This window comes from Harmonia axyridis, chromosome 7 (genome assembly GCF_914767665.1).
Source record: "Harmonia axyridis chromosome 7, icHarAxyr1.1, whole genome shotgun sequence".
Taxonomy (NCBI): Eukaryota; Metazoa; Arthropoda; class Insecta; order Coleoptera; family Coccinellidae; genus Harmonia; species Harmonia axyridis.
This window is the reverse complement of record NC_059507.1, coordinates 18,366,256-18,510,434: the sequence shown is the minus strand read 5'-3', so window position 1 is coordinate 18,510,434 and position 144,179 is coordinate 18,366,256. Positions and strand designations below refer to the sequence as shown.

General features: G+C 34.4%; 8 protein-coding genes and 2 long non-coding RNA genes across 13 annotated transcripts; 6 read left to right on the top strand and 4 right to left on the bottom strand.

Moving 5' to 3' along the window:
• Positions 1–12,725: 12,725 nt before the first annotated feature.
• Positions 12,726–14,877, bottom strand: LOC123684941 (tigger transposable element-derived protein 4-like). Its single transcript, XM_045624473.1, has 2 exons — positions 14,118–14,877; positions 12,726–14,057 (listed from the first exon to the last, which is right to left on the bottom strand). The coding sequence occupies exons 1-2, from the start codon at positions 14,510–14,512 to the stop codon at positions 12,836–12,838; spliced, it is 1,617 nt and encodes a 538-aa protein (XP_045480429.1). The 5' UTR covers positions 14,513–14,877; the 3' UTR covers positions 12,726–12,835.
• A 29,349-nt stretch (positions 14,878–44,226) lies between these two features.
• LOC123684258 lies at positions 44,227–47,067 on the bottom strand. Of its 2 annotated transcripts, none has more exons than XR_006748121.1 (2): positions 45,119–47,067; positions 44,227–44,669 (listed from the first exon to the last, which is right to left on the bottom strand). It is a non-coding gene; the product is annotated as an uncharacterized LOC123684258 (long non-coding RNA). The 2 variants fall into 2 exon arrangements; XR_006748120.1 differs by having other exon boundaries at positions 46,808–47,067.
• A 15,427-nt stretch (positions 47,068–62,494) lies between these two features.
• On the top strand, positions 62,495–64,643 carry LOC123684390. 2 transcript variants are annotated; one of them, XM_045623630.1, is made up of 2 exons: positions 62,495–63,947; positions 64,030–64,643. In XM_045623630.1, exons 1-2 carry the CDS (start codon positions 62,654–62,656, stop codon positions 64,134–64,136), a joined length of 1,401 nt encoding a protein of 466 aa, XP_045479586.1. In that variant the 5' UTR covers positions 62,495–62,653; the 3' UTR covers positions 64,137–64,643. The 2 variants fall into 2 exon arrangements, with proteins under 2 accessions (XP_045479586.1, XP_045479585.1); XM_045623629.1 differs by having other exon boundaries at positions 64,017–64,643.
• A 3,269-nt stretch (positions 64,644–67,912) lies between these two features.
• LOC123685297 (uncharacterized protein K02A2.6-like) lies at positions 67,913–78,427 on the top strand. The gene is made up of 4 exons (XM_045624953.1): positions 67,913–68,030; positions 68,562–68,765; positions 68,816–69,342; positions 75,245–78,427. The coding sequence occupies exons 1-4, from the start codon at positions 67,913–67,915 to the stop codon at positions 78,425–78,427; spliced, it is 4,032 nt and encodes a 1,343-aa protein (XP_045480909.1).
• A 3,642-nt stretch (positions 78,428–82,069) lies between these two features.
• On the top strand, positions 82,070–83,278 carry LOC123685296. The gene has a single exon (XM_045624951.1). It carries the CDS (start codon positions 82,070–82,072, stop codon positions 83,276–83,278), a length of 1,209 nt encoding a protein of 402 aa, XP_045480907.1.
• A 2,938-nt stretch (positions 83,279–86,216) lies between these two features.
• Positions 86,217–116,273, bottom strand: LOC123683946 (nuclear pore complex protein Nup107). The gene is made up of 2 exons (XM_045622957.1): positions 115,103–116,273; positions 86,217–87,781 (listed from the first exon to the last, which is right to left on the bottom strand). Exons 1-2 carry the CDS (start codon positions 116,122–116,124, stop codon positions 86,242–86,244), a joined length of 2,562 nt encoding a protein of 853 aa, XP_045478913.1. The 5' UTR covers positions 116,125–116,273; the 3' UTR covers positions 86,217–86,241.
• LOC123683947 lies at positions 108,786–110,445 on the bottom strand. The gene is made up of 2 exons (XM_045622958.1): positions 108,909–110,445; positions 108,786–108,843 (listed from the first exon to the last, which is right to left on the bottom strand). The coding sequence occupies exon 1, from the start codon at positions 110,318–110,320 to the stop codon at positions 109,172–109,174; it is 1,149 nt and encodes a 382-aa protein (XP_045478914.1). The 5' UTR covers positions 110,321–110,445; the 3' UTR covers positions 108,786–108,843; positions 108,909–109,171.
• Positions 116,274–116,381: 108 nt separating the features above from the next.
• On the top strand, positions 116,382–117,482 carry LOC123684173. The gene is made up of 5 exons (XM_045623330.1): positions 116,382–116,436; positions 116,499–116,569; positions 116,633–116,808; positions 116,867–116,926; positions 116,979–117,482. The coding sequence occupies exons 2-5, from the start codon at positions 116,521–116,523 to the stop codon at positions 117,048–117,050; spliced, it is 357 nt and encodes a 118-aa protein (XP_045479286.1). The 5' UTR covers positions 116,382–116,436; positions 116,499–116,520; the 3' UTR covers positions 117,051–117,482.
• Positions 117,483–134,054: 16,572 nt separating this feature from the next.
• LOC123684149 lies at positions 134,055–136,076 on the top strand. 2 transcript variants are annotated; one of them, XR_006748112.1, is made up of 5 exons: positions 134,057–134,412; positions 134,531–134,720; positions 134,829–134,987; positions 135,129–135,330; positions 135,380–136,076. It is a non-coding gene; the product is annotated as an uncharacterized LOC123684149 (long non-coding RNA). The 2 variants fall into 2 exon arrangements; XR_006748111.1 differs by having other exon boundaries at positions 134,055–134,412; positions 134,829–135,330.
• A 6,928-nt stretch (positions 136,077–143,004) lies between these two features.
• LOC123684335 lies at positions 143,005–143,930 on the top strand. Its single transcript, XM_045623560.1, has 3 exons — positions 143,005–143,246; positions 143,314–143,547; positions 143,599–143,930. The coding sequence occupies exons 1-3, from the start codon at positions 143,016–143,018 to the stop codon at positions 143,836–143,838; spliced, it is 705 nt and encodes a 234-aa protein (XP_045479516.1). The 5' UTR covers positions 143,005–143,015; the 3' UTR covers positions 143,839–143,930.
• The last annotated feature ends 249 nt before the right edge of the window (positions 143,931–144,179 follow it).

Genomic DNA, 144,179 nt, shown 5'->3' with positions numbered 1-144,179 from the left:
AGAATAGCATTAAATCACACTTGGTCGCAGTAATTCACTCTCACCGAACTCAGAACAAATGCGATTATTGAAAGACTCCATGAACCGAATCCAATCCCCTCTCACAGAAATAGTCCGGAACACAGATTTCATCATTATGTTATCCCAACTGTAGAACTTATGAAAATATCCACTCCATCTGATCCATCCAACTCACTGCCACCAAACTGGTCATAATGAATCAAATAAGTATAGATGGAGCCAACATTGTTCACATCCCTTCTGTAATTCATAGAACAAGTGTGGCGTTTAATGTGGTACATCTCTAAGAAACATCTTTTCTTTCCACTAACTGCACATTCAAGAATTTTGGTGGAATCATAATCCATTGGGTGATCTTTGTCCCGGGTATGGTCTGCTAGGGCACAAATCTTATTTGGATTCTTGATGTCGCTCTTGTGTTGGGCAATCCTTCTCTTCAAAAGCTGAGATGTCTGACCAATATACACCTCACTACATATTGAACATGGAATACAATATACCACACCACTCATATTATCAACAGTCATCCTATCTTTCACTCGACTGTATAGTCTGTCAATTTTAAAATAAGATTTCGGAATCAATTTAATTTGTGTGGTCTTTAGGAGGTTAATTAATGCATTAGTCATACCATTTATTAGGGGAATAGAAGAGTAAAGAATTCTATCTACGTTCTCAGTGTCCACAGTGGTGGATGCGCCCCTCTCTCCATTCGTTGGCTGTCTCGAAGGGGTGGTATTGTATATCAATCTGGACAACAACCTCTTTGGGTATCCATTCTCTAGCATCAACTGTAACAATAACCTCAGATTCTGCTGCCTTAGACTTGGATGGGCAACTTTTTCGATGCGATTCTTCAATCCTAAAATCATGTTTACCTTTTGTCCATGTGGATGATTGGAAAAATAGTGTAAGTATCTCCCTGAACTTGTTGGCTTTCGGTACCAATCCAGAATCAGCCTATTTTCCGGTGTTCGAATCACCCTTGTATCCAGGAATGGGACACCACTCGCTGTTTCTTCCTCCAACGTAAACTGTATACTTTCATGTTCACTGTTGAACCTGTTTAGAACGAAAGCAACCTGGTCTTTAGGTACAGCACATATTAGATCATCAACATATTTCTTGATGAAAGGAATGTGAAAAGGAATGCTAACAAGAATGCAGTCCAGAAGGAAATCCATTACTACTTCAGCAATGGACGGACTGAAGTTGGAACCCATAGGGGAACCGAGCACCTGTTTGAAGAACCTACCATTAAAAAGAAAATAGTTAGAAGAAAACAGGAACTTAATGGCATATATGAATTCTTCTTTTGGTAGACTAGTGTGGTTTTTGATAGTATCCCACTTGTTCTCAACAGCTGAGACTGCCAACTCTACAGGAATGTTGGTGAAAAGAGATACAACATACAGGTAAGAAAGCTCATGACGAGGCATGGAATACACCACCACCATATATATATATATATATATATATATATATATATATATATATATATATATATATATATATATATATATATCAACAATTTTAATTCCCAATATACAACAATAGTTATAAGTATGATAAGGGGTGTGGGAAAATTGATAAGTATTATTTCGGTATGTACTATTTTTACATGTTTTGTGGTTGCCATATTTTTGACTGTTTTCTATTGCTATTGTAGAGTCCTGAAGAAGGTCCCCATCGGGATCGAAACGTCGACTAAATGAAATAAAGAAGAGTGAAATTATAACACTTATCAATTTTCCCACACCCCTTATCATACTTATAACTATATATATATATATATATATATATATATATATATATATATATATATATATATATATATATATATATATATATATATATATATATATATATATATATATATATATATATATATATATATATATATAGTTATAAGTATGATAAGGGGTGTGGGAAAATTGATAAGTGTTATAATGTCACTCTTCTTTATTTCATTTAGTCGACGTTTCGATCCCGATGGGGACCTTCTTCAGGACTCTACAATAGCAATAAAAAACAGTAAAAATAAGGCAATCACAAAACATGTAAAAAGAGTACATACCGAAATACAGAGTTGTATAGATCTTATTTGAACACAAATCAATAGCTCTCAAGAAAGCAATGAACAAGAACATCAACAAATTTAGCGAAAAAAGATTTGATATTTCGTTAGCACAAGAGTAGAAATCAATTATCATATGTAAATAAGGTAATCAACAAAATGAGAGGTTGTCAAAAATGTTGTCAACCAGACTTGCCACAGAATACACGCACATGACAGATGAAACATAGAGTAGCATTAAATCACATTGGTCGCAGTAGTTCACTCTCACCGAACTCAGAACAAATGCGATTTTTTGAAAGATTCCATGAACCGAAACCAATCCCCTCTCACAGAAATGGCCTAGAACACAAAATTCATTTTCACGTTATCCCTACGACTGCTGAACTTGTTGAAATTCTTTCTGTATGTGATCCATCCAATTCTCTCCCACCGAACCGGTCATAATGAATCAAATAAGAATAGATGGAGCTGATATTATTTACATCCCTTCTGTAGTTCATCGAACAGGTTTGACGTTTAATATGATACATCTCTAAGAAACATCTCTTTCTTCCACTAACTTCAATTTCTAGGATTTTGGTGGAATCATAATTCATTGGATGATCTTTGTCCCGGGTATGGTCTGCTAGGGCACAAATCTTACTTGAATTTTTGATGTCGCTTTTGTGTTGAGCAATCCTTCTCTTCAGAAGCTGAGACGTCTGACCAATGTACACCTCACTGCATATTGAACAAGGAATACAATATACCACACCACTCATGTTATCAACAGTCATCCTATCTTTCACTCGACTGTATAATCTGTCAATTTTAAAATAAGATTTCTGAATCAACATAATTTCTGTGGTCTTTAAGAGGTTAATTAATGCGTTTGTCATACCATTAATTAGGGGAATAGACAAGTAAAGAATTCTACCCGTGTTCTCAGTGTCCACAGTGGTGGATGCGCTCCTCTCTCCATTCGTTGGCCGTGTCGAAGGAGTGGTATTATAAATCAATCTGGACAATAACCTTTTTGGATATCCATTCTCTAGCATCAACTGCATCAACAACCTCAGATTCTGCCGCCTTAGACTTGGATGGGCAACCTTTTCTATGCGATTCTTCAATCCTAAAATCATGTTTACCTTTTGTCCATGTGAATGATTAGAAAAATAGTGTATGTATCTCCCTGAACTTGTTGGTTTTCGGTACCAATCTAGAATCAGCCTATTTTCCAGTGTTCGAATCACCCTTGTATCCAGGAATGGGACTCCATTCGCTGTTTCTTCCTCCAAAGTAAACTGTATACTTTCATGTTCACTGTTAAACTTGTCTAGAACGAAAGCAACCTGGTCTTTAGGTACAGCACATATTAGATCATCAACATATTTCTTGATGAAAGGAATGTCAAAGGGAATACTAACAAGAATGCTGTCCAGAAGGAAATCCATTACTAATTCAGCAATGGATGGACTGAAGTTGGAACCCATAGGGGAACCGAGCACCTGCTTGAAGAACCTACCATTAAAAAGAAAATAGTTTGAAGAAAACAGGAATTTGATGGCATGGATGAATTCTTCTTTTGGTAGACTTGTGTGGTTTCTGATAGTATCCCATTTGTTCTCAACAGCTGAAACTGCCAACTCGACAGGAATGTTGGTGAAAAGAGATACAACGTCCAGGCTGATCAGGACATAATCAACAGGTAACTGGAAATCATTCACATACTGGGCAAAAGCAAAGGAATCTTCAATAAAATATCTACTTCTGGTAGAAGAAAGATATTTAGACAGGATGTCTGAAACAAAAACTGACAGTTTGGATGTGGGGGTGTTAACAGATGATATTATTGGTCTCAAGGCAAGAATGGGTTTGTGGATTTTTGGTAAACCGTAGAATCTAGCTGGAACTGAATTGTAAATGTACAGTGATTCACCTTGTATTTGTGTTATGTGGCCCTCACTGACCCATCGTTTAATCAATGCATTACATTTACCTTGTATTGTAACGGTTGGATCTCTGTTAGTAAGAAGTTGGTAATATTGTTCATTAAGTAAAATTTCGTTGGAGAGCTCTATGTACTGATCCTTATCCATCAAAACCGTAACATTGCCTTTATCAGCCCGTAACACAAGCAATTCTTGATGTTCATTTAGGTATCTCTTACAGTGGTAAAATTCTCTCTGGAAAACATTATTAGTCCTTTTTCCAGGTTTGATGTAGTTTGTTATAATATTAACAGCTTGGGAACGTTTGATGTTCTTTCCCTCATCTGACAGTCTATCATTAAGATCAATAATGCCCTCCACATCTGACAACAGCCTCGACATGGAAACCTCCCTTAAAGGAATATCAATGCCGAATTTGGGGCCCAGTGCTAGAAATTTCAATATTCTATCTGGTACAATAACAGTACTAACATTCTTAATCCACCTTTCCTGTGGTTCTACTCTATTTAGAAGTTCATCTGATAGAGCTCTCACCTTCATCAGATTTCTCTCCCTGATAGCAGCAAATTCTCTTCTGTACCTTCTGGACTGGTAAGTTTCAAAACGACTTAGCATCTCTGGTGGAAGCAACCCCTCCAAGATCTGCCACAACCTGGAAGAATCACACTCCATTCTTCCTATCCTGCTCACAGTCACAGTGATCTCAAATTGAAGAACGAGACGTCTTGATTTCTCCAACATAGCCTGAACCTGTCTGGACGAACCTGAATCACTTGCTGAGCTGAACAAATAATTCATATTGTTGGAAATATGTTTGGGAAGTAAACCCTGTCTTTTGCATTCCAAAAGGAACACTCTTCGGTTTCTATAAGATGCCAGTATCATATTATATGACGACCATGACTTCAACGCTTCATATGCTACTCTTCCATAGTTGTTTCTCACTTCTGCATAAAACCCCATGCTTAAATATCAACAATTTTAATTCCCAATATACAACAATAGTTATAAGTTAGATAAGGGGTGTGGGAAAATTGATAAGTGTTATAATGTCACTCTTCTTTATTTCATTTAGTCGACGTTTCGATCCCGATGGGGACCTTCTTCAGGACTCTACAATAGCAATAAAAAACAGTCAAAATAAGGCAATCACAAAACATGTAAAAATAGTACATACCGAAATACAGAGTTGTAAAGATCTTATTTGAACACAAATCAATAGCTCTCAAGAAAGCAATGAACAAGAACATCAACAATTTAGCGAAAAAAGATCTGATATTTCGTTAGCACAAGAGTAGAAATCAATTATCATATGTAAACAAGGTAAACAGAATAATCAACAAAAAGAGAGGTTGTCAAAAATGTTGTCAACCAGACTTGCCACAGAATACACGCACATGACAGATGAAACATAGAGTAGCATTAAATCACATTGGTCGCAGTAATTCACTCTCACCGAACTCAGAACAAATGCGACTTTTTGAAAGATTCCATGAACCGAAACCAATCCCCTCTCACAGAAATGGCCTAGAACACAAAATTCATTTTCACGTTATCCCTACGACTGCTGAACTTGTTGAAATTCTTTCTGTATGTGATCCATCCAATTCTCTCCCACAGAACCGGTCATAATGAATCAAATAAGAATAGATGGAGCTAATATTATTTACATCCCTTCTGTAGTTCATCGAACAGGTTTGACGTTTAATATGATACATCTCTAAGAAACATCTCTTTCTTCCACTAACTTCAATTTCTAGGATTTTGGTGGAATCATAATTCATTGGATGATCTTTGTCCCGGGTATGGTCTGCTAGGGCACAAATCTTACTTGAATTTTTGATGTCGCTTTTGTGTTGAGCAATCCTTCTCTTCAGAAGCTGAGACGTCTGACCAATGTACACCTCACTGCATATTGAACAAGGAATACAATATACCACACCACTCATGTTATCAACAGTCATCCTATCTTTCACTCGACTGTATAATCTGTCAATTTTAAAATAAGATTTCTGAATCAACATAATTTCTGTGGTCTTTAAGAGGTTAATTAATGCGTTTGTCATACCATTAATTAGGGGAATAGACAAGTAAAGAATTCTACCCGTGTTCTCAGTGTCCACAGTGGTGGATGCGCTCCTCTCTCCATTCGTTGGCCGTGTCGAAGGAGTGGTATTATAAATCAATCTGGACAATAACCTTTTTGGATATCCATTCTCTAGCATCAACTGCATCAACAACCTCAGATTCTGCCGCCTTAGACTTGGATGGGCAACCTTTTCTATGCGATTCTTCAATCCTAAAATCATGTTTACCTTTTGTCCATGTGAACGATTAGAAAAATAGTGTATGTATCTCCCTGAACTTGTTGGTTTTCGGTACCAATCTAGAATCAGCCTATTTTCCAGTGTTCGAATCACCCTTGTATCCAGGAATGGGACTCCATTCGCTGTTTCTTCCTCCAAAGTAAACTGTATACTTTCATGTTCACTGTTAAACTTGTCTAGAACGAAAGCAACCTGGTCTTTAGGTACAGCACATATTAGATCATCAACATATTTCTTGATGAAAGGAATGTCAAAAGGAATACTAACAAGAATGCTGTCCAGAAGGAAATCCATTACTAATTCAGCAATGGATGGACTGAAGTTGGAACCCATAGGGGAATCGAGCACCTGCTTGAAGAACCTACCATTAAAAAGAAAATAGTTTGAAGAAAACAGGAATTTGATGGCATGGATGAATTCTTCTTTTGGTAGATTTGTGTGGTTTCTGATAGTATCCCACTTGTTCTCAACAGCTGAAACTGCCAACTCGACAGGAATGTTGGTGAAAAGAGATACAACGTCCAGGCTGATCAGGACATAATCAACAGGTAACTGGAAATCATTCACATACTGGGCAAAAGCAAAGGAATCTTCAATAAAATATCTACTTCTGGTAGAAGAAAGATATTTAGACAGGATGTCTGAAACAAAAACTGACAGTTTGGATGTGGGGGTGTTAACAGATGATATTATTGGTCTCAAGGCAAGAATGGGTTTGTGGATTTTTGGTAAACCGTAGAATCTAGCTGGAACTGAATTGTAAATGTACAGTGATTTACCTTGTATTTGTGTTATGTGGCCCTCACTGACCCATCGTTTAATCAATGCATTACATTTACCTTGTATTGTAACGGTTGGATCTCTGTTAGTAAGAAGTTGGTAATATTGTTCATTAAGTAAAATTTCGTTGGAGAGCTCTATGTACTGATCCTTATTCATCAAAACCGTAACATTGCCTTTATCAGCCCGTAACACAAGCAATTCTTGATGTTCATTTAGGTATCTCTTACAGTGGTAAAATTCTCTCTGGAAAACATTATTAGTCCTTTTTCCAGGTTTGATGTAGTTTGTTATAATATTAACAGCTTGGGAACGTTTGATGTTCTTTCCCTCATCTGACAGTCTATCATCAAGATCAATAATGCCCTCCACATCTGACAACAGCCTCGACATGGAAACCTCCCTTAAAGGAATATCAATGCCGAATTTGGGGCCCAGTGCTAGAAATTTCAATATTCTATCTGGTACAATAACAGTACTAACATTCTTAATCCACCTTTCCTGTGGTTCTACTCTCTTTAGAAGTTCATCTGACAGAGCTCTCACCTTCATCAGATTTCTCTCCCTGATAGCAGCAAATTCTCTTCTGTACCTTCTGGACTGGTAAGTTTCAAAACGACTTAGCATCTCTTGTGGAAGCAACCCCTCCAAGATCTGCCACAACCTGGAAGAATCACACTCCATTCTTCATGGTCGTCATATAATATGAAACTGGCATCTTATAGAAACCGAAGAGTGTTCCTTTTGGAATGCAAAAGACAGGGTTTACTTCCCAAACATATTTCCAACAATATGAATTATTTGTTCAGCTCAGCAAGTGATTCAGGTTCGTCCAGACAGGTTCAGGCTATGTTGGAGAAATCAAGACGTCTCGTTCTTCAATTTGAGATCACTGTGACTGTGAGCAGGATAGGAAGAATGGAGTGTGATTCTTCCAGGTTGTGGCAGATCTTGGAGGGGTTGCTTCCACAAGAGATGCTAAGTCGTTTTGAAACTTACCAGTCCAGAAGGTACAGAAGAGAATTTGCTGCTATCAGGGAGAGAAATCTGATGAAGGTGAGAGCTCTGTCAGATGAACTTCTAAAGAGAGTAGAACCACAGGAAAGGTGGATTAAGAATGTTAGTACTGTTATTGTACCAGATAGAATATTGAAATTTCTAGCACTGGGCCCCAAATTCGGCATTGATATTCCTTTAAGGGAGGTTTCCATGTCGAGGCTGTTGTCAGATGTGGAGGGCATTATTGATCTTAATGATAGACTGTCAGATGAGGGAAAGAACATCAAACGTTCCCAAGCTGTTAATATTATAACAAACTACATCAAACCTGGAAAAAGGACTAATAATGTTTTCCAGAGAGAATTTTACCACTGTAAGAGATACCTAAATGAACATCAAGAATTGCTTGTGTTACGGGCTGATAAAGGCAATGTTACGGTTTTGATGAATAAGGATCAGTACATAGAGCTCTCCAACGAAATTTTACTTAATGAACAATATTACCAACTTCTTACTAACAGAGATCCAACCGTTACAATACAAGGTAAATGTAATGCATTGATTAAACGATGGGTCAGTGAGGGCCACATAACACAAATACAAGGTAAATCACTGTACATTTACAATTCAGTTCCAGCTAGATTCTACGGTTTACCAAAAATCCACAAACCCATTCTTGCCTTGAGACCAATAATATCATCTGTTAACACCCCCACATCCAAACTGTCAGTTTTTGTTTCAGACATCCTGTCTAAATATCTTTCTTCTACCAGAAGTAGATATTTTATTGAAGATTCCTTTGCTTTTGCCCAGTATGTGAATGATTTCCAGTTACCTGTTGATTATGTCCTGATCAGCCTGGACGTTGTATCTCTTTTCACCAACATTCCTGTCGAGTTGGCAGTTTCAGCTGTTGAGAACAAGTGGGATACTATCAGAAACCACACAAATCTACCAAAAGAAGAATTCATCCATGCCATCAAATTCCTGTTTTCTTCAAACTATTTTCTTTTTAATGGTAGGTTCTTCAAGCAGGTGCTCGGTTCCCCTATGGGTTCCAACTTCAGTCCATCCATTGCTGAATTAGTAATGGATTTCCTTCTGGACAGCATTCTTGTTAGTATTCCTTTTGACATTCCTTTCATCAAGAAATATGTTGATGATCTAATATGTGCTGTACCTAAAGACCAGGTTGCTTTCGTTCTAGACAAGTTTAACAGTGAACATGAAAGTATACAGTTTACTTTGGAGGAAGAAACAGCGAATGGAGTCCCATTCCTGGATACAAGGGTGATTCGAACACTGGAAAATAGGCTGATTCTAGATTGGTACCGAAAACCAACAAGTTCAGGGAGATACATACACTATTTTTCTAATCGTTCACATGGACAAAAGGTAAACATGATTTTAGGATTGAAGAATCGCATAGAAAAGGTTGCCCATCCAAGTCTAAGGCGGCAGAATCTGAGGTTGTTGATGCAGTTGATGCTAGAGAATGGATATCCAAAAAGGTTATTGTCCAGATTGATTTATAATACCACTCCTTCGACACGGCCAACGAATGGAGAGAGGAGCGCATCCACCACTGTGGACACTGAGAACACGGGTAGAATTCTTTACTTGTCTATTCCCCTAATTAATGGTATGACAAACGCATTAATTAACCTCTTAAAGACCACAGAAATTATGTTGATTCAGAAATCTTATTTTAAAATTGACAGATTATACAGTCGAGTGAAAGATAGGATGACTGTTGATAACATGAGTGGTGTGGTATATTGTATTCCTTGTTCAATATGCAGTGAGGTGTACATTGGTCTCAGCTTCTGAAGAGAAGGATTGCTCAACACAAAAGCGACATCAAAAATTCAAGTAAGATTTGTGCCCTAGCAGACCATACCCGGGACAAAGATCATCCAATGAATTATGATTCCACCAAAATCCTAGAAATTGAAGTTAGTGGAAGAAAGAGATGTTTCTTAGAGATGTATCATATTAAACGTCAAACCTGTTCGATGAACTACAGAAGGGATGTAAATAATATTAGCTCCATCTATTCTTATTTGATTCATTATGACCGGTTCTGTGGGAGAGAATTGGATGGATCACATACAGAAAGAATTTCAACAAGTTCAGCAGTCGTAGGGATAACGTGAAAATGAATTTTGTGTTCTAGGCCATTTCTGTGAGAGGGGATTGGTTTCGGTTCATGGAATCTTTCAAAAAGTCGCATTTGTTCTGAGTTCGGTGAGAGTGAATTACTGCGACCAATGTGATTTAATGCTACTCTATGTTTCATCTGTCATGTGCGTGTATTCTGTGGCAAGTCTGGTTGACAACATTTTTGACAACCTCTCTTTTTGTTGATTATTCTGTTTACCTTGTTTACATATGATAATTGATTTCTACTCTTGTGCTAACGAAATATCAGATCTTTTTTCGCTAAATTGTTGATGTTCTTGTTCATTGCTTTCTTGAGAGCTATTGATTTGTGTTCAAATAAGATCTTTACAACTCTGTATTTCGGTATGTACTATTTTTACATGTTTTGTGATTGCCTTATTTTGACTGTTTTTTATTGCTATTGTAGAGTCCTGAAGAAGGTCCCCATCGGGATCGAAACGTCGACTAAATGAAATAAAGAAGAGTGACATTATAACACTTATCAATTTTCCCACACCCCTTATCTAACTTATAACTATTGTTATATATATATATATATATGTATATATATATATATATATATATATATATATATATATATATATATATATATATATATTTTTTTTTTTTTTTTTTTTTTAATTCACCGACAAGCGGGATGGATCCAAGACAACCGGGTCACCACAGCGACCAAGGTTGTACTCAGGAGCTAGTAAGAAATCTTCTGACTGTCCGCGTGGTACCTAGGATGACCTCTTTCTGTGCTTGGCTAATCAGGTAAGTATCTAATTGTAGACGTTTCGTGTTTTCAATCATGTGTGTCTCCACCAGGCCATTTACCGATATTATGAGTGGGAGAATTGATGTTTTCCTCAGACCGTACATTTCTTTCAGCTCAAACGCGAGGTCATGATATTTGGTGAGTTTCTCAGTGTACGCTCGGGCGATATTATCATCGGCGGGTACCGTTATGTCTATTATCTGCACTAATTTTTCGGTCTTATTAAACAGAACTATGTCCGGCCGGTTATGCGATATTGCCCTGTCCGTGACCATAGTTGTGTCCCAGTACAGTTTGTAGACATCGTTTTCCAGGACGCTGCATGGTTGGTAAGTATAAAGCGTCCCCGTATCCCGTATAAGAGCTGTTTTCTTCGCGAGTTCCCTGTGAAAAACCTTTGCCATCGCGTTGTGGTGCTCCATGTAGTCCTTTGGAGCCAGTATTGGGCATGAGGATGTTACATGCTGTATTGTTTCCAGGGATTTGGAACATTTCCGGCAGACGTCTGTGGGTATATTGCGGCCTGTTATTCTTTTAATGTACGCTCGTGTGGGGACCACCTGATCCTGTATTGCCACGATTCTGCCCTCAGTTTCCGGGTACAGGTATCCTGCTTTGAGGTAAGTTAATGACTCCGATCTTAAGACATTATCTGATTTTAAACCTCCGGGGTATCTGCCGTGGAGAGCTTTACTGTGCCACTCCTCCGAGAGCTGCTCCATTGATCGCTCCTCTAGGTTGACGGAAGGATTTGCCAGCTGCAGTGCCGAGAAGTCATCCGTCTGGCATATAGTCTCATAGAAAGGTGAGTTTTTTGACCTGAAGTAGTTTCTCATATCTGATATTATTTTATTATGAGTTATCTGGATGTTCTGGAGCCCTCTACCTCCATCATGCCTACTGATGTAGAGTCTACTAGCGGAGGAGTGGGGATGATGAACTCCATACCTGGTGAGTAGCTTTCTTGTCTGAATGTCCAATGCCTTCAGCTCGGCAGATGTCCAGCGTACGACCCCGAATGAGTAGCTCAAGCAGGGTAAGGCCCATATATTGATTGATGTGAAAAGTGGCTTAGAATTGAGTTTAGCCTTTAGTAAACTCTTTAGTCTTGTGAAGTATTTTGTTCTTAGTGTTTCTTTCACATCGGCTGTTCTAATAGCTAGGGCCTGCTGTATGCCAAGGTACTTGTATGCTTCATGCGGTTTTAAGCATGCTATTATAGAGTCGTCCCACAGCTTTATCTCATCTCCATCCACAATCCTTCCCCTCTTTACGTTCAGTACCGCGCACTTATCCAGTCCCATTTCCATACCTATTGTTTGACTGAAGGAGGACACAATTTCCAACAGCCTTCTCAGTTCGGCTTCGGTTGCTGCGAACAGTTTCAGGTCGTCCATGGACGGGATATATTTTTTTTTTTTTTTTTTCGGCCTATATATATATATATATATATATATATATATATATATATATATATATATATATATATATATATATATATATATATATATATATATATATATATATATATATATATATATATATATATATATATACAGTCGAACCTCTATAACTCAAACTTGAAGGGAAAGCGAAAAAAGTTCGAGTTATGGAGAGTTCAACTTAGAGAAATATCCAACACATACTTTCCAAAAAAAATTTATTACCTCATAATAATAATATAACAAACTAAAATTCATTTCTGATAACTTGAATCATCCAAACTAGAATATGATCTTAAAACAATAACGAATTAAAAAAAATCAGTTATTAAAGTTTGCCTAAATGTTTTATTGTTTAGACGATAGGCTTCAAATTTCTTGCTTATTTCGAATATGAGAGTTAAATCGTCATCAGTTGCAGCCTCATTCATTGAAAACGCAAGCCGAATGGTTTCAATTGCTTTAGCAACTTCAGCGTCAGAAGGCTTTTGTCTTGCAGCTCCTACACTGTCATCTTCATCGTCATCTTCAGGTATGGTCTCTGAAAAATTTTCCAAGTCTTCTTGTTTATTGTTCACATATTCCAAGATCTCATCCTCTGAAGGATTTTCACTTGTTATAAGATCCACGTCCACATTTATATATTCCTCCAAAGAAACCTTATCATCAGCATTCAATACCTCCAAACATTTAAAAACAGACTCTTGGAGATCTAAAGCTACCTTTTGTTCACTGGTCATAATTTTTTTCAATTCTGATAGCGGCAGTTCGTCTTCATAGTCATAGAAGTTATGTGTCCCAAAACCAGCCTTTCTGAAGCAGTTTTGAATAGTCTCCTGGGTTAAATCTACTCTCCACACTGCCGCCGACGTATGAATGCAATCCAAGAGATCAATTTTGGGGATAGTGCCATTGGACTCAAATCCATCTAGTACTGTTTGTAAGATCCTGCGTTTATAATGAAATTTGAAACTTTTTATAATTCCCTGATCAAGAGGCTGTAATTTTGATGTCGTATTGGGTGGAAAAAAAATCAACTTTATTGCCTTCAATCGATGATCGATATTTGGATGAGCAGGGCAGTTGTCAATCAGTAATAGAACTCTACGATTTTGAAGTTGGAAATGTTTGTCTAGATTCAACAACCACTTTTCAAATATCTCACTCGTCATCCAGGCCTTTTTGTTACTGTAATAAGTAAGGGGTAAACATTTCACTCCTGCGAAACATCGTGGCTTTGCGCTTTTCCCTATTATTACAGGTTTCAATTTCTCACTGCCACTCATATTTGCTGCTAATAAAAGAGTCACCCTTTCCTTGGATAATTTGCCTCCGTAACATTTTTCATTTTTGAAAGTTAAGGTTTTATCTGGTAAGCATTTGAAGAACAACCCAGTCTCATCTGCGTTGAAAATATCGTCAGCTTCGTAAGGAGCTAAAATTGTAGGAAGAACATCTCGAATCCAGTTATCACACTCTTCTTGATTAACAGCAGCACTTTCCCCACACGCTTTTTTTTGCAATACACCATGTCTAAAACGGGAAAAATAAACATGTACTCATGTATCGAACAGAAACAATAAGAATCATTACCTTTTTTTGAATTTTTCAAGCCATCCCGAGCTAGCCTTGAAATTTTCATCTCCCAATTTTCTGGAAAAATCTAATGCCTTCTGTTGCAAAATGGGCCCTGAGATTGGCAAATTTGCTTTTCTTGAAGCTTCGAACCACTTGATCAATGCAGTGTTCACTTTCTTCTTAGGCTTATTTCGCTTCACTACACAAGGGTTATTCACTTCTGCACCAAACTTAGCTATTGTATCTTTGTTTTTTATTATAGTGCATAATGTACTTTTCGGAATATCATATTCTTGGCAAATGATTTTTCTGTTGACACGATTTTCCACTTTTTTTAAAATTTCTAACTTCTTTCCGATCGTTAAAGACTTCAGTTTACGCGGCTTCGACATCTCACCAACTCCAAACATATTTCATTCCAGAATCAGATTGGTGTTATTGTTATGATGTTTCATTCGCGGTATTTCACACTTGGTTGGGGGAATACCCTAAAATGTCGGTAACGCGAGCATCTCAGCCAGCTACGCTGACACCTTGTGGCAAGAAGCCAAAACTCCGATTTGATTGTTTTCGAATGTTCGACTTAAAGAGATCTTTACTCTGAACGGACGCATCATTGAGTTCGAGTTGAAGAGGTGTTCGAGTTATAGAAATTCGAGTTATAGAGGTCGAAATACAGGGAATTTTCGAGAATGTGAAGGGAACGCTCAGAGAGTACGAGTTGAAGAGGGGTTCGAGTTATAGAGGTTCGAGTTATAGAGGTTCGACTGTATATATATATATATATACATACATATATATATATATATATATATATATTGAAAGTGTAATTTTCTTGGGTTTAGAGCACATTAAAATTCAAATATTTATATTTTATTCAGTGAAATCGACATATGTTTCGGCGTAAATAAGCCTTTTTCAAGATTGTATAATAACAGTTGGACATCAACATCTAAAATTAATTAAAATTGATTATTATTCATTTTTTTTTCCCTTATGTCTATGCTAACTTACTAGTCTAGCAATATTCCTATAATAAAAGTTGTACAAGTCAAATCAATAAAATTTAATCTTTACGAGGGTACTGTCAAATAAAATTTGATTTGTTTAATTCTTGACAATGCAGTTTCCCAGTTTATCACTTGAATTGCCATCTGTGTTTATCTATCTATATTAATAAATATGTTATTGAAGTTTTCATTTCATTTTGATATATAATTTGATATAATTTGATAAATATTACTTTTCCTATATATATATATATATATATATATATATATATATATATATATATATATATATATATATATATATATATATATATATGAATATATATATATGAATATTCATTCGGAGTAGTCAAATGGTTCACCTCAGACCTGAAAGCCATTGACATACAGGTAAGAAAGCTCATGACGAGGCATGGAATACACCACCCTCATGCCTCAGTCAACAGACTTTATATACCTAGGAAGGATGGAGGAAGAGGCTTGCAGAGCGTCGAAGCAGTGCACCACAGAGCTGTCATGGAAATGAGAAAATATTTTATAGAGAAAAACTCACCATTCTTCAGGGCACTATGTGAAGCAGACGATAATATCACAGTGCTGAATCTTGCCTCCAATAACGATCCGGCTGGACCTCTGACAACTGCAGCACTTTCTGAAGAGTGGCACGGCAAAGCCCTTCATGGAAGGTACCCAACAACCCTGAAACGAACAACAATTAATAAAGAAAAATCAGTATCTTACCTTAAATCTGGTTACCTCTTTGCAGAAACGGAAGGCAGGTTGGCAGCAATCCAAGATCAGGTTGTCCCAACACGAGCTTACCTGAAGAACATAATAGGCAAAAATATACCGAGTGATAAATGTAGAAAATGTGCAAGAGCAGCAGAGACCATACAGCACGTTACCTCGTCCTGTCCAGTAATGGCTCCGAGAGAGTATACAGATCGCCACAATTCCATGGCCAAAGTATATCACCAGGCTATTGCCATCCAAGCCGGATTAATAAATAAAGAAAAACAGGCATACGAATACAGACCAAGCGAAATACTGGAGAACGATAGAATCAGGTTGTACTGGGATTCCCCACTCATCACGGATAGACCTATTGCACATAATCGGCCTGACATTGTCATATTTCACAAACTGGAGAACAAGGTCACAATAATAGACGTCACCATTCCAGCGGATGACAACATCGAGAAAGCCTATGCTGAAAAAAGAATGAAGTACCATGATCTTGCATTCGAGCTGAAAGAAATTTATAAACTTACCAACACGACGATACTCCCACTGATCATAAGCACCAATGGAATGGTTGAAAGACATTTAAATGAGCATACTTACCAGCTCGGATTAGAGGAGAGGCTTATCACAGACGCACAGAGAGAAGTTATCCTGTGGACGACGAGGATCGTTCGGGCGTTTCTGACCAGTGCGTGAGGATGCCTTGGCCCACCATAGCCCGGAATTCTCACTACGAAACCCTATAAAGGTGGTACAGAAAAAAAAAAAAAATATATATATATATATATATATATATATATATATATATATATATATATATATATATATGTATGTATGTATGTATATATATATATATATATATATATATATATATATATATATATATATATATATATATACATACATACATACATATATATATATATATATATATATATATATATATATATATATATATATATATATATATATATACATATATATATATACATATATATATATATAACTTCACTTATAATATATACATATATATATATATAAGTACAACCCGAATTGTTAGGAAGTTTCTGCAAGGTTTCTGAGCATGGTGTTAACTTTGATGAATCATCCAGTTAATGTCAGATATCCCTTATTGGTGATAATTAAAAATATATATATATATATATATATATATATATTTTGATCATGTTATTTACCTGCTTTTTAATAGTCAATAGTATTTTCTTTATTTGGAAGTGTCAGGTTTTTAATGAAGTTGTTCAGTTCATATAAAAAAAAATATATAATTATACGTTTCGGAGAACACTCTCCTTCTTCAGTAAAAATAACTCATCTGATAGTTTACAATATGAAATAATAATTAAAATTGAGGCTGTAAAAAAAACACAAACATTTAAAATAGTGTACACAATAGTTTACTTCACAAAATAAGTTAATTAAAATAAATGTATCTCACCTTCAATTTCTCGTCATTTCACAATATTGGAACGTGAATGTCAAAGTCAGTTTTCTTTGGTATGTGTCACGTTTTAGGTCTTGTCTTCTTCTTTTTGTTGGGTCGGTTTTTTAAGGAGTGGTACATAAAATTGACTGAGTTGTTTTACGTCTTGTCTATCATTTACTGTTTTCTCCAAGTTTGATTGTATGTGTATCATTTCCCATATTTCTCTCTGTTTTCGTTTTGGCTCTATTGTTAGTATTTTTGTCTCGTCATAGTCGAATTCGTGTTTTTTTGTCTTTTTATGTTTGTTCAGTGCCGTTGTTGCGTTTTTTGTGTATTTATGAGCGTTGAGTCTGTCGTGTAATCTTTGTGATGTTTGTCCAATGTATTGCTTGTCACAGTTTTTGCACGGAATACTGTAAACTAGATTAGACTTCTTAGATTTGGGTGTTGAAGTTTTTAATTTAGTGAAAATCTCCTTTATTTGATTTTGAGGTTTATGGACTAATTCGATGTTGTGGGGTTTTAATATCTTCGTTATTTTATGTGATAAGTTTTTTGTGTAGGGAATTGGTATTCGTGTTTTTTGTTCTTTCTTTTCCTCAGTTATTATCGTGTTGTACAGTCTATGTATTCTTTGGTTTATTAGTGGTGTAGTCATCTTTGTAGGGTAGTTGTTCTTAATAAGTCGGTCTTTCAATTCTTTTATAATTTTTGGTCTCAATTCCGGTGATGTAAGTTTTAGGGCTCTGTCAATGTATCCAATTATTGTGCCTCGTATTTGTCCGGTGTGATGGTTGGAATTATAGTCCAAGATGCGGTCGGAGTTTTGTTTTTTATTTTTCCATTTTGTTAGTATTTTGTTGTCTTTGTTGATGAGTGTCATGTCTAAGAAGTCTAATGTTTTGTCTTTTTCCTGTTCGATCGTAAATTGTAATAGTGTATGAGCACTGTTGAAGTCTCGTAAAATGTGTTTCATTATTGTTGGTGTAGTTATTAAGAGACAATCATCAACATATCTCCTGAAAAAGGCTTTGTTGTTGTACTTTTCCATGATTTTTTGTTCTATGTGTTCCATTACACTTTGGGCAATCACACTTGATATTGGGGTTCCCATGGCTACTCCCTTAATTTGTTTGTAGAATTCATCTCTATATTGAAAATAGCTGTTATTGATTATAAGTTGAGTTGTTTCTGTGAATTCATTTTCAGGTATTTCTGTGTGTGATGTTAGTTGGTGCCATCTTTCTTTTATTGTTTCTTTCACTAGCTCAATAGGGATATTTGTGTATAGAGATACTACATCAAGTGAATATAATTTATCATTTTTGTTTATTTTTAATTTATTTAATTGTTCTTTTAGCTCTATTGAGTTTTTTATGTAGTATTCATTGTTACTGGTTGTACGTGTTAGTATTTCCGCTAGGTATTTTGATAGATGGTATAAAGGTGATTGGACACAAGACACTATTGGACGTAAAGGATTTCCTTCTTTGTGGATTTTAGGTAATCCGTATATTTTTGGTGTTTTGCTGTTGTGTATGATCAATGTTTTGTAATCAATTTCTGATATGTATCCTTTCTCTTTCCAATTCTTTATTATTTTGTTGTTTTCTTTTTCTAATGTTAGCGTCATGTCTCGTTTAGTTTTTATGTATGTAGTATTATCTTTCAATAAAATGCTCATTTTTTTCTCGTATTCCGTGTTTGTCATGATTACCGTCTTGTTTCCTTTGTCTGCTCTTGTAATTAGTAATTCGTTGTGTTCTTTGAAAAATTTTTTTGTTTTGGTAAAGTTAGTCAAATGTTTGTTGTGTCTCTGTTTTTGTCCCTTTATGTTTTTTATATGTGAACTCAGTGTTTGTGATACTTTCATTCGTATGTCATTCTGTTCGTCTGTTGGTAATTTTGTGATTCCTCCTTCAATATGTGCCAATATTTGGTGTGTTGGGACTTTTCCGATGTTATTGTCTTCTATGGCAAATTTTGCTCCCAATTTGAGAGTATCAATTACATATGGGGGGAGTGTTGTTTGTGTGATGTTCTCTATTGTATCGTCTGTCAAATATTTTGTGTCTCCTTGTATGTTTGTTCTCCTAGTCAGTGTTTCTAGTTTTTTGTTGTGGGTTTTTGTACATTCTGTTATTATGTATGTCTGTCTTCTATGTATTTGATTCGTGAGTTCCTGTATTGTTTCCTCTGTTTCACTGTTCTGAATGTTCTCGATAAGATTGTTCATTTCTTTACCCATTGTATTAATTTGTTTAGTGGTGTCTGTAATTAGTAGGTTTATCGTGCGTTTGATAAAATTTTGTTTTAAAATCTCAAAATTTCGGGTGAGATACTTACAGGTAAAAGTGATGTGTTTGGTTTTGAATCTTAAAAAATTTGGACATAAATTCCGATGTTTGCATTTCAATAAAAATATCCTCCTTGCTTGCATTTTTGCTATCTTTTCAGATAATTTCAATGATTTCTTCATTTTCGATTGTAGGTGGCCAGTAGTACTTGAATATGTTTGTCTGGTTGCCGACGTTTCCATTTTGGTGTGTTGTTTATATTCCGTATCTATTGTAAACAGTGCAAATCTTCCTCCCTTGCATTTATATTTTGATCATGTTATTTACCTGCTTTTTAATAGTCAATAGTATTTTCTTTATTTGGAAGTGTCAGGTTTTTAATGAAGTTGTTCAGTTCATATAAAAAAAAATATATAATTATACGTTTCGGAGAACACTCTCCTTCTTCAGTAAAAATAACTCATCTGATAGTTTACAATATGAAATAATAATTAAAATTGAGGCTGTAAAAAAAACACAAACATTTAAAATAGTGTACACAATAGTTTACTTCACAAAATAAGTTAATTAAAATGAATGTATCTCACCTTCAATTTCTCGTCATTTCACAATATTGGAACGTGAATGTCAAAGTCAGTTTTCTTTGGTATGTGTCACGTTTTAGGTCTTGTCTTCTTCTTTTTGTTGGGTCGGTTTTTTAAGGAGTGGTACATAAAATTGACTGAGTTGTTTTACGTCTTGTCTATCATTTACTGTTTTCTCCAAGTTTGATTGTATGTGTATCATTTCCCATATTTCTCTCTGTTTTCGTTTTGGCTCTATTGTTAGTATTTTTGTCTCGTCATAGTCGAATTCGTGTTTTTTTGTCTTTTTATGTTTGTTCAGTGCCGTTGTTGCGTTTTTTGTGTATTTATGAGCGTTGAGTCTGTCGTGTAATCTTTGTGATGTTTGTCCAATGTATTGCTTGTCACAGTTTTTGCACGGAATACTGTAAACTAGATTAGACTTCTTAGATTTGGGTGTTGAAGTTTTTAATTTAGTGAAAATCTCCTTTATTTGATTTTGAGGTTTATGGACTAATTCGATGTTGTGGGGTTTTAATATCTTCGTTATTTTATGTGATAAGTTTTTTGTGTAGGGAATTGGTATTCGTGTTTTTTGTTCTTTCTTTTCCTCAGTTATTATCGTGTTGTACAGTCTATGTATTCTTTGGTTTATTAGTGGTGTAGTCATCTTTGTAGGGTAGTTGTTCTTAATAAGTCGGTCTTTCAATTCTTTTATAATTTTTGGTCTCAATTCCGGTGATGTAAGTTTTAGGGCTCTGTCAATGTATCCAATTATTGTGCCTCGTATTTGTCCGGTGTGATGGTTGGAATTATAGTCCAAGATGCGGTCGGAGTTTTGTTTTTTATTTTTCCATTTTGTTAGTATTTTGTTGTCTTTGTTGATGAGTGTCATGTCTAAGAAGTCTAATGTTTTGTCTTTTTCCTGTTCGATCGTAAATTGTAATAGTGTATGAGCACTGTTGAAGTCTCGTAAAATGTGTTTCATTATTGTTGGTGTAGTTATTAAGAGACAATCATCAACATATCTCCTGAAAAAGGCTTTGTTGTTGTACTTTTCCATGATTTTTTGTTCTATGTGTTCCATTACACTTTGGGCAATCACACTTGATATTGGGGTTCCCATGGCTACTCCCTTAATTTGTTTGTAGAATTCATCTCTATATTGAAAATAGCTGTTATTGATTATAAGTTGAGTTGTTTCTGTGAATTCATTTTCAGGTATTTCTGTGTGTGATGTTAGTTGGTGCCATCTTTCTTTTATTGTTTCTTTCACTAGCTCAATAGGGATATTTGTGTATAGAGATACTACATCAAGTGAATATAATTTATCATTTTTGTTTATTTTTAATTTATTTAATTGTTCTTTTAGCTCTATTGAGTTTTTTATGTAGTATTCATTGTTACTGGTTGTACGTGTTAGTATTTCCGCTAGGTATTTTGATAGATGGTATAAAGGTGATTGGACACAAGACACTATTGGACGTAAAGGATTTCCTTCTTTGTGGATTTTAGGTAATCCGTATATTTTTGGTGTTTTGCTGTTGTGTATGATCAATGTTTTGTAATCAATTTCTGATATGTATCCTTTCTCTTTCCAATTCTTTATTATTTTGTTGTTTTCTTTTTCTAATGTTAGCGTCATGTCTCGTTTAGTTTTTATGTATGTAGTATTATCTTTCAATAAAATGCTCATTTTTTTCTCGTATTCCGTGTTTGTCATGATTACCGTCTTGTTTCCTTTGTCTGCTCTTGTAATTAGTAATTCGTTGTGTTCTTTGAAAAATTTTTTTGTTTTGGTAAAGTTAGTCAAATGTTTGTTGTGTCTCTGTTTTTGTCCCTTTATGTTTTTTATATGTGAACTCAGTGTTTGTGATACTTTCATTCGTATGTCATTCTGTTCGTCTGTTGGTAATTTTGTGATTCCTCCTTCAATATGTGCCAATATTTGGTGTGTTGGGACTTTTCCGATGTTATTGTCTTCTATGGCAAATTTTGCTCCCAATTTGAGAGTATCAATTACATATGGGGGGAGTGTTGTTTGTGTGATGTTCTCTATTGTATCGTCTGTCAAATATTTTGTGTCTCCTTGTATGTTTGTTCTCCTAGTCAGTGTTTCTAGTTTTTTGTTGTGGGTTTTTGTACATTCTGTTATTATGTATGTCTGTCTTCTATGTATTTGATTCGTGAGTTCCTGTATTGTTTCCTCTGTTTCACTGTTCTGAATGTTCTCGATAAGATTGTTCATTTCTTTACCCATTGTATTAATTTGTTTAGTGGTGTCTGTAATTAGTAGGTTTATCGTGCGTTTGATAAAATTTTGTTTTAAAATCTCAAAATTTCGGGTGAGATACTTACAGGTAAAAGTGATGTGTTTGGTTTTGAATCTTAAAAAATTTGGACATAAATTCCGATGTTTGCATTTCAATAAAAATATCCTCCTTGCTTGCATTTTTGCTATCTTTTCAGATAATTTCAATGATTTCTTCATTTTCGATTGTAGGTGGCCAGTAGTACTTGAATATGTTTGTCTGGTTGCCGACGTTTCCATTTTGGTGTGTTGTTTATATTCCGTATCTATTGTAAACAGTGCAAATCTTCCTCCCTTGCATTTATATTTTGATCATGTTATTTACCTGCTTTTTAATAGTCAATAGTATTTTCTTTATTTGGAAGTGTCAGGTTTTTAATGAAGTTGTTCAGTTCATATAAAAAAAAATATATAATTATACGTTTCGGAGAACACTCTCCTTCTTCAGTAAAAATAACTCATCTGATAGTTTACAATATGAAATAATAATTAAAATTGAGGCTGTAAAAAAAAACACAAACATTTAAAATAGTGTACACAATAGTTTACTTCACAAAATAAGTTAATTAAAATAAATGTATCTCACCTTCAATTTCTCGTCATTTCACAATATTGGAACGTGAATGTCAAAGTCAGTTTTCTTTGGTATGTGTCACGTTTTAGGTCTTGTCTTCTTCTTTTTGTTGGGAGAAAACAGTAAATGATATATATATATATATATATATATATATATGAAGAGGTTCCCCTAGAGAGCAGAACTATCATTCGAATGAGCATCCAACCATCAAGGATAGAGCGCATCTTCAACAGAAACCTCCACAACTACACCGGGATTTCTCCACAATATAGACCTAGGATTCCAAGGATTTACGGATCTAAAAGAATGCTGGAATGTGTTCGGAGGGTGGACAGGTTGATGGAGAGATATTTAGATGTAAACATCCCACTTAGGGGGATAGTGGACTGCGTTTATGCTGCGTTTATGCTTTATGCTTTCAAGTACAGCCTTCGGTAAGTATTCATAGGCTTTTTTGAAGGTAAGTATGAGGCCAGCTTTAATAGCAATTGCCTGATGAAATACTTTTGCCATAGCATTATGTCGAGCGGTGTATTCCTTGGGAGCCAGAATGGAGCACGAGGAAGTTATATGTTGGATGGTTTCAAGATGTTGTGAACACTTCCTGCATCTGTCCGTAGGTAAGTTCTTTTTTGCGATATGTTTCAGGTAGGCTCTGGTTGGTACAACCTGATCCTGAATGGCAGTTATTCTTCCTTCGGTTTCCGGGAACAGATATCCTGATTTCAGGTAAGTAAGAGACAATTGTTGGTTCACTCTTTTGTCTTTCAGCGCTTCTGGATACCTGCCATGAAGAGGTTTACTGTGTCACTCCTCCAATAGCTCATCGTCCGTTATTATTTGGGGTTGGTTTATTTGGCATGCCAGGTTGATGCGTGGGGGTGATGCATGCCGTGTTTAGAGAGAAGTACGCGAACCTGTTTGTCAATGGCCTTCAGGTCAGTGTTCGACCATCTTATCACTCCGAAAGAGTAGGCAATACTGGGAACTGCCCATGTATTTATAGCCGTGAACAAAGCTTTCGCGTTTAATTTACTTCGCAGGACCTTCTTCACTCTGTCAAAGAACTTCTTTTTGAATGATATTTTTTCATCGGCTGTTCTGATTTCCAGTGCTTGTTGCAATCCTAGGTATCTATATGATTCTTCTGGTCCCAACCGTTGAATCGCTAATTCGTCCTGGACAAGCATTTCACCCTCATGTGTTAAATTTCCCCTTTTAACATGCACCACAGCACATTTATCAAGACCCATCTCCATACCAATTGTTTGCGAGAAGGCGGTTACAGTTCTTAGTAGCCTTCTCAATTGTTCTTCATTTGTGGCATACAGTTTAAGATCATCTACATACAGTTGGTGAGTAATTTTTATGTTCGCTCCATTATCAATGATGTATCCGTAGCTCTTGTTGTTCAGTAATTTGCTTAAGACGTTCAAAGCCAAACAAAACCACAGTGCGCTTAGCTTGTCGCCTTGGAAAATACCTGTCAAGATCTTTATTTCGGATGTTATCTTTGTACCGAATACTAATTTCGTCCTCCAGGTTGTCATCATGTGTTCTAAGAGTCCAACAAACTGCTCAGATACACCATAGAGTCTCAGGACTTTCAAGAGCCACGAGTGCGGTACCGAATCAAATGCCTTTTTAAAGTCTATCCAGGCAATTGATAAGTTCCTCAGTTTCTTCTTTGCCTGCTTCGTTATAAGGTAGTCAATAGTGAGCAGTTCCTTACATCCTTGTGCGTCTCTTCGGCATCCATTCTGTTCACTCGCTAGTATATTGAACTTGTTAACATGTTTCCACAGGTGTTTGGTAAGTATTCCTGTCAAGATTTTGTAGACAGTTGGCAGGCATGTTATCGGTCTGTACTGTTTTGGGTCCGGAGTGATGTTCCCCTTCGGTAGCATGTATGTGAGCCCCAGGGTGAAAAATTCTGGTATGGTGGAAGGGTCAGAGAGTGCTCCCTGGAACAAAACAACCAGCCGTTGGTGTGTTGATGTGAAGTTCTTCCACCAATAGTTTTGCAGTTTATCAGCTCCTGGAGCAGCCCAGTTGTTAGCCTTCTTCAGGGCTGATTTAATATCCTCCTTCGTAATCTCTATATTATCCATGCTGTAGGTGTTCTTCTCCTTCTCAGCATCCTTTATCCAGAAGGCTCTGTCATCGTGCATCTTCTTACGTTCCCATATTTCGCTCCATGCTTTATGCATATCTTTTTCATCTGGATACACTCCCTTTGCAGTTTCTGTGGCCTCAAGATTGCGAAAGAATTTACTCTGGTTTTTGTAGTATAGGTGGTTGTTTTTATACCTTTTGACTCTCTCGTTGTAGCGCTTGATACGGTTACCCAAAGCTTAAACTTTTTGTTTCAGCCTATCACATACTACCATCATTTTTTCTTTGAGTTGTTCATTTGATCTGCTGGTTCTAATGCGAGATTCTGATGCGATTTGCCGTATGCCCTTAAGGATCTTCTTGGTATGCGACTCTGTATTGAGGTAAGTATGCAATATACCGATTTTTTTCTAATATTCTTAACTTTCTTTTCCAGCCTCAACTTCCATGGTGGTGTAGATTCCTGACGCAGCTCTGAGTATATTTCACCGATCTTCATTCCGAGTTCTTCTGCGACTGTAACCGCTCCAGCATAAACGCAGTCCACTATCCCCCTAAGTGGGATGTTTACATCTAAATATCTCTCCATCAACCTGTCCACCCTCCGAACACATTCCAGCATTCTTTTAGATCCGTACATCCTTGGAATCCTAGGTCTATATTGTGGAGAAATCCCGGTGTAGTTGTGGAGGTTTCTGTTGAAGATGCGCTCTATCCTTGATGGTTGGATGCTCATTCGAATGATAGTTCTGCTCTCTAGGGGAACCTAGATTTAGATAAGATGGCGTCGAGTGATGTAGACGTTAGAAAATGCGATGGCGATGAAATGTCGAATTGTAGCGAATCGATTTCAAAAAAATTTTTCAAATGTTGCTCAAGACCATGTAAAGTGTTGGTTTGCAAGAATTGTGATACTTTTTACCATGAAGGATGTGTTAAAAGGATGAAAAATATAATATACAAAAGTGATACAGTGATAATATGCTGTCAACAAGATGAGACAAATGTTGATGAAAAGGAAGACGTGAATATTCACGAAACCTGGGTAAGCGATGCTAAAATTTCAAAATTGGAAATGGAAAACTTGTATTTGAAGCAATTGATACATGAAATACAGGACAAGAACTCAATTCTGCATCAAAACAATTTTTTGCTCTTAGAAAAAATAAACGACATGAAATCAAAACTTAATTTGGGAACTGGTGCGCCACCTATAGCACCGGTTGGAAAGCATCATATCCAAGCAAACACCACTGTACCTGATGATTGCAGAAATCTACGGATGATGAAGAAACCTTCAATGGTAACAAATGAACTTCCACAGGTACGCATAGAACCACCTCTGTCAAACGAAAGTACTTCACGCACAATGTCAACGTCGGATAAGACGGTGTCACAGAACATAGATAAAACAAGTAACCTCAAAAAACGAGTTCAACAACAACAAATAAATAACAGAAGATTAAGATCATTCAATTCCGCAACAAGTGAAGAGGTATGCGAGGTGAATATAATGAATAAACAGAAAATGGATCAAGACGGTGATTGGAAAAAGGTAGAATATCGCAGGAAAAAAAATATACCACGATTTCAAAGACCGCAACCTATAAAAGGTGTAATAGAAACAACTAATTCATTAGCTGCAAAACAATTGAGCTGCCTATTCATAACTGGTCTGAAACCAAAAACCAATCCAGAAGAACTAAAAAAATACATAATGGAAATATTTAAAATTGAAATCAAATGTGAAGCTATGAAAACAAGGAAGGACTCATATAAAAGCTCTTTCAAGTTATATGTACCAATTGAATCGAAAGAAACAATCATGGATCCTAGTAAGTGGGAAAAAGGCATTAGTTTAAACCATTTTCTCCATATAAGACGATATCTCAACGAGAATTGAATGGAAGCATAAATATAATACATCAAAATATACAATGTGTCAGAAATAAAATTCTTGAACTGGAAATATTTATAAAATCACTTGAAGAAACCCCAGACCTTGTGTGTTTGACTGAGCACTGGCTCAGTAAGGAAGAAGAGCATTTTTTTAAAATAGAACATTATCACGTTGTGTCATGTTGCTCGAGGGTGACGTCTGTGCATGGGGGTTCATGTATTTTGGTAAGGGATACTCTTCAGGATTTTGAGGATGTACCATTTATAAAAGATATGAGTGTGGAATGTGAGATTGAAATATCATGCATCATGAGTAAAATAAGAAAGCTGGTTGTCATGTCTATCTACCGAACTGGCCTGGGAAACTTATCAACCTTTATGACCACATTTGAAGAAGTGCTTGATGCAGTGCATTGTAGTTTTGCGAACTATGATGTGGTAGTATGTGGTGACTTCAACATTAATCTGCTGAATGATGACTGCTCAAAGGCGGAATTTCTAGACCTCTTAACATCTTTCAACTACGAACAAACAATTTTCAAGCCAACTAGAATAACAGAAACAACAAAATCTCTAATTGACAATATATTCATAAATACAACCAAATTTAGAAACAATAAAAACCTCATATCGGCCTTAACAGATCATATGGGTCAGCACATAACAGTGGAGACCGTAACACCAATAGAACAAAACGTGAAAGAGATCATTGAAAAAAGATTCTTCACAAAATCAAAGCTCCAAGATTTCTTTTATAGTCTTCAAGAGTGCACCTGGGACAACGTTATGTTGCAGATAAATCCAAATAGAGCCTATGAACATTTCTTTGATACATTGAAGTCAAGAATTAACCAAATATTTCCATTGAAAAAATGCAACCTAAAAAAAGGACTCAAAAGGATGTGGATCACTTCGGGAATAAAGGAGTCAAGTAAACATAAAAGAGATCTTTATGGAAAAATGTTGGACGGTTTAATATCACAGGAGTTCTACAAGAAATACTCAAATATATTGAAGCAAGTAGTTAGACAATCCAAAAAAATGCAGAAATGACATTCATAGCAAATTCTGAGAATAAGACCACAGCCACTTGGACATTGATAAATAAAACAACCAAAAATGAAAGAGATAAAGACAAATCATTATTCAAGGTGTTTCCAGAAAAATCAGAGGAAGATTTATTAAACGAGATGAACGCTTTCTTTATGAAGTCTGCTCCAAGACCTGATATGAGCAATAAGATGGACACAGAGACTGTTAGACCAATCGATAGAAGCAAAAGTGGAACCACAAGAAAGGTGGGTTAAGAATGTTAGTTCCGTCATTGTACTAGATAGAATATTGAAATTCCTAGCACTGGGCCCCAAATTCGGCATTGATATTCCTTTAAAGGAGGTTTCCATGTCGAGGCTGTTGTCAGATGTAGAGAGCATTATTGATCTTAATGATAGACTGTCAGATGAGGGAAAGAACATCAAACGTTCCCAAGCTGCTAATATTGTCACCAACTACATCAAACCTGGAAAAAGGACTAATAATGTTTTCCAGAGAGAATTTTACCACTGTAAGAGGTACCTAAGTGAACATCAAGAATTACTTGTGTTACGGGCTGATAAAGGCAATGTTACGGTATTGATGGATAAGGATCAGTACATAGAACTCTCCAACACAATTTTGCTCAATGAACAATATTACCAACTTCTTTCAAACAGAGCTCGAACCATTACTATACAAGGTAAATGTAAAGCATTGATTAAGCGATGGGTCAGTGAGGGCCACATAACACAAGTACAAGGTAAATTACTGTACATTCACAATTCAGTTCCCGCTAGATTCTACGGTTTACCAAAAATCCACAAACCCATTCTTGCCTTGAGACCAATAATATCATCTGTTAACACCCCCACATCCAAACTGTCAGTTTTTGTTTCAGACATCCTGTCTAAATATCTTTCTTCTACCAGAAGTAGATATTTTATTGAAGATTCCTTTGCTTTTGCCCATTATGTGAATGATTTCCAGTTACCTGTTGATTATGTCCTGATCAGCCTGGACGTTTTATCTCTTTTCACCAACATTCCTGTTGAGTTGGCAGTCTCAGCTGTTGAGAACAAGTGGGATACTATCAAAAACCACACAAGTCTACCTAAAGAAGAATTCATCCATGCCATCAAGTTCTTGTTTTCTTCAAACTATTTTCTTTTTAATGGTAGGTTCTTCATGCAGGTGCTCGGTTTCCCTATGGGTTCCAACTTCAGTCCGTCCATTGCTGAAGTAGTAATGGATTTCCTTCTGGACTGCATTCTTGTTAGTATTCCTTTTCACATTCCTTTCATCAAGAAATATGTTGATGATCTAATATGTGCCCTACCTAAAGACCAGGTTGCTTTCGTTCTAGACAGGTTCAACAGTGAACATGAAGGTATACAGTTTACATTGGAGGAAGAAACAGCGAATGGTGTCCCATTACTGGATACAAGGGTGATTCGAACACTGGAAAATAGGCTGATTCTGGATTGGTACCGAAAGCCAACAAGTTCAGGGAGATACTTACACTATTTTTCTAATCATCCACATGGACAAAGGTGAACATGATTTTAGGATTGAAGAATCGCATCGAAAAAGTTGTCCATCCAAGTCTAAGGCAGCAGAATCTGAGGTTATTTTCACAGTTGATGCTAGAGAATGGATACCCTAAAAGGTTGTTGTCCAGATTAATTTACAATATCACTCCTTCGAGACAGCCAACGAATGGAGAGAGAGGCGCATCCACCACTGTGGGAACTGAAAACGTAGATAGAATTCTTTACTCATCTATTCCCCAAATAAATGGTATGACTAATGCATTAATTAACCTCCTAAAGACCACAAAAATTAAATTGATTCCGAAATCTCATTTTAAAATTGACAGACTATACAGTCGAGTGAAAGATAGGATGGCTGTTGATAATATGAGTGGTGTGGTATATAGTATTCCTTGTTCAATATGTAGTGAGGTGTATATTGGTCAGACGTCTCAGCTTTTGAAGAGAAGGATTGCTCAACACAAGAGCGACATCAAGAATTCAAATAAGATTTGTGCCCTAGCAGACCATACCCGGGACAAAGATCACCCAATGAATTATGATTCCACCAAAAACCTTGAAGTTAGTGGAAAGAAAAGATGTTTCTTAGAGATGTACCATATTAAACGCCAAACTTGTTCTATGAATTACAGAAGGGATGTAAACAATATTAGCTCCATCTATACTTATTTGATTCATTATGACCAGTTTAGTGGGAGTGAATTGGATGGATCAAATAGAGAGAGAATTTCCACACAAGTTCTGCAGTTGTGGGGATAACGTAATAATGAATTCTGTGTTCCGAACTATTGCTGTGAGAGGGGATTGGATTCGGTTCATGGAGTCATTTAACAATCGCATTTGTTCTGAGTTCGGTGAGAGTGAATTACTGCGACCGATGTGATTCTATGTTTCATCTGTCATGTGCGTGTATTCTGTGGCAAGTCTGGTTGACAACATTTTTGACAACCTCTCATTTTGTTTATTATTCTGTTTACCTTATTTACATATTATAATTGATTTCTACTCTTTCACAAACGATGTATCAGATCTTTTTTCGCTAAATTTGTTGATGTTCTTGTTCATTGCTTTCTTGAGAGCTATTGATTTGTGTTCAAATAAGATCTTTACAACTCTGTATTTCGGTATATTTGAACTTTGTGTGTTTCGGATTGGACCGCGTCTAATATTTTGTCGTGTTCGACGTTTCGGCTACGATTTTGGAGCCATTCTCAAGAACCGTTGACTTTACGCCGGGGTCTCAATCTGCCTACTCCCCAGGTATCATCAACAAGAGTATTCGCGTAGGTGTGGTTATCTTCTGTCCTTCGAGGCAACTGAATCAGTGTGACCAGATTCAGTAGAAATCTACTTTTTTAGTAGATTTTTCGCATTTTCATGGAGTTTTTAGTAGGGAGAAATCCTTTGGTAGATTTTAGTAGATTTTGGTAGTTTTAAAAAATATAACCGAGACGATTGGGAATATGGAAATTCGGATGTCTAGAATGTTTCTATGAATCAATTCATTGTTCATTCTCATTGAAGTACACGTTCTACGTGCTTCTAGAAGAACGTACCTACTTAAACATAATAAAATCATAAAACTTCTTTGGTGGCTGTCGGCTGAGAATAAATACGAAGAATGATGGAATATCCGAAGGGTGCCTCATTGAAAACAGATGGTGTGTAAACTTCCGTTGAAAATATACCATTATCTCACATTTGGTATTCTATTCAGTGGAAAAAAATATGTCTAACTGGAATTTCATCGACAAATTTGGGTGGCTGCATATTTCAGATTTCGAATGCCAAATGCAAGAGAATCTTTTCGGCTATTAACCGCATCAAAACAAAAAATAGAAACAGATTTCTAAATAAAAATATAGCATTATTATAACATGCTAAAGAAGGAGAAAGGTGATTGTTGTCGTTTTCAACCTACAAAAAATATGCTCGATTCGATGGATAGTGAAAATTTATATATGGATGTTAAAGACGATGATTTGACTGCAGATTGATACTGATTTTTCAATTATTTTTTTATGTTCAACTGTACTATTTCATTTCTTTATTTAATGTTATTTTCATCCGAAAAATTTTAGTTTTTATTTCTATTTATATCCTTTTGTTTATTTAAATATATAAATTTGTTTATTTATATTTGCTATTTTGATCCTATTTGTTTTTGTTCGGTTTTTTTTCCTTTTTTTGTCGTTCAAATTGTGATGTACCCAGCTAGGGTAGGTTCGGTCAATCGTTATACAGTTGAAGGAATGGTTAATTAATACTCTCCAGACTCATCAAAGGGTATTTATTTCTTACTGCACACTGTACTGATCACAGATGAAAACTCACATGATGTAATTCAAGAATGAGAGCATCAAATGAATGAATTACAGACTACTATTGAATAAGATCATTCTTCTTACTTTATGTATCTAGCGACAAGATATATATTTACTATTTATATTGTATATTCACAACAACCTTGCGAGTTGATAAATACAACACTATCGACAAGGGTAAACATAGTAAATATATTTATATTTTAAGATGGTGTTTGGTTATACGGACCTTGTCGTCTCAAGTATGAAAATATACAGGTTCTTCATACTGATACATACTACACCTTCCCTCTTTGAGAGAAAAAAATTTTCTATACAAATATAATTTTTTTTTTTGACTTATCTATAGCTAAATATCTATAAATACATAATACCATATATATAATATCATAATCTTAATGGATCTTACATCTAGAAAGTTTAATATAGTATTCTCCCAATTAAATATTTACAGCAGTCTCTTAATTCTAATCCCTGTTTAGTAATTATTACTTGCTATGAGAAATACGGTTTCACTCTGTTCTTGTGTACTTCTTTGAGTTTGTTCTTGTCCGTTTTCACTATAATGTTCGGGTTTCGCACTTCAACTATTTCGTAGGGACCGTTAAATAGGGGGTCAAGTTTATTGTCAATGTTCTTATTATTCAAGAGCACCTTATCTCCTACTTTATAGTTTATTTCATTACATTTTTTGTCGAAAATCTCTTTTCTTTTCAATTTTGCCTTCACCGAGTTTTCTCTAGCATCTTTCCATGCCGTTTGCAACCTATATTTTAGTTCAAGAGGATAGTTATCGAAATTGTAGATTGGATCTACTTGGCTGTTTAAATTTTGTGGAAATCTACTAGGTTTTCCGAAAACTAATTCGTAAGAAGTATAGAAGTATATTTGCCTTAATTCTCTGTATTTGATTCGCGTTACATCTTTTATTATTGTAATCTTTAACGATGTTCCTAGAATTTCATTCTTATAATTTGTCAACATATTCAAAAATTTTTTATTTATAGCTAGCTTTATGAGGTAAAATTCTAATATATTATTTTCTGCGCATAATTTTTCCAGTTTCCTCAACGATGTACCTAAGTCGTACGCTGATCGGATGTTCTGGTTAATGAAAATAATTTGTGAATTCACATAATATACATATTGAATTTTCATTGTAAACCTCTAAATGTTGATTTTTTCAAATTACGAAATTCTTTTTCTGAAAGTGGTCTCAACTCAACACTTTTTGTTGGACGTATTAAAACTTCGACAACAACAGGGTGATCAATCCTTTTGCCATCGTAGGCATTCGTCTCATGTTATGTAGAACCTACTTCATTTTGACGTTCTTCCGAATCTATTTTAATACGCGATAAGGCATCTGCTGTAAAATTTTCTGAATATTTTACATAATGAACCGTGAAGTCATATTCTTCTAAAACCAAAAGGATTTTGGTTAATCTACTAGAAGGTTTAGTCATATTGAACAGATATTATTGTTTTATTGATTTTGTTATTGTTTTTGAAATGATTGATGAACTGGCGACCGCGACCTTGCCCGTGATTATTTTTCGCTGCATTGTAATTCTGCTTGCTGCGGTCACGACCTCGATTTGAATGGTCAAAATTTCCTTTCGCTAAGCATTTTCCGAGATTTTGAAAGTGAATTTGTAAGACTTGTTTGGTGAGGTTTGCTTTGAGAAAATTTGGATCCGACTTGACAATTCCATTCAGTTCATTAAATTTATATTTTAACTTGACTAAAAAAAATTATTTTTTTTTTTTCAAATTAATTGATTCTATCGTCCCGTTCCCTATGTTCACCACGTAACTCGGCAAATAGTTCATCACTATCCATGGAGAATCAGACATAACAAGGAGGAAGCTACATTTTTCTTACGGTTTCATACCAAATCCTGATGGCTTCTCCTGATCTTCTTCTCGATGGCCCATTCGACTTTCCAATATGCATACAGGAAGGCTCTATCTCCCAGGATGTCTGGTACTGACAGGAACTTGGTTTCAATCTCTGAAGATCCCATCTTGGATTGGCGGTTGAACTAGGATCTTCTACTGGAGTCACATACCCAAATGTTGATAAGAACCATAGTCCTCTAACTGTATAGGACTGGCAAGATCGTCATGTGATGTACCCATCTAGGGTAGGTTCGGTCAATCGTTATACAGTTGAAGGAATGGGTAATTAATACTCTCCAGACTCATCAAAGGGTATTTATTTCTTACTGCACACTGTACTGATCACAGATGAAAACTCACATGATGTAATTCAAGAATGAGAGCATCAAATGAATGAATTACAGACTACTATTGAATAAGATCATTCTTCTTACTTTATGTATCTAGCGACAAGATATATATTTACTATTTATATTGTATATTCACAACAACCTTGCGAGTTGATAAATACAACACGATCGACAAGGGTAAACATAGTAAATATATTTATATTTTAAGATGGTGTTTGGTTATACGGACCTTGTCGTCTCAAGTATGAAAATATACAGGTTCTTCATACTGATACATACTACAAAATTTTGAAATAAAATCTTGTTTTATTCTCGAATCTGAACGCATCTGTACTGTATATCCTATTCATGAAGTAAAATTTAACCATAAGAGACAATAGAATAAAGTGTATTCTGAATAATGTTAAAATCTAATGCAGCGCCATCTGTGAAATTTTGTCAAAAAATATGTAAGTAGATTTTTAGTAGATTTCTGAACGGTGTTGGTAGATTTTTAGTAGATTTCTGCGACAAGTTTTGTAGATTCACTATATTTCAATCTGGTCACGCTGAACTGAATGTTAACCACGAGAGGTCCTGTATTTATAGTAGAAGGGGGTGACCCACGTGATGGAGGTTGCGCAGGAGCCGGTTGCGTAGTTGTTAGGCAGCCTCCAGTCATTGATCGAGTTGTTATTGATCGAGTTGTTGTCGATCGGTTTGTTGTCGATCGAGTTGTTATCGATTGTGCAGGAACCGGTGGTGTTGTTGTCACGTGACTTCGAGTCATCGATCGGGTTGTTATCAAACGGGTGGCAACTGGGAGCCTGGTACGGGTGGTATGAGGCTGAACTGTCGATCGGGTTGTTGCCGGGGGCCGAGTTATCGATCGATGTGTTGCCATGAGACGGGAAATCAAAGGTTTCCAAGTGTTGGGTAATCTTTGACCATCATTCCGTTTGTTGAGGCAATTGGGTCGTTTTTCGGTCTCGAGTGCTTCACGGATTATCCTACATGTGAGGGTTCTCTCTGCAGAGATGGTCTTACATCCTTCAAAATCAACGTTATGTCCTGTTTCAGAGTAGTGTTTGAATAGGTCAGATGTTGGATCTCCTTGGCGTATTGCGAGTTGGTGCTCATATACTCTGTTAGTTATACGTCTGTTGGTTAGTCCTATGTATGTTCTAGGACATGCGGAACATGGTATCTCGTATACACCTTGAGACTCGTTGTCGATCGTATCCTTTGGTCTTCAAAGAAATTTGGAAATTTTGTTATCGGCTGTGAAAACTGTTTTTATATCCTGTTTTCGTAGTATGCGACTGATTTTGTCAGTGACACCTTTGATAAAACGTAGAAAAGCTTTATGAGGGAAATTTTCTGGAGGATTTTTGGGTTGTTGTGTATGGGTCTGATGGCTTTCTGAACTTGTTGACTGTTGTATCAGATATTACTTTAAATTTATTAACTTATGCAGAACTCAAATTAAGATTAACTGATTTACGTCACAAAAATTACCGGGGGAATGTCAGTGGAATTTGAGTAGATGTATACAAAGACAAGATGAAGATGTATCTTCATTTTGTACCAGATTAAGAACAATAGGCGCGGAAGATTTGGTTGGAGCGACGAAAGACGAATAATTGGGTATAAAAAAGATAAATAGCAATTTGATTTTAAATCAATTTAAAATGGGCCTTCGAAAAGATATTATGAAGGAGGTTAGTATGTTTTTGTTACTAGAAAAAAATTTGGATTTAGAGAAAGCGGAAGAATTGGTAAAATTTCATGAAATGAAAAATACAATTATTCAGGGATACAGGTCATTTAATTCAAAAATATCGGTATTTGAATGTGAAGTAACTTGCCAATTACGCGAGAAGAAGGGACATATTGCGAAAAATTGTAGGAATACTGGATTAAGTGAGGGGAAAAAGCGGACAAAACGTCGAAAGGGTTTGTTTTTCGTGTGGTCAATTAGGTCATTCCGCAAGGGAATGTCGCGAGAGCGATACATAAAAATCAAGGAGTGCGAAATATCGATAATCAGCTGGGGCGCTGGGTAAAGGAATGTGCAAGGAACGATCGGGAGATAGAACCAGGAGGACGAAAGGATTTTGACATTTGAAAGAAATTGCCGGTAAATACGTGTAATAAGGAGGTCGGTACTAAGAACGGATTGCGTTTTCCGAAAATGCGGCTACCTAGAAGGGAATTTAGGGAACGTACGGTCTTAGTCATTCCGGAAGTAAATTCGGCAAGAATGCATGACGTACCACATTCGATTAAATTAAGTATCAACGGAAAGATATGTGTTTGTTTGATAGATACAGGGGCAGCGGTGTCTCTCGTAAAAAGAGGATTGATTTCAAGAGAGGAGGTCAATGAATACGGTGTTGACTGTGAGTTAACTAGCGTATCAGGTCATAATATACGTACCTGGGGTACGGCGAATATTGCGGTGAGTCCAATAGGGGAAAGATTGAGGGTAGATTGGACGGTTATATTAGTGGATGATGAAACATTAGGGAACGTTGATATAATACTAGGTAGGGATTTTCTTAAGGAAAATCAAGCGCACATTAAGTATGAACAGGAACCATCGGTAATTATGTGGGGAAGAGAGTTTAAATTTATGAATAAAGATTTGAATGAATGTATATATACAGGGGATAGATATACAGAGGAAAAAAAAAAAGAAATACAAGTTAATAAGCTGCGGAAAGGGGTAAGTTTTAAAGATAATATTCTGGAAAAATTCAATGTTGATGGAAAGTTGGCGAATATTAAGGATATAGGTACTCAGACGGAAAATTACGAGGAGAAAAGAAATTTGGCGATGAAAGATATGGGTATTCAAGTGGAAAACATAGCGGAATTTGAAACAAAGGGTTTTTCAAAACGAGAAGGGATAAATCAGTCAAACAGTGATGTTGAAGAAATAAGAGTTGACGAAGCGATAGGGATGACAGAAAGGGATGAGAAAAAAATCCGTGGAAAAGGAAAAATTTCGAAGCAAAATTTACAAGTACGAAATCTCGGGAATTAACTGAGCCAATAAAAAAAGTGAAATCTTATAGGGTTGAGAAATTTGACAAAAATACAGTGGATCCTCAATTTGACGTAGGGGAATTAGTTTATTTGAAAAAAATGTCAGTGAAACAGGGTATATCAAAAAAGTTAATGGAACCTTGGGTAGGACCTTGTAGGATCGTGGAATTGCTTGGTCCGATTACCTATAGAATTAGGAAATGTGGGGGTAGAGAGGAACAAGTCGTTCATGTAGATAGGTTAAAATCGTATACCGCGAGAAATCGGGAGTTTGGGATTGATATAGAAGAATCCGACGTTTCGGAAAAATTAGATACGGACGGTAGCGAGACCGAAACTGATGATGAACGTACTGAGAATCTGAGATACGAAAATTTTCGCCGATAAGGATGATTATGAGGTTGAATCGAGCGCAATTTGAAAATGAGGAAATAGAGGAGGAAGAAATCCCTCTACGTAGATCGAATAGAGTACGTCGCCAACCGTATCGATGGGGTTGGGACTCATAGAAAACGGTACCTACAGATAAATCTATAGTAATATAGGTTATTCATATTTTGATGGAATTTTGGATGAGTAACGGAAATTTCGGTAAATTTTGCTTGAGTTCGATGATTTATGGATGTTTATTTATTCATTTTGGAAATTTCGGTGATTGCGTATGTTGTGTACTTGGTAATAAAAGGACGTAAATTTCCTTTTAAGTTTATTACTAATACGATTATCTTGAATATCCAATTATGATTGAACATATGCTATTATTTGTAGTGGTAGCTTCATACTGAGTTTCCGTACTTCTTCGAGTCGGTCGGTCACCTGAATTTCCCTCTTTCCGTTATCGGCGCGTATATTCAAAATATGAACTGATAAAATAATACATAACACCTCTCTTAGAGAAAAAATAATTTTTCAATAAGTATAGTTAAAATGAAATAAAATACGAATTGTTATTATGAAAATATTACAATAAAAATAAACTTATTTATTTCTTCAAGTTATGTATGAACTTTAAATTTAATTGCTCAATTTTACTTTTCTATTTTATCTTCTTGGAGCTGAACCCACAGTGTCTGACTTCATTGTTGGTGTTTCACTTCTTTTTTTATAAGAAATTCCTCCTACAACCGGATCCTGCACAGCCGTTTCCACCTCCGAAGAAGATTCCATTAATTGAAAAAATTTTTGGTCTATCAAAATACCTTTTTCACACTTGTCTTTTTCAGTTTTTTTGAAAATTTTAATTATTTGGTTAATATGACGTTTCCAAACAATTGTATCATCAATCTGTACCAAGTAATGAAGTTTGCCAATTTTTTTTCATTATCTCCCCCTATTTCCATTTAGGTTTACCATAATAATTCCTACATTGTACCTGATCGCCAATATTTGAAATTCTCACATTTATTTTATCCTCATTCCACGATTTTTTTCTTTGGCTTCAATTGGAAAAATTAGATCCAACCGAGATATTATTTGTCTCTGAAACATTAACTCGCTAGGTGATTTACCTGTGGTGCAATGCGGTGTGATTCGATAGTGTAATAATAATTTTTGTAATTCTAAATTAATAGTATCTTTTGATGCTTTCAAACCCATCAAATTCTTTTTTAATACCTGCACAAACCTCTCGGCTTGTCCATTTGTCGATGGATGGAATGGTGCTGCTGTTTTAAAACTTATACCGTTAAATTTAAAAAATTTTTGAAATAACTGTGATGTAAATTGGGTACCATTATCCGTTACTAAAAGTTCAGGTAATCCAAAAGTGGCAAAAATTTCGCGACATTCTTTTATTGTATTTTCAGACGTAATATTTTTAACAATTTTAACGAAAGGAAATTTTGAAAATGAATCGATTAAAATGAAAAAATAATGATTTAGAAAAGGTCCTGCAAAATAGGCATGAATTCTTTCGAAGGTCTCTGAGTGGGTTCCCAAATATGCGTTTCTGCTTTCGTTGGTGCATTTCTGACTATTTGACAAGTACTACAATTGTGAATTAGATTTTCTATGTCGCAGTCAATGTTCGGCCACCAACAATAACTACGTGCTAGAGCTTTGGTTTTCACAATGCCAAAATGTCCTGCGTGTAATTCTTCTAACATTTTCCCTCTAAGTGAACTTGGGATGACTACTCTATGTCCGCGAATTATAATGTTATTTTTTTGACTAAATTCTTTCTGATCTAAATTGAAACAATCACTATCAATAAGCTTTTCATTCTACTTTAATTTGGATAATAGTTTAGAAAGCTGCGTATCCTTACTCGTCTCCTCTGAAATAATTGTTGATGCGACAGGTAACGAATTAGCTAAATCCTCCTTAGTTAAATCATTTACATCCTCTACTGGTAAACGCGATAATCCGTCCACATTAGCATGTAATTTCGGATTCTTATACATTATTTTATAGTCATAACCTTGCAGAAATAAGGCGTAATGCTGCATTCTCATTGCACTAAATTGTGGTAGCCCTTTTGTAGGTGAAAATATTTGCGTTAAGGGTCTATGGTCTGTGTATAATTCGAATTTATGTCCATACAAGTATTGATGAAATTTTTTGATTGCGTAAATTATGCTATATGCCTCTTTATCTATCTGAGAATATTTTTTTTGTGTGTCCCTCAATATCTTTGAAGCGTATTGAATAACTTGTTCCGAACCGTCCGGATATCGATGAGCCAATATTGCACCTACCCCGTAGAAACTTGCATCACTCGCTACAATAAGAGGTGAATGAGGATCGAAATCTACAAGAAAACTATCATCGATTAAAACATCTTTAGCTTTCTTGTATCTTTGCGTAACAATTTATAAAGTGGAAATAATAATGAGCTTAGATTTGGAATGAATCTACCGTAATAATTAATCATTCCTATGAATGATCGGAGTTCGGTTGTAGTTTTAGGGTGTGGCATATTTGTAATTGCTTCGATTTTATTGGGTTCCTTGTGCTTACCGTTCGCATCTAATATATATCCGCAATAATTTATGTGTTTTTGAAAAAACTCACATTTTTCCTTATTAATTTTAATATTCAAGTCATGTAATCGTTTTAAAACTTCTTCTAGTCTTTCCAAATGTTCCTTATCGTTTCTACGCGTAATTTTGATATCATCTAAGAATACCGTAACACCAAGAATTCCCTTCAAAATGTTTTCAATTTCTCTCTGGAAAATAGCTGGTGCTGATGCAATACCATACATTAACCGTTTACATCTATATAGACCTTTATGAGTATTAAGTGTTAGTAAATCTCTATGTTCTAGTACTACTTTTAACTGTAGATATGCTGAACGTAGATTAATTTTAGAAAAGGATGTGCCACCTGCCATTGACGCAAATAATTCATCGATAGTTAGCAGAGGATGATCATCAATAATTAAATTTGGGTTTAATGTAGTTTTGTAATCACCACAAATTCTAACTGTATTATTTTTTTTTATTACTGGTACTATGGGTGTAGCCCATTCTGATGAATTAACTTTTTCTATTATAGGTACCATTTCTTTCAAGGTTATCTAACTCAATTTCCATTAAATTTAAAAGTTTGAATGGTACTGGTTGTGATTTATAGAATACTGGCTTAGCATTAGGTTTTAAAGATAATTTTGCTTGTATTCCTTCAATTTTGCCAAACCCCGGAGTTGTTATATTCGCGTATTTTTGTAAGAGACCCTTTATTGCTAGATCACGTACATTTTCTTCCGTAACTTTATTGATAAAATTAAAATTGAACTTGATTTCACCTATCCATTCCCTAGCAAGTAGTGAAATACTATTAATATCTGTCAAGTAAATGTCTAAGTTATATCGGACATTGTTGTAAGTAATATTTACTTTACTAGAACCGATAACTGAAAGTGAATTTTTGCAATAAGTAATTAACTGTAAATTAGATTTGATGACACGATTGTAAGGAAACAGATTTTTAAATTCTTTATACCCCATTAGAGTCACAGCAGCACCGCTGTCAATTTCAAAAAGTATTGGTTTACCTTCTAGTATCAATGTAGTAGTGAATTTTTTTCGTAAATCTTCACCTTTGTTTGTAATTGTTGAGATTTCGGCAATCTGTTCGGAAGAAACGGCTGTGTAATTCACCGATTGAGACCTGAAACAAACTTTTTTGAGATGCCCTTTTCCTCCACAACCTGAACACTGTGTGTTCCCATCCAAGGTTCATTTATTAGCAAAGTGATTTCTACCACACCTAAAACATTTAATATTATTATTATTGGTGTATCTACTAGAATTGAATTTATTATTTTTACTCATATTATCTTTAATGAAATTATTTGTATTGAAATTATTTTTAGAAAAAGACTTCCTTTTATCTTGTTGGTTTTTATTGAATTTTTTTTCGTTCATCTGCTGCACTTGGTTCACTCCTGAGTAGCTGGCCTCGTTCAGTTGGTTGACATATTTCTCCGTCAATTCTATACCAATCGCCATCTTGACTGCTTCTTCGAATTTTAGGTTGTCTTGCTCCAATACTCTTGATTGAATTCGTTTACTTCTTAATCCAAAAACGAATGGATTCCGCAGTGCTGTATTCAAATATCCACCAAAACTGCAAGTTACTGCCAGTTTTTGTAAATCTGCTACGAATTCTTGAATTTTTTCTCCGTCTTGCTGTTTTCTTTGATGGAATCTGTAGTTCTCTGCTATTTCAAGTGCTGCAGGAGCGTAGTATGTTTGTAAAATGTTTTTCAGCTCATCGTATGATTTCACATATGAGGTGATATTTTGTTGCAAAGAATATCGAATGCTCTTTCTTTATATTAAATAATTTGAACGAACCTTCTAATCGTTGTACCCATCTAGTCCAGTTCAAAGTAGTATCATAGGGCTCAATGTTGAACGTAGTTTGAAAAACTACATCTGGTGCACTCATACTTCGAGTTTCAACCATAGCTTCCTGCGTAGATTCGTTTATCAGAATATATAAAATATCTTCTGCTCTTCTTTAAATCCTCGTCGCCAGTTGTTGTGTACTTGTTAATAAAAGGACGTAAATTTCCTTTTAGGTTTATTACTAATACGATTATCTTGAATATACTACACTGAGTTTCCGTACTTCTTCCAGTCGGTCGGTCACCTGAATTTCCCTCTCTCCGTTATATTGAATTTATTCAAAATATGAACTGATAAAATAATACATAACAGCGTAAAATATTGATAATATTGGTAAATTTTGATAAATCGTTTTTTCATATTAGGGAAGTATAGCGAAATGAAAGTAGAAATTTTTATTTAGAACAGTTTGACTTTGAAATAGTTGAGGAAATATATGAAGTAATTTGGATATTGTGAATTCGTTTGAGGATTTAATTTATGGAATCAAGACACTAAAGGTGCTGAGTAATGATGATAAATATTTTTTAATTTGGATTTATGACGTATTTTCACTAAAAGTTCCGAATCGTTAGTTGAGTTTTATTTAGGATTTCATATAACTTATGGGTAACGTGGGACACAGGTCCCTCAGGGAATTGAGTCGACCCTGCCCAACGTGAGATTCTAGTGGCTCCTTCTTCCAAGGAAGCCACTATCGGATATAGGGTCCCCGTTTTGGGATATGGATGTCTCAATTTTTTTTTAAATAAAGGTTTCTTTTTTATGTTAGGCTTTAGGAAAAAAAGGGAATTTTATGGAGTTTTATTTGGAAATCAGAATAGATAATTTGAGACAATATAAAGGAGACATTCAACCCAAGGGTTTGACAGTAAAATATATGGAATATTTTTTTCTTTTGTGGGAAATTCAATTAACGTTTACGGTGGTTATGTTCATATAATTAGATGGTTTGAGTTTTTTTATTTTGATTGATAACGAAATTTTGATGGAGATAATGATATCTAGTTAGAACTAAATAATGCACAGATAATTTTTTTTTGTAATATTTTATGGAAATTTGCGAATTAAAGAGGGTCTACAACGAAGGATGGAAGTAATCTTCAGGAAGATGGACGGATCAAATCCTAGTTAACGGAATAACCTTACTTCCAATTGTGTGTGTTGATGTCCAAAACTGAAATGCTATCATGACGTCAGACAATATATATCAATGTGGATTATAACTGAATATTACCTGAGAAGTGACGATCACCTTTTCGATAAACTGGTTAGAGAGTAAATCAATCAATAGGCTGTAGATAAAGAGGAGCTTTAGAGTGATAGCTGAAGAAGAAGACGATGAGGAAGATTATAATATGGAGGAAGAAGAAGATGGGATTACAATGGAACTGAGGATAAAGAAGATGCTCAGAGAATCCTGAATCTTGAAACCAAGATGTAATGGTTGAAGTATGCTAGTGGATTAGCAGTACAGTAGACGTCGTTGGACGACGAGTATGTTTAATTTGGGAGGAATGGCTCCCTTACCGATAGTCCTTATATGAAAGTTTGTATGGAAAAATAAAGCGAGCCAGTTTATGAAATATCAGCCCTATGAGAGAAATGAATAGTCACCAAGCCGAAGAAGAGAAGATCACCAGAATTATGATGGACATCGAAGTAAAAGGTTATTTCCGTGACGAAGATGAGATCCATGGAAGAAATAAAGTACCATTCAACTAGACAACCTAAGGACGCAGTATTATGGAACCAGAAAGTGCCGCGATAGTGAAATTTTGAAATCCCGAAAAGTGATTAAACTCCATGCTGGAGTTAGTGAAGTGCATAAGAAAAAAATGTTTTGAATTGATTTTATGATTTTCAATTTTTTTGTTTGTTTATGTATTAAGATTTGGATTTTTTTTTCTTGAGTTAATAATATTTTATATTTGATATTGAATAATGCCGGAAAACATTGTAACCAATTAAGTGTTTCTCCTCTCTTCAGAGATCTGTTACTTACTAGCTTCAGTCGGAGAGGTGGTCGGGGTTAATAGGTTGTAGCTAGCCCGGAACCTATTTTCAAAATAGAAAGCAATTTCGAAGGCTTTGGTTCCCACACAAAAACAAACTCATCCACTTTCAGAGATTTATTAATAAGATGAAATGATCCACTAAATTGCTCAAATTGTAATAAAAAGTTAAGAGTGAAATATTGAAAAATAGCTGCTTACAATTGAATTTCAACAATGAAAATTATTATGAATAGCTTTGAAGCGAATTGTCTCAAATGAAAAATGAAATAGAGCATACGAAATTATATAAATTGGATATCGAATGAAATTACAAAATACATAGCAGAATACTTCCATTAGCAATTAAAATCCAGGTGAAGTGCTCCCATGCAGAAAGAACCATCTGATTTGGTACGATACTGTCACAGCACCATATAAGGATTTCCAGGTTCTTATGACCACAGTTTTCAGATGTGATGGATTCTTCGAAGTTGGATGTTGGTCAACGAAGTTCAATCTTGGAAATATATGTTCAAATCGAAATTCTGGGCTTCATCCAAAAACTGGAAAATTAATTTCTTTCAGAGACCGTTCAGTAGAATATATTGTCCTTGCCGTCCATGTTTCGCATAAAAAGTTGTGTACTCAAGTATAAAAAAATTACATATGTGAATCGACAGCCATTTTTCAAAAAAAAATAATGATCTAGCAAATAAAATTGGAACTGATTTTAACTGTTACATTGAATTTTGAATATGAAATTGAAAAATTTTTAATGAGTGAATTGAATTGAAGGGAACACTTTAGTGAAGATTTATTTTATATGGCGTGAGATTTTGAATATGAAAATGATCTAAATAATGAAATCTATAAGAAAAATTAATTTTGAAGCGAATAAAAATGAACCTGAACGGCAAGGATGAATCGAATTTTGGTTGAAAAAAAAAATCTTTGTTGGGCAGAGGAGATTGCAAAAAAAATATATATATTTCAAAAGATATAGGCATCTCACCTCAATTTTTATTGAGTTTCACTAAACCAATAGAAACTATGAAATATCAACTAAATCTCAAAATTTAATACCAAAAAATATCTATATCAAGAAGTCAACTCCGATGACTTATTTCATTTACCAGACAAAGCAGAAAAGATAGAATAAAATCTTCGAATAACCGATTAATATCTTATCAGATTGAAAACATGCGCCCATCTGCAAATCTGAATTCTTCGATACACGTACAAATGCAGTGACGGTACAACAAATATGTAATGAATAAATTAAAATTAAAAAAAAAAAGAAAGTTGTAACGATCGTATCGTTACACATCTCCTCTACCCACCAAAAAAAAAAAAAAATGAGTGCATAAAACCCTGAAAGTAGCAAAAATTTTAATGTTTAAATATTGAAATAGAAATTAATCATATTCGAAACAAGTACCCATCAAAAATAGAAAGGAGACATGGTATGCTAGATGGTCAGCAAACCTATTGGACAGTGCGCTACAGGAAGTTTGTGTACCCTCTTCAGTCCAATAAAAAAAAATATTACTAATAGAAATTACTATATATAAAAGATATTTGTCCCCACATCAGTCTTCTGAACAAAACATACAATTATAATAACGAATCACAAATAATTCAAGGTTATTTCATGATGCTCTCAATGATATGAGTAGCTAAAAAGAGAACAGTTCTACGGTTCTTCTTTAATTTGGTTTGAAAAGTTCTAAAATAAACCACTCAGTGAACAGTTCAAGATTGGCAGTATATAGCTTCAAGAAACTATACACAATCAATCTGACTCTCCTCCCTACCTCCCTTTTCATAATATAATTTATAACCCACGACAAAATAGGACATCAGATCAGAACGACATTAAAAGATAGAAAGAACAACAAAAAACTAAAGTTGGGCGCCAGTGAGATACTATCTCACACTCAAAATACTACACAAGGTAAAATTATTGGTGCTAATCTATTCGAATCAATTACAAAAAGAGAAAATCTGAAAATATTGTGAATCTAAACAAAAGCAGTTAAAAAATCTATCCAAAAATTAGTTTCACTGAATAGTAAACAATCGCTTCTGACAAATTTCGGACAGACAGAATATTTATGCAAACTTACATACTCAATGCATAATCTCTATGCCAAAATGACCAAAAATATGGGAATTCAATATTCATAACTGAAAGCCCCAGCTTAAGCTGTCTGTCCAAGTTTATCAATTGAGAAAATTCAAAAATAAAAAACTAAGCTGAAAATCAAATAAATGACCTCAACACACAAAAAAATGTGAACAAAATAAAGAAAATTAAAATTATATTAGGTACTAATAATTGTCGTGCCGATCATCAGTGGCACTATCACTAATATACAACTTCAAATAGCTAACATTAAAATTACCCAGGTCATTTCCATTGAGATCCCTCAAATTGTATACCAAAGGTGAAATAACTCTATGAACAACACAAGGAATATATTCAACTATGTAGTGGCAAAGAGGACAGGGGAAATAAAAATCCTTAATGAGATGCCGACGTTTCGACCTTTATTTCTGGTCTTTTTCAAGGCTGGAAACAGAACGACATTGAAAATATGGGGCGTAACATAGTGCCATAATGTAAAAAAACAGTATACTTTAGTAGGTATAGAAACAAAATACAACAGAGCAACATAAAAACATACTTAAAAACACATACCTATTCATATGGATTATCCCTCATAATATTCTGAGGTGGACATAAAACTGTGTCGTCAATTTTTTAAAAACTCGATATATAGGTCCATTAGTCAATAGATAAAATTATTCGAAATCTTTCATTAGAATTTTAGGGTGTTGAAAGATATTTCCTATAATGAACAACTGAACCAGTTTCCGTATCATCTGTCATATACAGAGCGTCGAGCGTCATATGGTAATCTAATATCACAGAAAGAGGTATGTTCCTGAAATTCATCAAGAACGAATCATCCGTTTATATATCTCTAAAATGTTGTGATATTAGATCACCATATGACGCTCGACGCTCTGTATATGACAGATGATACGGAAACTGGTTCAGTTGTTTATTATAGGAAATATCTTTCAACACCCTAAAATTCTAATGAAAGATTTCGAATAATTTTATCTATTGACTAATGGACCTATATATCGAGTTTTTAAAAAATTGACGACACAGTTTTATGTCCACCTCAGAATATTGAGAGGGATAATCCATATGAATAGGTATGTGTTTTTAAGTATGTTTTTATGTTGCTCTGTTGTATTTTGTTTCTATACCTACTAAAGTATACTGTTTTTTTTATATTATGGCACTATGTTACGCCCCATATTTTCAATGTCGTTCTGTTTCCAGCCTTGAAAAAGACCAGAAATAAAGGTCGAAACGTCGGCATCTCATTAACGATTTTTATTTCTCCTGTCCTCTTTGCCACTACATAGTTGAATATTTAAAAAGTCAGGAATACCAGTGATGAATGACAAGGAATATACTTAGGTGCTAACTTAGAGGAAAAATCATCGGCTGCATTGGATAACATAAAATTCTTCTTCTAAACCCTGTCTCCCACTCGGAATCTGACATCCCTACGTCTCAAATTATATCGACCCTTATTTAATTCATGCGAATGCAACAACCGCTTTCTGACATCCTCGAATAGTTCAGGGACTTTAAGCTGAACTTCGGGGTCTAATACATTCTCAGAAATTTCTATGAAATTATTATCTCTTTCCGAAATCTTTCCATAGAATGAACCATCCGTTGGGACGTTCCTCATAAAACATAAATGTGAAGGGGATAACTTAGTGACCTCATGTTTACCCAGGCGAATAGCTTGTGCTATTTGATGGATATTTTCATCCCAGAGTTTGTTCTGTATACATATAAGATCTTATAGCAGTTACAATAGTCTTATTGACTCTTTCAGTTGGGTTCGCCTGTGGAAAATATCGAGCATTGAACCCAATTTTCAGTACTTTATATTTATTCATCAAATTTTTGAATTCACCAGAAATAAACTGAGCAGTGGCGTACCCAAGGGGGGGATAAGGGGGATATATTTCATTTATTTGTCGATTAAAAATGAGAAAAACTCCATGGATTACAATTGATATACTCGGATAACTTTTTAAGAACTTTTATTTTGTGTACACATGATAACTGATAACTTAACAACAACTTGTTATCATAGAACTAACTTAACCTATATTTCTGTATCGCCACAGAACAGTATGGCTTGAAGTTAGCTGATGGACTCTGTAACCAACTTCCATTTTCAGCGCGAATATTCAAAACCCTCCCTCGCTGAAAATTGTTAGAAGTTAAGAACAAAAAATTAAACATCAGATAAGTACCAAGGAATAGAATAATCTCAATAATCAGCATAAAAGTACAAACATTAAGAATTAAATATGTCATTCATACAGTAATAAGCAAGTCTCTGAATTTTGCAAATTTACATTTTAACAATGCTTTAGTTAGAATATCTGCAATCTGATTTTCAGTACTGACATATTTTACTATCATTTCCTTTGATTTTACCTTTTCACAAATGAAATTGTATTTTATATAAATGGTTTTTTACTCTGGCATTTCTTTCTGGATTTATTATTATGCTTATACATCCTTGATTATCTTCATTAACAACGAAATTCTGAATATTACATTTTAAATCTACCAAAATCTTCTTCAGCCACAAACCCTCAGATGTACAAGCACACAATGCATTCAACTCAGACTCTGTTGTTGATAGAGCGACACAAGTTTGCTTTTCAGTTGACCATTCATCATTCATTTTGAATAAATATCCCGATACAGATCTCCTATCTTTCGTATCACCACCCCAATCAGAATCTACATAAGCTATAAGGTTAACATTATCATTTGATTTCTTATAAGTTAAGCCATAGTCAATAGTGCCTTTCAAATATCTTAAAACGTGTTTTAAATAATTCCACAATTGGTCAGAATAGCAATTCTGAAATCTACTGAAATAGTTGATGCTAAAACACAAATCAGGACGAGATCCTAACATTAGATACATAAGTGAACCGATCAGTTCACGATATGGTTTATTACAATGTGCATTGTTAACAGTATGATTTAGATTTACAATACTTGGATCAATAGGTACAGATAGTACAGAACAATTATCCATATTGAAACGTTTCAGTAGTTTCTTTGTATAACTACTCTGTTTTATAGTCAAGACCCCTTTTTCTCTATCATGGTCAATTTCTAAACCAAGAAAGTGTTTTAATTCTTGTGTGGCGGCTTCTCATAAAGCCCACATAGCAACAATAATAAAACACAGCACTCAGTGGCCTAGAGGCTAAGACTGTGTTCTCACTCACCGAGATGCAACAAGGTCCCGGGTTCGAGTCCCGGCGGCTCCCGATAATAATAAATTCCCCAAGCGTCTGTGACACGGCACACACAATTATACCAAAGTCACACTGATGGCCAGGGACGAAACGCATAAGTAGGCATATGTGAAATCCTACATTGGTGACCCCGACGTGATGGCGGAAAACTGCCCCGCTCAACGTTACGGCTACTGGGGTGTCCGTCGGAACTAGAGCCGATGGCACGCCGAGCCTCGTGTTTCCGTCGTCACAGCATGCAAGCCCGACGTGATGGGAATGGCCATATTAACGATGTGTCCTGGAAAGCAGAAGGTTGATGCATAGCTCCCATATATCTGCAATTTCCAACGAAACTCTAGACGCCCATTCCCATGACGTGCAATACGTGCTCCTTGGTCTGCCGCGGTATAGCGGACCTGAATAGGCGGCATTCACCGTCCGCACGATGCCGCGAGGTGCAGCTATGATTAGGCGGCAATCACCCAGCTGCACCGATGACCTCGTAACACGCATAAGTTTCGTTCCTCCGTCACTGGGGAGGGAGTCATATGGCGGCTTCTCATAAAGCCCACATAGCAACAATAATAAAACACTGCACTCAGTGGCCTAGAGGCTAAGAGTGTGTTCTCACTCACCGAGATGCAACAAGGTCCCGGGTTCGAGTCCCGGCGGCTCCCGATAATAATAAATTCTCCAAGCGTCTGTGACACGGCACACACAATTATACCAAAGTCACACTGATGAGTCCGGTGTGTGTGCCAGGGACGAAACGCATAAGTAGGTATACGTGAAATCCTACACTTGTTTATCTTTGAATTTAAAATTATTAGCTAATTCTGATTTTGTTTTATTTACAAGCTCAAGAGATGGACTAGCTGCAATAAAATCATCTACATAAATCAAAATGAAAATAAACGTATACGATTCTCCTTTACTATATAAACAATAGTCATTTTCCGATCTCTTAAAACCAATCTTTATAAGAAAATCATGAATAGTTTTATTCCAGCAATTTGAAGATTGTTTCAGTCCATATAATGCTTTATTCAGCTTAAATATTTTATCTCTATCTAATGGAATACCTGGAGGTGCATTTATATAAACTTCATCCTCCAATTTTCCATTGAGGAAATCAGTCTTTATATCTAATTGATGAAAATGAAAATCATGTTCTACGCCAATAGACAGCATCGTACGAAACGAATAGTAGTCATTTTCGCTACTGGTGCATAAATATCCTCATAACTAAATGATTTTTCATCTTGCTTGAAACCTCGAACAACAAGCCTAGCCTTATATTTTTTTGAATCAATTTCAGTTTCTTTCAAAGTATATACCCATTTAGTATCTAAAATTTGTTTTGAATCACTAGGTTTCTCTACAATTTGTCATGTTTGATTTTCATTAATTGAGTCTACTTCCCGCTTCATAGCATCTAACCATTGAACTTTATTTTTATTATTCAAAACATCTTGATAGTTATTAGGAATGTTATCAACAAAATTATTACTACACAGTGCCATGTATATTTTATAATCATTATACTTATTAGGTGGTTTGATATTTCTCTTTTCTCTTACTGTGGGAACCAAATTTTGAGAAGTTTCTGTATTGTTGGGATTTTCAAGTTCAATCGTTACATTTTCTTTAATATAATCCGAATCCCCTCCCTCATTATGGAGATGATCAATATTTTCAAATTTTGAATTACAGTTCACATTTTGACTAAAGAAAAACTCATCTTCTCTAAATTTTACATCCCTAACATGGACAATTTCATTTTTCTCAATATCTAAAACTTTGTAACCATTTATGGATATCCTAAGAATACGCCCTTTTTAGGTTTAACGTCTAATTTTAATCTTAATTGCTTAGGGACGTGAAAATAAACAGAACAACCAGTTAGATATTTCGTATTCAACGCTATTAACTATACTTTCTCTTTAACAAGATTTTTCAAAAAAACACGTGTGTTACATCCACCACTTTCAGTCATCGAATGAAACATCGAAATCACACGTAACGGTCATCAACCGTTCCTTTACCACCAGGTGGACTAGTTGTCCTCTATGACTGTTTGCATAGGCCGCTAGAAGGATTCATCGTTCTTCATACGCGAGTTCGTCTATTCACCGCTAGATGGACCAAGTGTCCTCTATAAACAAATTCATCTAGCTGCCGCTAGATGGACTAATCAATTTGTTTTATTGTAGGCATGTTTAAAAAAGAGTTACACAGGGTGAACTCTAACACCCCCTCCCATGCCGACAAGGTAAAAGAGAGAAAATTCATTAAAATCATATATTTTATATATATGAACTCCTACTTTATGGTCGTGTTTCATTGATAAATTGGTTTTTTTTTTTTATATATATATTTTTTCTGTCCGAATTTTTTTTTCTTCAATATCCTATTTCGTGGCAAATCGAGTTGGTTCTTTATCTGAAAAGACAAAACCTTATAAGTTTCAGCTATAATAAAGTACAGTTTCATTTTGTTCTTAATAATATATCATGGCAGCTTTCTAGAAACATAGTTTCAGATCGCTTCGAACAATCAATCAAGTATTAGCTTTCTAGAAACAGAGTTTCAGATAGCTTCGAATAATCAAACAATTGGTTTGATTATCTGCAATTATCTGGTTTTCCTCATCTGCAGAATAGACCAAGTTTGAATGAATGAGTAAATAGAATAGACCAAGGCCAAGCAAACAGGGAACTCCCTAGCTAAAAGAAGAAGAAGAAGAAACAAGTGGTAGCTTTCTCGAAACAGAGTTTCAGATAGCTCGAATAGTCAATCAAGTGGTAGCTTTCTCGAAACAGAGTTTCAGATAGCTCGAATAGTCAATCAAGTGGTAGCTTTCTCGAAACAGAGTTTCAGATAGCTCGAATAGTCAATCAAGTGGTAGCTTTCTCGAAACAAAGTTTCAGATAGCTCGAATAGTCAATCAAGTGGTAGTTTTCTCGAAACAGAGTTTCAGATAGCTCGAATAGTCAATCAAGTGGTAGCTTTCTCGAAACAGAGTTTCAGATAGCTCGAATAGTCAATCAAGTGGTAGCTTTCTCGAAACAGAGTTTCAGATAGCTCGAATAGTCAATCAAGTGGTAGCTTTCTCGAAACAGAGTTTCAGATAGCTCGAATAGTCAATCAAGTGGTAGCTTTCTCGAAACAGAGTTTCAGATAGCTCGAATAGTCAATCAAGTGGTAGCTTTCTCGAAACAGAGTTTCAGATAGCTCGAATAGTCAATCAAGTGGTAGCTTTCTCGAAACAGAGTTTCAGATAGCTCGAATAGTCAATCAAGTGGTAGCTTTCTCGAAACAGAGTTTCAGATAGCTCGAATAGTCAATCAAGTGGTAGTTTTCTCGAAACAGAGTTTCAGATAGCTCGAATAGTCAATCAAGTGGTAGTTTTCTCGAAACAGAGTTTCAGATAGCTCGAATTGTCAATCAAGTGGTAGCTTTCTCGAAACAGAGTTTCAGATAGCTCGAATAGTCAATCAAGTGGTAGCTTTCTCGAAACAGAGTTTCAGATAGCTCGAATAGTCAATCAAGTGGTAGCTTTCTCGAAACAGAGTTTCAGATAGCTCGAATAGTCAATCAAGTGGTAGCTTTCTCGAAACAGAGTTTCAGATAGCTCGAATAGTCAATCAAGTGGTAGCTTTCTCGAAACAGAGTTTCAGATAGCTCGAATAGTCAATCAAGTGGTAGCTTTCTCGAAACAGAGTTTCAGATAGCTCGAATAGTCAATCAAGTGGTAGCTTTCTCGAAACAGAGTTTCAGATAGCTCGAATAGTTAATCAAGTGGTAGCTTTCTCGAAACATAGTTTCAGATAGCTCGAATAGTCAATCAAGTGGTAGCTTTCTCGAAACATAGTTTCAGATAGCTCGAATAGTTAATCAAGTAGTAGCTTTCTCGAAACATAGTTTCAGATAGCTCGAATAGTCAATCAAGTGATAGCTTTCTCGAAACAGAGTTGATTGCGTGCTCTCATTTTTCTTTATTACTTCCAGTCATTGCTTCTTTGAAGGTTATAGGAATTTCATCAAAGTTTTTAATATGCGTATCAAGGAATGACCAATTAATACACGATGGAATAAAGCAATGATTTAGTGATAGTGAGTTTGTACAATTCGGTGAATTTTCAATATTTTCTAGTGATTCTGTCTCCGTATTTATTTGACTAGTTGATGGTTGAAAACCTACTTTGACACAATTTTCTTCAATTTCTGATATGGTAGAAAATGATAATGATTTTAGTTGTTCCTTTGAGGGAAAGTCGTGTTTATATAAAATACTTCCATCTATTTCAACATTGCAACTGTTAATTGTTTTTCTAGTTTTTGGATCGAACATTATAAACCCTGTATCGCGAAAACCTACTAAATACATAACATCTGATCTAGGTGCGAGTTTATGTCCTTTAGGTATTGTTTCATTTTTAACATACGATCGCGAACCGAATTTCTTTATATATTTCATTTCTGGTTGTTTATCGTACGCTTTTTCGAAAGGAGTGAAAAAATTAATTGCTGAATGAGGAGTTCTGTTGTACAAATAAGTTGCGCAGTGAGTGGCTAGGCCCCAAAAAGATAATGAGAATCCAGAACTTATGAGCAAAGCACGAATGCGTTCTTCTAAAGTGCGATTCATTCTTTCAATTGTACCATCATGTTCATGAGTATATGGTTCTGCAGTTTGTAATTCGATATTGTACTTATCAAGTATTAACGTAGTCGTGTTGCCTGTGAATTCTGTTCCATTATCACATCTCATAAGTTTAAATGAATATTTTTCAGAAAACATTGATTTTAAAGCTCTTAAACCTTGCTCTAAGCACTCAGGTACTTGTGTTTTGGATTTTATCACAAACGTTTGTAAAAAGCGAGTATAGTCATCAAGAAAGGTTAGAATATATCTATTCTTGTTAACGAATGTAGCTGGTGAGATTGGACCAATTAAATCTGTGTGAATTATCTCAAATGGTCTAGTTGACCCATCTCTACCTTTGTTAAACGTTTTCCTGGTTAATTTTGATAGGGAGCATGTGGAACATTTTTCCATTGCTTTATTGTAAATAAATTCTGTCATTCCTGTGGACACACTTCGTAATTTATTTAAGTAGGTAGAGGAAATGTGAGCACACCTTTCATGCCACAATTCCCCCTCCGATTCTATTAACAATTCTACTGTTCGAGCACTCAACTGTGGTTTCTTTTTATTTTTACTAATTATATTATTTAATCTAACTGATTTTGCTTTTTCTGATAAAGGATATATTGATTTTTCTTTTAAATGCGTAAATTTATCTTTTGTATGTACTTGTGCTTGTAAACGATACAACCCATTACGTGTAGGAATCAAAGCAATCTTAGGTTGTAGTTTCCTCGATGAAATTGTTCCATTCGAGGTATTCAAGATAACAGATGTACTAAATTGCAAGTTGAATGCTCGAACACTTAAAATATTGTCTTTTAACATAGGAATTACATGAACTCCTAAAAGCTTCAGTACATATTTTCTTTTAGCAAACTCAATTAGAAGAATCAAAGATCCTTCCCCTATAGCATAACATGTACCCTCAATAGCAGTTGTGACTTGTAGAGGATTATCAAATTTGTGGTAATCAATCAAAATATTATTATTATTAATAGCATGATGTGTTGCACCAGAATCAACAAGAAAAGATATAGATTCATTTTGGGTTTCTAGATTCGTGTAACTGAGTTTGTTAATACATACTAAATCCTTCTCATACTCACTTTCTTTGCATTCCTTTTTTTCATGTCCAAATCTATGGCAACTATAACAGAGTTTCCCTGGATAGGGACATTCATTTTGGATATGGAAGTAGGTTCCACACTTCTTGCACTGGTTTTTTTTTCGATTCTAAATCCATTCTTCTCAATTTTTCTATTTCTTCCTTGGAATATAGATCAGTCATATTTACTCTCTTGTTGAAGTCGATGTTTCTTCTTTTGTTCTGAACTTCATTATTGTACTTCATTTCCTTCAATGGGGTTGTGAGCTTACTTCTCTTCCACGTTCTACTTCCTTCATTCTCATTTTTCCTTTTTCGGATATGGGTATTGTCAACATCCAAAAATCGATTTTTTACGTATTTGAAGTTTCTCAGGTGTTCGGGCAAGCTTCGCATCATATTATAATAGATTGAATATGGATTACCAGATTCGTAGCGATTCTCAATTTTTGCCAAGAATCTAGCAATCAATAAATCTTCTTCAAATACTGTTCCTAATTCTCTGTATTCTTCGATACTATTTTGAAATTCTGTCACAAATTTCATGGGACAGTAGTAGTCACGAAAGTGCAACTTGTTATAGTTTTCTTCAAGAACGACAAATTCTTGAAGTTTTTGGCCAGAAAACATTTCTTGTATCTGCTTATAAGCACTATTGGCCGTTTTGCATTTCAGCAAACTATCTCCAATGCCCTTGGATACTGTTGATCTCAAATATTGCATTGCTTGAGCATCATAGAGAACTCTTTTATCAAATGGCATATTATGAGTTGAACTTCCATATTCTTCTGTTAGGAAATCTAGGAGATTCAATGAACGAAGTCCTAGTTCAAGTCTAACCCTCCATTTGGCAAGATTTTTAGTTCCTGTTAATTTTTCCTCTGCAGGTATATATGGAATTTGAAATGGAGGCATCGATTTTTCAATATGTGACTGGGAGGCCAATGAGCTTTTTGAGCCACATGAGGAAGATGAATCAGCACTGGATTTTAATTTACTCATCAATGGTCCAAGAGTTTTTTGTAGAGCATCACTTACTTGCTGTTTTATTAAAGTAGCCAAATCTATATCAACTTCCTCATCAAGGTGTGGAGATGCAATTTCCCAATCAAGGTCTTCAGTTTGAGCTTCAAGACTTTTTTCCATTTTATTATATGGGATTAATTTAACAATTTTCACACTGATATCGACTAAAATACTGTTGTCAAACTTGAGAGTTATTCGCTCTGCTACCAAGTTAGATATTTCGTATTCAACACTATTAACTATACTTTCTCTTTAACAAGATTTTTCAAAAAAACACGTGTGTTACATCCACCACTTTCAGTCATCGAATGAAACATCGAAATCACACGTAACGGTCATCAACCGTTCCTTTACCACCAGGTGGACTAGTTGTCCTCTATGACTGTTTGTATAGGCCGCTAGAAGGATTCATCGTTCTTCATACGCGAGTTCGTCTATTCACCGCTAGATGGACCAAGTGTCTTCTATAAACAAGTTCATCTAGCTGCCGCTAGATGGACTAATCAATTTGTTTTATTGTAGGCATGTTTAAAAAAGAGTTACACAGGGTGAACTCTAACACAACCAAATATCTTAAGATTACTTACATCAGGTTTTCTTTGATACCACAACTCGGCTGGTGTTACATTTTGTAAAGTACTGGTTGGACTTCTATTGATAAGGTATGCTCCAGTATAGACAGCTTCTGACCAATACTCTTTTGGTACATGAGCATTATCCAACATGGTTCTAGCCTTTTCAATTAATGTTCGGTTAATTCTTTCAGATTTTCCATTTTGTTCTGGACTATAAGCGACGGTATATTCAATAAAAACTCCATTATCTCTAAAGAATTGTTGCAATTCTTCACTTTCATATTCCCCACCGTTATCACATCGCAATCGATTGATACTTTTATTGAACAATGATTTTGTGAACATGAAATATTCTTTAAATTTACTACATACTTCACTTTTAGTTCTTAATAGGTACACATGTAAGAAATGGGAATAATCGTCCAAGAATGTTAGAATATATCTGAAACCATTGTGAGTTACTGGATCCATTGGTCCACATACATCTGAATGTACAATTTTCAACAAGTCATTAGCTCTAGTTCTAGTTTTAGAAAATGGTAATCTAGTCATCTTACCTTTAATACAGGGCTCGCAGAAACCTTGAACATTTACTTTGAAATTATCCATTCCATCAACCAAATTCTTATCAATCAATTGTTTAATGGCTGGAAAATTTAAATGGCCATAACGCCAATGCCACAGTTTATCTTTAGACATCGTGTTATCACAACATAGTGAATTATGGTACCTATTTATAAGAAAATGTAATTCATACAAATTTTTCCTACATCCAATACCAATAACTTTATCCCTTTTTAAAACACGAACATCTCCGTCAGAAAAAACAATGGATAATCCTGACATTTCAACCTTCTTAACTGAAAGTAAATTCTTTCTAGCTAAAGGTACATGGAATACATCATCCAAAACGCAACTATGAGTAGAATTTCTATTCTTCATTTCTGCCTTGATTGTACCAATTCCAACAGCTTCCATGGTTTCACCATCTTTGGCCACTGAAATTTTGATAGGTTCGTTCAGCTTACGATATGAAGCAAACACATCAGCTTCTCGTACCATATGATCTGTGCACCCACTATCCATGTAAAATACCAGCAATTTCTCGGTTAAAGATACCTCTGGATTAGTTGTAGTACTACTTGGAACTTCAGCTTCAACATTATTATCAACAGGTGCCATGAAAGATTCACTCTCCTCTTCAAACACATCAGCTATATGACTGTCCCTTTGATTCATATTAGACTTCTTTGAGGAATGACCTACTGTATTTCGAATTGTTTGAGTTTCTACTATTCTGGAATCTAAAATTTTTTTTACGACTATCATCATAGTTATGGTCACCTTGATATCCATCCCTGTTTCTTTGATTGTGATATCGATTTTTGAATGCGAAGCAATCCCGCTTCAGTTGTCCGGGCTTCTTACAATAATGACACACCGCCCTTGTATTGGCTTGAAATGACATTTGCTCATTGGATCTAGAAACTTGACTAGTTGTTGACTTTTCATCTACATTCTTCAATTTTCTCTTCACTACTTCATAGGTTATGTCTGCCAAAGTCATATTTTCGATAATCGACACAACAGTATCATACTTCGTCGTCAACCCCATCATTAGAATACATAAATATGTAGAAGATGAAGAAGACAAAATTGTCTTCTTCATCCATTGGTTTCTCATCAATCATTCTCAGTTCATTTACAAGAATTTCAAACCTTGTTATGTATGATTCGAGACTCTCTTGATCTCGCATCTTTATACTGAGCAGTTTCTTCTTTAGAACTAATTTCCCACATAATCCTTTCTTTTGGAATGTTTCTACCAGGGAATTCCACATATCAAAAGCTGTATTTTTATCCCTCAGCAAATTGATCTGACAGTCATGAACATATTGAATTATCAAATTATTTGCAAGGTTATCTTTTTTAAGTTTTTCTTTCTTCTTACCTTCATCTTTCTCCGACTCGACATATTTCTGATGTTTAATACATCCTGCTACATCTTGTTCGATAAACAATCCTTCCATCCGGAATTTCCAATTCAGGAATCCATCCCCATTGAACAGAGGCACATTGAAGTTGCGATTCATTTTCACACACACACCTTGACCAGGCAAATTTTAACTGCAATACTGCAATTGGAATACTGGTCCCATAACCTTTTATTTATTTGTCGATTAAAAATGAGAAAAACTCCATGGATTACAATTGATATACTCGGATAACTTTTTAAGAACTTTTATTTTGTGTACACATGATAACTGATAACTTAAAAACAACTTGTAATCATAGAACTAACTTAACCTATATTTCTGTATCGCCACAGAACAGTATGGCTTGAAGTTAGCTGATGGACTCTGTAACCAACTTCCATTTTCAGCGCGAATATTCAAAAATATATCCCCCTAGGAGGAATATCCATTATATGTAACAACCTTATATATCACAATCTTATTATGAGTAAGCAAACTTCTTTGGAAAACTTCTTCAAAAAAAGGAAACTTTGAAAATTTGTTTTCTTTACCCCCCCCCCCAAGGCTTATGTCTGGGTACGCCACTGAAACTGAGGTCCGTTATCGGCAACGAAAATTTGAGGTACTCCGAATATCAAAAATACATTATATTCTAGGAATTTCACGATAGACTTACGAGTTGCTTCCGCTAAGGGATGTATGAAGACAAATTTGGTGAACCAGTCAGTAGCTACTAAAAGATATCTATTGCCGCTTTTCGATCTAGGATAAGGTCCTAATAAATCAGCCGATATTAATTGAAATGGAAAACGTATGTCCCTATTTTTGCCCATAAGTCCTACCTGAGGAAGCTAACTACTTTTACAAGAAGCACAGACTTTACAGTTCAAAATATAGTTTCTCACCTGTTTCCTCATTCTTGGCCAATAATATAATTGTGATATGCGTGATAATGTTTTATAAATACCCAAATGAGCAGCAAGAGGATCATCATGATACATTTTCATGACTTCTTTCCTATGAGGACTTGGAATGACAATTTTCCATTCTGGAGAATCGTCACAAAGTCTAGATTGAGGAAGTATATGTTTGTATAAAACTTCACCTTCTACTTTGAAATCGGGATACTTTTGAGGATTTTTCTGTACTTCACACAGCATCCGTCGATACCAAGTGTCAGTTTTCATATCCTTCAGATCCAGCACAGCAATCTCGTCTTTATGACTTTCCGGAATTCTGGATAGAGAATCTGCCACTTTATTGAGAGAGCCGCTTCTATGGACGATATCAAACTTATGTTGTGACAACTTTGTCTCATCTGGCTAAACGTGGAGATGGATCCTTCATCGAATTCAACCACTTTAAGGATAAATGATCAGTGATAACAGTAAATTCAGTACCTTCAATGTAAGGTCTGAATTTGTCGATAGAGGACACTATAGCCAATAGTTCCTTCTATGTAGTGGTATAATTTCTTTGGCATTTGTTAAGGGACTTACTGCAGTAAACTATAGGATGCTCAAAGCCATTTTCTTCCTGGAATAAAACTCCTCCTACTTCTTAATTACTAGCATCAGCAGCAACGAAGAAACGTTTTGAGAAGTCAGGACGTGCAAGTATTGGAGCAGTAGTCAACATATTCCTAATATTTGTGAATGCCTCGTCAGCCTCCGTTGTCCAAACGATAGGTTGCCCCTTCTTTCTTCCTTTGAGAAGATCGGTGATAGGAGCGCAGATTGTTGAGCTATTCTCCAAAAATCTCCTGTAATACCCAATTAAACCAATTAATCGTCTGACTTGAGTAGTATTTGTAGGAGTGGGATATTCTAATACTGCCTGAACTTTATCGGGGTCTGTTCTCAGCCCATCCTTATCCACAACAAAACCAAGAAAATTCAATGAAGACCGACAAAATTTACATTTATCGAAATTAACAGTCAAGTTAGCGTTATTAAGTTTTGAGTAAAGTTCCTTCAACACACGAATATGAGTTTCGAAATCTGGGGTTACTACAACAATATCATCAAGATAATAAAATACCCAAGGTTCCAATGAAGGACCTATAACTCTATCCATTAACCTACACATAGCTTGGGCGCTATTATTCAGACCGAAAGGTACAACTTCAAAGCAGAAGAGACCTCTACCAGGAACAGCAAAAGTTGTTTTTAATTGAGATTCTTTGTCTAAAGGAATTTGGAAGAAGGCTTGTTTCAAATCTAATGAGGAAAGATATTGTGCATCTCGAACTTTGCTGATAATAGAATCTATTAAGAGCATAGGATAACTATCCGGTAACGTGATAGAATTTAGCTTCCGAACGTCGAAGCACACCCTATATGAACCGTCCTCCTTTTTGACTAACCACAAAGGACTTAACCACGGAGAACATTCAGTTACCGGTCTGATTATGTCCAATTTCAACATTTCGTCTACCTCATTATTCAAAATCTTCAACATAGCCGGAGACAAAGGATATTGCCTCTGCTTTATTGGTTTCGAACCCTTGGTGTCTATGTGATGGGTCTATAAATTAGTTTTACCAATTTTATATTTAGGGCTGATATTCTCGAACAAATTGACAACACTATCGATTTGAGCTTTTTGCTCTTTAGTCAGAGATTCAGTAAAGCACGAATCGCAAAAATATTCAACATTTCTGAATTGAATGAATTATCCCTAAAATCTATGGACAGTTCAAAACATCGGATAAAGTCCATCCCCAAAATTAATTTGTGCGCAATAGAAGGAACAACCAAAAGTTTTATTGTTTTTGATGTACACTCTAAACAAATAGGAACATGAATAAAACCTAGACCTAGTGTGTTCTGCTCTTGTCCATCCGCTGTCGAGACCTGAACAGATACATTATAATTCAAGGACAAATTATATTTCTTCAACTAAAAGAGAGCCGAATTACCCAGGATTGAAACGTTGCTCCCGCTGTCCAACAAAGCTGTTACCGAATCATTGAATACTTTAACCGATTTGTAAGGACGATTATCACTAAATTTATGAGCTAAAATTGGACTCATCTCAACAGGATGACATTTTGAAGACTTCAAGTCCGAAAGAGATGGTTTTGTGGGTATAACTTTGTTACCATATAAATGTTTAACTGTGATGAGCCATTCACGCCATCTTCTCCTTTCAGAGTCGAAATCTATATAAAAATAATAATAATAACACGGGTAGCGGTAGGTGAATCTCTAGCGATTCACCTATCAGGAGAGTTGAATCGACTTCTGCCCACCGCAGATTCCAGGAGCTCCCTGACCCGGGAAGATGAAACCTGTCGAAGGGTCGCTGTCCAGGGTAACGGACGAAGCCGTGTGCAAAGCAGCTCAAGAATTCTTCCAACGTAGCTCTGCGGATCGTAAAAAGCGATCAAAGGCCGTTTCCCCCACGACACGGAGGAACCCATGAATGATGGTGAATTTAAGGAATAGGAATATAGAGCCGCTGCCTGAGGTTCGTCAGGGCGTGTCTGGAGCCGGTGCTGGACATGACAGTATGCGGGACGGGCACAGATCCATTGAGACGACCGATTCTACCAAGATTGAGGACATCCAAGAAACTATCTCATCTTCTGGTCATGACCAACAAGGAGATTATACCAAAGTATCTTCTGATCTATCTGATTACCATGATCTCGAATCATTACGCCTCATCATATACTGTGCAGCATTTTCAATAGCAACAGTGCTAGGTGTAAAGTCAAAACCTAAAAGTCAGCAACCAGCCAGCCATAAAGAACATAATCAACTTGGCTCCTATCACCAGGCAGAATATCTTGAGAGCTAAATGCACTAATGCTATTACCAACTTCGTGCACAATTCAAAGATGACACATAACTTTGAGCACTACCTTTTGACCAATGCTAGAAGATTTGTCAAGACACATGATGACTTGGTTATCACTCCTGCTGACAAAGGTAACATCACAGTAATACTTTCCACAGAACAGTATGAACAGAAAATGAACCAGCTTCTACAAGACTCGTCAGTTTACAAACAATTGAGGAGAGACCCTACCAATGAATTTCAGTATAAAAACAACAAAATTGTCAAACAACTGAAAGACAAAGGTTTTATTGATGCTTCCATGGCCAGAAAATTAACCACCTATAAAGCGATTCCACCAAGAATATATGGACTTCCTAAAGTACACAAAGCAGACATCCCATTGAGGCCCATCGTCTCCACAATTGGCTCAGCGTCAGTTGAACTCAGTCAATTTATGACACAGATTCTCACAGAAGCATTCTCAGATTTCCATGATTATACCATAGCTGACTCTTTCCAATTTGCTTCCAAAATTAATAACTTTATATTACCCCAAGGGTATAAACTCATTTCCTTAGATGCTGTCAGTTTATTCACGAATATTTCACTAGAGCTAGTTATACAAATTATCCAGCAGGAATGGTCCAGAGTAAGTCAGGTCACAACCATAGGTATATCACTTTTTCTAATAATCATAAAGTTTTTATTTGAGTCCAGCTATTTTGTTTTCAAGGGTTCCTTCATTTCACAAATCTTTGGCTGTGCAATGGGGAGTAAAATCAGTCCCATTTTGGCTAATATAGTCATGTCAGTGCTTTTGAAATATTGCATTCCTCTACAACCCTTCCAGGTGCCGATTACCTATCAATATGTTGATGACCTTCTCCTTGCTATTCCCGAAGACAGGACTGCTACGACTTTGGCAGTTTTCAATAACTACGACCACCACATTAAGTTTAGTGCAGAAGAAGAAACTGAAAATGGTGTCCCATTCCTTGACACCAAAGCTATCAGATGTGCAGGTAACATTGTAAAATTGGATTGGTACCAAAAACCGACCTCTTCAGGTCGTTATATACATTATAGTTCCAACCATTCTTGGGCTATGAAAACTAACTTAATTAAAGGTATGTTTCGTAGAATTAAGAAAATCTGCCATCCAGACTTTCTTCATAACAGTGAAGAAAAGATCTTTGAGAACAATGGTTACCCTAGGATGTTTTTGAACAGATGTCTGCATTCTCTAACTTCTGACCAAATCGACGAGGCCCCACAAATAAGAACATCGACATTAGTCGAACCTGCCACACATGACAAATATGTAAGCCTGCCCCTCATTCCACCATTAACAGGTAAATTGACCAAAATTCTAAAAGAAATTGAGAACATAAAAATTGCGAAGTACAATCCTTTAGTAGTAGGCGTTCTTTTCAGCCAAACTAAAGATAGGATCCACACCATGTCTAGATCTGACGTGGTTTATCGCATTCCATGTGAGAACTGTGAGTCTGTGTATGTTGGACAGACATCACAATGTTTAAAAAGACGTATCTCAATACATAAGAGTGACGCCAGATTACGACCTGATAGATGTGCATTAGCTAGCCATTCGTCCTCTCTAGACCACCATTTTAAGTTTGATGAAGTTGAAATATTATGTACCAATTCTGACTATAATAAAAGAAGTTTCCTTGAAATGTGTTTTATAAATGAAAATGAAAATAATATAAATAAGAAGACTGACTTGAAGAATTTAAGTGTTGTATATAGTTATTTGTTATCCTTAGATCGTAGGCCATCTAGATAAACATGACTTTATGTCACTTTGTGAATTGTTGTTTTCTCTGTGTTCCCCTGTTCTATGAATGTTAACCTGTAAAATTGACATATGCATTACGGCAACGTTTCTGGGATTTCTACATTTATTGTGATTTTTATTGAATTTTATGAGTAGAAGACCTTTTATAGCTGCACTTATCATCTTAAATAATTCTGTTCCTGTCAGATGTAAGCATAGATTGCTGTTTTTACAACTTTCCAACTTTGTAATTTGTGTGATTTTTAGCATCCTGAAGAAGAACCGCATATTGGTTCGAAATATAGATGAATAGACGATAGACTGTTGATCTTTTCTAAATTATATATATATATATATATATATATATATATATATATATATATATATATATATATATATATATATATATATAATTTAGAAAAGATCAACAGTCTATCGTCTATTCTTTTTGAGCACAGCTCAAAAAGAAGTAATCCTCGCCAATACTAGACTGGTGAGGAAGTTCCTTACATCCCTCTGAGCAGCCTTGGCACAAACTGTTTTTCTATATATATATATATATATATATATTTTTTTTTTTATTTTTTTTAATTCACCGACAAGCGGGATGGATCCAAGACAACCGGGTCACCACAGCGACCAAGGTTGTACTCAGGAGCTAGTAAGTATATATCGGGTGTCCCAAGGTGAGTGGCCTATTAGATTATTATGGAAACTATTGATGGTAAAGATTTCAAATTTTGTGGATAGATATTTGGCCAGTTGAGGTACATTTTTAAAATAATTTCACATTTCCAGTGTTGCCGGATGTACGACAATTTGGCAACAACTTTGTTATTTTGAATGGGACATCCGGTATTTCTATTTTTTTTATGATACTCCATAAAATATTAAATCTATTCACTCTTACTTTTCCATCCCTATCTTCAACGGTTTTTGAGTTATTAATTATTTTTCGAAATTTTAGATGAAATTGGCGTATTACGAAAATGACTCTAGTTCGCTCAATATTTGAGATTTAAGTCAGAAATTTTGCATGTCGTTAGATATTGATCTGATCTGTGTCACTGCTTTTGAATTATGGTTGTCAATAATACAGGACGGACCAAAAAAAATCATCATTTGCCAAGTTACAAAATAGTAAAAAAGTCTGTGTAAGTGAATAGAAAAATTGTAGAATGTGTTGTACTGATTCCAAAAATTGAAAAATATACTAGGTGTCTAATTTGAAAAAATAAACTTTTTTACAATTTTGTAACTTGGCAAATGATGATTTTTTTTGGTCCGTCCTGTATTATTGACAACCATAATTCAAAAGCAGTGACACAGATCAGATCAATATCTAACGACTTGCAAAATTTCTGACCTAAATCTCAAATATTGAGCGAACTAGAGTCATTTTCGTAATACGCCAATTTGATCTAAAATTTCGAAAAATAATTAATAACTCAAAAACCGTTGAAGATAGGGATGGAAAAGTAAGAGTGAATAGATTTAATATTTTATGGAGTATCATAAAAAAAATAGAAATACCGGATGTCCCATTCAAAATAACAAAGTTGTTGCCAAATTGTCGTACATCCGGCAACACTGGAAATGTGAAATTATTTTAAAAATGTACCTCAACTGGCCAAATATCTATCCACAAAATTTGAAATCTTTACCATCAATAGTTTCCATAATAATCTAATAGGCCACTCACCTTGGGACACCCGATATATATATATATAAGTATATATATATATATATATATATATATATATATACTTTGATTATGTTATTTACCTGCTTTTCAATAGTCAATCGAATTTTCTTTATTTGGAAGTGTCAGGTTTTTAATGAAGTTATTTATTTAATATAAAAAAATATATAATTATACGTTTCGGAGAGACTCTCCTTCTTCAGTAAAAATGATTCATTTGATAGTTTACAATATAAAATATGAATTGAAATTGAACCTGTAAAAAAACACAAACATTTAAAATAGTATACACAATAATTTACTTCACAAAATAAGTTAATTAAAATAAATGTATCTCACCTTCAATTTCTCGTCAATTTACAATTTTTTTATATTAAATAAATAACTTCATTAAAAACCTGACACTTCCAAATAAAGAAAATTCTATTGACTATATATATATATATATATACATTTTAATTTACATCAACTATATGGGGACAATCCTGGTGAAATTCCTGTACAGAGTAATAACACTTAGATAACAATGTAATTCACACCTTGCTCTTAAATGCTAAGAAGTTAAGAGATTTCAGAAATTTAGGAAGAGAATTATACATTTTTATGCACTGATACATTGGGGATTTTTCAAACTTTTGAGTTCTGTGTTTAGGCACAAGTAAAATATCTTGGTTCCTAGTTCCATATTCATGGTTATTAGACAATCTGGTCCACCTATTTCCATTTTCTTTGGCATACAGCAAACATTTAAATATGTAGATACATGGCAGAGATAAAATATTATTTGCTTTAAAAGTTGACCTACAGGATGTACGAGAACATAAGTTGAAAATTCGACGAATGATGCGTTTCTGAGCGATGAAAGCTCTATTGATGTCGGAACAGTTACCCCAGAGTAAGATGTTGTAGAAAAGTAAACTATAAACAGTGCTACAATAGACCTGAATCAATGAGCTGAGTGGTAGCATATCCCTTACTCTACTGATGGCAAAAAATGAGCTATTGAGTTTTTTACAGAGCTCATCAATATGCGTTGACCAGCTAAGGTTCCTATCAATATATATACCCAAGAATATACTGCTTACAGCAGATTTTATTAAGAAGTTCGAATGATAAATTTCCAAAGTGTCAACAGGATTATTTTTGATACCGAAGTGAATACAAACTGTTTTATTAACATTCACTATCACTCTATTCGACCGGCACCAGGTAACGAACTGGGTATAATCGCCTCGCACGCGTAACGAAGCTCCTCAGCAGTCTCTGCTGAGACCACAACAGAGGTGTCATCGGCAAAGAGAACCAGCTAAAATAGAGCCAAGTGAATGGGCAAGTCGTTTATGATCAACAAGAACAATAGTGGTTCCAGCACGGACCCCTGAGGAACCCCACAATCGATATTAAATTTAGTCGAATAAGTGGAACCAACCTTAACACGCATAGTTCTCTGATGGAGATAGCTACGTAACCAATCAAGAAATATTCCCCTGAATCCCAAGCTGTAACATTTATTTAAAATGAATTCAAAAGAAAGCGTGTCGAAGGCACAAGACAAATCAAAAAACAATCCAGCAACATGTAAATTGCGATCCAAACACCCATACACGGACTCAATGAAATCAAGTGCAGCCGTTTGAGTTGACCGTCCTCTATTGAAGCCGTGCTGAGCTGGATTTAGTATTTTGTATTTATTTAAAAATTTAAACATTCTTGTGAATACGATTCTTTCGAAAACTTTCGACAAAATACTTATGATCGAAATGGGACGATAGTTGGTGATCTCATCCAGGTTGCCGCCGTTGTGTATCGGGATTACTATGGACTCCTTGAGAGTATTAGCAAATTTACCTGTTGATATTGAAAGGTTAACGACATGGGCAAAGTGCTCGCTTATGGTTTCGGAGATGCTTTTCACTATTTTAATTGAGATGGAATGTAAACCTACACAATTTTTGTTTTTTAGATTCTTAATTGCATCAAGAACCTCTAACTTAGTTACCGGATAAAAGTAAAAAGTATTATCAACCAAAGATGCTGTGGTACAAGAAATGGACAAATTGTCGCCATAACAAGTCTTCAATTTAGATTCAGCCATTGAGGTGAAGTGACTAGCAAATATGTTAACAAGCACCGAAGGACTATCGTATTTCACCCCATCTAAAATGATACTAACTGGCTGATGTGCCCTCGTTTTCCTACATGTATACTCATTAACAATATTCCACAGAGTTTTATTCTTATTATCAGATTTGTCAATTTTTGAACTATAATAATTAATTTTAGTCTCCTTTATTAGTAAATTGTGCTGTAGTTTTGCATTTTTATATTTGACCAAAGTGGACGGTGAACGTACAGCTGAATGAAGCCAATATAAATTGGTCAAATTCTGGTACGGCACCAGCAGCGTTTTTAGCAAGAACAATGAGACAACTGGCTATAGATGAACAAAAAATCAACCCCTTGCAGCCGAAATTATTTTGAGAGACTTCTATGTAGATGACCTGCTAAGTGGAGCCGACACTGAAGAAGAAGCTCGTCACATTCAAAGTGAAATAATAAATTTACTGAAAAAAGTAGGATTCAATATCAGGAAATGGAAATTCAATAAAAAACTGAAAAACCCAGCAAACCTCTTGTTGGACGACAAGAGTGGCCCAACGAGAACACTCGGTATATCATGGACACCCAGAGAAGATAATATACACTATGAAATAATTCAGAGCTCCGAATGTCGACTAACCAAAAGGAAATGATAATGCAAGAAATATGGAAAAACAACACCTCATGGGACGAATCACCACCAGAGCAAATAAGAAACGCTTGGAAGAACTTCAAAATCGAGCTTCCAAAACTAGAAGAAATTCAAGTGCAACGTTGGATTCATCTAAACCGCTCTCAACATCTGGAATTACACGGATTCTCAGATGCATCCCTAAAGGCATATGGCGCAGCAGTATACACCAAAACCATGGACAACAGTGGAAAAATACAAGTACGACTGCTCACATCAAAAACAAAAGTTGCACCGTTAAGGAACACGAAAACAATCCCTCAGTTAGAACTCTGTGCAGCTCTCCTCTTGGCAAAACTCATCAAGCGCTGCATTACGGCTCTGGAGCACAACAATACAAAGATTTACGCCTGGTCCGACTCGAAAGTTGTCTTATCATGGATAAACGCTGATGCGGGAAAATGGAAAGCTTTTATCGCCATCAGAGTTCAATGCATCCAGAAGCTTCTAGGTCAAGTGCACTGGTATAGTATATCCAAAGTCACTGAAAGCCTGAATATTTCAATTATACAAGTTTGTCTAAGTTTTCAGAAATTCCTTTGGAATTTATGAAAATATTGCTATCAATACTCTCAAATAAACCCCGGTATTTAGCAGATCGTCTTGGAAACAAGAATGTCCCGATTTGATTGATCTTATTGGCTGAATATTTCCCCTCGTATTCCCCTTTCCACTTTGAGAGCGTTTTTGGTTACACTCATTGGCTGCATCTGTCACTTCTTAATTACTTTCCAATAATTCGCATAGACCAGTGTGGTCCATAGGGGAAATGCATTTTTACGTAGTTTTAGTTCGTTGTGTGACTGATGCTTTTAATGATTTCGACTATGATGTTTGGCACAAATCTACGGTTTATGTAAAAAAAGATGAATATTTCGCAATCAAATCTATTCCTCCATTTACTTTCAAAGTCGGAATTGATATATGACGGGTTCTGAAGAAAATGATTTCGCATCCTAAATATCTTCATTCCATTGAAGGCAAAATTGATTAAAATGAGATTAACCAACAAAATTTTCATTACATTTTCTGATTTTTAGCAATGTTATTACTGGTTTGAGATCATGAAGAATAGGCATAGGATGTTGAGGCTCTTATACGTCAAATTAGCAGCTACGTAGCCAGATCGAAAAATCAATCAAGTATTTTATAGAAAATAGAAATATTTCACCATTTCCTGCCATCAATCGGGACAGTTTTAATAATATGTTACATACATCTTTGAATATTTATTCTGATTCTGAATGTATTATATCAAATATGTAAAATAGTATGTTGGCAGCATTGATATGTCACATGCTATTCTATGAGTATCCAGTCTATGCACATGACAGTTACAGATGTACAAGAATAATGGCCGCTAGTAACGCCATGCTTGCCGTGTAATCTTGTTAGACAAATCTAAGTATATATAAAACCGCTTGCACATTTACGTCAAACTTTAAACGTAAAATCACAGCCCAAACGGGACCATCTAGAGCAAAAATGACAAGAATAAGACCCCCCTCAAAATCGTCTGGAGATCCCGGGAAAAATCCCAAACCTTCGATTCTCCTCGCGGTTTTCGAGTATACGGTCCTTAATCTTTGTACGGGGTGTTTCGGATCATTTTGACATTTCAAGTCCCATATTTCTGTGGTATCTGTGGACAATTTGACTGTCAGTGTCATGTTAATAATAAATATTCCATTTCGATATATGAAAGTTCTTGAAAAAGTTTGCAGTTTCCAAAATTGTTATTCAATATTTAAATAAATGCCGACAGATAAAATGCAAAGTCTTCGGCGAATCAAAAATTCGATAGATATTTGTCAAAATTTGGAAATGAATATTGATATCATCGAATGCATTTTCAGTTCAGGTTCGTTTGAAGGGTTTGTATAATTATTGATTCAATTGGATGAATGTTACTTTATTTCAGGAATTTTTCGTTTATATTCCACAAACTATAAAACTACATTCTCTTTCGTGAGAATTTGAATCTATTGCGACAGAAGATGGAACTACAAAAGAGAACAGAAGCTTCATCTGATCATGTATTAAACAGATAGAAAAACTCCTTATAGATAATTCACAATTGGCTTTATTACTGGAAAAAGAGATGACAGATGACATTCAAAAATTTCCATGTGTTTTTTGAATATCTGAAATATACACTTTTACGACAGGAGAGTGCAAAAATATAAATGACCCATCCGTTTTTGAAGAATTTGAGTGCAGTGCTGTTGAATTTATAATGAATAAGTCAAGTCGTTGTGAAATCTTCCATACGAATAATTTCAACTATATATTATCTATTATATTATTTGCCGCTTAACTGGAACATGTATTAATAAACCTTGGAAATTAGAGACTCAAACTTTTTACCTGATTTCTCATAAAGGTTCCACCAGTTATGAGGTAACATAAGCCATGGGTATTTGAAAGGCAAGTCTATTCATTCTGTCTCTTTTTAGTTTGTTTATTAAAGCTATACTAGGATATACATATAAAAAATCAGTTGAAATACTATTCAAAATTAAATTTAAAGGATCATTCAGTATATGAAGAATTTCAACATGGCAGTTACTTTTGAAATTGGTATCAATTTTCCAGCAATTCAATATAGGTATAAAATACTTTAAAAAGTAACTATTCATCAAAACTTTCCATTTCATGAATGAATGATTAAACTTGTATAAACATGTAGATACCTATTTCACTAGTTTTCAATCGTTATAGGAATAGTTGCTCTATGGCCAGTTTGAAAATGCTATCCTACTGATTTATTCATTGCTTTTGATTTTGGTAAAAATTAAATTATTAATTGATTCAGATCCAAAGTTATCATTTGAAAAAAATCAAGTCAGTGTAGTTATTCGAACCCACTAATATGGGTCAATAGTATTGGCCGATACAATTTTAGTACCGAGGCAGTCATTTCAAATACTCAACACATCTTTTGTACCGATTTCAAATACTCAGTTCCTTTTGACTGATGTAAAAATTGAACAATGATCTTTGTATCTTGAAATGAGTTTTGCACTTTTCCAGTGTTCAACAATGAGATAATTATTAAATTGACTCAAGAAATTAACAGAGTATGCTATATCAGGACTAGTTAATACTGCTAAAGATGTTAATAAATCTATTAATTTCTTATATGGTTCATCATTATCTTTTGTTGAATCAAATTTCAATTAAGTTTTCAAAGGAGTGATATTCAGCCCTAAACATTTTTTAGCTTTCCATAAATTCTTTATGATAAAATTATCATTTGAATTTTCTATCAGATATTATATTCATTCAGAATTAACATTAGTTAAAACGAAAAAGTCATCCACGTACAATGCAACAACAGTTAGCAAGTTATTTTTTGATTTTATGTAGATACAATGCTCAATTGTTGATCTTTTTTAACTGATATCTATCATCTGCAACGTTGCCTGTATGCCAGATCTTCTTGATGGGATCGGTTTTTTACTTGGTGGAAATTCATATTAATAGATTGTTTGAGATTATGACGTATTATAAAACTGTATGGAAACTCATAATTTTCGCACAGCTATTCGAGCAGAAAATTCGGCAAATTTATTTTCGAAATGAATAAATGGTAGTTCATATGGTGTTATTCTGGTTTTTTCGATATTGGCATCGGATTCAGTTTAGTCCTCCTGAACATATACAGGGACATTGATGTTGACGAGGACGCTGTGATTACAAGGTTTTCAAAGGGTTCACAGACCAAATTAGATTTTGTGTTATACTTGCCAATTGTCTTCTTTTTTTTTCATATGAAACAATAGATTTACTATTTTTTTTTTATTTCTACCTGAAAGGCTCAAACCGTTATAAGTAAATAAATATATTATAATATAACAAATACATAAGCGTACAAATTTTTTTACCGAAATTTGAGGCTTTATTGTAAAACACTGGTTATACATTTATGATTCGAAATATTGCCCATCGCTGGTCACTATACTTTCTCACATCTTTCGGGCAGCGTACGAATTGAAAAAACTGGTCATCTTTTGAAGCGATCCACGAATCGATTCAAGTTTTTAATTCTTCATAAGATAGGAAGTGCTGGTCAGCCAGGCTGTGTGCTATTGATCGAAACAAGTGATAGTCCGAGGGAGCAACGTCTGGAGAATACGTCGGGTGGGGTAGGAATTCCCATTTCAACTTTTTCAAGTATATCTTGACTTTCGCAACATGGAGTCGAGCATTGTCATGCAGTAAAATCCATTCATTTACTCTCTCGTCGTATTGCGGCGGTTTGTCTCTCAATGCTCGACACAAACGCATTGGTTGCGTTCGATAACGATCGCCTGTGATTGTTTCAGTCGGTTTTAACAACTCATAATACACTACGGCGAGCTGGTCCCACCAAATACTGAGCATGACCTTAGAACCGAGAATATTCGGTTTAGCCGTCGACGTGGAAGCATGGCCGGGTTATCCACATGATTTTATGTGCTTGGGATCATCGTAATGAACCCGTTTTTCGTCTCCAGTCCCAATCGGATGCAGAAATTCCTTCCGTCTTTGCCTCGAAAGCAGCTGTTCACAAACAAACAAACTCCGTTCAAACACCTCCCGGCTTCAACTCGTACGGCACCCACTTTTCTTGTTTCTGAATCATTCCTATGACTTTCAGGCGTTTTGAAATGGCTGGCTTGTAGTCCTAATGATCCTGTCAATTATTTGAATTTGAGAGCATAATCATGTTTGAACACTACCCTTATTTTTACCGTAGAATTCAACGAAATCACAAAAAAATAGGGTTCTGATTTGAAAATCGAAAGTTATGATCAAATTTTGTTCACAATTTTTGGCACAATATTTGAAACACCCTGTGATGTTATTTTTCAAATTCAAGATATGCACGATATTCCAACATCATTCTAGTTTGTGAAAGTGAATTGAGTATACGCATAGGATATTCACAGTGATATTAATTCACGTGATAGTGACTATGGAAATTCTCTCTTTTTTACGGTTTTTTCTTAATATTTTGAAAACTATGAGAACTAACGCAATAATTTTAGCAGAGAGTAATTGAGAATGGAAATCTTTCTTGTATAACCGGAAGTGCCAGAACTAAAATATTTTTAGGGCATCATGAACAATGTCATATTCTGAATTTTCAGATTTCAAATCGGCCCCGTTCTCCAGAAACGTCTAATAGGCCTTCGAACTTGAAACACCCTGTATAAATATTCATATAAATATCTAAATATAAATATTTTTGAGAGGTTAAGCTCGATATCGGTGTAATCTGGGATTTGGTACCATAGAAAAACTCGAAACCCTTAACGGCGAACCCCCTCAAACCTCAAACTTAAGGCTAGGACCGCCCTTGATTTGTCGTCATGGAAAGTTATTTGCATCAAATATTTTCATGTGAGCAAGGGCGAAATGGTATGTTCTAGGAAAGAAGTCATATAGAATTCTACCCTAGAATCAGCATAGGATACCGAGTGAATCGTCTGAAATCAGCTAACGATACAAGGTTTCCGAAAAAAATCTTTTATTTTCTAGAGGGATACCCAGTGAAGGATCTACCGGCATAGTGACGGGGTCCAAGGGGCGGAGCCCCTTCGGCGAGCAGAGCGAGTCTAAGTATATATAAAACCGCTTGCACATTTACGTCAAACTTTAAACGTAAAATCACAGCCCAAACGGGACCATCTAGAGCAAAAATGACAAGAATAAGACCCCCCTCAAAATCGTCTGGAGATCCCGGGAAAAATCCCAAACCTTCGATTCTCCTCGCGGTTTTCGAGTATACGGGGTGTTTCGGATCATTTTGACATTTCAACTCCCATATTTCTGTGGTATCTGTGGACAATTTGACTGTCAGTGTCATGTTAATAATAAATATTCCATTTCGAAATATGAAAGTTCTTGAAAAAGTTTGCAGTTTCCAAAATTGTTATTCAATATTTAAATAAATGCCGACAGATACAATGCAAAGTCTTCGGCGAATCGAAAATTCGATAGATATTTGTCAAAATTTGGAAATGAACATTGATATCATCGAATGCATTTTCAGTTCAGGTTCGTTTGAAGGGTTTGTATAATTATTGATTCCATTGGATGAATGTTACTTCATTTCAGGAATTTTTCGTTTATTTTCCACAAACTATAAAACTACATTCTCTTTCGTGAGAATTTGAATCTATTGCGACAGAAGATGGAACTACAAAAGAGAACAGAAGCGTTATCTGATCATGTATTAAACAGATAGAAAAACTCCTTATAGATAATTCACAATTGGCTTTATTACTGGAAAAAGAGCCAAGTTAGTCAGATGACATTCAAAAATTTCCATGTGTTTTTGGAATATCTAAAATATACACTTTTACGACAGAAGAGTGCAAAAGGTAAATATTGTGGATACAAACATGATACAAAGAAGAAATGCCCAGCCTTGGGAAAAACTTGTGCCATTTGCCAAGGAAGGAACCATTTCGCATCTGTTTGTAGAAACAAAGGAAAGAAGAATCAAACTAGAAAAGGAAACGAGACATCTGAGAGAAGGAAGAAAGTTGATGACGTACAGAAGAAAGAAGATAGAACAGACCAAGAAGACAGTGATAGTGATGAGTTTTTCGTTGATTCAGTGAAATCAGTAGGTGCTGTAGGTGTAAACAAGGAAGAAGATACAATGTGGAAACAGAAACTTATTTTTGATGGAAAAGAAATTGAATTTAAATTAGACACTGGTGCTGAAGTAAGTATTCTTCCAGCATATGTACTTGATCGTTGCAAAATTTTGAAAGTTAAACCTACGAAAGTAACTTTAGTAGCATATGGTAGTGATAAATTCAAAATAAGGCCAATAGGAGAAATTTCTTTAGAATGTAGTTGTAAGAACAGAAATGCAATTGTTGATTTCATTGTAGTCGATTGTAAAAATCAAGTTCCATTACTCGGTTTAGCTGGTTGTATGGCATTGAAATTAATCAGACGAGTTGATAATGTGGTAAAAAATGTTAATACAAATTTCAGATCACTCGAGGAATTGAAGTCCAAGTATCCTCAGGTATTCAAAGGTTTAGGTAGATTTCCGAATGATTATCATATAACGTTGAAAGATAATGCAGTACCTACAATTTCACCAATCAGACGTGTGCCACAAACTTTAAGAAATAAATTAAAAAATAAACTTGATGATATGTGTAGATTAGGTGTTATAAAGAAGGTTGACAAACCAACGTCTTTTTTACATCCACTAGTAATTGTAGAAAAACCTAATGGTGATATAAGATTGTGTCTTGATCCAAAAAGTTTGAATGAAAGCATCAAACGCGAACACTTTCTTATACCATCTCTTGAAGAAATTTCATACAAATTAAGTAACAAAAGATTCTTTAGCGTTCTTGATATGAAGGATGGGTATTGGCAGATTGCTTTAGATGAGGCAAGCTGTGATTTGTGCACCTTTGGTACGCCTTTTGGAAGGTATCAATTCACTAGATTGGCATTTGGTATTAATTCGGCGCCAGAAGCATTCCAAAAGAAAAACTATAAGGTATTTGGTGATATTGATGGTGTTGGATTATATTTTGATGACCTGATCATAATAGGCGAAACAGAAGCTGAACATGACAAAAATTTAAAAGAAGTTCTTGATAGAGCTGTTAAATATAATTTAAAATTTAATTTTTCCAAAATTCAGTTCAAAAAGGATAATGTCAGATATATGGGTCAAATATTTTCTAAGAAAGGAATCTCTACTAATGAAAGTTATACAGATGCTATTATTAAAATGCCGAATCCCCAAAATAAAACTCAGTTGTTAAGATTTTTAGGCATGGTTAAATATGTTAGTAAATTTATACCAAATATGTCGAAAATTAGTGCATCATTAAGAAATTTGACAAGAAATGATGTTGAGTGGCAGTGGTCAGCAGAACATCAAGCAGCGGTTGACAATCTTAAACAATTAATTGTCAATGCACCTGTTTTATCGTTCTTTGATCCTAAGAAACCTATTGTAATAGAAACAGATAGTTCGAAAGATGGGTTAGGAAGTGTCCTTATACAGGATGGTCATCCTATCGCATTCGCTTCACGAAGCTTAACAAAAAGCGAAGTCAAATACAGTCAAATTGAAAAAGAGTGTTTAGCAATTCTTTTTAGTGTACAGAAATTTCATTTCTTCATATATGGTTTACCAGTGCTGATCAATAGTGATCATAAACCACTTGAATCAATATTTAAGAAGGAGTTATCGTCAGCAACTCCAAGAGTACAAAGAATGAGACTGAAATTATTAAGATACAATGTGACAATTAAATATAAACCAGGAAAATATCTATTTATAGCTGATGCTTTATCGCGAGCTTTTTTGAATAATCCAGATTTAAAATCCAATGCAGAAATAGAATATTCTGTTCATTGCGTGACAAAATATTTACCAATATCAGATAAACGTAAATTACAAATTAGTGGGGAAATAAATAATGATCTTGTTTTGAAGCAGGTGAAAACATTTATTGATACTTGTTGGCCTGATAAAAATAAAATTATAGGAGAACTTAAACATTTTTTCAAAATTAGAGAAGAGCTTTATGTTGAAAGTGATTTAATATTCTTTAAAAATAAATTAGTATTACCTATAAAAATGAAAGCTGAGATGCTTCAGTTGTTACATCAAGGTCATTTTGGCATTGAAAAAACCAAAGCTTTGGCGAGGAGCATATTTTATTGGCCAGGACAGGCAAAGGATGTTGAGCATTTTGTGAAATCTTGTAAAAAGTGTGAAAGATTTGCTCGTAAAAATCCTAAACAATCTCTGTTACCTTATCCATTACCTCAAAGACCCTGGGAACGCTTGGGAACTGATATATTCACTTATAGTAATCAAAGTTATATAGTACTATTTGATGCTTACTCAAATTGGTTGGAAATACTACCGATCCCAGATAAAAGTGCTTATTCTACCATAAAAGCAATAAGACCTGTATTTGCTAGGTTTGGTCCCCCAGACTCTCTAGTAGCAGATAATGTACCCTTCAACAGTTTACATTTTAGAAAATTCGCTGATTCTTGGAATTTTAGATTACTGTTCAGAAGTCCACATTTTGCACGCTCAAATGGGTTGGCTGAAAAGGCTGTATCCATAGCAAAGAATATTTTTAAAAAATCGGAAAGGAAGGATATTGATAGTGCTTTGTTAAATTATAGAAATTCACCACTCAAATATATGGATTATTCTCCAGCACAATTATTGCTTAGTCGTAGATGTAAAACTAAGGTACCAATTTCTGATAGGTTACTACATCCTGAATTGTGTCAGAATGTTCATGAGAAGTTAGAAAAGAAAAGAGAGATTAATCTATATAATTTTAATAAAACACGTAATAAAAATTTGCCTGTACTCAACAAAGATGATAATGTAACTATTTATAATCATTACCAAAAGACAAGGGAACCAGGTGTTATTGTAAACAAACATGAGGCTCCTAGATCTTATATAGTTAAGAATAACATGGGAAATAATGTTAGAAGAAATCGTCATGATATAAAACTATCTAAAAATGATTGAGGCTCAGCCAAATTCTGAATCATCAGAACCAATAGAAAATAATATGCTAAGTAATGAGCATGAAAACATTGCGAGTTCTTCTAACAATGTAGTATTAAGAAAGTCATCAGATTTTCATGTTGACTCCCCTATACTTAAGAAACCAGTTATAGGTACAACACGTTCTGGTCGTTTTGTTAAAAGACCCAACAAGTTGGATTTATAAAAGGGGAGATGTATTATATCAAATATGTAAAATAGTATGTTGGCAACATTGATATGTCACATGCTATTCTATGAGTATCCAGTCTATGCACATGACAGTTACAGATGTACAAGAACAATGGCCGCTAGTAACGCCATGCTTGCCGTGTAATCTTGTTAGACAAATACACTTGTTAAAACTGATAGTAGAAGTACTTCTTGTTGTACAAATATCTAAACCATATAACCGCTCCCTAATACACTGAATACGAAAAAGTTATCGAGGAAGAACTAAGAAAATACTACAATTTCTAACTGAGTGAAGTAGTCTATGACTTCCGGAAAACATAGAAACTAATATTGAAATTTAGATAACTAAATTTGACATTTCATGAAATGTCATTAATTATTCGTAATTGAAAATTTCATTGGTTTATGGATTTTCAACCATCTTAACGAATAATTTATTACAATTAGAGCACGTTCACATGACAAGCGGTCTACGCGCGGTTGAATGAGCGGTGGATAATTAGATACCGTTCACATGGAACGCGGTTGCCAAGCGGTGACCGCGCGTTGCCGTAACGGCCCGTATTCAGTTTGAATTCTACATTTTGATTTGAATCTGGATTCAGTATCAGATTTATGTGAAAATTAAACTTTTTTGAGTTTTGATAGGTAATTATAGATCAAATAGTTTCTATTATTCATCAATTAAAACTGATCCTACTTAAATCATCTTCGTTTTGCCGATGACATCGTCATAATAAGTAGCAACATGCAGGAATTGAGCGAGATGTTGAAACAACTTAGTGATGCTCTGAAAAAAGTAGGTTTGAAAATTAATGTTTCGAAGACCAAACTTATCAACAACACCACAGAACACATACACATTGACGGCACACAACTTGAAAATGTAGAAGAATATATAATATTCAAGACACTCAATAAGAATCGGCAAAGAAAATCAAACAGCAGAGATAAAAAGAAGAATCAGGCTAACTTGGATGACTTTTGGAAAGATGAAATATATATTCAGGAATAACGACATCCCATAAACCTTAAAAGGAAAGTTTTCGATGCCTGCATATTACCGGTAGTGACATATGGCCTGGAAACTATGGCAATAACTAAGAAGACCGCAAACCAGGTGAGGGTGATGCAGAGAGCGATGGAAAGAACTATGCTCAATGTCAGTCTCAGAGACAGAAAAAGGAATGAAGAAATCCGACAAAGAACTAGAGTCGTAGATATTATAGCGCGTGTTGCAGAATTGAAGTGGCAGTGGGTAGGACACGTGGCTCGACAGAAAAAAAAAAAGTAAATTAAATTCAACACAAATAGCAGCTAGAATATAGTTGTTTAAAGTTTTTCAATAGACTGCCTAATGAAATCAAAGAAATAAATAATTATAAACCATTTAAGAATATAATTTTTAATTTATTGTTGAATAATTATAATTAGAACCATATACTTAGTATAGTAGATTTCTGCTGTTAAGTGGTAGGTGAATGTTATTTTGATACTATTTCTCTTCATTTGTATTTGTTCTACGTGTATCTCATGATTTCTAAATAAAGAGCTATTATCATTTTTATGTGGTCACATAATAAATTTTTTTTCTTCATTAGCATCTCCTTCACAGGATATGATGACGAGTTCTTCCCAAGCCCGTCTCCTTGAGTTTTTATCTGAATATACACTACTTGTCATGTCGCATATTACAGGAAAATTCTCAATTTCATCTATGAATAATTTAGGAGCGTCCGGTTCCATTTTGAAATATTTCTGACCGAACGGATCGAAGGAAAATACGTAAATACGTCTCTGGCATCTATCAGCTCGTGCCCGCGCGGTCATCTGAACGGTTATATTAGAAACCTATGATCTCAAACCGCGCGCCAACGCGCGGTTACTACGGGCAAGCTCTAGAACCGTGCTCTACGCGCGGTACATAAAACCGCGCGGAGGCATGTGTACGCTTCGAAGAAAATTCATGTACTTGTAAACGCGCGGTTTCAAACCGCGCGGAAACCGCTCGTCATGTGAACGGGCTCTTAATGAAATTTCGACTTTTTAGTTTCTTTTTATGTTTTTTGGAAGTCATAGACTACTCCATTCAATGAGAAATTGCAGTTTTCCTTAGTTCAAGTTTTTCCTGGATAACTCTTTAAGTATAGGATTTGCTTGAGACCCCTCTCTTTTCATACCTACGTAAAATTAACTAAATGAATAAAAAATATAGGTTTTTTGCAAAAAACTTTTCATAAGATATCTATAGGAATCTCTTCAACTTATGAACCGTTGAGCTCATACTCAAGTATTGCCATATTGCTGAAATTATCATCAACCAAGCTATCTGATAATGCAATAATATACTGGGTGTGTCATTTGAAATAAGAAAGTAGTTCTCTGTTTCCGGTATAAAAGGAAATTGTATAAATTTTCAGCACAAAATTATTATTAGTTTACCATAAACGTCTAATAGACCATCGCGGTGAATCACCCTGTACATCATTATCATTTAGCCTTCTGCTTCCACTAAGGGACATAAATTTCGCCTTACAATAACGAAGAAATAAAATTCAATTCGGCAACGTAGCTGCTAATTTGACGTAGAAGGATGTCATTCAAGGATCTCAAGGTCATGCACCTATTCTACCCTAGTTTGTCTTATCAGAGAAAACATTTCCGAATTCATATCATGCTCTTATAATTCTATGCAACGATCAGTTCATCATCGTTGATAACGTTCCTTGATAGTATATTACAGGTCGAGAATAAAGAATAATCAAATTATAACACCGTAGAATGACAAAGTATCATTTTTGATGTAACAGATAAAGTTTTTTACGTCACAAATTTTCTGAAAGAATCGACATCTGAGTCCCATACATATCTACGCAAAATAGTAATTTACGTATTAAGTCCGGAAAATAGTGTTTTTTTGGACGAATAGACAAAATTATAGGACGAGCGTAAGCGAGTCCTGGAAGTACGTACTTTCCGGACTAGGCCGGGAAATGCTACTTTCTCAGAGAAAAAGCGTCCGGGAAGAGAGTACTTCTCGGACGGTTGCCGAAAAATATTATTTTCAACTCAAGGGTTTGAAAATTGTGCGCCTATGGTTTATGACTGTTTTGCAATTATCTCTAGCTAAGCGTTTTTATAGACTAGTTCAAGTGACTTTGGATATACTATACTACGTTAAATCGACCGACAATCCTGCAGATCTGATTTCACGAAGATTGAGGCCAGGTGCACTGGTAACAAATGATCTATGGTGGAATGGACCTGAATGGTTGAAACATCCGACAACGCAAGTAATCCAATTCTTTGGAAACACCGGAAACGACGCAGGACCTGAGGAGAAAAGAGATTTCTGCGAATACAGCTAGTATAGAAAAAGACCCGGAAATATTGAGCAAATATTCTTCCTTTCAGAAAACCATAAGAATTATGGCTTACTGCCGGAGATTTATGAAACCACAAAATCGCCGAGCCAGCACATCCCTTGAAGCGGAAGAGTTGCTGGAAAGCAAAACAGCTATACTCAGATTGGTACAAAGGGCTTACTTTCAATCCGATATCGAACAGATGATACTGACAGGAAAAGTCAAAAAATCGAGCCACTTAAAGAGTCTTAACCCATTCTTATATCCACAAGGTTTACTCAGAGTGGACGGAAGAATACACAATGCTCCATTAGAATACAGTCAAAGACACCCCATTATATTACCAATGAATGGTCATCTTAGTTATCTCATAATAAGGGACGCTCATAATCAAACTTTACATGGAGGAAATCAAGCCACTCTCAACTATCTTCGACAAAACTATTGGATTATCCAAGCAAGGAACAAAGTGAAACATGTCGTCCGACAATGCGTTGTGTGCACGAGATTCCGAGCAGAGACCCGAAACCAATTGATGGGATCGCTGCCAAAACCCAGAGTATCTCCATCCCATCCTTTCACGCACTCGGGAATAGACTATGCAGGACCGGTGCAAATAAGGCTTTCCAGAGGAAGAGGATGCAAATCGTACAAAGGATACATAGCGATATTCATCTGCCTGTCAACCAAGGCAATTCACATAGAAGCAGTAACAGATTTAACATCAAATGCCTTCATGGCCGCCTTCAGAAGATTCATCTCGCGCAGAGGAATATGCACCGATTTGTACTCAGACAACGGAACGAATTTTGTCGGCGCCAAGAAAATCCTGGACAAGGAAACCAAAGAAGCTATTGACGAACAAGCCCTAAAAGAAGCAGTTGCAATCGAAGCCGTGCGATGGCATTGGAATCCTCCAGCATCCCCTCATCATGGAGGTCTATGGGAAGTTGGAGTCAAATTCATCAAGTATCATCTGAAACGAGTAATCGGCAACCACACACTCACATATGAGGAACTGTCAACCCTACTGTGTCAAATAGAAGCATGCCTGAATTCACGCCCATTAACAGCCCTCTCAGAAGATCCAGAGAATATAGATGTGATCACGCCGGGGCACTTCCTAATCGGACACCCCCTTAAAATGATTCCTGAAACTCCATTTTCATCAGATGAAAGGTTGAGTCTTCACAACAGATGGTCCATTATTCAGGCGATGAAAAAGGATTTTTGGAAAAAATGGACCAACGAATACTTAACTAGACTAGCATAGATTTAAATGGATAAGGAAAGAAGAAAACCTGAAAATCGGGGACATCGTGCTGATAAAACAAGAAAATGTCAATCCAAATAACTGGCCTCTCGCAAAAGTACGAGAAACTCACCATGGCAACGATGGTCTAGTGCGAGTGGTAACCTTACGCACTAAAGACAACTTCAACATTAGAAGATTAATCACGAAAATATGCAAACTCCCAGTAACAACAGAGGATGAACAGGACCTGAACATTTCAAAAACTTGTAAAAAAAAATAGTACTTTTTTGACGATGTTGCTGACTCTAATATGCATAATCACCCCATTGAAAGCCAATTACACTCAACAAACACTAAAGCCTGGACTTTACGTGGAGCACATGGGTAAAGCCTGTATAAATGCAGGCACCCTCCAACTTAAGTTGAAAATTCCGTGGGAACAAGTCACATCGGACAGATACAACGTTAGAAACACCTCCCAGCAATTTGGAAATATCTGTGACAAAATACGGACTCATGAAGTAAAGACCCATTGCAGGCAGCTCGAACATCACATAAGAGATGTGGAAAAGGAAACTACGTCCATGATTGAAAGACTTCTCGATTCAAAGACAAGAAAAAGAAGATGGATCCTTGGCAAATTAATGACTGCTGTGTTTGGAGTAAACGAGGAAGTATACCGCGATATCGATGAACTACACGATAACCAACAACACTTGATTAGTCTTACAAATCATCTATCAAAAATTATGATCTCGACGATGGTAGCCATGAACTCATCAGAGGCGAGAATCAACCAGAAGCTAGAAAATTGCCAACGCAAATTCAACGAAGGAATAGCCATCATAGATGAAATGCGCAAATGGTATAAAATGAAGAATGAGCACACCCTGAATTTACAAGTTATGATGAATTTCCAACTGGCTAACAACTATATTGAAGAAATCAACACAAAGTATCGAAAAATAATAAATACTCACTACTCACAAGGGCATATAACAGACTTCATAACGCCATTAGAGTTGAGAAAATCATAAGGGACGTGGAAATGAAACTGCCATCTGACTTGAGGATTCTCATAAAGCCAATATGGAAGATGGAAACGAGATCCAACACAGACTCTTTAGGCATATATGGTTTTTTATATGTGGTACAAAGGACATACTATGACCTGATAAAAATCACCCCAATACCCGAAGAAAAGCAGAACAAAACGTTTGTGGAGCCAGCAATTTCTTCCTCATTTCTCGGAGTTGAATACAACACGCAAAAATACTTTGAACTCACAAAACAAGATGACTCAAGAACAATAACCATCGCTGAAAACGTTTATTTATGTAATCCAAGTATTGTCAGGAGCATGGTCCCACATCCTAACTGATAGACGAAATATTTAAGGAGCCCCATCAAATCACGTGTCCCTCCTACAGTTACCAAGTACCTATTATTATTATTATTTGAACTGGGGTCGTTTTGCTTCGGTAAGCCTTCCGGGAACTGCGACCATGCAGATCTTTTGTTCACTACCCTACTCATTCATAGAAACCCAGGGAGGTCGTCTACCAAGTACCTAACATACTGTGGAGGAAACTGAAGAAACAGAACTCTTGGCTATATATATCCGATCATCCCGTAAGAGTCTCAATAATTTGTAATGGCGAACGGAACGAGATTACAATAAAAGGCACGGGAACAGTCCAAGTATCTACACACTGCACGATACAAACCGACAGGAGCATCTTGAGATCGGACAATTACAACGAAAAAGTCGTCATTGGTACGTACATCCATCCTATGAAAATTAATTTGACTGCACCAGAATTCCCAAAAATCTCTCGGCATATAGAAAGCGAACAAGAGCAGACGTCTGGAGAAATAAACAAGCTATTAGTCGAAGAAACTGACCTAGGTGACAAATTATCTAATTACAAATGGAAACACAATCACCTACATTCGTCCATAAACTCGAGTGCTACGGTCATCATAATAACTGTCATCGTAATATTATTATGTTATTCAAGGTTAAGGAAACGACAACGCCGACAACGAACCTCAGTCCAGACGAACAATGAACCTGTGCCAGGCTGTGCCTATTGAAGAAGGGATTGAGTTGCAGCCAATCTACAGCCACCCCAATGACAGACCGATCAACCCTCATCTGGCTTAGAAAATACCTTTCAGGACGTCATGACTCCAACCACATTACTAAGGCCGCCGGGAATATGTACGAAATCTACAGAAAATCTTATTCATATCATAATTTTCCAATAATATTCATACAAAATAATTTCAGAAGGTATTTCATATTTCTTAATCAAACGTAGATTGAAGGATGTGTGTCTTCAATTTGTTTATAAAATCAGCATTTTCATTTCCGTTCGAAGTACGTTAACCACAAAAATACCAAGTTATTTTCATATTTCCGGTGAACTGTGGAAATTGTATTGTATCAATAAATCTATTGTCATCATATTTACACTTCGTCTTGACGTCACTAGAATTATATTATAAATAGTTGTTAGTTTTAGAAATGAAGTGCATTTACACACGATCTGCCTTTCAGTCATAACCCTTGAGTCCTTAACAAATCCTCTAACTTGAAACTCAAGGTAACGATGTGACGCTACCCAACAAGGTTCATAAAGAATATATTAATTGAATTGGAACCATATTCTTTATGCGATTATTTCAGATTTGAGAATTTAGTTTAGTTTATTTATTTCATTTTTTATGTATATATTATATGTAAAATTTGGAAATAAAGATAGTTATTGTTATTTTTATTGTTAATTTCTCTTAGCGTGTGATAACTATGGTATTGTATATCAATATGATGTGACATATTTTCTCTTCATTTTATAATCTTTTTTGTACAACAATTACGAAAATAAATATTATCATTATTATAATTACAAAAAATACCCATCTCAGGAATAATCTTCAATAACAAAACAAATTAGATAAAAAATATATTAATGAAATCACATAAATGATTGCGAATCTCTCCGCCAAGGGTTCTGTTTAGCATTCAATAAAGAAACAGAACTTTCACATAACTTAAACAAAATTTCACCAAGTTTCTCTTTGGAAAATACCTTGTACAATTGATACTTTTCGCTAGCTATTATATCTGCCAGTTGCAAACATTCTTGATGTAATTCAGATCTAGACAATACAGTATATAACAACATAATGACTTCAGGGATACAAATTGACCGTAAATATTCCCAATCTGCATTGGTGGTTAACCAGCCATCAGGGAATAATAAAACATTGTACAAATGAGTTTTACAAATTTTTGCTAGATGTTCAGTAGTTATTCTCCATCTTTCACAATCATTTTTATGCTGCTCTACTCTGTGCTGATATGCTACTTTTTCTGTGAAAGGAGCAGACTCAGGTAACACTTCTGGGGGTTGCAGCTTGCTATTAAACTTTAGGAACCACTCGTTAAAACCTTCATGAGCCTCTAAGTAGACCTTATAGCTCAAATGTTCTTTCAGAACTCTTTCTAGTGATTTATTAGTATTTTCAGTCATCAACCGCTCTACGCTTTCAGATGGAATCTTATTGAATGCTAATTGAGCTGCATCTATTTTTGATAATGTTAAAAATGTGAAAATCATAGCATTACTCTGAATAAGTGCTTCCTTCCTTTGTTCCTCATAAAATAAAACCCAATCCAAAGAAGAGATTTTTAAAAGATCTGTCTCAGTTAGTTTGTTCATCAAGTCGACATGACTCTCCATCTCTTGTGGGATGTTTCTTACATTTTCAACAATTTTTTTAGTTATCTTGAAAACATCTAATTCAAAATCTTCGGCAAATTTTAAAACTTCTTTTCTTTCATCATTATCTAAAATTTCTTGCAAACATTTAGCATACAAGCAGGTTTGAAGATTAATATTAACTTTACTCAAATAGAAAGCAACTAAACGTGTTTCTCCCATTTCCCATAGTCTTTTTCCATACTGTTCGATGCATGTTTCAACAATGTCACGACTATTCAATTGACCAATTTGATCCAAAAATAAAACAAGATGAGTAGCAAAACGAAGAAAAGTTGTTGAAACTTTTGTATCATTGACCCATTCATCCAACACTCTCACAAGTTGGTTGATTTCATCGAGTATTAGGAGTTTCTGAATTATATGTTCTGGATATTTTGTTTCCATAACAACATTTTTAGGACTTATGGTCTCTAACTTATGAAAAATCTCATTTAGAGACATTCTCTGATCCCAAAACCAATCAGGAAGTGATGCATATTCTCTATTCACATTTTCTCTTATTTCTGATTCCACTCGAATATCAACCATAGTACGTAAATAGGCCCATAAATAGTCTTCCCAGTTCTTACATGCAGGCAGTACTGATGCTAATATTCCAGAATAAGCAGCAATTGCTGCTTTCTCCTCCAGCCGTAGATATTCCTTCTTACAGTATTGTATTGCCATAAGTTTCCAGATATCCCTTGATGGATTGCCTTCAGTTTCATAATATTCACCATCATTTAGATCACTGAAGGAGAAAAAGTCAATTAGAATTAATAAACTAGTTTAACCTGTCATGCCTTAACTATTTACAATTGTCCAGGAATATATTTATTTCAATAATGATAAAAAAAAATTATTCTATCAAAAAAAAAAATTTCAAGAAAATAAGATTTGGTATCAAGAGCTTACGAACGTTTGTCATTAATGCGCCTAGGCTGTAGAATGGTGTAATTATTAAATAAATATTAGAGGCCGCAGAATTCTTATAGTATATGAGTTGTGATTTATTATGTCATAGTTGCCGGTTATTTAATTTAGATTAATATTTCCAATGATACCATTCTCCTGAAATTCATTGTATTTTTATACAAATTATTAAAGTGCTATTTTTTTGTCATTGTTGAAAATTCTTGGGAATGGCCTAGTTTCATTCTGGGATCACTGAAAGAATCGCCAGTATGGCAACTCAGTGATTTCTGCCGTATGCACCTACCTCCTCCATAATCAAACTCAAGCGAATAATCTAATCATTGGTAATTATCAACAATAACCAACCGCATTCAAGCGCTTTTGGCCATTATTGGTAATATCACATGACATCACTTCTACATCACCGATTTGGACGGCAAATTACCAAAAGTAACCAAACTCGAGAGCTGGGTTAAACTTTTGGTCATTAATGACATTATGGAAGTAATGTTAAATTTAAATCAAAATAGGACTTGATAAATTCCAAACTCAAAAATATCAAAGCCTACACAATTCACTGTTGATGGCAAGCTTTGTTTTATTGAAACAAAGGAAGGATGACGTTAAAATAAAAGTTGGTTGTGTTTTTTTTTATTACAGCATAACCCACACTGTATTTAAGCGGTAGTTGGCTATTCGTAGTTATTCCCCAAGGGGGCCAAGGGCTATAACCAAGGGCAAGACCAGAGATAACCGTGGTTATTAGTGGTTATTCGCTTGAATTCGCTTCATAACGGAGCGTAATGACTTTGCCGTGGAACGGTTGGGATAATGTTCCAACCGGTACTATTCTTCCAAATATTGCGCAGCCTTTGACCATATCTCGGTCTAACATGTATCACCACAAAATAATTGTATTTCTGGACAATTGTCTATATCGAAATATGTGTTAAAATTAAAGGCATTACAGAGTTTAATAATTTAAGAATGGAAAAATCTTTATCAAAAATACACTCATTTAAATTCAAAATAAAAATTTCAATACCATTGGAGAATAATATCTAATTGGGCTTTCCCCCGTATTTTATACAGTAATATTAGAAGTGTTCCATCCAGAAAACGTAACATGTTAACAGGAATCTCATCGTATTATAACACAGGGTGATTCAAAATTGGGTATCAAGATTTCAGGGGCGTATTTTTCAGATCAAAATGAGACTTTTTTTCATAAACATTTTTTGTTACCGAGTTCGGTAACAAAACGTTTTTTTCTGTAGTTACAGAGCGTTGAAGTTCAAATTTTTTTTAGTTTTTTCTTCAAAGCTCATTCAGTTGAGATATTAAGATAAAATTTGAAACTTCAACGCGCTGTAGTTCGGTAACGAAGCGTTTGCGGGCACATGTTTATGAAAAAAAAGGCTTATTTTGATCTAAAAAATACGCCCCTGAAATCTTGATACTGAATTTTGAATCACTCTGTATAATCTTCATTATAATATTCCAATGATATTGGTTTTTTGGAGAAAAACATTTTATTTATATTTTCGGCGAAGAAACCAGTTTTTATAGGATGTCTAGTACATATATATTTAGTTACTGTACTAGTACTACTCAACTAGAGTTCAAAAACCTGAAAATTATTCAAATATCAGCGATTTTGACAAATTAATTGTTGAACGAAATGTTAGTTTGCATCGGGAGTGGAAAAAAGTAGGTAGAAGGACATGAAGAATATTTTACTTCCGTTACTTTTATTTCTACCACAACTGTTTTTTCATTCCAAGACTTTCAGGTGAGTATTACTGGATACTGATGAATATGAGGCGGAAATATATGTGATAGCACTGGTAACCAATAAAGGTTTGGATTTAATGGTTCCCCTGATAATTTTCATAGAAACGTAAAGCTATGCATCACTTGTATGAACATGGACACTATTATATCAAACAGTACAGCTTACCGTAAATTTCCCAAGTGGACCTTGAAATCAAAAAAAGGATCAAGTTTTTTAACTTCAAGATATTTGGGAGTATAATTACGATTCAAGACGGAATTATTCAAAGTTACTTTCAAATTTCTAAATTTCTCTTGATCATGATATATCTAATATATATATATATATATATATATATATATATATATATATATATATATATATATATATATATATATATATATATATATATATATATATATATATATATATATAATAGATAACAATGTTAGGATGTTTCGATCTAGGAAATTCAGTGATATATCTATTAGATATATTGCGATCAATAATTTTCTTACGAATTATATATATATATATATATATATATATATATATATATATATATATATATATCCATAATACAGCTTGCTCAGTTTTTCAGATATCATTTTTGGGCATGTAAGGTAGGGTGTCGTTCAGACCAGCTTTCACTATACAATTTGCTTGTATATTTACGCAATAATTCTTCAAATTTCTGAATTTTGTCGAGAAAACGACAAATTATTGTAAGTATCGCATTCTTATCTGTTTCGATGCCAGATGCACATACTGTTATCGCCAGTCGACATATTGCATCGCTAACGCGTGTTTGATTGTATGATAATATTATTAATATTTCCGAATACTGGTATCTGGGATTATAATTCGATATTTCGAAATACATGTTTGTTTCCTCTGTATTTGACCATTCCTTGTTTTTCCTTTTTCTCCATGGTCTGCCCGTGTTCGTAAACTGAAGTCTCTTACAAAGACCCGTACAGAGTGAAGCGTGTGACCTTTGTTTTTTTCCAAATCCTCAATTCCTATAATTTTTGAGTCAAAATGTCGGCAGAATGCGAAGTTTGTCATAAGGATATCTCAAGCGCACATAACACCTTCTCGTGTTCTTCTTGTAATAAGGTGTATCATGGTCGCCGGTCGGTGCGTAAATTTAACATCGACTGAACTCAACTTTTTTGCCGACAGCAATAATAAGTGGAATTGTCCAAATTGCTTATCCAACACAAGAAGGCTCCGTAGCAATTCTGCTAGCTCAACATCTAGTGCTGCAGCCACTGCTGAGTACTTTAGAATGATTATGGAAAAGATAACGTTAATTGGAGAGGATATTTCAGCTATAAAGAAATCCCAGCAAGATATGTCTACTCGTCTTGATGGATGTGTGACAAGACTTGACGAGCATTCTGAGTTATTATCAGAGCATAATTCTTTCATAGCTCGCCAGAGAGCAGAAATTAACGATCTGCAATCTTCGCATGGGTCACTTGTGTCAAGTGTTGCATCTATCGAGAGAGAGGTGAAGAAATTGCAGTCTGTGTGATCCGAGAGGTCGTCGTCGGACTCCGATCTTGCTACTTATTTGGCGCCCAATGAAATTTTAGAAAGAGTCAAAAGATCCAATAATATTATAATAAGAGGAATTTCCGAGGACATGAATGTCGAATCTAACTCATCTACAGTTAGAAATATAGTTGAGTGTGTGACCGTTGGAGCAGGTGATCATATAACTGGTATATCACGATTGGGGCGAAAACAAGCCAAAGGAGACAGGCCAATAAAGGTCGAGTTCTCTAGTTCGAGTATTCCTTCCAAGATTTTGCGAAATAAAATCAAACTTACTCAAAATACTACATATTCTAAAATAAAAATCTCTGATGATATGACACCAACCCAGTTGAATGAGATCAAAAAAGTGAGGGAGGATATAAAGCGTAGAGAAGCTGCTGGAGAGAAAGGAATTACCATAAAATATGTTAAAGGTTCGCCGAAGATTGTTCCTGTTCAACCTACTGTGGCACCAAAAAACTAAATATCAATTTGAACTGGAATATTGTATACTCTAATGTACAAAGTTTACCATCTAAATTAAATGAAATCTTAGCATTCGTCCAACTTAATTCTCCTACATTTTTACTGTTTACTGAGACTTGGCTCAAACCCTCTATTCCTGATGTAGCTGTATCAATACCTGGTTATTCTATTTTCCGCAGCGATAGTGTTGTAACCCCGGGACATGCTGGAGTCTGTGTTTTCGTGAGAAATGAGAATTTACTTGACTTTCATCTGTGTGTATCTAGTATGAATACACCTGGAATTGATAATATTTTTCTGGATATTTGTGGACTAGGAATATCAGTAACACTGGCCTGCATATATCGCCCTCGTCAGTCCACCCACGATGATACATTATTTCGGCATCTTTCTCATTTATCCAACACTAAGCAATCTGTTGTAGTAGCAGGTGATTTCAATTTTCCTGACATTTCCTGGCCTTTAACAACATTACCACCTGTAAACTCACCCACATCAGAGTTTGTGAATGTTATCATTAGTTCCAGTTTTTCACAAATTGTGACTGAGCCAACCCGAATTCGTATGGGACAGCGGCCTTCCTTACTAGACCTTTTAATGACGACAGATGAGAACATCCTCTCTGATTTGGAATATTTACCACCATTTGGTAAGTCTGATCATTTGGTGCTGAAATCAAACCTCCATTTATTCACAACCAATCCTCCAAAATGTACGAATAAAACCTTCAAACAAATAAACTATCACGACCTCAATCGAGATCTGGAGAAAATAGATTGGCGAAACTTGTTGGTCGGAAATGTTGAGAGCATGTGGGGGGCATTCTTGGGGAGGTTCTCAACAGTTCAATGTCTACTAACACCTCAATAAAAACATCTAAACGGAACCCCTTGAAGCCTTGGATCGGCAGGGATATATTGCAAATGATTCGTCACAAAAAAGCATTATGGCAGAAATATAGACGTCACCTCCGTTCTCAAGATTATGAGAATCACCGGATTTACTCTAGGGAGCTCAAGAGTATGTTAAAGTCGGCGAAAAGGCAGTTCGAAGATAAGATAGCTTCATCACGAGACAGAAAGAAATTCTATAAATTCGTGAGGTCCACCATCAAGACGAAGGTTTCGACGCCCGGGATTCGTAGAGCTAATGGAACACTGTGTGAGCTGCATCAAGAATCCGCGGAAGTTTTTGCAGATAGTTTCGAGGCTTCTTTCTCCCGAGAACCAGACGGACCAATGCCGGGGCTAGGGATCCCCAGGTGTGTTCCCACCTTTGATTTCGTGGAGATTTCTCAGGATATGGTGTTGAGACATCTCTCTGCCCTCAAGGATTCCTCACCAGGGCGCGATGGATTATCTCCTGCCATTTTACGAAAATGTGCGAGTTCACTTGCGTTACCTCTATCTCTTATTTATCAGGAGTCGCTCCGCTCGCATTGTCTGCCATCTTCCTGGGTCTCAGCCTCTGTAACACCAATTTATAAGAAGGGCGATAGAGAATCTGCAGCAAATTATCGACCTATAAGCTTGACATCGGTTCCATGTAAGGTATTAGAGCGGATTATACAAGAACAACTACTTAAGTTTGCGCTGGAGAACGGGTTAATACCTCCAGCACAACATGGTTTTGTCCCTGGCAGGTCCATTCTAACTAACTTGCTTTCCTGCGTGAATGATTGGACCAGAATGGTCGACGCTGGTGAGCCAGTCGATATTATTTACTTGGATTTTTCCAAGGCTTTCGATCGGGTTCCACTTCGCCGCTTACTATTCAAGTTGAGACACCTGGGTATCGCGGGAAATGTTCTGCTTTGGATCGAAGCCTTCCTGACGGGACGGGAGTTCAGTGTTAGGGTGGGGAACGATTTTTCCACCTCAAGACCTGTGTGTAGTGGAGTGCCTCAGGGCTCAGTTTTGGGTCCTTTGCTCTTTCTTCTCTATGTTTCTGATTTGCCGTTCATGCTGAAGTCTAATGTGGTAGCTTATGCTGACGACATGAAAATTTATAATTGTTCATTGAAAAATCCCATGGTTCTAGAGGCTGATCTGAATATCCTGAATGAATGGTGCAGGGACTGGATGCTGTCCCTCAATCTGGAGAAGTGTAAGGTGATGCATCTCGGCAATAATAACCCGAAATCACAATATTCCATCAACGGACACGTGCTCGAAACCACAAGAAGTCATTGTGATCTTGGTCTCACAGTAACGGCGGACCTTAGTTGGTCCCAGCATACCCTGAATGTCACAAGACGAGCTGGAAGGGCTCTGTACCTTATTGAAAGAACATTTCGTGGTTGCAGCCCTGCAACTGCCTCCCTGTTATATAAGTCCTACGTCAGACCCATTCTTGAGTTCGCGGGTCCTGCTTGGTTTCCAACCTTCCACCGAGACATGGAGTTATTGGAGAGACTTCAACGGAGAGCAACACGCTTACCCTACGGACTTGATAGAAATAGACCATCTTATTCCGAAAGATTGAATATCATGGGAATCACTGAATTTCAGAGGCGTAGAAGCAGAGGTGATTTGATTGTTACATTTAGAGCCCTAAACGGATTTTTCGGTGTTGACCTGTCCAGTCTTTTTGTCCTGAATCCTCATAGTCACCTGAGAGGTCACCATCTGAAACTATACAGAGAGCAGTTCAGGACAAGAGCCCGTCAACAATTTTTGTCCAACAGAGTTTTTGAGGAGTGGAACAGACTGCCCGTCGAAATCATTGCATCCCAAAGCGTGAACTCTTTCAAGAATAATTATGGTGACTATGGCTGCGTGTTGTTTGTTGCTTACTGTTAATTTTTTGTATTAAATGAGTTATATAGGATTACCTCAACTCATATCATGTAATTAATAATAATAATAATAATAATAATAATATATATATATATATATATATAATGGATAAGAATGTTGGGATGTTTCGATCTAGATCGAAACATCCCAACATTCTTATCCATTAGATATATTGCGATCAATAATTTTCTTACGAATTATATATATATATATATATATATATATATATATAGGAAAAGTAATATTTCTTGTGCTATATTTGATGTATTGAAAGTGTAATTTTCTTGGGTTTAGAGCACATTAAAATTCAAATATTTATATTTTATTCAGTGAAATCGACATATGTTTCGGCGTAAATAAGCCTTTTTCAAGATTGTATAATAACAGTTGGACATCAACATCTAAAATTAATTAAAATTGATTATTATTCATTTTTTTTTTCCCTTATGTCTATGCTAACTTACTAGTCTAGCAATATTCCTATAATAAAAGTTGTACAAGTCAAATCAATAAAATTTAATCTTTACGAGGGTACTGTCAAATAAAATTTGATTTGTTTAATTCTTGACAATGCAGTTTCCCAGTTTATCACTTGAATTGCCATCTGTGTTTATCTATCTATATTAATAAATATGTTATTGAAGTTTTCATTTCATTTTGATTTTGTTTTACAATTGTAGTCACAGATGCCTCCTCTAGATAGGTTTTATATTATTGCAGGATGTTATGGTAAATTTTTGCTAAATTTTTCAGGTCGGTTCTGTCGTTTATAGAGTTTTTTTCCTTTTGAATGTAAATCATTTCCAGAAAAGTCCTAATTTTGCTGTTGGTTTCTTTGTGTAAGATTTCACAGTTGTCGAAGTCGAACCCATGGTTAGTTGTTAATTCATGTTTCTTTAAGGCTGTAGAATTTTTTGCATATTTGTGGCCGTTGATTCTTTCTTTTATATATTGGGTTGTTTGGCCTATGTAAACTCCTGAACATTCTTTGCATTTTAGTTTGTAAACACAATTGGATATTTTATCTTTTGGAATTTTGGATTTTAGCTTGGTGTAGAGATGTTTCAAATTGTTTTTGGATTTATGTGCAATTTTTATGTCTGTGTCTTTGAATATGTAATTAATTTTTTCTGATAAATTTTTCACGTATGGAATTGCTACATATTTTTTGTTTCCTTTTGTGGCTTCGTTTTCGATGGTATTATAAGCTGAATGAATTCTGTTTTTAAATATTTTTTCTATTAGATTTGATGGATAGTTATTTTGATTTAGGATTTTCTTTGCTTTTTTTATTGGAAAAAAACTCTATAAACGACAGAACCGACCTGAAAAATTTAGCAAAAATTTACCATAACATCCTGCAATAATATAAAACCTATCTAGAGGAGGCATCTGTGACTACAATTGTAAAACAAAATCAAAATGAAATGAAAACTTCAATAACATATTTATTAATATAGATAGATAAACACAGATGGCAATTCAAGTGATAAACTGGGAAACTGCATTGTCAAGAATTAAACAAATCAAATTTTATTTGACAGTACCCTCGTAAAGATTAAATTTTATTGATTTGACTTGTACAACTTTTATTATAGGAATATTGCTAGACTAGTAAGTTAGCATAGACATAAGGGAAAAAAAAAATGAATAATAATCAATTTTAATTAATTTTAGATGTTGATGTCCAACTGTTATTATACAATCTTGAAAAAGGCTTATTTACGCCGAAACATATGTCGATTTCACTGAATAAAATATAAATATTTGAATTTTAATGTGCTCTAAACCCAAGAAAATTACACTTTCAATACATCAAATATAGCACAAGAAATATTACTTTTCCTATTCATAAGCTCCTGGGTGAAAAAATGGAGACAAACAACATCAACATGAGATTTATTCGTGACAACTATCCTGAGGACATATCACAAGCTTTGAAAAAACTTTGGAACATCAAAAAGAAGAATGCGAAACAGAAAAACAGGAGACTATTTCTTTTACAATGCAAAAATGCACAATTATGTCCAACATTTCTGAAATTTAGTCTTCCCCACATCAAATTCCTAGACAACTCAATGGGGGTAAAATTTGACAGTGCAGTACGTTGTTTCCAATTGAAAACACTCAATCTACTTCTAACAGACACAACGAAACACCTGAGAAAACTAGAAAGGGAAATTAAACATACAGAGTCGGAGTTAAATAATGTACAACCATCTAACTATATTAGACAATATCTTAACATCCAGAATATGAAAATAGAGGAAACATTCAAAAAAATCCAAAGCAAACAAATAAAAAAAATACAGGAATTGAACAACAAAAATGATAATACCGATATCACACATACAGAGTGGGTCACTAACCTCACTAACACTACTATACCTAAAACAGTCATGGAAGTTTTAAGCTTGGGCCCAAACTACAGCAAAGAATATAAAACAAAAGACATACCTATAACGGACATTGTTGCGAGTTTGGAAACTGCAATTATGAATCTGGAACCAGAAACACAGACAAAAATAAGAACAGATATTACAAATACCATCACTAATTTCAAACACAAAAATTCTAAGAAGAATAGAGAACAAGTAATATTGAATAAAAAAATCAAAGAAACGACAGTATTTCTGAAGAACAATCCTCAACTCACCATCCTGAAACCAGATAAATCGAATAAAACCGTTATTATGAACAAAAGTGAATATAAAAATAAAATAATGGAACATCTTAATGACGAACAAACTTACAAAAGATTGAATAGAAATCCTACACAAATAATTCAAAAGAAAAATAACGAATTAATAAAAAATTGGGAAATGAAAAATCTTCTACCTAAAAAACTATGTTCCAGTCTCAAAATACACAACGCTGTACCTCCCCAATTCTACGGTTTACCTAAGCTCCACAAAAACAATATTCCATTAAGACCAATTGTCAGCTGTATTCAAAGTCCTACCTATAATTTATCAAAATATTTATCCAAGTGTATTTCACCCATTATTGGCCAGAATGCATACCACATAAAAGATTCTTGGACATTCAAACAATTCATAAATACAGTGAGCTTGAAAGACAATGAAAAATTGGTATCATTTGATGTTGTCAGCCTATATACCAACACTCCGATGGAAAAAGCCAAAAGCATAATTGCAAAACGATGGGATGAAATAAAACATCACACAGATCTCACGAAAGTTGAATTTCTGAAGGCCACTGATTTCTGCATATCAAACTCTTATTTTCAGTTTGAGGATTCTTTTTACAGCCAAATAGACGGATGCAGCATGGGAGCCCCTCTATCAGCACTATTAGCCCAATTGGTAATGGAAGATCTTGAAGAAACCATAATAAATAAAATAAAACACAAAATATCTTTTTTCAAAAGATATGTAGATGACTGCCTGACTGCAGTTTCCGAAGCAGATATATTATTAATTTTAAACGAATTAAACAACTATCATCCAAAAATTAAATTTACAACAGAAATTGAAAAAGACAACAGAATAAACTTTTTAGATATGACACTCATACATAATATTATGAACTCAAAAATAGAAACAATTTGGCACACAAAAGAAACATGGTCAGGCAGATACCTAAATTATAAATCAATAGCACCAATTCAATATAAAAAAAGTGTAATTTCAGGGATTGCCGATAGATCGATAAAGCTGACATCACCAAAATATCGTATCGAGACAATAAAAAAAGCAAAGAAAATCCTAAATCAAAATAACTATCCATCAAATCTAATAGAAAAAATATTTAAAAACAGAATTCATTCAGCTTATAATACCATCGAAAACGAAGCCACAAAAGGAAACAAAAAATATGTAGCAATTCCATACGTGAAAAATTTATCAGAAAAAATTAATTACATATTCAAAGACACAGACATAAAAATTGCACATAAATCCAAAAACAATTTGAAACATCTCTACACCAAGCTAAAATCCAAAATTCCAAAAGATAAAATATCCAATTGTGTTTACAAACTAAAATGCAAAGAATGTTCAGGAGTTTACATAGGCCAAACAACCCAATATATAAAAGAAAGAATCAACGGCCACAAATATGCAAAAAATTCTACAGCCTTAAAGAAACATGAATTAACAACTAACCATGGGTTCGACTTCGACAACTGTGAAATCTTACACAAAGAAACCAACAGCAAAATTAGGACTTTTCTGGAAATGATTTACATTCAAAAGGAAAAAAACTCTATAAACGACAGAACCGACCTGAAAAATTTAGCAAAAATTTACCATAACATCCTGCAATAATATAAAACCTATCTAGAGGAGGCATCTGTGACTACAATTGTAAAACAAAATCAAAATGAAATGAAAACTTCAATAACATATTTATTAATATAGATAGATAAACACAGATGGCAATTCAAGTGATAAACTGGGAAACTGCATTGTCAAGAATTAAACAAATCAAATTTTATTTGACAGTACCCTCGTAAAGATTAAATTTTATTGATTTGACTTGTACAACTTTTATTATAGGAATATTGCTAGACTAGTAAGTTAGCATAGACATAAGGGAAAAAAAAAATGAATAATAATCAATTTTAATTAATTTTAGATGTTGATGTCCAACTGTTATTATACAATCTTGAAAAAGGCTTATTTACGCCGAAACATATGTCGATTTCACTGAATAAAATATAAATATTTGAATTTTAATGTGCTCTAAACCCAAGAAAATTACACTTTCAATATATATATATATATATATATATATATATATATATATATATATAAAATTCAAAACTCAATATACCTTTTGTTGTTTGGGTTTGGATAGTCAGTAATGTAAGGATAATCCAAAGTACCCTGATATCCGAACCATATCCAATAAATGATTTATTTATTTATTGATTTCGGCCAAACGGCAAGTCCAAAATGCGGAGATGGTCCAACAAGTTGTATCCAACTACCGCGTCTTAAATTGAGAGATAAATCTTCTATTGAATTATTTGAGGTTATGGCGGAAGCAAGTCGGAAGTTTTCAGGGACTAAAAAGATCTGCAAACATTGTAAAAAAATTGTCGCTGAACCAGTAGACTGTAATACTTGTGGATCCAGTTTTCACCCCAGCTGTGGAAAACAGGCAAAAGTAATTAATGGCGAGAAAATTCTTGATTGCTGTGGAAAGCGTGGCAATTGTGAGGTTAGAACCGGTGAATTCAACATTGCAATAAATATGGATGAGAAGAAACTAAAAATAATAATAAGAGAGACCTTAAAAGAGATGCTTAATCCATTCAAAAAGACTATTACAGACGAAATCCAGCAGTTGAGGGTTTCGGTACAGTACATGTCCGACGCTTTTGATGATTACAAGGTAAAATTTGAAACAATATCTGATGAAATGAAAGCGATAAGGAGAGAAAATGAGATGCTGAAGGAAAAAACGGGGACATTGGAGATGAAAGTTAATAACATGGAACAGATAGAAAAACAGAATAACATTGTAATGAGTGGTATACCAGAACAGTCGGAGGAGGTAAATACTATAATGAAAAAAGTAATGAAGGCCCTGAAAGTAGAAATTGAAGAGGGAGACATTGTTGATTGTTTCAAGATTGGAAAAACTGGCAGATCACCAATATTAGTCAAGTTGAGAAACTCTGAAACTAAGACGAAAATATTCAAGGCAGTAAAAAGAACAAAGGGAATCAAAGTCAACGAGTGTGGATTGGCAGGACCGAATAATAATATTTACTTTAATGATGATTTAACTCATCAAAATCAGATACTATTAAAGAAGGCTAGAATATTTGGAAAAAATAAGAAATACAAAAATATCTTCTGTAGTAGAGGGAAGATATATGTCGTTAAAACAGATAACGATCCACTGATAAGAATATATTCTGAAGAGGACCTTCAATAAAAGGTCCAATTGTGTTAACTGGTTAAATAAGACTTAAGAAAAAAGAAAAACAGGGGAAAAAAAACAAAAACAAAAAAAATATATATATATGTGTAAATTTATGAAAGATGGGTATACATTGAATATACTATATTTAAATATAAGAAGTCTCAGAAATAAAATGGAAGAACTACAAGACTTGATCGATACTTATGATAGTGAAATACATCTGATAGTTCTCACAGAAACATGGCTTTATCCAAATGAAAAAAAATTCTACAATATAAAAACATTTAATGCTGTTCATGACTGTAGGGACACTAGAGGAGGAGGGACAAGTATATTTATCAAGCAGGGAATAGACTACATCGATGTGGATACAACAAATGTAAGCCTGGATGATTGCAATATTCTGTCAATATACCTCCAAAAATAAAAGCTCACACTGTGGAGTGTTTACAGGCCACCAAAAAGTAGTACAAATAACTTCCTTGAACAAATAGATCTAATAATGGAGAGACATAAAAATAAGTGCATTATATTGGGTGACATGAATATAGATCTATTAGGTGAGACAAAAGCAGTCACAGAATATAAGAATATCATTGGCATGAATGCATATCAAATACAGAATCCCTTAACAAGAAATCAAGCCACACGAGAAACAGAGCTAACTGCCACAATACTAGATCATGTGATAACCAACAAAATATCATCCTGCAAGATTAATTTAAAGAACCACATGATATCAGATCATAAAATCATGAACATCAGTATAACAAATGATCTCGAAAAGATGAAGACTAAAAAAATCACTAGAATCAAGTTAGATGAACAAAAATGGAAACAAAGTGTACAAGAAAAACTTCTAAATGAGACAGTTAGTAACTTCAGTGAACTAACAGAAATAATAAAGCAGACAAAAATTGAAAGTTCAACAACATATACAATGAAATATAGAGAAAAAACGAGTGGATCACAAGTGAGTACATGGAGAAACTTAAAAAAAGAGATAAAATGTATGAAAGATGGAAAAAAGTACAAAACGAATACACTATGGACGAGTTTGAAAAGCTGAAAAAGGAAGCTGAAAAACTAAAGAGGAACCTGAAAAAAAATTATGTCAATAAAAAACTTGAGGAAGCTAAGGGAAATTCAAAGAAAACATGGAAAATCCTAAATGAACTTTGCGGAAGGGAAAACAAAAGGGTTAAAACTGTAAATAAAATAGTAGACATTGACGGCAACGTGGATGAGGATAAATACAAAATTTCCCAAGAATTTAACATACATTTTGGGAGTGTGGGAGTGAATTTGGCTGAAAAAATAAAGAAAAATAAAAAGAAATTCAAGGAGGAAGAAACAGAGAAAACCAAATACCTAATGCCAACCGATCTAAAGGAAGTTCGAGAAGCTGTTAACTCCTTAAATAATAACAGTGCACCAGGTGAAGATAACCTTTCTAAACAAGATATTATCACGTTGTTTGAGTGCATAGGAGAGAAAATAGTCCAATTTATAAACTATATATTGACGAGTGGAATATTTCCAGAAGAACTCAAAACAGCAAAAATAACCCCCATCCATAAGAAAGGACAAAGTGATGATGTCAATAATTACAGGCCTATATCAATGCTCAATCATTTTTCTAAAATAGTCGAAAAAATAATAAAAACTAGACTAGTAAACTTCATAAAAAAACACTATGGGTTTGACTCACAACAATATGGATTTCAAGAACACAGTAATATTAGAGATTATTCAAGATGGCGGCAAGTGAAAGCGAGAATGAAGATAAGTCCGATAAAAGTAGGAAAAATAGTGAAGTAAAATGCATACAATGTGGAAAGAAAGTTGTAGATAGTGTTGTGTGCACTAAATGCAATGGAAAATTTCATCCATCCTGCATTGCTCAGGCTGCGGGGCAGAAAAATGCAACATGCAGGCATACAAGTGAACAAACCGTTAAATCAGCCCAAACCCATGACGAATTACTGAAACAAAATCAGATGTTGTTAATGGAAAATAATTATCTCAGAGAACTTCTCAAGGAATCTCAAGAGAAGAATGAAATATTGAGGGAAAATAACTTTCTACTACTGGAAAAAATGAAAATACAAGAAACCCAAAAAAAAGGTAATATAAAAAACCAAAACAAATCCAATTTATCACATCCCGAAAGAGCTGCAAAGAACACAGAAATGAGAAACGAAAATGAAAACGGTGCAAATAATCTACTCGCATCAGCACTACAACAACATAACCTAGAAAGACAAAATGTTATGACAACGTCAAATTCTCATAGAAGTCATATTAATGGACAGAGTACCTTCGTCTATGGCCATAATGTCAACTCGGAACTAAAACCAACATACGCACAACAACTCCAGCAAATTAAATCAACTTCACAATTGCACAACGAAACAAGCAACATTGGGTTGAACGGAAATAATACACTGGTTACATATAATGCGACCCCACCTAAAACACGAAATGAACAATCGAATATTCAAGCAGACGGTGAAGGGCTTCAAGCAGTGAAGAATAAACGTAAACAGTTTAAAAAACCTAATATTGGAACTAGTTCATCTAATAACAGCACTACATTTAAATCTATAAAACCCCACAATGAAAATAAGCGGATATGGCTGTTTGTTTCCAGAGTAGAATCATCAGTAAGTGAGTCTGAAATACAAAAATACATAGCAACCAAAGGTGGCACCCAGTCTGAACTAATCTCAGTGAAAGAACTGAAAACTAGATCTCTGAACAATGACTTTAAAAGTTACATGATTGGCACACCTTTGAATCTCAAGGAACATGTATACAAAAATGAATTCTGGCCCTCAGGTATAACATTTGCCAGGTTCAATTTCACTAGAGGACAACATTTTTTAGAGAACACCTTGAAGAAACCCCAGGAACAAACATAACCAGAACAGTAGACTTAGACAATAACATTTCGAACTCCACCAAGAAAAACAATCTTAACAACTTCTCAGTACTACACCAAAACGTACAATCTATAACAAACGCAGTTGAACACTTGGAAGATATAGCGCAAAATATTAGTAGCTTAAAAGTTATCTGCATAACAGAGCATTGGAAAGAGAATGATCAACTTTTGAACCATAGTATCGAAGGGTTCTACTTAGCCAGTTCTTTCTGTCGCAGTGAATACAAGCATGGCGGAAGCGCCATATACATAAAGCATGGAATTAAAGTTAGGGAAAGAAAAGACCTTGTCAAACATTCAGTTGAAAAGATCCTGGAAATAGCAGCTGTGGAGGTCAAAATAGGCTCCAAACATATGACTATTCTATCAGTTTACACTATCCCAGGCGAAACAAAAGCATTTCTCAAAAAATTTGAAGAAATTCTACAGATGATCTGCTGGATTAGAAAATCCGTGGTGATAGCAGGGGATTTTAACATAGACATCCTAAACAAAAATCACAGAAACACAACCCAGTTTTTTTTTTTTTTTTCCTTTATATGTGCTTGGCTACTAAGGCCATCTACACAGCGAACATTTCATATTTACTATATCAAACTCATAAACCTCCACCAGACATACACAACATCCATGACCTAGCCAGGATTCGAACCCGGTACCTTCGGCACCACAGCCAACTTCTCAGTCCACTGTACCACCGAAGGTAGTCACACAACCCAGTTTCTTGAACTGTTGGAATCATATGGAATGACAGCCACCATTAATGAACGGACAAGAACAACAGTACTCAGCAAAACATGTATTGATAACATACTCACTAACCAACCTAGCTACACATCAAAAACAATAAGAACTAACATTTCAGACCATGACACAGCCCAAATATTAACAATTGAGGAAAAACTTGAACAAGAATATCAGTATAAAAGAATTTTATCACACAGTAACATGCAAAACCTAGTTGAACGCCTTGAACAACAGAATTGGGATCCATCATATAACATTCCAGAAGTTGACATTGACAAGCAGTGGAATTTATTCACAGAGATATTCAAAGCAGAATTAAATTATGCCTGTCCTATGAAAACAATCAAAACAAGGACTGAAAAACTGCAAAAACCAGTCAATCAAAAGATAAAAGATTGCAAAACCAGACTTGACATACTACACACTTGTAAATCCTTCAATCCCATTTTTATGGAAGGATATAAAGAAGTTAAAAAGGAGTATGATAAAATGCCCAGAGATGAAAAAGGTAAGAGATTCAAGGAACAAATTATAAATTCTGATAATAAAATGAAAACACTTTGGCTAACAGTGAACAGAATCAATAATAAATATAATAATATGAAGGAAATTCCTGGTGACCAGGTAGATGTAGCAAACAAATTAAATCATTATTTTGCAACAGCAGCTGAAGAAAAAATAAAATACATCCAAAATATACCGTTTCAACATAACATCAAAAACAACAAAAACTCTTTTAAATTTCACCCCATAAAGGAAGAAAAAATATTAGAAATGTTCACTAAACTGAAAAACAAAAATAGTTCTGGAATTGATGATATTCCCATGAAGGCTGTAAAAACTTGTATGAATCAGATAGCTACCCCATTAACCTATCTTATAAAAAACTCGATGAAACAAGGCATATTTCCAGATATGTTAAAACAAGCACTTATAAGACCAATATATAAGAAAGGAGATGAAAACAATCCTGAAAGCTATAGGCCCATCAGCCTCCTTCCCTCATTCTCGAAAATATTGGAAATGGTGATATGTGAGCAGTTGATGACATTTCTAATTCAGGAGGGCATTTTGAACTCCTCACAACATGGATATATAAAAGGGAAATCAACTTCTACAGCGACATACGAGTTTGTTTGTGATGTAATAAACGCATTGGAGAACTCAAAAGTCGTGACTGCCTTACTGTTGGATCTTTCCAAGGCCTTCGATACCTTGATACACAAATATCTACTAATAAAATTGGAAATGTATGGAATAAGAGGAATAGAGAAAAAATGGTTTGAATCCTACCTAGCAAATCGTGAACAGCGAGTAATCATTAATGGAAATGGTAAAAAAACTATATCTGAAGGGACAATCTTACAACTTGGAGTGCCACAGGGCAGCATTTTGGGACCTATAATGTTCATCATCTTTATCAATGACCTACCAGACAACATAAAACTGAATCATCATACATTTATGATCAACTATGCAGATGATATAAATCTCACACTGAAAGCAGATACCTTCCCTGAAATCGCGAACCTAGTACGAACAACTTTGCAAGAGGCAACAAAATGGTTTGAAATTAATAAGTTGTGCATTAACGTAGAGAAAACATGCGCTATTCTACTAAAACCCTCACATTCAGGATTTGAAACTCCGTCTCACATCCATCTAAATGATGGCAAAATGTCCCTACAGACCTCGGGCTGCTTTTTGGGACTCACAATTGATGAAAACCTAAACTGGAGTGAACTTATATCAAAGCTGTCCATCAAACTGGGATCGATATGCTATTCTTTAGGTATCCTGAAAAATTACCTAGACAGTGCATCAATGAAAATTATTTATCAAGCAACTTTTGAATCCAAGCTAAGGTATGGCGTCATGTTTTATGGAGGAGCAAGTAATATGGAACAAGTATTTAAAATGCAAAAGCGAGCAATTCGCACGATTATGAGAATGACAAATAGAGAGACATGCAGAAGAGTATTCCTGAACAACTTTGAAACCAAAACCCCCACCACATATAACACAAGAACAGTAGAATTAAAATTTCCAAAACATCGACTCACACTAACAGAGAGAGGTCCGGAGTATAGATGTATAAAGTATTATAATAAGATAGCAAACTTCATAAAAGATTCATCAAACCTTAAGTTACTCAAAAGGCAAATCTACAAACTATTGCTGCAAATTGAACCATACACAATAGAAGAATTTTTGAATTATGATATCAAAAATGGAAACAAATATAATTAATGGGCGTTGAACCCAGTGACACTATTTCAATTCAGGTGGATAATGTGACATTGTAACATTGTATCTTCTTTATTTGAAATAAAATTTGTTTATTATTATCATTATTATTATTTATACATTGGGAGCTACAGTAGATCTATTGGACTATATAACAAGTGAACTAGACAAAAATAACTATGTTGTCGTGGTTTATATCGATCTGAAAAAAGCCTTCGATACGGTTGATATTGAAATACTGCTGGACAAGATTTGGAAGATGGGATTCAGAGGGGTATGCTACAGACTACTGAAAACATATTCTAAAGGACGAAAACACTTTACCAGGATTAGCAATACTGTGAGTGAAACGCAAAAAATGAAGGTTGGAATAGCACAGGGATCAGTACTGGGACCCTTGGAATATTTAATATATGTCCATAATCTGAAGTATGTACCAATAAAATCAAAGTATTTCATGTATGCAGACGATACCGTACTAGTCATGTCAGGCAGTGATGTTGAAGAGTTGGAAACGATAAGAAACTGTGATCTAGATTTATATTTTGAATGGCTGTGCAATAATAAATTAAGTGTGAATGTAGAAAAAACTGTTTATATGATCATAAAACAGAAGAACAAAAAAAAGATAGATTTAGAGATATATTTAAATAACAAAAAATTGAAAGAAGTTAGTGAATACAATTACCTGGGACTGAAGATAACAAAGGATATGACATGGAACAATCATATAGAAGGCGTAATAGCTAGAATTTCACCCATGGTGGGAGCAATCAGAAAAAGTGCTCACCTACTAAATTGCGAAGGACAAAAATTACTTTATAACAGCTTTATAGAACCGCAACTTAGATATCTTCTGCCATGCTGGGGTAATGCACCAGATTATATAATGAATAGACTACAGAGGACCCAGAACAAAGCAGTTAAAACGATATACATGCTGAATTACCGAACACCAACTGAACAGCTATATAAGGACTCAACAATTATGAATATAGAACAATTGAAGATCTTTGAACAGGTAAAACTTATTTACAAAGTGAAAAACAGAAGACTGAAAACTTTAATAGGACTTAAACAAGTGAAAGAATGTCATAGTTATCAGATAAGAAAGCAAGAGGCCCTGAGAAATATGTTTGCCAGAACAACCAAGGCACAAGATTCGCCAGTATAGAGGAGTACTGCAGCATATAATAGAATACCAGGGAACATAGAGGAAAATAATGACTATTACAAATTTGTTAGAAACCTTAAAATGTATGTAAAAAATAACTAGGATCTCATAAAAAATTATGTGTTATATATATTAGAATTTAAAGTTTATTTTTGTAACAATTTACAAAGGCTCTGACACCAACATTTGTTGATTAAGAGTCAGGAATAAAGATTATTATTATTATTATTTGGTCCTGCAGGTTATTCAAAATTAATGCAAGAAAAAAACTTTGTAATTCTATGTCTAGCAAATGATGACCCATCTAACCAAAGAAATTTTGTAAGAAGTCAGGTTGTACTTCTGCCGAGTTTAGAGCCATTGCGCATTAGCCTTTCTGCTGAGAAGTGAGATTACCAATTACTATAACATTCATGTTTGGACAAACAAGAATCCTTGAGGAAATGGGTCTCCGCCACTTCAAAATTAGTTAGACGAGTTGGAAATTATTAATAATTTTGTTTTCGTCCACATTTTCTACCCCCAAGATCGAGCTCAAAAATGTTGTCAAATTTGATTTGAATAATGCAAAATGCCAACCTCTATCCATAAGTGATTATGAATATTGAAAAAAAAATCAGTAACGTAGTGAGATAATCCTCCATGTTTTATACAAAATTAACATACTGAATAAAAAAAACTAAGAACAGAGTACAGATGGAATTTTTCATTCAGCAGCCAGTTATTTACGAATATAATAAATTAGTGAATTGATTATAATTTTTGGTTTCTATTTATTTTGATCATACCAAAATAAATAGTAATATAAACAACTATCTGAATTGGGTATTCATTTTCATTCATTTATTTATTCAGCCTTGTCTACAGGGTAGGAAAGAATTAATATATATATAAATATATATATATATATTTGTTGAATTCATTTTCGGGATATTCCGGATACTTTCAAATATATTCTTGATAAAGACACATGTTATTGTAGTCGAAACGTTGAAATAAACACGCCATCAAAAAAAGTCATTTATTTCTATACGGAATATCCCGAAAATGAATTCAACAAATATTTCTATCTGCGAAAATTTGAAATTAAACACTTCCAAATAAAGAAAATACTATTGACTATTAAAAAGCAGGTAAATAACATGATCAAAATATATATATATATATATATATACTGTGAACTATTGATAAGGGTCAAACGACTCGATTATGTTGGAGAATAAAAGAAAACTCTTTATTCCTTGCCAAGCTTTCGAATTTATTTAATTCTTCTTCAGGGCTTCTGAAATACAATACAAATCCTTCACATATTCAGTTTAACAATAACTTAGTTAATAATTCACTTACAGAATGTGAGGTTATGTTTAGGAAACTTGCAAAACTACAAAACATTTGTCTTAATTCAATTCACATTGATCCTTTGGACATTAAAACGACAATAATTTTCTTCAATTTGAAACGTCAACAAAATAAAAACATTTTTTTTCTCACAACCAAAATATACTACTTAAAATATTTAATTTATTTATTTTTTCTCCTTTGTGTCAACTGGCTAGATAGGTATATTGTTTTGTTTTTTTTTGACACTTTCGTAATCTGCCTTCTTCCTTTCACTCGTCAACTGGACCATCGAAAAAGTATATGTTTTCTTCCGATTTTTCTAACAAATATCCATATATAGCACTCAACTTATTTGTGTCTGTTTTTTTGTTAATAATATTTTCCTGTTTATTTATCTCTATCATTTCCAATATCAACCTTTTTTTGTAATTTTTTTCCGTTTTTAACACCTTTGCTTCTTCGAAATTTATTTTATGATTTAAATTGAATGCATGGGTTGCTAGTGCGCATCTATCCGGATGTTTTGCAATATCTGATTTGTGTAATGCCAATCTGCTTTTCAACCATTGAGATGTATGTCCTATGTATATTTTTTCGCAATCTTCACATTTTACTTCATAGACTACGTTGCTTTTTAATAGTGTTTGAATAGGATCTTTTAATTTTGTATATAAATTGCCCACAGTTTTTTTATTATAAATAGCAATTTTCACTTTTTCATGTTTAAATATATTTATTAGTTTTTTTGTTAATCCATGTATATTTGGGTATGATGCATAATGAATTTCCTCTGTTTCTTCCTCGCTTCTTATTAGTTGTGGTGCTTCTGTGGTGTCACTTGCATACAATAATTTCTTCAACATTCCATAGGGATATCCGTTCTGTCTTAATATCTCCAATAAATTTTGTATTCCCTCCTGTATGTAAGACTCATGACATATTCTTCTTATTCTATTTTTCATTTGTTTTATCATGTTAATTTTTATATTTATGTTATGGTCTGAATTATAATGGATCATTTTGTTTGAGTGGGTTTCTTTTCTATGCCATTTTAACTTTACAACATCATCTTGTCTTTGTACTTTTGTGTCTAAGAAAGGTACACATTGTTCCAAGTTTTCTACTTCCAAAGTGAATTGTAAGTTTTTGGAATAAGAGTTAAAACACTTCAACGTAGTCTGTATATGTGTTTTTGGTACAGTCAATAATAAGTCGTCTACGAATTTTTTTAAAATGGGTATATTAAATGGTAACTTTTCCACACATGATTTTACCAAGTGATCCATGACATATTGGGCTAGTCTTGGACTTAGTTTAGAACCCATAGCACATCCAAATATTTGAAGGTAATATTTTTCTTTGAACACGCAGTAGTTGTTATTCAATATAAACAAAATAATTTCCATAAACAGCTCCATATTGATGTTTGTATGTTCTTTAATTATGTCCCATTTTTGTTTCAGGACTTCAATAATGTCATTTTTGTCCAGATTACCGAATAAATTTATGACGTCTAGGGAGATTAGTGTGTAGTTTTCTGGTAATTTGAAATTGGTAACTGTTGTTGCAAAGTGGAATGTATCTTTGACATAATATTGGTTTTCTTCATCATATGCGGTTTTCAAAATGTCAGCAATGAATTTAGATAAGGAATTCATTGGACTATTTATACTTGATATTATTGGCCTCATGGGATAACCATCTTTATGAACTTTTGGATTCCCGTAAATTCTTGGCGCAACAGAGTTGTATGTTTTCATTTGCTTCATTTGTTCTTTTGTTATGTATTTCAGTTCTCCTAGTTTGTCAATATATTTATTACATTTTGTTTGTAATGTCTGTGTGGGATCTCTGGGTAGTCTCTTGAAATCTTTGGATTCTAAAATAGATTGAATTTTTTCATTATACATTTTTTCATTCATTACAACTGTCACTGCACCCTTGTCACTATTCAATATAATTAAATCATTGTTTTCTTTTAAAAACCATTTGGTGTCCTTATACCATTTTTGTATCAGAGAATTTTTTTCTATAGGTCTATGTATATAATTTGTGACTGCATTTGTGACTTTCGCTCTCTGTATATTTTTTCTTCCATCTGGTATTGCTTCTAGGATATATTCTGTATCTGCTATTATGCGATCAATGTTTATATCTTTTTTTGTAGTTGTTACACTGAATTTGGATCCTAATGATAACAGACTTTTGACTGTATTTGGTATTTCTTTGTCAGATAAATTTTTTATCCATCTATCTTGAGTTGTTACGTTCGGAATGCTAGTTGTCTTGAGGTTGTTGATTTTCTTTAAATTTGTCATTTTAATCTTGTGGAACTCTTTGTTGAACGAGCATTTCAGTCGGTCTTGATACTGTATAAGCATATATTCTGGTAAATGTTGTAAACTCTATCTTATCTGGGTGTTGAGTAATTCCAGTCTCTTTATTTTGTGATTAACCTGACACAGTTCTAGGTTTATTATTTTTTTGCTTGTTGAATCATTGAATTCGCGTATTTTTCGATTTAATCGTTGATTATTATACTCAAATAATCCCATTATACTTTTAACATTTGATGTTATATGTTTTGGTATAAGTCCCTGTGCTTACACTCCAAAAGAAATATTCGCCTGTTTAGAGCTGCAGCTAATTTCCTGTTGTTTGTACTCCATAATTTCAGTTCCTTCGTTGTTTCAGGACCATAATTGTGAGATATTTCTTCAAAGAAACCCATTTTATTGGTTATTGGTTTTATTGGTTTTTATTTTGTTGACGTTTCAAATTGAAGAAAATTATTGTCGTTTTAATGTCCAAAGGATCAATGTGAATTGAATTAAGACAAATGTTTTGTAGTTTTGCAAGTTTCCTAAACATAACCTCACATTCTGTAAGTGAATTATTAACTAAGTTATTGTTAAACTGAATATGTGAAGGATTTGTATTATATTTCAGAAGCCCTGAAGAAGAATTAAATAAATTCGAAAGCTTGGCTAAGAATAAAGAGTTTTCTTTTATTCTCCAAAATAATCGAGTCGTTTGACCCTTATCAATAGTTCACAGTTATACACTAAAGACTCTTAAAAATAAGTTTGAAGTTTAACCAATAAAATGGGTTTCTTTGAAGAAATATCTCACAATTATGGTCCTGAAACAACGAAGGAACTGAAATTATGGAGTACAAACAACAGGAAATTAGCTGCAGCTCTAAACAGGCGAATATTTCTTTTGGAGTGTAAGCGACAGGGACTTATACCAAAACATATAACATCAAATGTTAAAAGTATAATGGGATTATTTGAGTATAATAATCAACGATTAAATCGAAAAATACGCGAATTCAATGATTCAACAAGCAAAAAAATAATAAACCTAGAACTGTGTCAGGTTAATCACAAAATAAAGAGACTGGAATTACTCAACACCCAGATAAGACAGAGTTTACAACATTTACCAGAATATATGCTTATACAGTATCAAGACCGACTGAAATGCTCGTTCAACAAAGAGTTCCACAAGATTAAAATGACAAATTTAAAGAAAATCAACAACCTCAAGACAACTAGCATTCCGAACGTAACAACTCAAGATAGATGGATAAAAAATTTATCTGACAAAGAAATACCAAATACAGTCAAAAGTCTGTTATCATTAGGATCCAAATTCAGTGTAACAACTACAAAAAAAGATATAAACATTGATCGCATAATAGCAGATACAGAATATATCCTAGAAGCAATACCAGATGGAAGAAAAAATGTACAGAGAGCGAAAGTCACAAATGCAGTCACAAATTATATACATAGACCTATAGAAAAAAATTCTCTGATACAAAAATGGTATAAGGACACCAAATGGTTTTTAAAAGAAAACAATGATTTAATTATATTGAATAGTGACAAGGGTGCAGTGACAGTTGTAATGAATGAAAAAATGTATAATGAAAAAATTCAATCTATTTTAGAATCCAAAGATTTCAAGAGACTACCCAGAGATCCCACACAGACATTACAAACAAAATGTAATAAATATATTGACAAACTAGGAGAACTGAAATACATAACAAAAGAACAAATGAAGCAAATGAAAACATACAACTCTGTTGCGCCAAGAATTTACGGGAATCCAAAAGTTCATAAAGATGGTTATCCCATGAGGCCAATAATATCAAGTATAAATAGTCCAATGAATTCCTTATCTAAATTCATTGCTGACATTTTGAAAACCGCATATGATGAAGAAAACCAATATTATGTCAAAGATACATTCCACTTTGCAACAACAGTTAACAATTTCAAATTACCTGAAAACTACACACTAATCTCCCTAGACGTCATAAATTTATTCGGTAATCTGGACAAAAATGACATTATTGAAGTCCTGAAACAAAAATGGGACATAATTAAAGAACATACAAACATCAATATGGAGCTGTTTATGGAAATTATTTTGTTTATATTGAATAACAACTACTGCGTGTTCAAAGAAAAATATTACCTTCAAATATTTGGATGTGCTATGGGTTCTAAACTAAGTCCAAGACTAGCCCAATATGTCATGGATCACTTGGTAAAATCATGTGTGGAAAAGTTATCATTTAATATACCCATTTTAAAAAAATTCGTAGACGACTTATTATTGACTGTACCAAAAACACATATACAGACTACGTTGAAGTGTTTTAACTCTTATTCCAAAAACTTACAATTCACTTTGGAAGTAGAAAACTTGGAACAATGTGTACCTTTCTTAGACACAAAAGTACAAAGACAAGATGATGTTGTAAAGTTAAAATGGCATAGAAAAGAAACCCACTCAAACAAAATGATCCATTATAATTCAGACCATAACATAAATATAAAAATTAACATGATAAAACAAATGAAAAATAGAATAAGAAGAATATGTCATGAGTCTTACATACAGGAGGGAATACAAAATTTATTGGAGATATTAAGACAGAACGGATATCCCTATGGAATGTTGAAGAAATTATTGTATGCAAGTGACACCACAGAAGCACCACAACTAATAAGAAGCGAGGAAGAAACAGAGGAAATTCATTATGCATCATACCCAAATATACATGGATTAACAAAAAAACTAATAAATATACATATTTAAACATGAAAAAGTGAAAATTGCTATTTATAATAAAAAAACTGTGGGCAATTTATATACAAAATTAAAAGATCCTATTCAAACACTATTAAAAAGCAACGTAGTCTATGAAGTAAAATGTGAAGATTGCGAAAAAATATACATAGGACATACATCTCAATGGTTGAAAAGCAGATTGGCATTACACAAATCAGATATTGCAAAACATCCGGATAGATGCGCACTAGCAACCCATGCATTCAATTTAAATCATAAAATAAATTTCGAAGAAGCAAAGGTGTTAAAAACGGAAAAAAATTACAAAAAAAGGTTGATATTGGAAATGATAGAGATAAATAAACAGGAAAATATTATTAACAAAAAAACAGACACAAATAAGTTGAGTGCTATATATGGATATTTGTTAGAAAAATCGGAAGAAAACATATACTTTTTCGATGGTCCAGTTGACGAGTGAAAGGAAGAAGGCAGATTACGAAAGTGTCAAAAACAAACAAAACAATATACCTATCTAGCCAGTTGACACAAAGGAGAAAAAATAAATAAATTAAATATTTTAAGTAGTATATTTTGGTTGTGAGAAAAAAAATGTTTTTATTTTGTTGACGTTTCAAATTGAAGAAAATTATTGTCGTTTTAATGTCCAAAGGATCAATGTGAATTGAATTAAGACAAATGTTTTGTAGTTTTGCAAGTTTCCTAAACATAACCTCACATTCTGTAAGTGAATTATTAACTAAGTTATTGTTAAACTGAATATGTGAAGGATTTGTATTGTATTTCAGAAGCCCTGAAGAAGAATTAAATAAATTCGAAAGCTTGGCAAGGAATAAAGAGTTTTCTTTTATTCTCCAAAATAATCGAGTCGTTTGACCCTTATCAATAGTTCACAGTTATACACTAAAGACTCTTAAAAATAAGTTTGAAGTTTATATATATATATATATATATATATATATATATATATATATATATATATATATATATATATTATCAAAAAACCCAATTACCATGAAAATGGTCTAGGAAAGAATTTATATTTCAGTAAAATCTGAAGTGGTGGATATTAGCCAATTGAAACTCACCTATTTAAATTCTGCATTTCTTGATCACATTCCATAACATTGTCAAAGTCAATCTGCTCATTAATTTTAATATTTGTATTGTGATACAATTTCCAACCTTCTAAATGAGCAGCTCTCCAAGCATGGCCACTGGATATACAGATTTGTTGAGCTTGATCCAATTTACCACTTCTAATTTTATTGAACACAATTTCACATAGGATCTTTTCATCCTCCATATCTAAGTCATGTAAAGGTGAATGCTGATAATGTGGAGCATCTGGATCTAATTTATCAACTACTTTCCTACTACTGCTGAAGGCAATTGTTTCAGCAGATTTAAGTTGATGAAGAGTATTTTCCCATCCATTTGTATGATCTGGATAATCTGATATTAGATTATCTTCTTCCGACCTACAGTTTTCAAGCCAATCAATCACTAACTGTGTTTCCCTCAATAAATTGTCTTTTTTAAATAAATTTTCAACACATAATTTTTCACTCAGACCTGTATAGGTATCCAATAGAATTTCATCATTATTTAAACCTTTAAGAGCTAATCTATCTTGATATAGTACAAATAATAACCTCCAAGTATTTTTTTCATTAATTAATTGTTTTTCATCCTCTGAGTATGAAGCAGCTACTTTTGATTTCAAACCTTTTATTACAGATACAGCATCTGAACAACATCTAGCTAAATCAGCTACAACTTCCAAGATTCCCTGACCACTAGAAAAATTGTGTAGTATCTCAAAAAATTCTATGTTCAAATTGTCTAATGTAGTATTCCAGGGATTTGCACCTTGTATAATAGACCCACTAATCATTTGATTGCTTTCTATTAAAATATTCATTGTATCATTATAACCACCCAGAATAGATTTTTCTTGTATTATTCTTTCCATTTCGTAAGGAGTCATTGTAATGGAAAGATTTATATCTCTTTTTCTCTGAGACCCTATGGTTTTAAATAGTCCTTGTCCAGTTGAGCTAGTTGCATCTTCTAAAAACCTAACGGACCTTTCTAAATCATTATCCATTTTTCGAGATGAACAAAAAACTATAAGTGTAAATACTAATATAAAATTGTCCTATACTACAACGGCTATAACAGATAACCACAATTTTTGATTTATGTCAGAGAACTGCTCCCACAATTAACTAGCAGCATAGAGATAAACAGCAAAGAGTTACAACCAGAGATATTGAGTAACTCTAATCTCTATCCTCTATGGGCCACATCATATTTGTCACATTTATTTGTCCACATAGACCTAAAGCGCGTTCGGCAATTAGCGATTCAAGTTCATCCCCAAGCCACCTATCGGAAGAAACTGTAATATCGGCTTAAGGTACGGTAGGAGTGAAAGCTTTGATGGCGTGCATTTCTGCAGGTTAAATTTTTATATTTTAGTGTTCGAGGAGTTATAATATATATGAAAGTTTGTTCAAAGCATTTTGAAGAGTCTGATTTTCATACACAAAGTAAGTTGTAAAAATATCAGTATCAATGGAGCTCCATGTGTAGTAATATTTTTCAATATTCAGGTAAGGAGCTGAGACACGCAGATTTGTGTTTGAGACCGAGAAAAACTAACTTGAGACGCCGAAATTTGAAAAGAAATGCAGTCCCAACAAAAAACCTTCCTACAGGTACTCATGAGAACATAAAGAAGAAAGAAAGACGGAATTTAACTAGATATGATCCTGTACAACAACCAATTGTAATTATATAATGATCCTTTTAAATGAAAATAAATCTAATATTTACAAAATTTTCAGTTGAAATCTGACTGTGAAGTAATGACACAAAATCAAGATGAAAATGAACTTCATGCTCAGGTAAAGTATTGAGATATTCTAGTTGAATCAAATGATGATATTGAAATTTCAGGAAATGATTCACAGGCCTGAATTGTTGGCTGCTGAAGCTCTATGTGCTTTTATCAATAAGGACAATTTGTGACAATATTACTACAAATCAAAAGCTTAACAGCTTGACAGGGTTGAATTCTTTCGAAATGCTGAAAACTATTGAAATTTTATTATTAAGAATAAAAAGAGAAAATTTTGTTTCATCCCTCAATATTAGGGAAAAAATACATTTACAAAACTAAAGAATGACACGAGCTATGTTGTATTGTCTTTACTCTTTGGAAACATCAGTTCCCAAAGTATAAAAGAAATTTTTTATGACATGCTAACTGTGTTAGCGACAGTATTGAAACCTGCGAGCTATCTTCCACCTATTGAGGAAATTCGTAATACCATGCTCACCTGACGAAGTCATGTTATCATGACGAAACAATTGTTGTGAAAATAAATATATAAAGCGGAAATAAGTTATTTTACTTTTTAATCATCAAGATGAATTTCCGACAAGTAAAGACTGAGACAATCAAACACGTAATAATTTGCCGCAACACTTTGAGCAATTTACTGATGTGAGAGTCATTCTTGATTGTACAGAAATCTCTGTTCAGAGAACTAAATGCCCGTGTTGTAGAGTAAGATGTTATTCTAACTATAAAGGGAATAACCATAGACGTATCAAAAGGATAATAAGTCTATGGGAATAACACTGTAAAATTCATGGTGGCCGTGACGCCTGCAGGATTGATCAGTTTTGTCAGTGAAGCTTATGGTGGAAGAGCATCTGACAAAATAATTTTTGAGCAGAGTGGTCTCATATCCTCCCTGAAGCCTAATGAGGATGCCATTATGGTGGATCGAAGTTTTCTAATTGATGAAATTTTTCCGGAAAACGGAATAAAACTGATTCACCCACCATTCATGCGAAACAGAAAACAAATGTCTCTTCAGGAGGTTGAACAAAATATATTCATAGCTAGAGCAAGAGTCCATATCAAACGTGTGAACCAGAGAATAAAAATTTTGAGTAATGATTTACCGTGGAACCTGGTTCCTTAAATAGAAGAAATAATGATTATATGTTGTGCGATTGTAAACCTGTCCAGCCCCATTTTTTCTGAAGATAATTTCTGAATATTTTTGTATTTTGCCTTTATTTCGAGTAGCAATATAGATGTTAAATCTAAAGCTTCTGTGTAGCGAAACAGTTGTTATTTATATATATATATAAATAATCTGTATCCCATTTGTTACCTTTCGGTGTATGGGTTAGTTGTTATTTAAATAATAAATAAGTGGAAATGGAATAACTGTAATTTTATTTCAAAAAATATATTAATTTTTCAATTATTCATTACAAATATGGTGTAACATTTTCTCAATATATTTTTTTTGTTTGTTTTTTAGATAATGGACGATTATTCTTAAATTAGAATGAATTCACCTTCTATCACATTCCTAATATTTGGAAATAGTGTATTCCTCAGTTTAACTGAATATTTCCGGTATTTAGAAGCAACTCCAAATATTAGGAATGTGATAGAAGGTGAATTCATTCTAATTTAAGAATAATCGTCCATTATCTAAAAAACAAACAAAAAAAATATATTGAGAAAATGTTACACCATATTTGTAATGAATAATTGAAAAATTAATATATTTTTTGAAATATATATATATATATATATTCTTTTGAGAAAGAGCAATAAAAATTATTAATTTCAAACAATCAAGCATATGTGTCGATGAATCTCAGTACTAGCAGAGGAAATGTAACGGGGCATCATACATTTCAACGTATGATACAAGAGAACAGATAAAAACCTCAGCAAAAACTCTGTCTCCCCGTATAAAAAAATATATTATAATATGGTATAAAAAATAGAAGCTACTAGTGAATGTGGAATACTGTGAAGATTTGAAATTCGCGCCAGATATAGATTTCTATTTCGTTAGATGATTTCAGCGCCACCTGTTCTTTCAGTAGTAAACTGCGAGCCTAAAAGTGGGTCGCCATTTAGCACTAGGGTTAGTACGGCGTTTCCTATCTTTCTCTCCTTAATCTTTGATGTCAAATTTTAGAGGGAGCCCGGGCTCCCCTAGCGTCGCCACTGTCATGGAGAAATTAAATTTCGTCTATGAGGTTGTCTAAAACCAGAACAAAATGACATAATTCCCGAATACACGTTGCCACATCGACAATTTATCTGAATGGTCTGAAAAATTTTGATCTCCTTCGTACTGAAAATAGAGCTGGCAACGTTTTCAATTCGGCTAGCTCAATTGTGATTGGCGAGTCTAAGCTTTCATCTTTCTTGTATTCGGGATCGGGTTCAAATGTTTATTTCTCTAATTCTGTGGTTATTCCGTTCATTCTTCCACATCTTGTAGAACAAAATCGTGCGAGAATATATCAGAAACGCACAGTTTTCATGGTTATATTTTATTATTCTGTGTTGGTACTCCGAACTTTCCGCCACGGCTTTATCTGTCAATTGACCATATTCACCGTCGCCATATTGTTTTGCGACAATACCAACTACCCAGTGTTCCCAACGAAGAAATATTGAGTTTACTAGAAAAATTCCACAATATAAAGTTTATAAGTGAAGTTTATGTGTACCTTTTCTGGCTGCTACGCCAGATAGGCTTGTTTGGGACAATATTTCGCAAAAATTTCACCTTTTGTAAATAAAAACATTAGTATATATATATATATATATTCTTTTGAGAAAGAGCAATACAAATTATTTCATTCAAACAATGAAGCATATGTGTCTATGAATCTCAGTATTAGCAGAGGAAATGTAACGGGGCATCATACATTTCAACGTATGATACAAGAGAACAGATAAAAACCTCAGCAAAAACTCTGTCTCCCCGTATAGGTGTGGTGATTGGTTTATGTGTTTGTTTACAAAATAAGCTGACACATTTATATTGAAGGGCTTCTTCTTCATTCAAATAAAATCCTTTCATCCTTCCTCTTCACCAGAAGTTGAATATTGTAATCAAATCTGAAAACAAAAAAGAAAGGAACCAGAGAGGAACAATAAATGTTATAATTTCCATCTTATAAAACATTGAATGATGACAATTGACATCACCACAATAAATTGAAGGATAAGAAAGAATCAAATCGAAATTTATAGGCCAAAAACTAACTAATTATTTTCCAACATAATAAGCCAAATAACAAACAGAACTCAATAGGCAATGTATCAATACATAACCTGCTAAAAATCCTCTTTCACGGAGTTGTTGTTCAGAAAATTTTCTTGAAGAAGGATGACCGCCACGTCATTGTCTATGACCAATGTCGACAAAATAAATCACTCCTGTTCTTAGAAATCCCTTCAATATTCAAGTGAATGGTACCAAATCTGCTCCAAAATCGGGAGGGTTTATTCAACCAGGACCGATTCTCCAAGTGATGATTTTTCGAATCCTCAGGTGTACCAGGATCGCTACAGGCCCCTTATATTGGGTAATCATCTCCCGTAGATTTATACTGATTGTATTCTATTAAAAAAATGTTACAAAAATACAGAGAAAATATGACAACTTCTTGACAGTAGTCAAAGGTGGTTTTATAAACAAATTAACTGCGGCCGAGTGTATAAATGAACCACTGAGATAAAGGAATTTGTACACATGGGTTCTTCATATTCATTCGAATGCTCGGCCGTGAGCGTAAAAACTGGTAATAATATTATCATTGTATCAATTTACCGGTCGCCCTCAGGAAACACCAGTGTGGATATATTCTTCGAAAAACTTATATTTCTCCTTCAAACACTTACTGATATGAATGTACCCTATCTCGTGGCGGGAGATTTCAATATTCATACTGAGCCTACTTCAAACGATCCTAATAAATCCACTTTTTTGTCAATCGTTGAATCGTTCGATGCCACCTTAGTTATAAAAAGCCCAACTCGTAACAGAGCTTGTATTGACAATATAATTACAAATATTGAAAATGTATCCGGATATACCGAACAAGCCCATGTTTCAGATCATCTTGCACAGATTGTTTCTTTCCAACATAAGTCGTCTCTTCGGAAGGAATCATTTTATATTCGTCCTATTAACGAAAGTAATTTATTTCAATTTGGCATCCAACTATCACAGCATACATGGGAAGAATTGTACACCATTTCACCAGAAAATGTGGATTTACAGTGGGAAAAATTCATGCAAATATACAAAAATGAATTCGAACATTTTTTTCCTAAAAAAAAAATTACTACTTCCAACAAAAGTAAATACACACCTTGCAGAGACCCAAAATTAAGAAAACTGAAAGAACTACTCGACATCACTTATATTGTTTCTGGTTGTGATAACGCTTTCAAGGAATCGTATAGGAAACTGAAGTTGAAATATGATTTCATCCTAAAGAGGTCTAGACAGGAGTATTACTATACCAGATATATCCATTCCGATAACAAATCTAAAGAGATTTGGAATATAATAAGAGAAAGAACTGGAAAACAAGCCAAAAAATCGAGATTAGGAGTGATTGGTTCCCCTCAGACGGTGGTGAATGATTTTAATATTCATTTTAGGGGCTCACAAATACCTCAGCCCATTGTTTCATCTCCAGTTTCCAATAAAAGTATGCGAATCGAGAAGTCTTTCTATATGTTCGATGTAACTGAAGAGGAGGTTCTACAGGTGGTTAAGAGATTAACCAATAAAAAGTGTTGTGGTCAAGACGAAATTCCAATGAAAGTAATAAAACAATCTATCAATTTCATAATCAAGCCATTAGTTCACATCATTGATAACAGCTTCAAATACGGAACTTTCCCAAAAATGTTAAAGATCGCGGTTATAAAACCAATATATAAAAAAAATGATCCATCTGATATTAGCAACTATCGACCAATCAGTTTGTTAAACAATTTTGCGAAGATCTTTGAGAAGATTATGTGTAATCGACTTTTAAGTTTTTTCAAGAAGTTCAAAATATTCAGTGAACAACAGCATGGATTTACAGAGGGGAAGAGTACGGAAACGGCTCTCTATACATTGACGCAGATGATATACGAGGGTTTGGAGGATAATGACATGCTTTTGGGTTTCTTCTTGAACTTCTCGAAGGCGTTTGACTCAGTTAACCACGTTCTTCTGATCAAAAAACTTGAAACATATGGCATCAGAGGAATCCAATTGCAGCTTTTCAGAAGCTATTTACATGAACGTACTCAATATGTTTCAATAACAGTCGAAGGTCAAGAATACAGGGTGGCCACTTTTTCAATGGGATTGTATTGGTAACTTTTAAACACTAAGAGTTAGAAGGTCGGTCAAATGGAGAAAAAGTTGCATGCATAGAAGCATTATCAAGCAGTTCAAACAAATCGAGATTATCAGGGCCGGTTTTCGAGATATCATAAAAAAAGTAAATTATGTCGTTTTGATTTTTCTTTTTTTCCCACTTCATTTCAAATATCATCAAAAAATGTTACAGGAATTTTTTATTTGATAGTAAATTATCCTCAATTTGACGTAATCAGATTTCGTATCCAACGTTTTGTACTCTCTGGGCCACCCTCAACCTCATTTTTTTCAATACGGACCTGCATATTTTATGACATTTTTCGAAATAACTTTTAACGCTGAATTCAACAATATATCATACAGTGTCATTCAAAGTCGATTTTCAGGTGATTTTGACCCTCATCCAAATTTAATGGTGTGTATGTAAAAAAAAACAAGTCTATTGACGATATCAATGTTCTGACCCAAATTCAATCGAACCCAGAAAAAAAATCGAGAACTGGGGCCAGTGAATGGAATTTTTCAAAAACTGCTGTTAATAAAATAGTCAAGAGACGCGAATACAATGATTTTAAATTTGAATACCAAGCCTTGCAAAAATTATATCGTAATGATCTCAAAATAAAGTTGGATTCTGTAATTTGTTTCAACGGAACAAATGACAAATACAACAATAGTGATACCTCGCGAGAAAATCGAGAATGTTTTGGTAGGTATTCAATGAGACCAAACAAGCAAATGTATAAGAAGTATGGGTTCCAGAACCGTAAAGTGCATTTTACAAAATGGTGGACATTTCGAACACTTACTTCATTAATTCTCATTTACTCTCGAATGATCATTTGATTTTTCTTTCACTAAATGATACTTTCGTTTAATTATTATGAATTGAAATATTTGAATGATTATTATAAAAGAAGAACCAAGAAACCAGTATACTGGTTTCTTGTTTTGATTCTAATATGTTCCATTTTGTTCAAGATGGGTAAGTTGATTTTCTTATCGAAATTTATTGCATATTGCATGTTGTTAATTAAACTAAATGAAGGTAATACAGATCCGACCCAAAGAAAATTGGATAAGGGTCAAAATCACCTGAAAATCTACTTTGAATGCCATTGTATGATATATCGTTGAATTCAGCGTTAAAAGTTATTTCGAAAAATGTCATAAAATATGCAGGTCCGTATTGAAGAAAATGAGGTTGAGGGTGGCCCAGAGAGTACGAAACGTTGGATACGAAATCTGACTACGTCAAATTGAGGATAATTTACTGTCAAATAAAAAATTCCTGTAACATTTTTTGATGATATTTGAAATGAAGTAGGAAAAAAAGAAAAATTAAAATGACATAATTTAATTTTCTTATGATATCTCGAAAACCGGCCCTGATAATCTCGATTTGTTTGAACTGCTTGATAATGCTTCTATGCATGCAACTTTTTCTCCATTTGACCGACCTTCTAGCTCTTATGGTTTAAAAGTTACCAATACAATCCCATTGAAAAAGTGGCCACCCTGTATATGTCGGAAATATCTAAGATCATTGAGGGTGTTCCCCAAGGCAGCCACCTCGGACCCATACTGTTTTTGATCTATACTAACGAAATGCCAAACATCATGCCATTGTAATGAATGTGAATAATAATTTATAATTAGTACAGGCTCATTGAAAGGATATTCAACAAATTCCCGGTTCTATCCCAGTAGAGTGAACGCAAACGAAGTCGTTGTCACCCCTCACATTTTATTAGGCATTAAATCCTTCATCCTAGCTTAAGGGTGTTCAATACCTTGTTCATACCACTGCTATTTCAGTGCTAATTTCAGTGCATTCCAATTCCAAAGTACAGGTCGGATTCATTTCATTTTTTGAGTGAACAATGACGTGATATAGTGAACTTGAAGATCCCGTTTCGATTTCCAAAAAAAAATCGATAGTATTCCGCAAATCGAACTTTGAAATTGAACACTTTCTTTAAATGACTATTCAGCTTCAGAGAGACTTCTCATTTCAAGTAACTCATCCACAAATGTTCAGTGATATTATGTGTTTTGAATTGGTGCAAAAATTTTTTTAAAATTGCTTGATTTGCTCTAATTGTAGATGTTTTTCATATGGAATTATGCTTTTTGGAACGCCTCCCAAAGGTTTACGCCTTTTTGCAACATGAACGCCAATAGAATCTTGGACTGTATTTTATGGCTCGAGATGAATGACACTTTTATGATTTACGAGGGTAGGGTTTCTCTGATTGGCTAAAATTGTGTACATTACTAGTTTATGACAATATTGCACTGAAGAATAGGGAAAGGTAGAAAACTTGTTATGAAATCATTGTTAGAATTAGAAACGATACTGTTCCTAAAATATATATGCTAGCTGATTTTATTCGTAATGATGTCTGGAGAAGTACATTTTGAGCGCTTAGTATCATAAAGAAAATTTCAAAAGTCATAAAGAAATTAAGATGAAAAAAAGGTATCTGGATTTTTGCCGAAATATGGAAAATTATTAATATTTCAGAAATCTGACAAAAAATTCTCAAAAAAAAATATTTCTTTTGAAAAACTCCCTATTCCCGAAACTCTATCTACAATATTTACCATTTAAATTTAACCCTGAAAATAGGCAATTCTTGATTAAGAAAATTTTCTCGTACTTCCTTCATTAATATTAACTTGAAAAAATTTATAGTAAAAATTTTTCGCTTCGTGAAGCCATTCTTGTATACATACCTCCTTGAAAATTTCATGTCATAAAAGTTTAAGAAATTGCAATATTTTTTTTAAATAATCTTTTTCGTTAATGATTAATGGGGAAAAAAAATTTCAAACTACAATTATTATGGACATATACATTTCCATGACAACCAACCATACGAACAATTGCAATTTGTATGAAATTTCATTTCAATTTATCACTACAAAAAAAATTAAAAGATCAATACTTATACATGGCCGAGAGAGTTTATCCGATTTGAAAAAATTATTAAATATTGAACTTAGATGAGCTGAATATATCTGTAAAAACCCCAAGTGTTCCGATAGACAGAACAAAATACAATCTTTTTTTTCTATTCTGTTACTCTTTTCTTATTGCCTTCACTAATTTTTTTACGTGTCAAATGTCAAATAATCATTTTGAATTTCAGTAGAATATCAGAAATTCTCATCCAAATAAACAAACCGACAACAATAACCTAATAAATCACATGTCTTATATTCCTATACCCACTTTTGTGGTCTCCAAAGGCGCATAAAATGAGAACTCAAAAGCTTCTCGAATTTTTCATTCTAGAAATCTCAATATGCACTATTTATGATTTTCTCTGTGAAATCATACACTCAGAGATAATCATATATTTTTTTCTATTATCCATATTCGATATACGTCCATGACAGTGGTTCATTGTCATTTCTGTATTCACAATATTTACAGTAATTATCTTATTTAGTAATATATAACTAAACAAATATAACAAATTTTCCTTCTTTTGAAGAAGTTTTCCAAAGAATTTTGCTTACTCATAATAAGATTGTGATATATAAGGTTGTTACATATAATGGATATTCCTTCTGGGGGGTATATATCCCCCTTATCCCCCCCCCCTAGGATACGCCACTGTATCTTAACTGAACTGAATTTCTAAAGTTTACAGAAACACAAATTTACTCTTTGCTGGGCTTCATCGAGAGTTGAGATTTTATTAGGGGCAATAAATACCAAACAGGCGGTTCTTCAACTTGAATGGGTGTGCCAGGTACAAATCTACCAAAAATTTTCGGGTAGCTCCATCTAGCGGAATTGCAGTTTCAGCGCAAAGTAGTCTACAACCTTAAGATAAACACCCCAGGGTAGTTGGCACTGTTGATATCCCACGATACAACAAGTAGGTTCCAATTTCACACGATTAGTACAGGATGTCAAAGGCAATAAAAATGTAGTCGTAAAAACTCTAGAGAGGTTTAAACATAAACAGAACATAAAAATCTGTTCTACTCGGAGAGGGACCATCAACGCGGTGGTCCGCGTCCAACAAAATGGTTTCCAATTTAGGCGGTACCAACGGAACAACCCCATGTCAATAGTACATAACATGGGGTGGAACCAATAATCTAGGTACATAAGGACAATCACTCTGATTGGACGAAAGGAAAAAGAAGATAGACGCTTAGAAAAATTTGGTAGAAGGAGGGTGACGATTATTCAACTATAAAAACAATACTTTTCAATTCAGTAGACAGTTCAAGTTCGATTCTTAGTTGAATAAAGTTCAAGTCGGTTTGCGGGAACGGTTGTCAGGAAAGTTACAGATAGGGAATTTGTTGAAAGATTTATTTGAACAGTGATTGTGATATCCAGGGTAAGGATAGTTAATTAAATTTTATATATATCGTTTGATGATTTTTTCCCTCATAAAAAAATTTACCAAAATAGTCCAAGATTGTCGAAGGTTATAATTTTTTTCTTATTTTGTTTGTCATAGGCTAGTGATGTACAAATTTTATTGATTGTGTTTTTTTCTCATGAATTATTTCAATCTATTATTAAACTTTGTTATCCAATAATACTTGGTCTCATTCAGTGAAACACCTCCTAGAAAAAGATCAAAAATAAGACTTATCCTAGTGCATAAGCCGGACGCACGAAAGGTTCTTTCGTAAAAGAGAAATTGAGTTAATTTCAACATAACTATACTGGCTGGAACTATAGAAAGCCGCTCTTCTAATAAGTTCCTTTTTAAACATTAACACCCAAGAACAGGCCAGTTTATTACAATGGTGACAGCGGTGGGATCTATTTTGATCTTTTTCTGAAAAAAATAAACTCTGAGGACACGTTTGGTATATTTTTTTTGAGTTAATTAATAATACAGATTTATTTGCAGGGAAATTTGATTCCCAAGTGATTAATAGTTCAGATTTATTTAAGGAAATACTGTTTGGAGAGGAGCAGTAAGAGGATTACGAGATCGGTGTACATGAATTTGTTGTATGCATTGATATAATTTTTTTTATGAGAAAATTTGAGTAGAAATTTTATTCCTTATTATTCTACTAGAAATTTTGTACTAAGAAAATAATTTTGTTTGTTTATACAGGTTAGCTCAGAAAACACTTACAATGTTCCCGACGGTTAGCACTAACTCTACGGCGAATACAAGTAGTTTATCGCAAATTCCATTTAGATACCCTTTAGGAATGATCGCCACAACTTTAGATGATTTTTCAGGCAAGGACTCAACCAGATATTTTGAAATATTTGAGCTTAGGTCAAAATTAGACGGGTGGAGTGAAAATGAGACGTTGACACTGCTTAAATTGAAACTCGTAGGGGACGCGTATAATTTTTTTAAATCCGATATCACGTTGAATTTTTTATCATATGCAGAATTGAAAGTTAGATTTCTTCAGAAATTCACTTCAGTTAGGTTGCCTTGGGAAAATCAATGGAATTTGAATAATTGTTTTCAGAGACAGGACGAAGACGTGTCATCTTTTTGCACTAGATTGCGAACTATAGGGACGGAACTGTTAAGTGAAGATTTGGCCGGGGCAACGAGGGATGAGGAATCGGGTATAAGAAAGAAAAATAGGGACTTCATTTTGAATCAATTCAAAATTGGCTTACGTAAAGACGTTATGAGGGAAGTCGGTATGTTTTTATTACGCGAAGAAAATTTAGATTTGGAAAAAGCGGAGGAACTTGTAAGATTGCAAGAAACGTCTCATAAAATGTTGCAAGGAAGATTATCTACAAGAAATATATCGACAGTTAATTTCGGAGTAATATGTCAATTTTGCGGAGAAGTAGGTCATTCGGCAAAGGAATGTAGAAGTACTTGGGCAAATTGGAGGAACGTTCAACAAAACGTCGAAAAAGGCTGTTATTCTTGTGGCAAACCGGGCCATTTCGCGAGGGAATGTCGGACTTTTGGGAGATCGGAACGAATAAATCAGGTAGTATGTATTTCCTGCAAACGGACAGGACACTGGTCGAGAGAATGTCCAACGAAAAATTGGAGAGAAACCCAATATCATAATAATCATCATTGTCAAGTGAATAAAGAGTTAAAGATCGGAAATATCAGGAGAGTTTACTTTGATCAAAATAAGTCGGAAGAAATACCGAAAAATGAAATAACGGAAATTCAGGAGAGTGAACCTCGCATTGAGAAGAGGAGCGCGCAAGCGGCCGAAAAAATAAATGACGATATTTTGACAAAATCAAATGAGGTTAGGGAACTTGAGGTGGAGACGCAGTATAGAGACATGGAAAATTCGAAAAGGAGAGAAGTAAGGGTTTGCGGTATTACACGGGAGAATATAACGGATTTCGAGAAACAGGAATCGCCTTTCCGAAAAGTGATGAAATATGAAAAGTTGAGAGACTTTGAGCTCGGGTCAGTTGATTCAGTCGTGAAGGCAAAGAAAAAGCGGAAAAATGATATCACTTCAGAAACAGGGGTTGTCATTCCGGTTCGTTCGGAAGCATTAATACCGGCAGAATTGAAGGGCAATTCGGAAACCAACAACTTATTCGGTGAAACATTGAAAAGTGAAGTTTACGACCGAATGTACGAAAATACTGGGGATGCAAAATCCGCAAGGGTTACGAGGTTTAATAAAAATGTAGTAAACCCTCAGTTCAATGTGGGAGATTTAGTTTATTTGAGTAAAATGAGCGCGAAAAAGGAGTTATCTAACAAATCATCGAAAAACTGGGGTGGGCCGTATAGATTAACCGAAATAATTGGTCCCGTGACGTGTAGAGTAAGAAAATGCGGAGGAAGAGAGGAACAAGTTGTTCATGTAAATAGATTGAAAACGTACACTGCACGAGGTAATGAAATGAAGGAAAAACTAGAAAAACGCGTGAGATCGGGATATACGGACCTAGATACGGATTCAGATGAAGCACGGAAGGAAATAGAAAAATTCCCCCCGTTTTTGATCCCCACTTGGACAAACCAGGATGAGGATCAGGGGGAAAGCGAAGAAGAATCGGTAGAAGAAGTTGAAATGCCTTTTCGACGATGTTCAGATAGAGTAAGACGCCCACCAGATCGATGGGGCTACTACTAACGGCGAAAGACAGCCTCAGATACCGTGAGAATTTTTTAGTTTTATTGTAGTTTTTGGGTTACGTTTAAGTTAGGATTAATTTAGTTGATAGAGTAAGATAGGATAACTTCGCGATGGGTAACGTGGGGAAAATCTTAGAGATAGATATGACCTTCAGGAGATGTGAATCGGTTCCTGCCCTTTTCGTAGATTCCAGAGACTCGCTGACTCGGAGAGCGACAAACTGAATAAGGTACCCCTTCTGGGTTTCGGATATTTTGAAGAATTCAATTGATATTTAAGATTTAACATTTTTCTTGGAAAAAGAAAAAAAAAAACATTGTGATCGCTGAAGGACATCCCTCGCCTGCAGTTCAAAAGTGAGCACAATGTTTTATTGTTTAGTAGAAATGGGTGGAATGTTCTATTGGATGTTTAATGTTTTGTGTATTTCATTTTAATTTAAATATTGTATATTTCAACGAACCTTTTTGAGAGGTTTCTTGTGTCCTGTTGTAATTCATATAGGGAGTACGAGGAAGAAGAAATCAACCGTCTTGAAGAAGGACCAACTCGTAGTTAAGGGAATAACCTTCCTCCCAAGGGTGTGTGTCTACCGCGAATAGTATAGGTGCGGAAGATAACAATTAATTAACGTGATTTTCCGATGTGTCGAAAGCGACAATGAACTACAGTTTGAGTAAAACACCTGAGAAGTATAGACAGTTGTGTTAAGGAAACAGGCGAAAGGGTTAAGTTAGAGGCTATGGAAGAAGTTGTTCAGTTGTTCATTAATGAGATGAAGAGAAGAAAGTCAGCGAGAAACTGAGGATGCAGAAGAAGTTTACACAAACCGTAACTTCGTACAAATCCGACCAAGATATACACTACGATTTACGAATATACTGAAGAAGACATCAACGATGCCAAGAGAATCGTCAAGATTGATACCGAGCGAAACCATCGAACTAGAACAACATTTCATAGTACTTTAACTACACCCTAATGGATGGAGAAGCAGACTACAAGTCTTACGCTGAAGAAGTGAATCGCGAAATACAAACAATATGTGTAATGAATGTGCGAATTTCACGAATTATTGCGTTACATTAAGGACAAGTGACACTATGTCCCTTCCCTATCCTTGGAGGTTATCCCCGAAACAAAGGTTGGGTCCAGGAGAAAACGAAATATCGTCCTGAATTTTCGAAAACACTAGGAGCCGGCATGACGACACCAGTATGTACCACGAAATCCGACAGTGAACTCACAGCACTCCAGGTTGGAGACAGTGAAATGGTCAAGGAAAGAATTTTACAAAAATGATAGATGAATCTTGCCTTTAATTTTAGGTTGTAGATTTTTGTTTTTTGTTGTTGAAGATTTTTGAATTCGATATGTAGTAAGGGAAAAGAACATACCACCTTAGTGATAAGAGATTTTTTTTTGAGGGATAAATTTTAGATATGTTGATTCACCTTTTTTTTTTATATATGTTGGAGAATGCTTGATTGCTATTGCATTATTATAGGTATATACTTATTGGATATATGCATGTGTTCGAGGGATGATGAATTTGGATTATTGATGGTAGTAAGGGAAAAGTTATGACAACCGATGTCAAAACTTTTTCAAAGGGGAAAGTAATGTAATGAATGTGAATAATAATTTATAATTAGTACAGGCTCATTGAAAGGATATTCAACAAATTCCCGGTTCTATCCCAGTAGAGTGAACGCAAACGAAGTCGTTGTCACCCCTCACATTTTATTAGGCATTAAATCCTTCATCCTGGCTTAAGATAAACACCCCAGGGTAGTTGGCACTGTTGATATCCCACGATACAACAAGTAGGTTCCAATTTCACACGATTAGTACAGGATGTCAAAGGCAATAAAAATGTAGTCGTAAAAACTCTAGAGAGGTTTAAACATAAACAGAACATAAAAATCTGTTCTACTCGGAGAGGGACCATCAACGCGGTGGTCCGCGTCCAACAAAATGGTTTCCAATTTAGGCGGTACCAACGGAACAACCCCATGTCAATAGTACATAACATGGGGTGGAACCAATAATCTAGGTACATAAGGACAATCACTCTGATTGGACGAAAGGAAAAAGAAGATAGACGCTTAGAAAAATTTGGTAGAAGGAGGGTGACGATTATTCAACTATAAAAACAATACTTTTCAATTCAGTAGACAGTTCAAGTTCGATTCTTAGTTGAATAAAGTTCAAGTCGGTTTGCGGGAACGGTTGTCAGGAAAGTTACAGATAGGGAATTTGTTGAAAGATTTATTTGAACAGTGATTGTGATATCCAGGGTAAGGATAGTTAATTAAATTTTATATATATCGTTTGATGATTTTTTCCCTCATAAAAAAATTTACCAAAATAGTCCAAGATTGTCGAAGGTTATAATTTTTTTCTTATTTTGTTTGTCATAGGCTAGTGATGTACAAATTTTATTGATTGTGTTTTTTTCTCATGAATTATTTCAATCTATTATTAAACTTTGTTATCCAATAATACTTGGTCTCATTCAGTGAAACACCTCCTAGAAAAAGATCAAAAATAAGACTTATCCTAGTGCATAAGCCGGACGCACGAAAGGTTCTTTCGTAAAAGAGAAATTGAGTTAATTTCAACATAACTATACTGGCTGGAACTATAGAAAGCCGCTCTTCTAATAAGTTCCTTTTTAAACATTAACACCCAAGAACAGGCCAGTTTATTACACCATCGATCAGGGAGAATTTCGTAAATTACGCCGATGATACTAACATCCTTCTTCGTGCGAAAGATCATAGAGACCTACAAAACATTCTTGATACAGCTGCTACATCAATGAGCCTTTGGTGTGAGTCACACAATTTGAAATTGAATACCGAGAAAACTGAGTTCATACTTTTCTCACATAAGCTTCGTAAAACTGAGGTACCTGAGGGCTTACAATTTTTGGACGAAGAGATACAACTGAAATATTGTACCAAATTTTTGGGAGTTACTGTGGATCAACATCTTAACTGGTTTGAACATATTCAACAACTGTGCAAATCACTAAATAAAGTTTTATATACCTTGCGTGTCCTCAAATCTGAATTTAAAGTAGATTTTTTGAAAACGATTTATTATTCAAACTTTCAGGCTCTCATGAGTTATGGACTGTTGATCTGGGGCAGTAGTCAAGAATCTAATTGTGTGTTCCGAATTCAAAAACTCGCCATGAGGTGTATTTTCAACTTGAAATTTCGAGAAACTTGTCGAGGCATTTTCAGAGAAAATAACATTCTCACTTTACCAGCTTTGTACATCTACAAGTGTTTACAATTCATATTTAAGCAACCGCAATATTTCAGGAAATTCAACAAGACAAGTTGCCACAACACAAGACATAATTTTTTATTTTATCCCCGGCATTATCTGGTATCTACTGAAAAATCTCCGACATATATGTGTATTAAACTATTCAATTCACTACCAGTACACATAAGAGAAATAGGTGACTTCAAATTGTTTCGGAAAGAGATCTACAGGTTATTGCTTCATCAAGAACCTTATAACATTACAGAGTTCCTCTCAGGATTGAATTGATTTATTTCATTTGTATTTTGGTTTTTTTTTTGACGTTTCCCAATTTTATTGTATTGAAATGTGATGATATTTGGTGAATAAAATGTTTATTATTATTATTATTATTATAAATGAAGGCTTCGCTCCATTTTTGGAAGTAGTCAGTGGAAGAATAATCTCTATGGCTGATAGTATTTTTGATATTAGCGGTATTTTTCTAGTAAACTCAATATTTCTCCGTTGGGAATACTGGGTAGTTGGTATTGTCGCAGAACAATATGACGACGGTGAATATGGTCAATTCATCGATTTGCCTTAAAGAAATCAGTTCTGCCAACCAACATTTTTCAATGCAAAAATCACTAAATTATATTTATGGAAATATTTCATTAATTTCAATGAAAATGCAATGAATTAGAGAAAATAATGTATAATACTCGTACAGAAGGCTCATTCTACCACTCGTTCATTCCAAAACTCGCCACTTCGTGGCTCGTTTTTGAATTTTGAACTCGTGGAAGAATATCAATGCCTTCTACACTTGTATTATAAATAACTATTCTCTAATTCTGTGGTTATTCCGTTCATTCTTCCACATCTTGTAGAACAAAATCGTGCGAGAATATATCAGAAACGCACAGTTTTCATGGTTATATTTTATTATTCTGTGTTGGTACTCCGAACTTTCCGCCACGGCTTTATCTGTCAATTGACCATATTCACCGTCGCCATATTGTTTTGCGACAATACCAACTACCCAGTGTTCCCAACGAAGAAATATTGAGTTTATTAGAAAAATTCCACAATATAAAGTTTATAAGTGAAGTTTATGTGTACCTTTTCTGGCTGCTACGCCACATAGGCTTGTTTGGGACAATATTTCGCAAAAATTTCACCTTTTGGAAATAAAAACATTAGTGAAAGACGGTTTTATGAACAAATTAACTGTGGCCGAGTGTATAAATGAAGGCTTCGCTCCATTTTTGGAAATAGTCAGTGGAAGAATAATCTCTATGGCTGATAGTATTTTTGATATTAGCGGTATTTTTCTAGTAAACTCAATATTTCTTCGTTGGGAACACTGGGTAGTTGGTATTGTCGCAAAACAATATGGCGACGGTGAATATGGTCAATTCCTTAGAATATAGATAGAAGGAACGGTAAATAAACATTTGAACCCGATCCCGAATACAAGAGAGATGAAAGCTTAGACGCGCCAATCACAATTGAGCTAGCCGAATTGAAAACGTTGCCAGCTCTATTTTCAGTACGAAGGATTGAACGAAGGAGAATATCAAAATTTTTCCGACAATTCAGATAAATTGTCGATGTGGCAACGTGCATTCGAGAATTCTGTCATTTTGTTCTGGCTTTAGACCTCCTGAGTTAGCTAAATCTTCATAATTACTTGTTTTAATTATTTTGTATTTTCATTTATAACCATTAGAAGTGATATTAGATATGCCTAGCAAGTGTTTTTTGTGTGGTTTTACTTATATTGTAGGAGGTGAAATTAGTCTTCACAGGTGAGTTCCATCCCATAGGCGTGCAGAATCCTGCTTTTTTTCCTTAAAGCATATATTCAGTTATAATTGAAAACAATCCAAAACTAATTTATACGACTAATTAATGTTTTTTTTTAAGACTTCCATCGAATCAACTTGAACGAGAAAAATGTTTGCAGAGAATTTCTTGGAACCGACCGGTGTTGGAAAAAAAAATTTCTTTGCTCAAATCACTTTCCTGAAAATTGCTTCCGATTAATGATACTATGAAAGAGGCTTATACCAGGAAGTTTGCCTTCTCCTTCTGAAATCAAATTGGAAATATCTCTGTAAGTTGTAACGAGAACTTATTTTCATAATTTTTCGTATTTATTATAATTCCATGCAATGAAAATCTTCCTCAGAATATCATCATATAATATAAAAAAAAATTGTAGGACCTACTCAGAAGGGAATGGAACTATTGAAGCACAGGACTTTACAGAATCTGATTCTAAAACACAAGAGAGTTGAGACTTCAGCTACTTTTAACTCTCCTTCAAAATCTGCATCTTCTAGCTATAGTGACACTGAAAACCTACGGCTTATCAAAGGAGGTTTGCCTTTAGAAATTAAATTGGAAATACCTCTATAAGTTGTAACAAAAATTTTTTTTCATAATTTGTCATATTTCTTATAATTCCTTGCATTGAAAATCTTCCTCAGAATATTACCATATAACATAAAGCAATTTGCAGGACTTGCGCAGAAGGGAATGGAAGTATTGAAGAACAAGGCTCCACGGAATCTCTATATGATTCTAAAATACAATCTCCATCAAAAAAAACAATTGAGATTTGACTTTCCAATTACCAATGATCCAGAAGAAACACTGACTTTAACCTCTCCTTCAAAATGTGCATCATTTAGCTCTAGTGCCACTTCTTTCTCCAAAATGAAGTAAGATATATCATAAAAGAAAACTCCATTTTAAATTCTGCCTTTCTAGGTCGAGACGGTTTTTCTCAAATCTCCGCTTATATTGGAGACTATTCACATCGTTATTTGGAAAACCCTATGCTGCGAAAGAAATACTTTAGGTTGTCTCGAAGAATCCTGTCCAATTTCAAGGTCAAAAATAAAATATTGTGTGTGTCCATCCTGAAGTCAAAACTACACTTGAGAAAAACCTTGGGGTATCTTTCCAATGCCTATCAATTTGTAGTTGATATCTATACTCAGGCTGAGAAGACATTTAGGTGGACAGAAAGGGTTTTTATTATATTCGATAAAAATTATTCGAACTTGTTATTATGTCTGGTTCTCACTACAGTGTTGATCCAAAATTGTTCAATGTTTTCAATCAGCATCTGTTTGATGATGAACCAGGGAGAATCCATGGTCCTCTTATAACGAAAATGATTCTGGAAACTAATTTCAATTTGACGATTCATCATAAATTGAGAAATCGACAGAGTGCAAAATTATATTTGAATCGGTTGAGAAGTAGATTGATAAAAACTATATTCGAAAATCAATAAAATTTTCTAATAATGTTTGAAACCAATAATTTTATTTGTACTGTATTTCTGTGATAAATATATTCTGTTGTTTTATTGAACCGATAGATTTTTTTAATAATATTTGTAAACCAATTATTTATATTCTGTATTTCTGTGATAAATATATTCTGTTGTTTTTTCTAATGTCTTTTCTCTCTATTGCTACATTCATGACCTGTTTTCATATGATTGAATAATATACAGTAATATTTTCCTTATATCAAATCTAGGAAGTCTTCTGGACGCATTAGTAATTTTAGTATATATTATATGTATATTTGCTGAGAATATTATTGTACCCATAAGAGCAGAAAAAAAGACATGAAATTGCAAATAATGATTTTTATGTTTTAAAGAAAGATTGGATTTTTGTCAGTAATTTTATTTATTTTATGAAAGTAGCAATACTACATAATTTTGTCGTGTTTCAACTTGATTCCAACCAAATAAAATATATTAATCATATAAAGTTATCGCTACACATAAATGCGTTGGCCCCTGTTCCACAAATTCTCAACAGTTTAAATATTATTTACCTTCTCTGTGAGGGGCTGCCCTTATTATTTTTCTTTTATTATTTCAGTAGTGAATCTAGTGCTTAATCAAATATTTTTTTCTGAAAATACAAAATGGGGCCTAAGACAATTTAACACAAATTTTCAGTAAATCATTGTTCATGAAAAATAGTTTTCATTAGTTTGTTATGTTTTGAAAAAGTTGAATAAATTCAATTGAAATCCACCTGCCTATCCTGCCATTCATTGTTGAATAAATCGTGAAATAAGATTCTTGAGAAATTTACAGAAAATATTTTATATGAGAAAATGCAACAGAAAAAAAGATTTCCTGCGAATTCCGACTGCCCTTCACATCTTAAGGAATGGGAAATAATAATTTGAGTGTTAAATTGAAATTCATACAGCAAAAAAGTTTTTATCCGTATTTATGTTTAATAATTATCAGAAATCTTTTTTTCCTAACTTCACAATGGCTAAATCATAAAACAGAGAAAAACATTGACCTTTTCTAATTACGAAAGAATTTTCATAAATAAATCACACTCTAAACTATTTTTGAGCACCGATTGATTATTTCGAAATAAATCAAAATATGTTACGCCACTGCCATAGACGCCGGTCAGACAAGGAGCTACGAATGTTGGCATCAAAACAAATGCTTCAGTTACAAGGCGATTGCCATTCCTCTTATTAATGTTCTAAGGTCAATTGACCATGTTCACCGTCGCCATATTGTTATGCGACAATACCAACTACCCAGTGTTCCCAACGGAGAAATATTGAGTTTACTACAAAAATACCGCTAATATCAAAAATACTATCGGCCATAAAGACTATTCTTCCACTGACTATTTCCAAAAATGGAGCGAAGCATTCATTTATACACTCGGCCACAATTAATTTGTTCAGAAAACCACCTTTCACTAATCTTTTTATTTCCAAAAGGTGAAATTTTTGCACAATGTTGTCCCAAACAAGCCTATCTGGAGTAGCAGCCAGAAAAGGTACACATAAATTTCACTTATAAACTTTATATTGTGGAATTTTTCTAGTAAACTCAATATTTCTTCGTTGGGAACACTGGGTAGTTGGTATTGTCGCATAACAATATGGCGACGGTGAATATGGTCAATTCATCAATTTGCCTTAAAGAAATCAGTTCTGCCAACCAACATTTTTCAATGCAAAAATCACTATATTATATTTATGGGAATATTTCATTAATTTCAATGAAAATGCAATGAATTAGAGAAAATAATGTATAATACTCGTACAGAAGGCTCATTCTACCACTCGTTCATTCCAAAACTCGCCACTTCGTGGCTCGTTTTTGAATTTTGAACTCGTGGAAGAATATCAATGCCTTCTGCCATTGTTTAAGGAGAAGATAGTTGGTTACTCGCCCTGCAAAGGGCATTGGATGTGCGTATGTGGCAAACTCAGAATTTTTGGGTCCATCCTAATGCGCCCTCTAGGCGGCTATTTCTATAATCATTTGCCGGTAAAGAGGTTTCTACGTTGGGTATAAAACTTGACGTGAAGAGTAAATAATCGGAGCCAAGTAAAGTAGAAACACTTCGATGTTGAATAGACTGAGTACTGAGTTTATGACCCAGGTTTCGAGCTTGGGATTTTATTGCTTTGGTCGTAACGGGGTTTGTTTATGTCATCGGATTTCGCTCATTCTATTGAGGGCTTACATACAGTTAGAAGGCTTCAGAAAGACGGATTTTCAAGAATTTTTTTCGCGCAGACAATTCAATTTATTAATTTGAAAATTGGTGTACATATTATAATAACCTTATATTAACATATTTTTTATTTGTCACAATAATCTTCGCGAATGTTGCTATCGCCGATCTCCTAGAGCTCCGCAAAAAAAAACAATTTTGCGGTGATCACGATATCTCTGGACCGGATTATCTGAAATGAAAATCGTGAAGGGAATGTATAATCTGATTTGCGTTTGAAAAGAAATACTGTGATTGGAGAAAAATAAGTACATATAAGATTATTTTTTAGTTTTTCGAAAAGAAAATTTTAAATTTAATTCATTGATTATGTAAAATTGTTATCAGTGAATAGTTTAATGTTAAGGTTATCTACCTCAAATAGGTAACTAAAATATTGGAATACTGCCAAAAGAAAAAGAAAATTTGATTTAAAAAAACTATTCTCTTTTTTGTGAAAATCTCATTTGTTTTGTGATAGGACGTGAATGTTTAATTTATGAATATACATATAAGACTTTTTCAGCTGAATATTTGATACAAATTATATCGAATTTTGGTTTGCAAAGAGATTTTTCATGAAAAATAAAATTATAAAATTCCATATAAGTTTCCCCTCTCAGATCGGCGTTAAGCATTGAATAATATTCCAGATTCCTCGGAAGGTTTCCAATCAATGAAGTTGAAGTACACCAAGCTATGAAATTTTAACAAGATTTATTTTTCAAATTCTTATACAGGATAACAAAAGACGTCAACATTAAAAGTTCTTATAACTAAAGGAACGGAATTTCTTCAATGTAGAAATGGCTGGTAAAACAACGTTTTTCCTACGCAAAAATTTATACGTAGCAGGTCCCTTATAATATATGCTAAGAGCCGTTTTCTTCTCATCAGTCGTCCACAATTTCCGTTTTTGAGATTTGAATTGCATTGCAACTATAGCTCTTGAAAATTCTGGCAAAAGTGTTGTATCTGGCTGCATTTTTCTTGAAACCTGGAGTTTCTTTATTCTTTTTTTAGCTTCAGTCACTTGGGTTTTCAGATTGTTGTTTTTTTTCCTCGATTTTTGTAGTTTTTCTTTCAACGATTTGATTTCTTCTTCCATACTTTTCTTCCTTTTTCCGTCCTCAAACTCATCAATAGATGGAAGATCTACCAGATCTGCAATGTAAGAGCTATCTGCAGAAACATTATTTGTTTCTGGTGAAGATGAACGGCTTGTTGAAGGAAAACAGAAATCTCTATTTTGGGGGAGGTAAACCTTCGTAGGGTTTGATGTTGTTTTGTGGGAATTTCGGATATTGCTTGTATTGATCTGATTAAAAGTTTTTTCAGTTTCTTCAGAATACCTCGAATTTGATCAAAGGGGAAATACATAGTTTTTTTGTATTCGTGTGAAATGAGTTTGTTTTCAATGGCTTATGAGAATGCGGATTAGAATGCTCTCGATTGAGTTCTGGCAAAACGAATTTATAATACAAACAATATTTTTGTAATCGTCTGAAATATGGGTATTTTATTATGTGAATACAACAAAATATTGAAAAAATCCTTCTTTCAAAGAAATTGAAATATCTGATAAAATTGTGGAATAATTTCTTGGGGGATATATAATCAGCAAACATTAAACTTTCGATTACTACTTGCTTTGTTTTTTTAATCGGTAAAAGAGGAAATGAGCATTTCGTATCAATGATTTTCTCGTTCAGTGTACACATAACAAATATGGTATACACTGTTGAAAATAATTTCTCGCTCGTTTTTTCCAAGTATATCGAGTTTGATTACGGAGCTCCGAATTAAAATTATATAATGAAAATTAATTAATTTGAAATGTAACACCCTACACCATCATATGGTAATTGGGCTCTTTGATAATATATATATATATATATATATATAGAATGAAATTTAAGGGTCTTTAGGCTCGGGTTTTGGGAGTAAATGATTGACTACTCTTTATTCTATGCCAAGCTTTCGCATTAATTTAATGCTTCTTCAGGGCTTCTGCAAAAGATCAATAAAATACAATTAATAAATAACAAATTTTAGAAAACAAACAAATTTACTCACTGAATGTGAGGTTTTACATGGATAACATCTGCCACAAACGTTGTAACTAATAAAAACAAAAAGTTATATTTTGATTTCATAGGAATTCTCCAAAAACACGTCAACTAAATCTATTTCACAATTTAAAAACTCTTCCGGTTGATAATCTTATTTATACACAATTTAGTAACTCTCATCTAAGATAACACAATAATGACATTTGATGGTTATGTTTCTGTTATTATAGAAAACTAGTCTCTCACTCCTCTATGTTCCCTGTCTTCTTTATTCATCTATTGGGCCGTCATAAAAAGGTTCCATTTTTATCCTTTCTAACAAATAACTGTATATAGAGCTTAATTTGTTCGTATCTGTCTTCTTATTTATGGTTTCATCTTCTTTGTTTATGTTAATCATTTCGTGAATCAATCTTTTTTGATAATTTCTCTCTGTTTTGAGTACCTCAACACCTTCAAAATTCACATGATGGTCCAGATTATGCGCATGCGCAGCCAATGCACATCTCTCTGGGTATTTTCTTATGTCCGATCTATGTAGCGCCACTCTACTTTTCAACCATTGGGAGGTATGTCCTATATAACATTTGTCGCAAGTCTCACATTTTATTTTATAAACGACATTACTTTGGAAGGATGTTGGAATGGGGTCCTTTATTTTGGTGTACAATGACCTCACCGTTTTTTGATTTTGGACTGCAATTTTGATGTTTTCCTCTCTGAACACATTTTTCAATTTTCCTGTCAAGTTTGTAACATTTGGATACGATGCATAATGTGTTCTATCTGTTGTCATATTTTGTTCTTTTGTTTGTTCATTTTGAGTGGTACCATTAGCATATAGTAATTTCTTAATCATGCTGTTAGGATAATCATTTTCTTTAAGAATCTGGTGTAATTTTTTTAGTCCTTCATCTATGAATGATTTATGGCATATTTTTGATATTCTTCTTTTCATTTGGTTTATTGTGTTAATTTTCACATTTATGCCATGGTCTGAGTGGAAATGAATAATTTTGTCTGAATGTGTGTCCTTCCTATACCATTTCAATTTTACTATTTTATCTTGTCTATATGCTCTAGTGTCTAGGAAGGGTACTGAGTGAGACATATATATATATATATATATATATATATATATATATATATATATATATATATATATATATATATAGATATATCAATGATTCATATATAGTTATACAAACAATAACTCTCGGTTTGTTGGCACCCTCCGCTCCGCGTCGGGAGACAACATAACTTCGTGCTAAAATCTAATACTTTTTCCCTTGTATAATACACAATTTTTTTCTGTGACAGGAAAAACGACGATTTTATAGTGAAAGAAATATAACTTTTCACGAAATTTATCCGGCAAAAAAGTAACTACTTTTTTCCGACGACGACGAAGCTTTTAAAACAATATTATGACCAAAAATACGATTCGAACAATAGCTCTACTCTACCCTTTTTCATGCAGCTAGCCGGCATGCGGCAAGGGTAATAAAAATTTATTGCGGCCAAGAGAATTTCTTCCGATGCCTGCTCGACGACAGAAAGATGAATAAAGATTGAACAAGAAACGCACTAGAGACATCTGTTGTTCACCATACCCAAAAATTAATACTCGTCTGAATTTTCAACATTGCACATAGGCAACCCATCATGTTGGGCCTCTTCCGGAGTGGCGCCCTCTAACGATATTGCCCAATATCCTCCAATGATATTTGAACTGAAGTAACTAACTATCTTCTCCTTAAACAATGGTATAGAACAATAATATTTTATATTCTATGGTCTGTCATTATATTCCATTCATTTGAGTAAAAATTCGATATGAACTGAATTTATTGTGAATGTTTGCAGTGTCTAAAATCAATATTTCTTTTTTAAACGGCACCAGGCAGATGCGGGAATTCGAAAAATTTTGAAGAGCGCCACCGCCACAGCACTCTGGTGAAGCAGACCACCAAAGCAACAGGTGGGTCTCTCAAAAAGTCTGAAACAAAATCGAATCAGTAAACACACCAGGTATTCAATGCATCTTAGTTATGAGTTATGAATGAATGACACCTGACACCTAGCGCCAATGGTGGTCATCACTGCTAATACGATACAGAACACTATATAACTTTTTGTTCACAACGTTGCCAAATGGTTTGACTATTTAATCGCGATCATCTTCGGACGGGTTGATGCATGGTGAAACAGAAAACACTGTTAAGCCTGCTTTAGTAACAAGCGGAGTTTAATCAATCTGGGATCAAGTGCTGTTTGGTGAAACTGGGCCTTTATTAGTTTGAACGCGTATATCGTTCGTAGTCTATCCTAAATAGTATTTAATATCTTCTGTCATAAAATAGCTACGATAAAATATCTGTCAATGATGGCCAATGGCGATACAGACCTTAGAATATAGATCGATTATTAATGTTCTAAGATACAGACACCGGATGACGCGTTACACCACTCTTCAACCTAAGTTACGAGACAACTTGTGTAATCTACAGACCTTGTAAGGAAATAAAATTTTTCTACACCTAACCTAAGCGAACGCAAAATCCACAGTTCAAATTTAACTATCGCTGGGATTGGTCGAAAGAATCGATCTTACTCTCTGATTGGCACACCCCAATTCATAATACGAGTAGAGCGAATTCAAGGTCACCAAAACGTCGGTGACGATTTCCTTTGTGAATGCGGAAAGTCATAGAGAAAGGTCTATGCGGAAAGTGAAACCACAGATTACTAGTTGTTAGTTAGATGTTAGTCTGTGGTGAAACATCAAACATTTGTTGTAGTCTAGAGATAAAACTTTTCTTAATTGAATTTGTAATAAAAATGAGAAACGTAGAATTGAAAGCGATTATTAATGACCTAAATAAACTTAAAAAATTCATTGAGGTGATGAATTTAGGAGAAGCAAAAATAATCCATCAGCAGGATACATTTTTCAATTCTTCTACAGGTAGATTGAAAATGAGAAAATTCCAGGTACCTAAGAAGTACGTTCCGGAATAAGTCAACTTTTGAATAAGAATGTTTTTCTTCCCCTATTCAGGATGATAATGGTGAATTAATATTTTATGAAAGGTCAAATACCGAAGGACCTAAATTATCATCATATGATAAGATGGCTTTGGGTAACAATGAATTTAAAAATTTATACCTAATATTAGGCAGATCATTGGGTAAATCAGGAGAAGTCAAGAAAGTTAGACATCTTTATGTATTAGAACAAACCAGAATTCATTTAGATTATGTGGAAGATTTAGGAAATTTTATTGAATTAGAAGTTGGTAACATTTATTCAAAATATTTCAGATCATTCATGATGTTCTTTCAGGTTGTTCTCAAACCTGACCAGTCTACCGAACAAGGACAAATGATAGCATTATCTATTATGAAAAAATTAGGTATCAATTCAGAAGATCTTATCTCTTGCTCGTACATGGATCTCATTAGAAAAAAAAGAAATAGTCCCCTATCAGGCCAAAAATTGGGAGGAATTGGAAAAGACGCAGTCACAATCTTCAAAAAGCATCAGGAAAGAGCAGAAATCGGTAACAGCAGTAGCCAAGAGTAGGAACGGAGCTTGAGTTGGTTTGCTGAGATTTTCTGTCTGTTTGTACATAATCTAAATTGCTCGATATTTTTATAAATTAGCATTAATTTACAGTTGTTTTTTTTCTGGGATATCTGTGTTTTTAGAATGGATCAGGGTAATCATGTAGAATAGGTATATGATCTTGAGATCCTGGAATTTGTTACGTCAAAATGTTGGGTACGTTGCCAGATCAAAAAATTAATTGAAGTAAAGTAAAAAGTATTTCACTGATTCTTGCCATCGGTCGCGACAGTTATAATAATACCTTTATCTCTAAATATTTATTCTAATTAAGACTGTTAATGCCACAAAAAAATTCA

Coding starts and splice junctions, on each gene's coding strand:
- LOC123684173 (XM_045623330.1), top strand. CDS start 116,521: ATGAAAGTTTGTTCAAAGCATTTTGAAGAGTCTGATTTTCATACACAA. Junction 116,570..116,632: donor GTCTGATTTTCATACACAAA/GTAAGTTGTAAA, acceptor TTCAATATTCAG/GTAAGGAGCTGAGACACGCA. Junction 116,809..116,866: donor ATCCTGTACAACAACCAATT/GTAATTATATAA, acceptor CAAAATTTTCAG/TTGAAATCTGACTGTGAAGT.
- LOC123684335 (XM_045623560.1), top strand. CDS start 143,016: ATGTTAGTCTGTGGTGAAACATCAAACATTTGTTGTAGTCTAGAGATA. Junction 143,247..143,313: donor TGAAAATGAGAAAATTCCAG/GTACCTAAGAAG, acceptor TCCCCTATTCAG/GATGATAATGGTGAATTAAT. Junction 143,548..143,598: donor GAAATTTTATTGAATTAGAA/GTTGGTAACATT, acceptor ATGTTCTTTCAG/GTTGTTCTCAAACCTGACCA.
- LOC123685296 (XM_045624951.1), top strand. CDS start 82,070: ATGGCTTACTGCCGGAGATTTATGAAACCACAAAATCGCCGAGCCAGC.
- LOC123684390 (XM_045623629.1), top strand. CDS start 62,654: ATGACACATAACTTTGAGCACTACCTTTTGACCAATGCTAGAAGATTT. Junction 63,948..64,016: donor CCTCATTCCACCATTAACAG/GTAAATTGACCA, acceptor CTTTAGTAGTAG/GCGTTCTTTTCAGCCAAACT.
- LOC123683947 (XM_045622958.1), bottom strand. CDS start 110,320: ATGGAGCTGTTTATGGAAATTATTTTGTTTATATTGAATAACAACTAC.
- LOC123683946 (XM_045622957.1), bottom strand. CDS start 116,124: ATGGATAATGATTTAGAAAGGTCCGTTAGGTTTTTAGAAGATGCAACT. Junction 87,782..115,102: donor GAAATGCAGAATTTAAATAG/GTGAGTTTCAAT, acceptor TTTCTCCTTCAG/TGATCTAAATGATGGTGAAT.
- LOC123685297 (XM_045624953.1), top strand. CDS start 67,913: ATGGACTCCTTGAGAGTATTAGCAAATTTACCTGTTGATATTGAAAGG. Junction 68,031..68,561: donor TATTTTAATTGAGATGGAAT/GTAAACCTACAC, acceptor AACCCCTTGCAG/CCGAAATTATTTTGAGAGAC. Junction 68,766..68,815: donor TGGCCCAACGAGAACACTCG/GTATATCATGGA, acceptor GAAATAATTCAG/AGCTCCGAATGTCGACTAAC.
- LOC123684941 (XM_045624473.1), bottom strand. CDS start 14,512: ATGTTTGGAGTTGGTGAGATGTCGAAGCCGCGTAAACTGAAGTCTTTA. Junction 14,058..14,117: donor CTTGAAAAATTCAAAAAAAG/GTAATGATTCTT, acceptor TTCCCGTTTTAG/ACATGGTGTATTGCAAAAAA.